The sequence below is a fragment of the Hermetia illucens genome, chromosome 1 (assembly GCF_905115235.1).
Source record: "Hermetia illucens chromosome 1, iHerIll2.2.curated.20191125, whole genome shotgun sequence".
NCBI lineage: Eukaryota > Metazoa > Arthropoda > Insecta > Diptera > Stratiomyidae > Hermetia > Hermetia illucens.
The window spans coordinates 151,190,916-151,335,094 of NC_051849.1; the positions used below are offsets into that span (position 1 = coordinate 151,190,916).

General features: G+C 39.8%; 1 protein-coding gene across 2 annotated transcripts; it reads right to left on the reverse strand.

Annotated features, from left to right (window-relative positions):
• Window positions 1-8,094: 8,094 nt before the first annotated feature.
• LOC119661245 (homeotic protein spalt-major) lies at window positions 8,095-119,039 on the reverse strand. Of its 2 annotated transcripts, none has more exons than XM_038070484.1 (8): window positions 118,209-119,039; window positions 68,039-70,279; window positions 46,709-46,812; window positions 36,694-36,738; window positions 9,217-9,469; window positions 8,934-9,145; window positions 8,693-8,869; window positions 8,095-8,636 (listed from the first exon to the last, which is right to left on the reverse strand). In XM_038070484.1, the coding sequence occupies exons 1-8, from the start codon at window positions 118,276-118,278 to the stop codon at window positions 8,247-8,249; spliced, it is 3,492 nt and encodes a 1,163-aa protein (XP_037926412.1). In that variant the 5' UTR covers window positions 118,279-119,039; the 3' UTR covers window positions 8,095-8,246. The 2 variants fall into 2 exon arrangements, with proteins under 2 accessions (XP_037926412.1, XP_037926411.1); XM_038070483.1 differs by having other exon boundaries at window positions 8,934-9,154.
• Between the last annotated feature and the right edge of the window lie 25,140 nt (window positions 119,040-144,179).

Consider the following 144,179-nt stretch of genomic DNA (forward strand, 5'->3'; position numbering starts at 1 on the left):
ATGTCCAATTTTTCCAAGGTAAGGTTGCTTTGTATACGGGCTGAAGTTCAGCTTGAACAATATGATTAATTCATTTTTAAGTTGAATGTTGGAGGATTTAGAAATTTTTCCTTTTTTCGGGATCATCATATTGTAATCAAGGAGTTTCGACATTTCTTTAAATAAATCATATATAATCCCTCAATGCTGCATTCAAGATGATTCTTATACCAGCGGTTTTATGAAATAATGCAAGTTGAAATGCCATTAGGTCAGCTCCGCATAAGTTAATTATTTCCTTTGGGGCGCCTTAAAATTAATATATCTTTGGAGAAGGACCAGGATGACTGTCGACGAGGAGCACGACAATGAACCTCAGCCAGCACTAGAATGCAGCTGGAACGTCCCGTTAATAGGCGCATGCATCCTTCAGTACTAATCAGATTAGGGAAAGTAATGCCGAGTAGTAAATTTTCGCGTGTGCGTTGGCGCCGCTCTAAAATCTGAAAAACAAAACGAAGAGGATTCCCTGCTTGACACATTTATACCAATTATGATAACGAGGTGCCATTTTTAAGGTTTTGCGTAAAAGAAGTGAACAAAAAAAAGATCCCGGTTCAGGATAAGGAACCTTACAATTGGGCAATTCTATGCACCCATCACCACATAAGTTGAGAAGACGCTTCCTAAAATTGATCTGAAGGCTAAACTTGGCTCTGGCATCCCTTCCTTCAGAATGAGGGGACATGACCTTTCACCGTCTCGACATTTGGCGGCACTTTCTAAAAGCACGCTGCTATAACAGTTGGGTTTCACTGATCGGATATAGACATCAGATGGATCATATAGCAATTAGCGGTAGATTCACGGACATGAAACTTAGAAGAGATTATCGTCGCCTGTGTGCCACTACAGTGTCTGGTCCCAAGGGAACAGTACGTCGGCTAAAAAAATTCAATTAGAGTCGTCTCTGTGATCTTATGGTCATCTAGCAGTTGTGAAACTTTGCTGCTGGCAAAACTCTCTCTCTCTCTGCAGGGTAGCATACGCCATGGCAAAAGCAACTTCGTCATAACTTTTCTTCGGGTTATGTTGGCGTGGTTGGGGGTGGTAAGAGATTCAAGACACTATTCGATCTTTCCACATACACCTGAACTATTCACATGTCATCTTAATTTCTCACCGCGTAATGGAACTTGAGTAAATGGCTGTAGATTTGGAGAAGGATACGAATATTCTCGGATTGAAGGTTAAAATAAATAAAACCGAGGTCTGACGAGTCATCGTTTTCTCCCCTTTTTCATTAATGGCCGAGACATCGAAGGTGTTGATCGATTAGTACATCTGTATATCGTTGTTTCTGCCCACGGTACTGAACTTGATGTTGCCTACATTAACAGTGCAAAATCCACCTTCGCTCTTTTGTCAAATGTTTGGAAGCTGTTGTTCCCAGCACCAGTATAAAGTCAATGCTCCAGAAAAGTATGTTCTTTCTAAGCTCCTATATGGAAGCAGGACAAGAAAGGTGTTGGTATTCACTATTATTAAAAAATTAGTATATATTTAGGTGCGTATCTGGTTGTAAAGTAATATTTACAATGTAAGAAGTTGGAATTTTTCGTACGTTTAGAGTGTAACTTCAATCAGTGTAAACCAGCCGAGAGCAACACGCAATCCATAATTAATGAAGAATTTTGTCGGTGTTCAGGCTAGATGCCCGTAAATGTGTTGCTCAGAAAAGGGAAGTGGATACGTCACACATTAAAAAAGGGCGGCAATATAGAATTCGGTAACTCGACGAAATTGATAAGACTGACTAGGCTGACCCGGATCTATGTGCGAGGCCATCGGTATCGCTCATAGATTTCGTCGATATGTAGGCTATAGGATCTTCCATCCTCACATAGAGAGCCAAACATTCTTCCGAGTAATCCCATGTCGAATGTAACTTCAGTGCAGCAGAAAAACCTGTGGAAAACAAAATTCATTCTTGAAAGTCACATAAAAGATTGTGGTTCCCAGGCATTGACATCGAAGCTTCCAATAAATGAATGATGACAATCTGGCCTACTGGACTTTACCGTAGATTAGCACTGTTTTCTATTTGCCGGTTATAAGTCTCTGCAGTTAAAAACCACTGCGTTACTGCGAGAATTGGAGTCTAGCAATAGTAAAAGAAATGAGCTTTGACAACCCCTGCCGATTGGAAAACTTATTATTGTTTCAGAAAATCCTAATTGAGCCCTTTTACTTGGAGCTCCGCAAAACAATGTTGATGATGATGATTAAGGGGGTCATCCCGTGTGAAGGTCGTTTTTTTGGCTTTTTTGTAAATTTTTTGTGAAGAACGAATACGAATTTTTCACCATAGATTTATTAATATCTTGGGCGTGCATGGTAATTTTTCCAACCAGATTACATAGCACGTTATTGAAATACAGAGCAATTTATACACCCATCTAGGGACCGCTGGGATCATCTTAAAGAAAAAGAGTAAATGACATTTTAACGTACAGACTTAACTACAGTCCGCAAACTAGGATTATTAAAAAATATTAAATGGTAAAATCTTAGTGCCTTGTTAAACCTTTTTTGGAAATTTTAGTATTTTTCACGGCTTTTTCAATGAATAAAAATAAACTACTAAATTTCAAAGAATTTCGTTGGATAGATTTTGGGCTATGGTGGCAGCCGATTTTCAACATGCAGTTTCGAGAAAAACGCATTTGAAAAGTATAATGCGATTTTTAACCATAAAACTTTAACTGACCATTAATCTGCTATGCCTAGTCCACAGACCTTATGTTTCTTGAAGAAACACATGTGCAGCCTTGGCGTCAATTTGCGTACTTTTAGTGAATTCATTGGAACGTCATTCGGACCGATAAATACGTGCTTTATTATGCCGATCGACATAAATCTGGCATGTGACTTATCACGTGTTTAACACTGTAATTTCCAAACGACTCTGGATATCAAAAAATCACTTTGCCCACATATTCTACACTATATATAGATACAATTGATGCCAAAAAAAATCGATTCCGCGGATCGGACACACGAGATGACCCCCTTAAGAAAATGTACGCCCTCGCTTCTCAAATTAAAACAAATCCATTCCACTCGTTGTACGTAATTGGTTTCGCTGACCACATATTCTCAACAATATTTATTGGGTGTAACCAACAAACAGTAGACCAATAAACGGGGCAGAGGTGAAGCAGCATCTGATAAGCTGCCTCTGTAAATCTTCGGTGCCAGCCCAAAGCGAGGAGTCCGTGTACCAGCAGCAAAGTGAGAAAGTTTCTTCCAAGTTGGTTTGGTACACCATCAACCCAATTGTGAACTCAGTACTCCTGATACTTTGAAGAAAAAACTTGGTGAAACCAAATAAATTATTGCAAACTAAAAATACGCTGTTAACGTTATGTCGTGAGAACGAACACTCAATTTCTGGGTTGTTTCTAGTGTGGAAAGGAAACACAACGGCGGCAATAATGGCCGCATTGAAGACAATGAAAATTGCTGGAATGATACTTTTGCAGGATAGCCGCCCGGCGCAGACAAATCACCTTCCAATAACCCAAGTGCATCCTCGAGCTTCCTTTGCAAGGCAAAGAAGAAATTTTTACAATCCTACTTGGTTTTATAATTATGGATGTAAATATACCAGCTTCAGAGACCGTCGACATATGCAACGTCGGTTCCAAAAGAGTTGAAATGTTTCCTCTTTATAATCCCGTTTTAAAAGGATTATAGCGCATAAAATAAAATTCCCAAGCGCTTCCAGATCGTCATACATTTGGTGTAAGATCTTTATAAATTCCACGAAATCGAAGGTGTTTACGAACTGCTTGTTTTTTTTCAATAATCAGCCTTCTGCCCAATTCCTTCTATAAACTGTATATTTTACTCACTACAATTCCTTGAAAGTTTACCCGAAATACACGTGGGTTTTTCTTTTTCCTCGATCACTGAACGAATATCCCATCACCTCTTCAACACCTCCTAGGTCCAGATGCTCATCGATCCACCTTCCCCAGCCAGTCTATGCCACGCTAATTTCGGTTTCCTTGACTTTGACTTTGAACTTCAAATTCAATGTCGGCGTAGCAACAGCAAAAATTGCGTCAAATTTTCACAAGCCGTATCTTTAAATTATTACAACAACAAATACCCTTAGCCAGAAATAAAGTAGTAAGTTTGCATATAATATGATAATATGCAATCTTATGATCATCATCATCAATGGCGCAACAACCGGTATCCGGTCTAGGCCTGCCTTAATAAGGAACTCCAGACATCCCGGTTTTGCGGCGAGGCCAATTCGATATCCCTAAAAGCTATCTACGCCATCCCTCCATCTCAGGTAGGGTCTGTCTCGCCTTCTTTTTGTACCATAGATATTGCCCTTATAGACTTTCCGGGTGGGATCATCATCATCCATACGCATTAAGTGACCCGCCCACCGTAACCTACTGAGCCGGATTTTATCCACAACCTGACGGTCATAGTATCGCTCATAGATTTCGTCATTGTGCAGGCTACGGAATCGTCCATCCTCATGTAGGGGCCCAAAAATTCCTCGGAGGATTCTTCTCTCGAACGTGGCAAAGAGTTCGCAATTTTTCTTGCTAAGAACCCAAGTGTCCGAGGAATACAAGAGGACTGGCAAGATCATAGTCTTGTACAGTAAAAGCCTTGACCCTACGGTGAGACGTTTCGAGCGGAACAGTTTTTGTAAGCTGAAATAGGCTCTGTTGGCTGACAACAACCGTGCGCGGATTTCATCATCGTAGCTGTTATCGGTTGTGATTTTCGACCCTAGATAGGAGAAATTGTCAACGGTCTCAAAGTTGTAATCTCCTATCGTTATGTTGTTGGTTGGTTCGTCGATACCATGACCGTGGATTATATCCACAATCTGACGGTCATGGTATCGCTCATAGATTTCGTCGTCCATTCTCATGTAGGGGGCCAAAAATTCTTCGGAGCATTCTTCTCTCCAACCAAAACTCAAGCCTCCGAGGAATACATGAGGATTGGCAAGATCATTGTCTTGTACAGTAAGAGCTTCGACCCTATGATGAGATGTTTCGAGTGAAACAGTTTCTGTAAGCTGAAATAGACTCTGTTGGCTGCCGACAACCGTGCGCAGATTTCATCATCGTAGCTGTTATCAGTTGTGATTTTTGATCCTGGATTCGGTGCTGACGTTGCCACCATATATTTTGTCTTGCCTTCATTGTTGTTGATGTCGAATGGTCTTGATTTTGATCCTGCTACTTTCATCTGGCCTTGCACATTGATCAGGGTTAGCCTAGCCAGTCTTATCAATTTTGTCGGGATACCGAATTCTCCCATGGCCGTGTACAGTTTTACCCTGGCTATGCTATCATGGGCGGCTGTAAAGTCGATGAAATGATGGTGCAACTGATGTCCATATTCCAATAATTTTTCCATCGCTTGCCCAACAGAGAAATCTGAGCTGTCGCTGATTTGCCTGGAGTGAAACCTCTTTGGTATGGGCCAATGATGTTCTGGGCATATGGGGCTATCCGGCCTAGCAAGATACAGGAGAATATCTTATAGATGGTACTGAGAAACGTGGTACCTCTGTAATTGGTACACTGCGTGATATCTCTCTTTTTATGTATGTGACAGACAAAGCCTATTTTTCAGTCGTCAGGCATTGATTCGCCCACACCTTGAGCATAAGTTGATGAATCACTTGGTGTAATTGGTCCCCTCCATATTTAACCAATTCGGCTGTAATTCCATAGGCTCCTGGCGACTTATGATTTTTAAGCCGATGAATTGCACGGACTGCATGCAAGCAAGCTTATATACTAGCAATATCTCATGGTTCATTTTGCAATATTAGGAAATTGCTATGTTTAAATTTGGAATATTTAAATAAAATGCGCTTTATAGTTTTGGGAGAAATTTGTAAACAAAATTATTGAAAATGAAAGTTTAATTGATTATTTTAAAAATTAGGAGACTGAAAGGAGTGTGTATTGGAACAGCTATGGGATGTTAAAGCGTATGAAATGGAAGAAGCATTGCCTATTAGCAAATGCACTCCCGCGTCAGAATGTCAATGGACAAATTGAGTGAAATTTTACACATGTCGCAACACCGGGGACACTACAATCTAACAATTTTGTTCCCAAGTAGCAATACACGCTGCTGTTCGCGTTATCAATAAGGTCAATGCAGCTTGAAACTGAAGAGGGGGGGAGGATGCAATTATCTCGACTTGAACTACTACTCTGCTGTTTGGAAACAGTACATACATTTTTCCAGGCTCTATTCCTTTCTTAAGCCGAACCTAGCTGAATTTTGTTGATTTGATAGCATCAACGAAATGTACCAGCATAATTCTATATGAAGATGAAATCTCCTACCCTGAAGGATAGAAACCACCACCAATCACATTTAACTACTGTGGAAGCCACACTAATAAGGAACATCGACTACGAAGTATTCACGTTTTATACATATAATATTACTGACAAAAGTATAGAACTGTATGTGTTATATAAGTATAGTCATACTTACAGTCGGATAATTAGTGACGTGCATCTGCATACATTGTACACATACGTTGAAAACACATTGATAATATTATACAGGGTGCGGCAGCATAACTTCCTTTTTTAAAATGCGCGCCACTCAGTTAGTTGATGTCATAGGGGAGCGCTAGTGGTCTCGTTCAAGAGGGGATACTGTAAAGTTTTGTCCCGACACGGTTCAGTCGCCATCATGCGTTGGAATAGTGAGGAGCGTGCCTTTGCCGTTGAGGTTTACTTTTCAAGCGGATGTTCGGTTATTGGCTCCCGTCCCACACCGCAAATCAATTGTTACATGGGTCACTACATTCAGACAAACTGCAAGTGCGACAAAAGGAAGAACTGGAGTCCCTTGGCCCGTTAGATCACCTGAGAACATTGAAGCAGTGAGAGCGTCAATGTTGCGATCGCCACGGCGTTCTGCGCGCAAACACGCACCTGGCCTTGGACTATCCGATCGTTCTGTGAGAAGAATTCTTCGTGATGATCTTCATTTTCATCCCTATAAGATGGCGATAGTGCAGGAACTTTCAGAACGTGACTTCAATTCTCGGATGAACGCGTGTGAGCTTCTTCTTGATGTCGTGCCCGAGGGTGCTATTGTTTTTTTAGCGCTAGCCCCCCATTTTAGCCCATTTTCATTTGTGTGGGTCGGTTAACAAACAAAACATGCGCTACTGGGCTGACACCAACCCTCGAGAATTGTATCAAAAGCCTTTGCATTCACCCAAAGTCACAGTGTGTTATGCAATTTCCTCAGCTGGAATTATTGGTCCCTGGTTTTTTGAGGAAAATGAGGTTACAGTGACAGTGAACTCGGACCGGTATGTAAACGTGCAACAGAATTTTTTTTCCCACGGCTAGAAAATTTGGATTTGGGGGACACTTGGTTCCAACAAGACGGTGCAACAACACACACTTCAAGAGCATTGATGGCTGGGGGAACACTTTCCAGAGCGCCTTATCTCAATTAGAGGCGATTTGGAATGGCCGGCACGCTCTCCCGATCTGTCCCCTTGTGATTTTTTTCTATGGGGTTTTATGAAATCGCGTGTTTATGTGAACCGTCCAAGAAGCCTACAAGATTTGAAGACCAACATCCAAGAAGAAATTGCCAACATAACACCTGCTATGCTAACAAGAGTCATGACAAACGCCAAAAATCGGTTTACGCAATGTATGGAGAATGGGGAACGTCACCTAACAGATTTGATCTTCAAAATAATGTAAACGAAAACTTTAGACATGTACCTACATTATAATAAATAAATAAATATTTTCCGATGCATACAATAGTTTTTATTGAGTTTTGAAAAAAGGAAGTTATGGTGCCGCACCCTGTATATATATCTTTTTGTATCAATCGTCATTTTGAATACTGTAAACGCAAATGTACTGCCATACGCAACCGAGATATTCTATTAAGAACGAAAAAAAAAATATATACTAACTTACCGGAAAAGCGTCATTCCTATTTCATAAATTCAAAATATGATGAGAAAAAACTAATTACATAGAATGATTTGCTTTCTTTATTAATCACATTTTTACAGAAACGTCTTTATTTTACAACAAACGTCGGAATGCCTTTAATGATACCTCTTAGACGATAATTCTATCTATTTTCGTTTATAATACTTTCGATATGTAACGCTTTTACGTATTCAAGTTAACATGCTAAATCGAGGGAAGCTATGTCGCTAGTTTTTCGCTTTGATTTGCAGAATTAAAAGCAAACATCGATGCACCAGTTTTCGTAGAATGGCTGCTATTATCCGAGGGAACTTTCCCAGTTGTAGCATCCCAAAACTTATCCTCTATTCTAAATGCTGTGGAGTTATTATGATTCTCTTTAGAAAGTTTCGATGAATCTCCGTTTTGAGTGAGCGATTGTGGTTCATCATGCTTGTCAACATTGAATAGTGGTGACTTCGCACTATGGAATGAATTCGGAATGAAGCTTGGTAATAGTGGATTATGTCCTGCTAGAAAAGGGCCAAAGCTCATAAGTTTTGCATATTTGTTAGGGATGCCGTTTCCTTGTTGATTGTTACCAAATGCGATGGGAGCTATATCGGGAAACTGAAAATCCAATAAATTAATTTTGGAAAACAAAAACATGTTAACCCAGTAACTACCTTATTCTGCACTCCATTTAAAAATGGTGGAAGATATGGGTAGAAGAATTCCGGACGCCGATGGGAGAAATCGACCTCTGATTTCAGCGGGAAGGGACGTCCTATGGGTACTTCAAGAGACATCCGTCTCCCACGGCGAGACGAACCATTAGTCCACATATGAGTGCCCATATGAACCTGTAGAGGATGACATGGTAGTAAAACTCTCACTTGGAAGGGATAGTCTGATTTGAAAACCAACCTTGAGATTGCCTTTGGTAGTGAAGGCCTTCTGACATACTGAACATTGAAATGGTTTATCTCCTGTGTGCGTTCTCATATGAATTTGGAGAGCTGAACTAGAACTAAAATTCTTCCGACAAATTGTGCAGTAATGTTTCATGTTAATCGACCCTTCCGCATTGACATGTTGCAGATGTTGATGAAATGGCTCATTTGATTGTACTTTGTCAACTAGAATGTCTACAGTAATATTCCCTTTCTTATCATTCCTCTATGACTAAGCGGAGATGATTTTTACTTACCCTTATGTCTGTCATCAAGCTGCTCTTGTGACTCAGTTCGCGGCTCATTGTTAAATAATCCTTTTTGGTTGTTGTTGGATTTACTATTATTTGATTGTCTTTGATTACTGAATACATCAATATCTGCCAAATTAGATGGAACTGGGTTTGGAGACAATGATTCCGAGCTGTTATCCAAAACAGGCTCTGATCTGCTGTTAGCTAGTTGCTTATCACTTTCCTTGTAGACTAGTGGATGCTGCTTCATATTGCCCTGTGAAAGGACAACCTTTATCAAATTTCATCTTTTCTAGGAGTTCAAAATCGATTGCAATAATTTGCTTTCTACCTTTTACAAATGAAGTAATTAGCTATTCTGAAATTGTATGAGAAAGAGTATTTTTCTAAAATGCATTTTATCTTCAATTTTTCAGAATTCATGAACAATCAATGGAACCTTATTCAAACCATTCTATTAAGAGTAACCAAATTCAGAGGAGTAATAATAAGATGTTTACCATCTGCGGTCACCAAATTAACCGCACTATACATACATTCAAAGTATATAAGACGGTATTCATTTGCGAAAAATAGAAATCAATAATGCTTTAGAAGATTTTTGTAAATATTTCAGAGAACTTTCTGCTTGGAAATGATCGAAATAAACAGCAATAGCTCAAATGTTAGATAATGCTTTCTGTTTGTAGTTAAGTCTAAAATTGATAGACCAGTAGCTTACTCCAAACTACAATTTTATTTTATTATGTGTATATATATTTCGGGAGCAACTTACTCCCTTCATCAGTACAAAGTTAGGTAGGTAGGTAGCTTTGTACTGATGAAGGGAGTAAGTTGCTCCCGAAATATATATATACATAATAAAATAAAATTGTAGTTTGGAGTTAGCTACTGGTCTATCAATTTTAGCAGTAGCTCACATTTAGGGACATTTGATCCTATTTTAGTTAATTTGCCGCGTTCCTGCAATATCTATTCGATCTAATCTGTTATTGAGCGTAGGATGGTTTACTTTTTTACTCTCTATTCTTTACTTGCGATGCAACGCTCAGTATTGTTAGACCCATTCGCCGCCCTATGCGCCGTTCAGACGTACGGGCAACCAAGACCATGCACAAACATGCACATTCTTTAATTTTTTATTAATGTTTTATAAATTGTTGTGAATTGTCACGAGAGAGAATTTACACTTTAAAATCTACTTTGAATTTTTTACTTCAGACTTTGTAATTTTGAGATTAACTGTCGACCAAGTCAGGAAGTGCTTTTCGGAGCGTCAACTTTGGCGCTCTCTATTAGATAGTTCAATAACGAAAATTAAAGGAAACAATTTTTTTTTTGGTATTTTCAAGAAAAACTTCCAGAGTCAGTCCAGAGGAGCTGAAACTCTTAAAATTTGCCTTTTTTGCCTTCCAATATAGAGTGCGGAGGGATTAACAAAAGTTCGGTAAATTAATACTTTCATTTTTAATTAGGCAATTTTATAAATTATAGGTTGTTTATCATAGTTTAGCGTGTGAAATTTCATAAAGATCAATGAAAATGGAAACCAGGAAATACATATTTGGTAATGCTATATTTACACAATTTCCGCCACTAGTACAACAAGATTTTCGATATCGACTAAGGCCAACGCAAGGTTTTAATGAATGCCAGAATGCACTGAAAACTTTTTCAAAGCAATTTAGAGAATTCCACACAGGACATGATTTCTAGAGGACGAGCTGCATGAAAGTCATCCCAAATCTTCGATTGTTTATAAGAATCCGGCCCTAGTGAAAGCTAAAATAAACTGAGATTCCACATTGACACAACAAACGATTGCTAATGAACTAGAGTTGGATACCATGGCTGGGTAACGAAAATTTGATCATCATCTGAGGGACACGAAATAATTATTTTGATAAATTCACGTACTTCAAATGACGTTCAAAAGGAGCGCGCGTTCATCTCGCTAAAAATGTCGAAATCTAAAAACGGCCAATCTAGCATTTTCGACAAAATCGATATAATATATAGCTGGTTTCAACAGTGCGATCCATAAGCCAAACCAGAGGCCTAGGTTAGGGAGCCCAAAAAAAAAAACCAATTCACCTTTCAATGCAAGGCAATAAAAGTGATGATGTCAATTTATGTCACAAGAGTGAAAGTCGTAGCTGCTATCCTTCTGGAAACTAGTCACGGGACGAAAGTTTGGATAGAAGTATCTGGTGATTTACGGTGTCAAACGCTTTAGCGAAGTCAGGGTAAATGGTATGCACTTCTTGCCGTGAATTTAGACATTTGGCGAAAAAGTTGGTAAAGTCAAGCAGTTTGGAGGCAGTGGACCTACCTTTAAGGAAGGCATGTTGCTCTTTCACTATGGGTTGGCCAAAGTGGGCGGACAACCAGTCGCTGACATATCTTTCCAGGATTTTACCGAGAAGCCAGAGAATTTAATGGACGGAGAGGATAACTAGGCAGGGCAGCAGGAGTTGCGAATATGGGACCAGAAAGGTTTCAGGTTTCCGCGCTTTAGTGAGTTTTCCACGCTGAACAAATATTCGTTTCTGGACTTATTGTATTGAGGATTTGACCGAGGAACGAATTGATTTGAAAAAAATTAAGTCAGTAACGTTTATAGAAGACAGGAACTTCTTTCTCGCAGTCTATTTTTGACGTAGTTTTTTGTGAATTTCAGTGGTGAACCAGAAAGGGAAAGAGCGCAAGCACTTAGGAGAGGAGGGAACGTAACAAGGAAGAAGATCAGATAAAATGGTATAGAAAGTGTTGATTGCTTGGTCACACGTAAATGGAGAGAGAAGAGGGACCCAGTTGATTGACGCTAGGGCTGAGTTCAGACCTTCAAAGTTCGCCTTACGAAAGTTGAACTTGATAGGCTTACAAGCGACAGGAGAGTTAAGTCGGGATATCTGAACATCGAACTCGAGAGCAGGATGATGAGCGTCAGGGCAACGTAAGACGGAACATGCAGGGATTGGGAAAGACAACGCACAGGAAGGTTAGAGAGGACAAGGTCAAGAGTGCGATCTAAGTGGTTAGGGTTAAACTGGAGGGCGCCAGAGTGGATAGCAGAAGGGAAGGGTGGGTCGAGTTATTTGGGAAGGAGGGAAGGCCAGGAGTAGTGGGCCAGGAGAACATAGGAAGATTAAAGTCGCCATAGAGGATGAAAGGAAGCGAGGGAAACAAAACGATTTGGGCCTCTGATAATCTGTCGAAGAAATCCTCGTACAGAGAAGGTGGGCTTAGGCAGGGAAAATATACACACGATATGATAAAGAGACATACGTTTGGCGAAAGGACACGTATGGTAACAGAATCGTCGGAGGAGAAGGAAAAGATGATTTCGGCACGGATAGGAGACTTAACAGCTATTAGGGCACCGCCGCCAGTTGTCTTGCCAAGCGCAGCGTAGTCTCTGTCACAACGAAAGACAGAGTAACCTTCGTGGAGCTCAGGATCTAAAATCCTGTCATCCAGGCAGGTTTCAGAAATGCAGATGAAATGATGTTGGAATGCTAAGGCATCACGAAGACCCCCTGTGGCCAAAAGGAAGATTGGACGATAGCGTCGAAGTAATAGGGATGTGTCACTTTGAAGGAAGCTATCACTCGGTCAGGAGAGCCATCCTTCGTCAGCTTCACACAGGAAAGATGTGACAAAGTTGAGTTGGTTTTACTTCTGATATAGGCCAGAATTTCATCGGGCGTGGTGGAGTACGCTAGCCTTGACACGAACAACTGTTTTAATGGCGGGGCGACATTCAATTGAGGGCCGCTCGGGCGACATAAGGTCGGAAAGGCCTGCGGTTCAGCGGTGGCGGGCGTCGATGATACACAGGAGGAAGCGTTCGGTGGTGCTAATGCAGCGACTGTGGGATAAACGCCAGAAGTTCGTAGCGCAACCGATGCTGCGTAGGGAACCTGTCCCTCGGAGGGAGGACAAATTTTCAGTTGGCTAGCGGACGTCATCGGGTTGACACAACCTTTTATGGGCGCACTGGAACTGCATGGCAAATAGAGGCAGAGAATTAGTCGACCGGGGTGACTTAGGTATGGCGCCAGTTTTGTTGGCTGCATTCGCCGGCGAGATGTAAACAGAGCCAGTCAGCGGCATCTCAGGAGCTGAGGCTACGCTGGTGCTCGATGAAGCAGCAGCTTGCGGAAGCAGAATTGTCGGCGATTTTGAAACTGCATGTCGAATCGACGGCAAAGTCGCCGTGTGTTGATGCAGCAGCTGAATTGCATCAGATAGCGTAGTACCGCAGCAGGCATTACAACGATAGGTAACGTTCGGTGAAAATGTTGCCCGAATATCTATAAACGCAGAGGGAATACCCAAACATTTGGCGTGAAAGGTCGCACCACAGTACCCATCGCAGTCTAAAAATTTGGAGCGAATAGATTCCGGCTCCTTACAAATGGTGCATAGAGCATCGTAAATCGGCGAGGAAGTTGCCATAATAAATTTGAAACAAGTCGGAATACCGGAAGCTCGCGCTTCGGGTATAAAGGTTTTGTGTTCATCTTATCTAAGAAATTTCAACGCACATTTTTCTATCCGTATACAGCTACAAAACTACGAGACATACGTACATTTTACAGCCGAAGATGTTACGCTCACCCTAAACAAACAAACTGTCTATTTTCGAATACTGTACACATATATGCACGTATATAAATTGATCGTACCCATATGTCCGATTTACCTTTACATCTATCTGAATTAGGCTCTACCCGCAAAGTTCATTAGCACGCATATACTATGTACCTACATACACACATGTCTCGTTGGAATAATTGATATTCATATACAAATGATTAAAGAACTAAAACAAAATAATTCTTTTCCACCCAATTCATACGAACTTACTTCGTTGTGGTATTGACGAATTGATATGTGATGGTGACGTCATGCAGGTTGTAGAGTGCACGAAATTCACAAAAAATTGTAAAGTTTTACCCCCTATAACTTTGTTAATAATAGTTGGATTTTCTTCAAACTTGACCAAATTGTGCATTATATTCTTTATTATACGCATGCCCAATTGTACCTCTGGGATGAACATAAGGGTGGTGCCGGGTAAATTTCTAAAATGTGGAAATATACTATTATTAACTTTATCTGTGGAGATATCGGAACCGGATATATTTTGAGGCCTAGATTTCATAGAGATGCACTACTGAGATTTTTTTCAGATTTTTCGGTTGGATAGGTTCTGAGAACGAGACCTGTTACACTTTTTGGGGGTCATATTTTGAGCCCTCACTCCCCTATGTTTCACTCAATATCAAATATTGGACCAGTTTCGAAAAGTACTAATTGAGACCTTTCATTTGATACCCCACATGGCCACATTTTATGAAAAAAAAATTTGCACCCTCCTTTCACATGTATGGGGAGCGCCCCCTTAGACTTAACACAAAATGACGTCAGTTGCTGCATGTAAAGGGAACAGCAGATTACATACTCCTACCAATTTTCGTGACAATCGGTTCAGTCGTTTCCGAATAAATCGGTTGTGACAGACAGACAGACAGACAGACAGACAGACAGACGGACAGACAGACAGACAGACAGACAGACAGACAGACGGACAGACAGACATCGAATCGATTCTAATAAGGTTTTGTTTCACACAAAACCTTAAAAAGGTGATTAAACACACAGCCACGGGAGCTAATGATGCAAAATAATTCACTGTGTAGTCACAATAGTTTATCGATGGTAAAATGAAGTTGAATTGAAATTGAAATTACGCGCACTAAAGTTGGATGCAAAATATTGTTGCCGGAACAAAATTTTAAGTCTGAGAAAGCCCACAAGAAGCGCGAGAATTAGTCGTTTCACTTGTGCAAGGTATTGACAAAACGAACAGCATGAGGTTACTCAGGGAGGGGCACAAAGACGTGTAACACGTCCGTTCGACGTTCACTCAGAGATGATGTCATGCATGTCTTAGCGTGCGATAAATTCACGTGAAATCCACAATTTTGACCTTCTATAAGTTTGTTAACAATAGTTGAATTTTTGGCGAACTTCCTAAAATTGGGCATTATATTACTTTCCACCGTATCACATTTTGCACTTGTAGGGTGAACATAAGCAGGGCTTTCGGATAAATTTCTAAAATATAGTAACGTAATTATTAACCTGATTTAAGCAGGTGTCGAGAAGCCTAGATTTCGTATGAATGCACCATTGTGACCTTTTCTGATTTTTCGGCCGGACAGGTTCTGAGAACAAGACCTGTTATGCTTTGCAGTATTTACATTTTAAGCCCACACTCCATACCATATTGTGGGGGAAAAATTTCATCCCTCTTTCACATGTATGGGAAGGCCTCACTTAAACCCAATGCAAAATAATGCGGAACCTTAAAAAGAATTTTGACGCTACTTCTTACACCATGACCAGCTCACACTGCTGAAAAAAATAATCTCATTGCCCTCACAGACATCAAAAAAATTCGTTCAAAGGTCTTCGCGGTGAGGTCAGTTCCTATCCGAGGCGTTTATGTTTAGTATGTTTAGAAGACCGACGGATAACCACAGGAAAGACGCAAATAATGAAACGCCATAGGGAATCCGTGCAGAACAGAAAGCGAAGTCAACTACGAAGAAATAGGCCAGGGCATAAGGAATGACACCCCAAGTATAAACACGCGCGAGACTTTCATCACTGCACTTGCAGAACCGCTATTTCCACTTATATGAAAAGACCGTTAAGATTTCGGTAAAGGGCAAAAATTGCCAGGGTCTTTGCTAGCTCTCTGCCATCGTTCCAGATTCTCTTGCTCATCAACACCTTGGGGATCATTTTGAAACAATACGCGGAGTTCACCCATACTCTTCTTCGATTTCCAGGAGGCTTTCAACAGCATCCAAAGTGAAGTCCACTAAAGATGCATCTTGTCACCAATATTTTTTCTATTGGTTATCAATGATGATGATTTCATACTGCCTTGTCCGTAAATCATAAAGAAGTTCAATGCACTATGAAATCTTTCCTTAAATAGCTGGACTACGCTAATAGGAACTGTCTGCTCTTTCAGCGAAACCAGACCTTGGTCAAGTGGTTTGAGATTTGGAAGGAAAATAGAGAGAGAGAGAGAATTTCATTCTGTAAAATAAATGGGAAAGTTCAAAACTTACAAATTTAAAGGTGGACGTGATGAAAATGGCTCCTGCCCGAAACTTAAACTATTCTCCATGAACCTCTCATAAGACCAATTATGCCGATATAATGCCGAGTTCACGCGTTGACCATGTGCCCATTTCACTGGCATGTCTTGAAAGATAAAGGTGACGGAATACATCCCTGGCTATATGGAAAGGTCTCTCCAAAAAACTAAAAAATATTAGACGACTCTACCAGCAGAGTAAAATATCTATATTGGCTACATTTTTAGGTACTGCTAAATATGGATACTCCATGTTTGGTAAGGATACACAGAAGTTAAAGTATGTTTTGTGTGGTTGGCATTTACCTCTGAGACTTTCCCAGGAGTTTGCACTCTTCTTCCACTGTTTATGTTTTCCTATGAGCAACTTGGGGTGCGTAACATTTTTCAGCAGCCTTTTATACAAATAATTTGCTCTGCAAGGTACTCCATCGATTGTAATTAACTACATACGTTTCACACTTGCATTTCCACATTATTAGCAAATGTGAAGAAGTTCACCCAAAATAAATACAAAGGGCTGAGAAGTAGATTCTTCATACATGGGATTTCGAATATCAACTTTTCTCGTTAATTATGACGTCAGTATGTTATTTGCATGGCTTAAAATCCAGTAAATTCGCACGAAATTGATAAATTTGAGCTACTACAATTTTGATACTAATAGCTAGATTCTCACGTTCCCATTTTGCAGTATTTTGCGCGATATTGTCCTTTATTCTGCTGCGAATTTAGTGAACCTAGGACGAACTTTCGTGGGTTTTCCTGTTAGCTTAAAAAAATTGGTAATATGTTATTATTATTAACTTTATTTCAGTAGCTATCGGAATTAAACATATTTTGATCCCTTCATTTTATATAAGCGCATTACACTTTAGGGTTCCATAACTTCCGAAAATGAGTCTTATCTCACTTTCAGCTTACAGATTTTTCCCCCTCACTCATTTTACAATTAATGTCAAAACTAAAATCTACTTGTGAAAGTGCTGATCGAGACCTTTCATTTGATTTTATACGTGGGCAGCATGGGCGGCCCCTTTTTAAACCCCATCTTTTTTATAAGGCCTTTTTTAGACAAAACCTTAAAAGCGACAAATCTTTAATAGTAGAATGGTGCAGGGTTGCTAACGAAAATCTACGCAAAGTTAGCCAATTTTTTCCAACGATGCACGCGAGACGATTTGATTATTTAACATTTGAATATTCCATGTATTCAAGAGGACCAACATAATCAATAAATTAAGATAAACAGTAAACAAAACAAGCATCGTCTGCTTACCTTTTCCATGATTAACTTAGGATTTTCACTAGATAAAAAAGAAAATGTTGAGTTCATGTCCTCAATTTTTCTCTATTATCTATTCTTTAGAAATAAAATGAAAAATAAGCATTTCACTCTATTGTTATTAAGACAAAACAAAAACACAAAGTATACGCCAGTATTACATACCAAAAAAGTATTTGTTTCTATCATTTTCTCTTGGAATATTACCAGATAACGGTACTTTCCAAAACATTTTCGTGTAGAAAGAGTCGGCATTGGGTTGTAATCTATTTAGTGTTACATCTTAAAGCGATGAAATTAAAGCTTTGTAAGCTAATAAATAGGGAATTGCAATATGGGACGAAAGGGCCGAGAAACAACGGCGGAAAAGCGAAAAATTATAAATAATTTATTCCAACAAGGTCTTACATTCAAACAAATAAGTGAAAGTGGTAACAGATTAGTTACAGCCATTAAAATAATGTCTAAAGGTATCTGAAAACAGGAAAATGCGAAAACACAGATCATAAAAATTAGCCGGAAATAAAAAACGGTAAATAGTGGGAAAAATAAAAAAAAAATACTGAGCAAAGTGCGCCAAAAATAGTTCCTGAGGTGAATGAAAGAGGTAGGAAAAATCGTATCGGTTGAAACTGTACGTAATATTCTTCGTGAGGCTGGATATACCTGGCGTACAGCTTGCACGAAACCATACATCAGCAAAATTGACAATAGAAATTTTGAGAAAAAAATCGCCTTGAAAGCAAATTCAATATGTCTAAATCGGATAATATCCACAACAAATACAAATACGCTCCACAAAGGTTCGAAACTCCACTCTCCAGATTGGAAAATGAAATCCAGGGCTAACATATTTCAAACAAAAATGACTTAATAATTGCTCTTCAGGAAGAATGGGGAACCATTCCGAGGAATATAACGGAAAATCTCGCAAATTTCCTGCCAAAGCGGTTACAAGCTATTATTAACAGCAAAAAATAGACCACAATGCAATTCCAACTCACTACGCACCAACATGTTTTGGTAAGTACCGTTATCTGGTAATATTTCAAGAGAAAATGCATTGAGACGAATATTTTTTTGGTGTGTTTTTGTTTTTTTTAATAACAATGGAGTGAAATGAGAGTGATAACAGAGAAAAATTAAGGACATGAACTCGACATTTTCTTCTTTATTTAGTTATGAAAATTATATAAGTAAGTTAACCAAAATACTTTTGGGGCCCACTGTAGTAAGTTTTCTCCACCTACCCAAGGTTTGAAAGCTCAAGGGGATATCGCGAAACTAAGCTAAATACCCGTTTAATTTTGAAAAATTTTCTAAGGCACATGATGCAAACTAATAAAGCGTCCGAGGCAGTAGTAGTACTGATGAAGCGGATCCAACAGCGACTCAAAGAAGCAAATGCGGTGCAGAGACATAGAAGGAAAGCCACTGTAATAAACATCACGTAAGACGATAGCATCTCATGTAGAGTAAACGGTTAACAACTGAACAGCCCGCGATCCCCCGGAGTTGCGAAACAGACAGTAAATCGATTTTAATAAGGTTAAAAATTAAAAATTATAAATTATAAAAATTAAAATTAAAATAAATATTAATAAGTAAATAAATAAATATTAATTGCCCATTTAGGAAATTTTCATCACAATATCACATACTGAAAGATCTTACATTTAACAATAAGTCCCCATTATCCTATATATGGCATCATAAGGTATTCTGTTATGATTTGTCAATCCAGCTGTTCTTTCCACTCTGCCACCCATGTGACAAAAGAAGGAATTTCCTCACTAAATGTCCCATTCTGCTGAGACTGAGACTAAATATTTTCTTGAATTCTTACTAACATGATAAGTGGCTCTTTGGTACTTAGTCACGTTCATAAAATCTGAAAGCTGAAATCCACGCGCTCTCCGCAAGAAGATGTGGCGACAGACTGCATATTGTGCGTATGAGAACAATACACCATGTGCAAATCGTAATTATTTTATATTTTCGATTCATTAAGAAGTTCTATTGAAAATGACATGCTCAACATGAGGCCATAGAATTGTCTGTTTTCATTGCATGATATTCTTGGCAATCGTCCAGGCAATCGGAGAAAGATAGAAAGCCGAAGTGCTCCGTTTGGTTACATGGCATTTTTTTGATATTTGTTTATTATGTTTTATATTCTGATTGCAAGCCGTCGAAAATCTTAATAATTTGGGTGTTTGGTTAAATCTAGACAATGTGGAAACCACTAAAATATTATGTTTAATCTTATCTGGTGCTCACTAGCTTGTATGTTCCATGTCTACCGCTTATGAACGTCATATGTTTAATTGCTTCAATACTTTCGTTTACAGACTCCATTGCCAGAATTGAAAGTTTAACTTGTTTCCGAAAAGTACTGTCTCCATTTCAAACAATTTTCAGAAAAAAACATTTTCATTCCACAGATTGTTTACATATGTACATAAAACATGATAACATATTTCTTTGAAAGATATTATTTTAAATATATACCAATAGTAGAATTTAAATTGACCTCTCTGTTTTTGATGTCAAATCATCGAGTATGATATATTTTCGATTTTCTATAGATTTAATACCTTTTGACTGACGGTTTCAGTATTCATTTGAAATAAATGTGAGCAGTGCTATCAGAGTTTTGTATAATTGTCGGGCAAATGTTTTTTTTTTTGTTTGGAATAAACCCATAACCAATATCTTTAAATCATTTTCATTAAAAGGACATCAAATTAGTTAGTTAAAATTACGTGAAGAAGGAAACGGTTCAAAAGGCTTTATGGTTAGCATCTAACAACTCGAATATCTTTCGGATATTTGAATATCGTCGACCAGTGGGAAGAAAGAATTTTCTGTCAGTCGGAATTATGGCTTTGAACACTTTAGTCCCTCACCTGTTATTCTACAAAACTTCATGTGCCCTTAAGCGATGCGTGGGCCTACACCGGAACCTAATAAACAAAGAAGCAAGGGAGTAATTGATATTGATATATCAATGATTAACAAACTAAAACGAAATGTTTTCCTGCGATCTCCCATTTATGTGAGCTCACCTTGTTGTATTAACGAATTGATATGTTATGATGATGAATTTTACATAAAATATAGAAGTTTCACCTTCTATAACTTTATTCGTAATAGTTGGATTTCCTTCAAACTTCTCAAAGTCATACCACTGCCAAATTTTGTACTTCTAACATGAACTTTAGGATGGTTTCCAGCTAAATTTCCGAAATGTGCTAGTATACTATTATTAACTTTGTTTTGTACAGATATCGGAACGGGATGTATTTTGAGGCCTAGATTTCGCTTAGATACACCGCTGTGATTTTTTTTCAGATTTTTCTGTTGTATAGGTTCTGAAAACGAGACCTGTTACACTTTTTGAGGAGCATATTTGGAACCCCAACATTTCACCCAATATCAAAAATATTATCAGTTTCGAAAAGTACAAATTGAGCACTGTCATTTGATACACTACATGGTTATATTCTGTCAAAAAAATGGTTCAACTCCTTTTCGGATGCTTGCGGAGCCTATCCCCCTTAAACTCACCTCAAAATGGCGCCACTTGTTATATGTAGACGAATCCACAGACCACACTTTCTCACCATATTTCAGGACAGTCGGTCTAACCGTTTTTGAATAAATCGGGTATGACAGACTGAGAGGCAGAGGGACAGACAGGCATCCAATCGATTTTAATAAGGTTTTGTTTCAAACGAAACCTTAAAAAAGGCTCGAGAGAAGTGGATTCTTCATGGATCGAATTTGAATATTTCACTCGAACGTCAATTATTCTCGTTAATGATGACGTCAGCACCTTATTTGCATGGCTTATGATGCAGTGAGCGCAATGCTGACCACATTGCCTCCTACAGTGTTATATTATAGTGTACCGCTACGGTCTTGAATGAAAGGCTCTAATACACTTCAAGGCCCTGATCCAATATGGGTTGTTGTACCAACGATTATTTCCGAGTTATCACAATCTCGGCAGATGCCGGATTTTACCTAATACTAGCACTAAGTGCCAAGCATTTAGGCTCGGACGATCCTACCTACTTAAAAACTAAAAGGGGCACTGGTTGTGGTGGCCGGTGGTAGGTCAGTGGGAGAATCCGTCGAGTACTCCCGGCAACATCGAGCACGTATCCAGAATGGTGTACTTCTGCATGGTTTGAACCAGACTGTGCGAAAGTCCCAGGACATCAAGGGAAACCGTTAGGGATTTAGGTACAATACCTGTAGCTGACAATATTATGGGAACTACAACCACCCACTCGAGACGCCAAATTTCTTTAATTTCCCGAGCCAATGGCTCATAGTTCACCTTCTTCTCCACGTATTTCCGTTCAATGTTGCTATTATGGGGGATAGTAACATCAATAATATACGCGGAGCGACCCGTCTTCTCAACTAACAGTACGTCAGGCTTGTTGTGTGCTGTATGGCGATCAGTCAGAACTTGCCGGTCCCAATACATGCTGTAAGCAGAACTATCACGTACTGCTTGCGGCTCATATCGGTAAACCGGACATGTTCCCGTGATCAGCCCATGCTTATATGCAAGCTTTTGATGGATAACCTTACATACAGCATTATGCCTGGTGATATATTGCACCGGTGCCATAACAGTACAGCCAGAAATGAGATGGTCCAACGTCTCTAACGCCGAACCACACATTCTGCACTGGTCGTTCTCCACCCGTTCTTTCATGATGAGCTTTTCATAAGCTCGGGTGGCGACCACGCCATCCTGAATGGCACGCTTAAACCCCTCCGTCTCAGCAAAGAGCTCCCCAGCACACAGCCATCTGTTCGACAGATGCAAATCGACAAATGGCTGCCAAAGACAATTCACGTGTTTACCGTGCATTGCCTTCGACTTCCATTCATCGATCCGCTCTTGGTCCGACTTCACCCCACTCAGAGGATTGAAAGATCGATCCTTCAAGTTAAGTGGAGGCAGTCCACAGTCTGCCTTACAGACAGCCGCATGCAAGGCACTCGTCTGCTCTGTGCTGTAAAAATAAGCGCGCAGCGAGTCGACTTGGCGATGATGTTGTGCCGCCACGTCAACCACGCCTCTACCTCCGATGTCACGAGGCAGGTTCATCCGCTCCACGGCAGACTTTGGGTGATGCATTCGGAATTTGGACATAGTTGTCCGTATCCGCCGCTGGATGTTTTCCAGATCGGTCTGCGTCCACGGCAATATTCCGAATGCATAAGCCAGTGAAGGGATGGCGAATACATTCAACGCGCTTATTTTATTCATCCCCGAGAGATGCGATTTCAGCACCAGCTTTACACGTCGCAGGAATTCGGACAGCAGAGCTTCTTTCAGATCACCAACTCGAGCATGGGTTCCTTGCAGAGTTCCTAGGTACTTGTAGAAGTCTGTCTCGGTCATAGCTTCGATGTGGAGGTCACTATGCTATGCCCGGCATGTGGCTCGTGATGACCTTTGCGGATGGGTTGGATTCGATATTTGTCTAATCCAAACTCCATCCGAATATCACGGCTGAACATGTCCATTATTCACAAGAGACTTCTAAGATGGTCGTCAGTACCAGCATACAGCTTGATGTCATCTAGGTACATCAAGTGTGTCAGTTCGCACTTAGCACATAGGCCATACTTTATTACAAAACCATGCCCTCTAGCATCATTCAGTAGCCATGAAAGGAGGTTCAATACAAAACCAAAGGGGACTCAATGAATCCCCCTGGAAGATGCCCCGCCATATACGGATGGGCTCTGAGGTATTAGCACTCTCAGATGTACGGACTGATAAGGTGGTATGCCACCCTTCCATGACTGTCGCCAAAAACTTTATTAGTTTCGGATCAATGCGATACAGATGTAGGATGTCGATTAGCCAGGTATGCGGAACGCTATCAAAAGCCTTGGCATAATCGATATAGCAACTGAAGAGGTTTCTTTGGCCTCTAGTTGCTTGTCCTACAACTACCGAGTCGATAATGAGTTGCTCTTTGCAACCCCTTGACCCAACTCGGCAGCCCTTCTGCTCCTCGGACAGAATGTTGTTGGTCTCGAGGTGCGCATTGATCCTTCCACTAATAATGGACGTGATGAATTTGTAGAGGGTTGGCAAGCAAGTGATTATTATTATGATAAAGTAAATTCGCATGAAATTGAAAAGTTTGAACTCGTGTGTATAACTTTGACACTAGTAGCCGGAATTTCATGAAACTTGTCAGGCGTATGCTAGATGCTATCCTCAATGCAGGATGAACTTAGGGAAGTTCTCCAGACTACCTTAAAGAATTGGTAATCTACTCTTAGTAAATGTATTTGAGCAGATATTGAAATGGGACGTAGTTTGTGGCCTAGATTTCATGTAAGCGCACCACCCTGATTTTTTCTTGGGTTGAGTAGTTTCCGGAAATGAGTCCTGCCTTACTTTAAGTTTGCACATTTTGACTCCTCGCGCACTTTATAATCCATGTAAAAATTGATACCAGCTTCGGAAAGTACTAATCGACGCCTTTAATTTGATACTTTACATAAATATATCCGGTGAAAAAATGTTACATCTTCTCTTTGCATGTAGCATGCTCATGGTCACTATATGTCATAGACAGGAGAGATGGGAAGTACACCAAATTTCGTTCGCATCGGTTTGGCCGATTTGGAGAAAAGTGCGAGTGACAGACAGACAGACTAACAGCCTATCGATTTTAATAAAGTTTTGTTTTACACAGAACCTTAAAAAGGAGGAAACCGGACGGCTTTCGGGATGTGAAGAATAACCCTTTAATTCTCTGCCGAAACGAAATCCTCGGGGAGGAGTTTTTCTGAATAAACATGCAAAGGTAAAGACCAAATGAGCTCTCCCAACCTATGTGCTATGGAGACGGACATTTCATACAGCATCAAAACTTACAGTATTTATCACAAGAACGTGTGCAATGGAATATAAAAACGACCAAATGGATTTTTATTTTATCAACTTAAATACCAGTAGGACTACTGCACGTTTACTAGTAGGAAGTCACTCCCCCTCGGACACCACCTTGTCGTGGTGGGGGAGCCTGTAGTAGTTTACTGCTACACTAAGGGTGTCCAAAATATGAATATGGAAACAATGGATATAAACTCTCCAAGTGGTAAGAAGTCACAGACTTCGAATCCACCCGCGACCATGAGCAATCATGTCGCGGCCGAGGCGCGGATTTTGGAGGCCTCACCACGTTCATATTTGCCTATAGAGCAATCTGTAGAAGGCATGCTTTCCGACTCAGTGGAAAGTTTGCATTTAGTGCCTACGGCGAAGTTAGCCAGAAAGGAAAGTACGGAAACTCTCAAATTGGGAGAAACTGGAAATCCGACTACGGCCGGCCCGTCCGCGGTACTACAGCCCAAATCTACCCGCAAGCGGAAGAGAAAGGCCTGGCAGAAGGGAACTTCGGCCACTAAGGAGGGGGGACTACAGGCTGAATCCTGCCTGTCAGAACCTTCTCCGCCATCCTTACTGGGAAGAGCGGAAGAACGGGAAGCTGGTGACGTGGACGCTAGTGGTTCAACGCCAGTATGTGGAAATGGATCCAAGCGGTCCGAACACCGTGAACCTGGAAAGGCCCTAAGCCGACGGCAGAAGAGAGCACTGCGAAGGAAGATGAAGCACCTTGGGAATGAGGACATGGACGTGGCTGTACCACTAGGCGCGGTAACGCCCAGAGAAATCGGACGCAAGGTAGCGGAATCTCCGGCGGAAGGTGGGGATAAACTGGAAACCCCGGTAAGATCCACACTGGACGCACCAGACTCTTCAGTCAGCGGTAATGCGCGCAAGAAGCGTAAGACCAACACATCTGCTGTGGCCGACGCTTTATTGTGCTCCGCACCAGGGCTTACATCCACGCGTCTCGCGGGGATTAGGACCGGTGTGCCGGGAGGTGATCAAATCAGCGAGAGAGATCTCAATGAAGCTGGTCCCTCCCACAGGAATACGAACACGAAGGCGGGAAGGAAGAGGACGTATGCGCAAGCTGCGGCCTCTGTTCTGACTGCTGCCGTGGGAGTTTCCTCCAAGGATGGCAAAATGTCAGAGGGACAATTTACCATCCTCCAGGAATGCCTGTGGAAGAAAATGATGGAGCCTGGAACGAATCCACGATTTAACGATCAAGGTTTTCGTGATGGGCTTCTACATTTGGAGTGCGCTGACGAGGCTGCCTTAAAGTGGCTCCAGCAGGTAATCCCAACTTTGAGTTCCGGCGGTCGGCCCAAGTTCACTATTGTGAACACTGAGCTACGCAGGACAGAACATGTCGGATGTTGGCTACCGGGCCCTCGAAGGAAGGCAGAGGACATCATCCGCTTGCTGGGTGAACAGAACCCGGGCATGGACTTTGGACACTGGAGGGTAAAGTTCATGAATGCCAGGAAGGACCAATCTACAAACGTGGAGGGCTTCAACTTGGTATTCGAACTGGACCAACAGAGTCTAAATGTGCTCAGGGGAAGTCACCATATGGTGCTCCACTTTTTCCTATATAGACTGAAATTCAGTCATATCAGGAGACTGTAGGGCATCATCTCCATTTTTGAGAGCGAAGAACAATGATGGTCTTCGACTTACACAACATAGAGCAAATTGCAGCATCTTCAGTGCGCTCTCCCACAATGGAGACGTGCGCGGAGGATAGTGCATACAGGGGCGGAACCCCCGTATGGGGGCTCGCACTGGGGAAGGGACTACAGAGTGAATCCTACCTGCTAGTAACTTCTCCTACACCTTCCAAGGAACAGGCGGAAGGAAGGGTAGCCAGAGACGTGAACGAAACTGATTTGATCACTCGAACTGATCGAATCTATGCAACCCGGACACCGCAAACCAAGTAAGGTGCTAAGTAGAAAACAGACGAATGCTCTGCGGGATGAGGTGAGATCTTTCGTGGATGAGAACATGGGAATTGCGGTACTCCCAAGTACGGCTTTTCTCAGAGAAATCAATCACGAGGGGATCGAGTCTCTGGCGGTACGGTGTGGGGGAAACCCCGTCATACGCGGACTGCCGCATACGCTTCTAACTGTTTTCTATAAGACAATAGACTAAGTTTATGTCGAAAAACATAAAGATTGGTCAAATCAACCTGCAGCATGCCAAAGCTCCCTCCTACCTGTTGGCAGCGAGAATGACAAAGCTACAGGATTTCCCCTATATCTTTCTGGTGCAAGAACCGTGGGTTCGATTTAACAGAATCTGTGGTATTGGATCAGTAAAGGGGGCTAGGATCTTCTACGACGAAAGATCCATAAGACCGAGAGCTTGCGTCCTGATGTCAAGACGGTTAGAGGCAACTATGCTGAGACAATATTGTTCCCAGGACTTAGCTACGGTCATCATACAATACCAGATAAATGGCGAGAGGAAAAACATCATAGTTGCCTCCGCTTATTTACCATATGATTCTTTGTATCCTCCACCGACGCAAGAACTTAGTGGTCTCGAACTCTTAATAGGTTGCGATGCGAATGCTCAACATATTTGTTGGGGCAGTAGCAAATGCAATCCAAGAGGAGAGAAGCTATTTGATTTCATCACTTCAGCTGGTCTTATGACTGCAAACGTGGGGTGCGCCCCTACGTTCGTGGGACCGAGAAGAAGCGAAGTAATTGACCTAACAATCTGTACCCCAAAATTGTTAGAGTTGATTACACACTGGCGAGTGCTAGACGAGGTCTCACTGTCAGATCACCGATATCTAGAATTCAATCTGACTATTGCGGGCGAACAGTCTGCAGTACAAAGACGGAACCCTAGGAAAACGGATTGGGCAAAGTTCAATGAACTTGTTCGCAATAAAGTACAGTTCCCTAGGCGACTAAGGACTCCTTTGGTGCTGGAAGATGAATTGAAAACTCTGAACTACACACTTTTAGAGTGTTATGAAGAGGCTTGTCCTATTTCCCGAGGCCAAAGCGGTAAAACAGTTCCTTGGTGGAACCGAGAACTGCAAAAACTCAGGAAATCAACCAGGCGACTTCTAAATCGTGCTTGCAAAAGTAACAAGAACGAAGACTGGTTAAATTTCAGGAACTCACAACGTGAATATAAGAGGCTCGTGAGGTGCTCGAAACGAGACTCCTTTAGAGCGTACTGTGAGGAACTGGAAGGCGAAAGGGAGACTTCAAGGCTGTGCAGAGTCCTCAAAAGGGATGAGTCGGCCAAGTTGGATTCTCTTAGAAAACCCGACGGTACTTTCACGAACTCCAGACTGGACTCAGTACAGACCCTCCTGGAAGTACACCACCCGGGGGAACGGGTGAGAGAGGTGGTAGGGGGAGAGTTGACGGTTCTTGCAACCCCTTCAACACGCAAGTGTTGCAAGAGGAACTGGAACACTGCGAAAGCGGTTGTTACCCTTGAAAAGGTGAGAGCTGCGATACTGTCCTTTGAACATTTCAAAGCACCTGGCATGGATGGCATCTATCCGGCAATGCTAAAGGAGGGTATGGAGCATTTAGAGCGACCTCTAACAAATATTTTTCGAGGATGTCTTGCTCTGGGCTACGTGCCTTCTTCTTGGCAACAGGTTAAGGTAGTTTTCATACCGAAACCTGGGAAAGATGACTATTCTAATCCAAAGAACTTCAGACAGATCAGCTTGACTTAATGAAAACCAACATGCTTACCAACGTGGTTTGGTCACAAAGATAGAGGATGCAACTTTGAATGGTGAGTACGCGATGGGGGTGTTTGTGGACATTGAAGGGGCTTTTGACTGTGCGCCTTTTCAAAAACTTTGTGATGCCGCCAGAGCGCATGGTGTTGATGATGCTTTAATTAAGTGGATCCATGCTATGCTAACGCAAAGATTGCTGTGCGCTGAGGTAGGGGTCGATCGCTACCTGACTACGGAGGCAACGAAGGGCTGCCCCCAAGGAGGTGTGCTTTCGCCGCTTCTGTGGAGTATGCTGATCGACTCACTGCTATGCGAACTGCAAAATTTGCCAATACACGCTCAAGCTTATACTGATGACGTGGCTGTACTTGCTGTTGATCGGGATCTTGGAACGGTGTGTAGGAATATACAGCGTGCCGTTGATTTGATAGACAGCTGGTGCCTTAGACATGGTTTGTCAGTTAATCCAAATAAAACCACAATGGTTTTATTCACAAAAAGGAGAAAACTGGATGGACTTTGCCTCCCTGAGATGAGGGGTATTACTCTTCAACTCTCCGAAGAAGTGAAATACCTGGGGGTTACTCTAGATAAAAAACTTCTTTGGAACAAACATGTAGAGGTAAAGATGAAACGAGCTCTCACAGCTTATGGGCTGTGCAGACGGACCTTTGCCTCGACATGGGGACTCAGACCTCATGTGGTAATGTGGATATACGTTGCCATCATTAGGCCGATGTTCGTATATGCATCCGCAGTGTGGTGGGTTAAAGTGAGACAAAAAGGTTTTCACCGTAAACTAGCTGCACTGCAAAGAACTGTTTGTCTGGGTATCACTGGTGCCATGAGCACGACATCCGGCGCAGCTCTGAATGCACTACTCAATTTGCAGCCCCTGGATATATTTATTCAAACCACTGCAATGAGAGCAGCCCATAGGCTAATTCGATTAGATCTATGGGAAAACAACGGATGTGGGGGGCACAGAGCATTGGAAGAGTTACTGGGAGGACTGAATCCAGTTCTTACAATGCCTTCCGATTCTCGTGTCCCCATACATCTGTTTGGTAGAAGATATGTAGTTACCCTGAAGCGTAGAGAGGACTGGGAAGACCCAGAGGAATGCGTGGAGGGATATACGGAAGTCTTCTACACGGATGGCTCAAAAACAGAAGAGGGTTCTGGAGCCGGAGTCTACCTCTCGAATAAAAACGAGAAGTGGGCTTTTCCTTTGGGACAATATGCAACGGTTTTTCAAGCCGAAGTTTATGCGATCCTAAGGGTGGCAAACTGGGTGATTGACGAGCGGTTGAAGGGCAGGCGCATCGCAATCTGCAGTGACAGTCAAGCTGCACTGAGGGCATTGAGCAGTCCTTTGATCACCTCGAAAATCGTTCAGGAATGCAGAAACCGTGTGAATTCTATGTCTAGATTCAATACGGTGGAACTACTCTGGGTACCTGGTCACTGTGGCATAGAAGGAAATGAAATCTCGGACGCTTTAGCGAAAGAGGGGTCAATCTCCCCTATGCCGGGACCGGAGCCAGCAATTGGGGTATCAGTAGCATTGGCTAAATCTGTTTTCAAAAACTGGGAACAGGTTTCCCATAATGACAGGTGGCAGAGCCTTAATGCTGCTCGACACACCAAACTTTTCCTGCCAGAACCCAACATACGTACCGCAAAGTTTATCCTGTCGAAAAGCAGGAGGACTTGCAGGTGTATTGTGGGCATTCTGACAGCCCATAATTCACTAGCTGGGCATATGTTCAGAATAGGAATTACCGAAGATGATACGTGTCCCTCCTGTAATGAGGAAGCGGAATCCACGGAGCATTTCCTATGTGAATGCCCCGCCTATGGACGTATCAGGCATCAAATCTTTGGTGCCGATGTTCTCCAATTACGACGGGTAGCATCACATCCACTAACGGAAATCCTACGATACGTTAACGAATCCGGAATATTCCGTTAGACGGGGGACGCGAGTACAATGGGCCAACACGGCCTGAGTGCTCAGAAGCTGTAGCTTCTCCCCAACACACACACACACACACACAGTAGGAAGTCCAATCGCCACCGTTTTCCTGCAAGGCTTGTCACTGTTTTGGCATACTACTAATTAAATTTTCGGCCAATGTGGCTGGCAGGCTTTTCCAAATGGTACGAACATGATACTGTAGCTACTTAATATTTCTTACACGTTTTTGGCGAAGCTTAAACTTCATGGCAGTATACGCATTTTCAATCGGATTCATATTAGGTGACTGTGCGGTCAATCCAACGTTGTGGTGCCATTTTCCTGCTTGCCCCTTCCGAACCCCTGTTTACTGCAACATGCCCAAATATGGGCCTTCGCCGGATGTTTAACAGTGTGCTGGATGCGTGGTTTCTCCTGTATTGATCACGCTCGCTTGTGGTTATTCGATGCTCAAAAAGACGCTTCATCAGTAAAAACTACGTTCGAAAAGTCGTTAGACGTTAAACATTTTTCAATGTGACTCTCGCTCAAAAAAGTTTTCGTCGCTGTAACCATAAGCAATCAGTCTTGGTTTTATTGTCATCAGACTAACCGAGATGCCTTTTCACTTCAGCAAGCGTTGAGGATTCTGCTCGAATATTCAGACGATCACCATATCCTCAGGTTTGGTAGTTGATCGTCTTGAACCTTGACCAGGTAGATCGTCGACCATTTTCGTCTCACTGTACCAAGTAATCAACTTGCGACTGAACTGATCCGACTTTCTTAAATATCGGGCTTCCGCAGAAATGGACATTTTTGGTCCTTTAGGATGTAAACAGCAGAACACAGCTTTAAACCGTTTTGCGTATGGGGTACTCATTTTAATTATGTCAAATTTTCCCGAAAGTTTCAAAAAGTAACAACTTACTTGCAACGCACATTAAGGAACACTACAAGCAATTAAAAGGTGTCATAATTACCCAAAGGGTAGTATAGGTCCCGGGGCGAAACGTGGATTGGTACCCACGATGGAGCATAAAACCTGGGAAATGCCTGCTGAACCAACACCAACAGCTCTACTACCAAACCCTATCTCCACCTCCACGTGGTGACCGCTGGGAGCTCTTTCTTGACGAAAAGCTGCAGACGGAGAAGGATGAAGGCGAGTCTCCCGCGCCTAAAAACGGGACAAATTGTACCAACTGGTCCTCCAGGTTGGGGGTTGGGTAGGGATGACAACCCTACACGGAAAACAACATGTTACGAAGCCACAACAGGAGCCTCGGATAGGACGGATGTTAAAACGACGGACCCGGCAACGGCAAAGGAACAACGATTTGCGCATTTTCTCATGGAACGTGCGCTCCCTGTACAGAGATGAAGCTGATAAGCAGCTAGCCGATACCCTGTCCCAATATAGGGCTGATGTAACAGCGTTGCAAGAGATGCGATGGACAGGGACCGGTTTCCTGGAGAAGAGCCACTACACCATATATTATAGCGGCCATCCAGTAAAGCATGTGCTCGGAGTAGGTTTCTTAGTCAGCCAAAAAATGAAACCTGCTGTTATCGGCTTTGAAAGTATAAGCGAACGGCTATGCACTCTGCGCTTGCGAGGCAAGTTTAGAAATATAAGCCTCATAAACGTTCACGCCCCTACAGAGGAGACTGCAGAGTCGGAGAAGGATACCTTCTACGAGGCAGTAGAAAGAACCCCCGAAGCCTGTCCCAGATATGATATCAAAATCATACTTGGGGATTTTAACAGCCAAGTAGGGAAGGAGCCCGTATTCAGGCGATACGTTGGCTCCCATAGCTTACACGAAAAAACAAATGATAACGGACTGCGGACTATTCAATTAGCAGGGTCACACGAAATGGTTGTTGGAAGTACCTGGTTTGCGCCGAAAGCAGTCCACAAACATACGTGGGCCTCTCCAGACGGGACCACTTTCAACCAAATTGACCACGTGTTGATCGAACGCCGCCACCTCTCAGCCTTGATGAATGTCAGAACATATAGGGGGGCCAATATAGACTCGGATCACTATCTCGTTGGCATGGTGCTCCGATTTCGAATAACAATACCACCTAGAATCCCCTCTGACAATCAGGTGAGAGTGAACACTGAAGCCATCCACAACACAACCCTCCGCGACACCTATAAGAGGGAAATGGATGCCGCAATAACCGCAGTCAATAGAGGACCTGGAGATGAAGCATCAACTAATGATCTTCACAACCACCTGAAGAACGTTATCATGGATACGGCCACAAATATACTTGGCCCCAGCCGCAAAAGGAGTCGGAACGGCTGGTTTGACGATGAATGTAAGCTAGCAACGGAGCGGAAGAATGCCGCATACCGAGTAATGTTGCATTCTCAAAGAACGCGGGCACGCGCAGAGACTTATCACGAACTCCGTCGAGCGGAGAAGCGACTTCACAGACGGAAAAAGGAAGCCTGGGAGAACCAACAAGTCTGTGAAGTAGAAAAGTACAGGAAGCAACCGCACCAGGCGCGGAAGTTTTACCAACAAGTCAGCAGGATGAAGCCTTATACACCTCGATGCTCATCCTGCCGAGACAAAGAGGGAAATCTGATTTCCGACAGAATGGGCATATTAGAGCGATGGGTTGAGTACTTTGATGAGCTACTGAACAACCAGAACATCGGCGAGTTGGAGGTCCCGCCAACTGAAGACGACGGACAAATACTGCCACCACCAAGTTTAGGAGAAACAGTCCGTGCAATCCATCGGCTAAAAAATCATAAGTCGCCAGGAGCCGATGGAATTACAGCCGAATTGGTTAAATATGGAGGCGACCAGTTACACCAAGTGGTTCATCAACTTGTGCTCAAGGTATGGGACAGCGAATCAATGCCTGACGATTGGCAGCGAGGCATAATCTGTCTCATACATAAAAAGGGAGATATCACACAGTGCAGCAATTATAGAGGTATCACGTTGCTGAGTACCATCTATAAGATATTCTCCACTATCTTGCTAGGCCGGGTAGCCCCATACGCCCAGAACATCATTGGCCCATACCAAAGAGGCTTCACTCCAGGCAAATCAGCAACAGATCAGATTTTCTCTCTGCGGCAGGCGATGGAAAAACTGTTGGAATATGGACAACAGTTGCACCATCTGTTCATCGACTTTAAAGCCGCCTATGATAGCATAGCCAGGGTAAAACTGTATACGGCCATGGGAGAATTCGGTATCCCGACGAAATTAATAAGACTGACTAGGCTGACCCTGACCAATGTGCGAGGCCAGATAAAAGCAGCAGGATCACTCTCAAGACCATTCGACATCAACAACGGTCTACGACAAGGGGATGCGCTATCATGCGTCCTCTTTAACCTGGCCCTCGAGAAAGTGATCCGTGATGCTGAGGTGAATGCAAGAGGTACGATCCTCTTCAAGTCCACCCAACTACTGGCCTATGCTGACGATATCGACATCATGGGAAGAACCACCCGAGACGTTCAAACTGCCTTCATCCAGATCGAGCAGGCGGCGCGAGATCTTGGGCTGCACATCAATGAAGGCAAGACAAAATACATGGTGGCAACGTCAGCACCGAAGACGAATCAACCAACAACATCAAACCGCACTGGTCAAACGGCAAGAACAAGGATAGGAGAATACAACTTTGAGACCGTTGACAATTTCTCCTATCTAGGGTCGAAAATCACAACCGATAACAGCTACGATGATGAAATCCGCGCACGGGTGTTGTCAGCCAACAGAGCCTATTTCAGCTTACAAAGACTGTTCCGCTCGAAACGTCTCACCATAGGGTCAAAGCTCTTACTGTACAAGACTATGATCTTGCCAGTCCTCATGTATTCCTCGGAAACTTGGGTTCTTAGCAAGAAAAATTGCGAACTCTTGGCCGCGTTCGAGAGAAGAATCCTCCGAAGAATTTTTGGCCCCCTACATGAGGATGGACGATTCCGTAGCCTACACAATGACGAAATCTATGAGCGATACCATGACCGTCCGGTTGTGGATAAAATCCGGCTCAATAGGTTACGGTGGGCGGGTCACTTAATCCGCATGGATGAAGATGATCCCACCCGGAAAGTCTATAAGGGCAATATCTATGGTAGGAAAAGAAGACGAGGCAGACCCTGCCTAAGATGGAGCGATGGCGTGGGTCAGGACGCCAGACAGCTTTTAGGGATATCGAATTGGTGGACCTCGGTGCAAAACCGGGATGTCTGGAGTTCCTTATTAAGGCAGGCCTAGACCGGATACCGGTTGTTACGCCGTTGATGATGATGATGATGATAATTACCCAGTTAAAAAAAAATCGGTTTTATTTTCCAGTGCACCCGCTCGTGTAATAAATACTGTAGACGTGGCTATTTTTAGTTTGATGTGGCAAAAGAAAAAAGTTTTTACTATAAACTAACCTCACGGTAATGAAGTGTCTCAATGTTACCAGTGCTACCGGCACGACATTTAGTCCAGTACTCAATTGATGCAGTATTCAATTGCAACCTTTAGATGTAAATACTCAGGACACTGCAATGAGAGCAACTGATAAACTAATTCGTTTTTAAGGGGCATAGAGCATTGGAAGAGATATTGAAAGAACTGAACCCAGTTCATGAGATGCCTTCTGAATCTTGGATCCCCATATATCTGGTTGGTAGAAAATATGAAGTTATTCTCAAACATAAGAAAAACTGGGACGAACCAGAAGAACACTTGGCGGAATATACTGCGGTCTATACCAATGGCCCAAAAATAGAACCAGGCTCTGGAACAGAAGGCTACATTCAGATAAAGACCAAAAGTTGGCTTCTCCTTTGGGATAGTATGAAATGATCTTTCAGACGGGTAAACTACTCTGGTTACTGACCATTGTCGCGTAGGCCAAATAGGACTATTTTTTTCGATGCCGGGATTGCAACCGACAATTGAAGCACTAGTAGCAGTGGTTAATGCAGCTATCAAAAACTGGGATCAGGCTTCCCATAAGATCAAATGCCAGAGCTTTAATGCCGTTAGATACATTAAATTTTTCCTCGAACCAAAAAAATATAGTGCGAGCTGGATTTTGACGACTTGCAGAAATATTATGAGCATTCTGACTGGTGATAGCTTACTACCTGGATGTGTGTTTAAAATTGGAGTATTAGAACATAGTATGTGTCGTTTAGAAGTCAATGGAACACCTGTGATTGTCTTGCCTATGGGAGGTTCGGTTTTTGGTGCTAATATACTAAAGTTATAGTGGGTAACATGACATCCACTGAGATATAATACCGAATTCATACAATTTGCTTGCACACACACGCACATATAATGATAAGATGTGGATGAACAATAGTTAGAAGGAGTAAAATATGGCGGAAAAACAACAAGAGGAACAATTTATGTAAGATGCTGTGTGATTAAGTAAGATGCAACGTTAACAAAAACAGGAGCGTAGTCTACAAGCTGAAAAACCGTCTTATGAACAAATGTGTATATGTAAAGGACACTATCATTGTAAAATGGAAGAATGAATCTCGGTCAAATATCACGCATAATCCTTTCTTCTGGTGGAGGAATTAGGAGGTTAACTATCAAAATGACATATCACAAAGACCATCCATATAAGCCTCCTCTTCATCTGGAAAAATTAATTTTTGTCTGGCCTCCATAAGAAGCTTTTGATATCTATTTTTTTTATTTTATCCAAATTTGATTTTTTCGGACAGGGAAATGACCTCAGTAACAAAGTGCGTCTATTCACTTCACGTTATTTGAAGGAGAAATGACACAAACCCAAAGCAATATTCCATGATTAACCCTGATTGTATTTTTTCGTTTAGACTGCCTGGTTAAAATCTATGGTAGAATCAGGTCTCCTTGGCGTTGATAATGATAAATAAAATTTTGACTCTTGCCAGCTTTGAATAACGCTCTGGCCGAGTAGTTATTAGTTAAACTTGGTTAAATGTAAAGCGTATCTAATGTGTCAGTATCCACACCTATTGCAAGAATTAAAACTATTCCCCTGCATTTTCGACGATAAAAATCTAATTGCATCTGATAGGAAAGTATATAATTTTATATTAAAATGTTGTCGACCTATTTAATTTCACGTTCTTCCTCCACGTTTCTGGTGTTATGTATATAAAAGTAAAGCGGCAAAACTTAATTAAATAACGTGAATACCTCGGTCTGAGAAACAACATATGTATACCAGAAATTCACAGGGTGCAGCACGTGTTTGTTTAATTTTGAGATTTCTAATGTGATTTCTTAAACGTTTGAAACAAAAATTTTTATTAACATAAACACAGCCGCTATGTCTGTAAATTGATGACATTGAAATTTATTTTATATTATTTGCAAATAAAACTTACGTCTTTACTGAGGTAATGAAGCGTAGTGTGTTCGTTTTCCTCCTTCTGAAAAGAAAACATAATTGATAGTGCAATTAAAATTACAAGGCTTCTGGCTTTTTATATTAGTTGGGAATTAATGAATTAACTTGATTTTTTACTAATCAACAATAATAATTATCATGATGATTTCACGTATAAACTCACAATGTAGATGGTAGTCATTGTCCAACTAACGGAAGGGTTGAGTGTCTCTTATTAATTTGAACAGCGTCTCCTGCAGTTTAGTTTTATATAACCCCCAATAATCACAAGCAATCATACTAAATGGAACTGCAACCTTTTAAACTTAAGAGATATCTGGATGGCGGAAAGTTTGAAGAGTAATAACAATCAAAGGTGCCAGTCCATCTCTTTACCTGAACAAACCAATTCATTTATCAAGAAATAGTAAGAAAAGGGTAGGCTGGACACGGTCACCCAAAGCAAGGTGTCGTAATACATGATAGGAAGCGTACTTGTCATAAGGTTGAAATTATGCAGAAATAATAAATATTATATTAATTTATAGGTTGTGGAAGTCAAATTCAGGATCTTCTAAACCAATTCCAGAACTTTGCAAATTAACTTCAGAATTTTTCAAAGCAATTTCATGAATTTTTTCCAATTTATATCAATTTTTGACCACTGACTAAGGGTGAAACTGGGATTCAAAATTCAACAAAACAAAGGTCAATTCATAATTGGCATTATTGTGTTGCGGCAATTCGGGGCACTGTGTGAATCAAAAGAAGTTATAAGTGATTTTGAATTATTAGAGTGTTCATATGTGAATAGCAGATATTTTCGCATTACCAAGAATTTAAAAACCAAAGGAGATTTTCGTATCTGAACGCTTGGATTGAAACAACATTCGCCCATCTAGTAGTGATTGATATAGAAAAAGTTATATTTAAACAGCTCTACTCGTTAAAATTTTAACACCAAAACTCAACTTCCTTATTTTGAAGAAATTCAGTAAAGGCGAGTAAATTCATTGATATATAATATGGTACAAAATTGGCCCAAAGAATAATACGAACGATAATAGTACTTGAAATCACTTTAAATGTATATTTTATGCACAAAGATTGCACGTAATATTTATTGCTACATTATATTTCATATAATATATATTTACTCTAGAACCTGTGACAATTGATCTTCCGAATTTTCCAAGAAATACGTGAATAGTCAAATAGAAATTTCAAAAAAATTGTAATATTATGAAATCTGGTAGTGTATATTTGCGAGTCTTGCGGCAAACAACTATTCTTGTGCCAATGCATTAACAAAAATTTCAGTTACCAAAGATGTATTTTTTCAGGCCCAAAACTGCGAATGAAACAGCGAAATCGCAGCTGTTTTGAAAAATTAACAAGTCATTTGTGCAAAGGGAACGAAAAACGCAAAAAGTATCTCAAATAGATCAAAGCTCGCAAAGAAAGGTTGAAGAGGTAACCAAATCAATCACCCAAGCTCGTCACCTGACATCCATCAGCCCGTTTACTCAGTACCGGGCCTATGGAAAGCCTTAAGGAAGGATCTCGTGTCCTCGAAATCAGATTTACTCGATAGACAGCAAATGAAAAACTGACTAAGAAGCATGTTCGCCGCCATTTTTTAACCGGCTTGGAGAGCGGCGGTCTTTTCCCTCTTCCCATTCCCTCATCCTCTAGGGTTTGGATTGAAAATTCAAAATTAATCATGATATTATCTAAAAAAACCTTAAAGGGGCCATCACTTTTGAAGAGGGTAGCATCCCATAAACTCTTCACCCTTTCCGGCGATAAGTTGAAAATGTTAACCTTTGACATTATGCTACTATATAAAGATTATTTATTCTTGTGAAACCAAGGTATATCCTTTCCAATCAGATCGTAATGAATGGCACCGAGAAGGGCCTAGACCCATTCACTGGCCGTTGAGGAAACGGAGGAGCATGGTAACGGCGCCTTAACTGTAAAGGAATAGATCGCATCGTAGTATGGACAGATCTCGAATTTGAATCCTATAAAAAATGGTTGGCCATGTTTGAAACAAAAACTAAACAACCACCAAAAGACATTAATGAGCTTTGGGACTACATACAGGATACATGGTAATTGATATAATCACGAAATGTTGTCAAGCTCCATGATGGATAAAACATTTGAAAAAAGCAAAGAGGTATTTCGCTTAGTACTAAATTTCCTAATCACCAAAGGTTGATGCAAAACTAGTCCAATACCCATTGATAAAATTTATCAACTTTTATGAAAAAAAGAAGTGAAAATGTTGCTTTTTATTAAATCTAGTGGGAAGGTGGAACTTAAGGGGGGTCCCTGATATTTGCTCACATAAAGTTAATAACAGTATATAATTTACATAATTTTTAGTAATGCACTGCGGGACCCCCCCCCTCTTAAGTTATTCTCAGAATCATTAAATTTTGCAGCTATATATGTTATGATATCGAGCGAGATCCTACCTTTACTGGAAAATTTACTGACAAAGTTATAATAGGTCAAAGTTGTCGCATCACTGCAGATTCTACGACTTTGAATGTCAGTAACCCTCAAAAGTGAATATTCTGACATAATGTACCAATGCATATACACTACGTGTTAATCGAGGAGCATCCAGCTTCTAGTTTTTCAACTTGTTTTATCTCATGTAATACACGCTTTGTTTGTTGGAAAAATACACTTATTACCAATTTAATACAGAAAGTGTAACAACTATTTGTTTGAATTTTACTTTTCCAAATTATTCCAAATCAGTCTCATCTTTTAGCAAATAAGTAACTTTTAGGAGCTGATTGTCTCACTAGAAAAGTAAGGTAATTAAAGTAAGTGAAGGTAAGTATTTGAAAGTAAATGGAAACAATTGAATTTTTGGATATTCATCCGGTTCTACAGGAATAAGTACAGACGCATTTCTCTTAATGTCGATTTTCAATTTTGAAGTCATCAGTAACTACGGTGCCATCAGCCTTGATATCAAATCCCTAGATCGAGCCATTCGCCCACCGCCTATCATTGCCCCCGAACTTCAATTCTGGCGGAGGAAGTTTCAAATAATACAATTGGCTATACGGCTCATCAATGTACTGATACAATTCAGGAAGTTTGCGATCACCTTACGCCAGCCCATTCCCTAAACTTTCGTAACCTCATCTATCTCCCGTCCGAAATCTATCAACGCATTTCCTCCAAGAAAACTCAATTTATGAATAAATATTCTCTGTAGAACTCCTTTGTATAGAAGGAGAGCCATAATTTACCAGTCCTCACCCCACATAAATGACTAAAGCTTTGAAGCTGAAGTCTTCGCATCTTTCAACATCCTTGGTTGCTCACAGTCCTACTCTACTCCCGAGCAACCAGCTAGACTGCACTGTCAGTACAAGCGGTTCAATTTAAAATGCAAATTCCTTACTTTTGGATATGTAGAACAATTCGTTTCAGACTCCGCCATAATTTTCGAGCAGATCATGATCTATCACTGACTAGATGACTATGATAAAAGCAAGTCTACACTTCTGTATATTTTTGCTGGGGTTCGCTCCTCCTTGCGTGGATTCTACCACACCGTTATCATAACCGTTTTTGGTTACTGTCGCTATGATGTATTCCTTTTCCTTCTTAATACTTTTTGTCACGAGAGGGGTAGTCAATAATAGGCGGATCATGTAATCGTCTAATGTCCATATATTCCTGTCGGTATAGAAAGATGTGCTTGGAATCGCCCTCTTTATCCTTGTCGGCTTCCGGCAAATATTGAATGAAAAGTGCCCATTTAAGCATTTGATAGCTACGTATATCCAAAAATGATAATTCACCTTCACCTACTTCACCTACTTCTTTGGTGAATTTTATCTTGGCGTACATTGCATTGATTGTGATTAACATGTCGCGTAAGTTGAATTTAGAGCCAACTGCTAAGAAGGCATCGTCATACTGTACCTATCCTTTTGGTAGAATCCCCTTCTGCTACCTTTTAGTATACATAAAAATCTTGGTCATTAATAGCTATCGCCGAAGTAGTTTTAAAGTATAATACTTTCCTCTTATATAACAAAGGAAACGGTTTTTAGAATTGTAAATTGATTTATGTTCAGGGTACTGGTGGCTCTTGGAAAGAGCGGTATGGGCTGCTAGCCGTCGATATCCAGAGACCGTAGTGCCTTGCTAATAGTAGAGCAGGAATGAGATTCATATCGGATCCTTTTCATTGGAATTAGAACCGTGAAAAGTCACCGCTGAGCACAGCAATATCCCCCTTCATACAAGAATCAGTGCGGTACTCGAAAAGGAATATAGATCGACATCAAAGTTACTGTTGCAAAAAATGAATGTAGAAAGCAACAAACTGTAACAGTAATTCTTTCACTGGGGGTGAACTGAACCTTGTGAGTTCATCAAGGATACGGGCCGTAAGTTCTCCCATACTATGGGCAGATACTTTTTCAGCTTACAAAAACTGTTTCGCTAGAAAAGTCTCACCATAAAATCAAAGCTGTTAGCATACAAGATAATGACTTTACTATTCCTTATGTATCTACTCGCAAACTTGGGTTATTAGCTGCGTTCGAGAGAAAAATCGCTAGAAGTTTTAGTCCCCTATACAAGGATAGAAGATTCTGCAGCCTATAAATCGGCGAAATGAGCAATATTACGGCCATTTGTTTCTGGATCAAATCTGGCTCAACAGGTTGCGGTACGAAGGCTATCTAATCCGTATGGGCGAGAATGATCCGGCCGCAAAAGCCTATAAAGGCAATATCTATAGTAGAAAAATATAGCTTGGTAAACCCTGCCTCAGATGGAGTTCCTACACCAGGCAAAAACGCTAGAGAGCTTGTAAGGATATAGAATTCGTGGACCTCGGTGCAAAACCGGCGTGCTGGGACTCCTTACGAAGGTAGGCCTAGAACGGGAACGGGTTGATGGTGATGATGATATTAGGGCAGAGGAGGGAAAAACCCAAGCGTCATATAGTAAAAACACGCGAGAAGCAGAGCTGACACCTCCTAACATAAGGTATTTGGGAATGCGGAGAAATGGAGTGGAAACGGTGCTCGTAAATCCCTTCCTGTCTAACAAGTTGTTAGTTCCCTGATTACGACCGGAACATTAACAACATATAAAAGTGGGCAGCAAAATGCACCGAAGCGACAAAAAGTGCTCAGCCCGGAAATAATAATCATTTCCAAAAAAAGGATGTACGTCTTTATAAAAGTGAAATTGGGCCTAGAGTTGATAGACTTGGGTAATACTATGAGTCGCATCAAGCGAACCCAAAAAAAGTCGAAATATCGGAAGCTCATGCTTCGGGTATAAAGGTTTGTGTTCATCTTATATGAGAAACTTTCTGCAGACATTTTTCCATTCGTATGGCTAAAAACGCAAAATACTCTTTCATATTTTTTTCAAACTGCTAGATATACGTGCATATTAGACGTAGATATTATACTCACCCTAAACAACAAACAAATCAAAAATTGCCTATTATTGATAGTACACATATTTCTGATTTACTTCTTGCACAAAAGCACACATATTTCCATATAAAGTACGTACATTGAATACCGCCGGTTTAATGTACGAATATATCTACCTGAATTAGGCAGTATCCCAAAGCATATATGGTACATACAAATGCATACATATGTCTGTTTCGATTAATTGATATATAGATGATTAAAAAACTAAAAGAAGCCTCTCCCTGCGATTCTCTAACTTTTTTAATAATTGTAGGATTTCCTTAATTTCCCAAAGCTATTCCTTATTTTCCTTCTATACCACTGCCAAATTTTGTGCTTCTAGCATAAACTTAAGGAGGGTTTTCGGCTAAATCTCTACAATATGCTATTATAATATTAATAACCTTATTTGTGCAGATATCGGAACGGGATGTATTTTGGGGTCTGAATTTTGTTCAGATGCACCACAGTGATTTTTTTTATCAGATTTTTCGGTTGGATGGGTTCTGAGAACAAGACCTGTTACACTTTTCGAAAGTGATATTTTGACTCCTCAATCTCCTATATTTCACTCGGTATCAAAAATATTATCAGTTTCGAAAAGTAATGGTTGAGCCCTTTCATTTGAAACCCCACATGGTTATATTCTGTGAAAAAAATACTGCTCTCCCTTTCACATGTAAGGGACCCTAAGAAGAATATGATGTTAGAGCTGAATAAATTTAGCAAGAAGTCAGCGGATAGTTTTCTCGTCCAAGGAAAAAAGCGGGATCTCGAAAGCAAAAGATAATAATCGAGTGTAGGGACCTAGCGGAGTTTGCATCACAGGAAAATATCTGTATTGCGCTAAGCGAACAATTTAATCTTAGCGGGATAGAAGAAAGTACGATAAAGAGGATGAGGAAAACACGTGCTATTATTAGCTTACCGGTAAAGCAGCGATTAAACTGATTACCGCGGGAAAACTAAGATTAGACGATGAGGAATTCCACGGACGATTGTTGTCAGCCAACAGAGCCTATTTTAGATTACAAAAACTGTTCTGCTCGAAACGTCTCACCATAGGGTTAAAACTCTTACTGTACAAGACAATGATCTTGCCAGTCCTCATTTATTCCTCGGAAACTTGGGTTCTTAGCAAGAAAAATTGCGAACTGTTGGCCGCGTTCGAGAGAAAAATTCTCCGAAGAATTTTTGGCCCCCTACATGAGGATGGACGATTCCGTAGCCTACACAATGACGAAATCTAGCGATACCATGACCGTCCGGTTGTGGATAAAATCCGGCTCAATAGGTTACGGTGGGCGGGTCACTTAATCCGTATGGATGAGGATGATCCCGCCCGGAAAGTCTATAAGGGCAATATCTATGGTAGGAAAAGAAGACGAGGCAGACCCTGCCTAAGATGGAGCGATGGCGTGGGTCAGGACGCCAGACAGCTTTTAGGGATATCGAATTGGTGGACCTCGGCGCAAAACCGGGATGTCTGGAGTTCCTTATTAAGGCAGGCCTAGACCGGATACCAGTTGTTGCGTCGTTGATGATGATGTTGAAAGTAAGATTAGGTTGGATCATGTGTGACTTGAGAGCAACATGCAATAATCATAGATGAAAAGGTGTACGAAGTGTGGAGAAGATAGCAATGCTAAATCCACGTTGCAGATGGCGCCAAGTGTCCGAAATATAAGAGGGAACTAAACGGTAGTGCTAAATGACGCTGATACAGGCAGCTCAAGACCTGCTCTTGCAAACCATTTAAAAGTCGAAAGTGAACGTGGCCGTAACCTGTGAACTTTATCAAAATTAGTGCTATATGGGTGAGGCATGTGGAAAGCAAGGCATATAAGAAACTATGGTATCCCCGAGTGCCACGCCCATATCTACAGTTGTTACGTTCTCCTAGTACAACACTAGCGCAATATCAAGAGATTCTAGACAGCTTGGTATTGAAAGCTAAACAAAATAGCTCAGCCATTTTCCTCAAAATTAGCAACACGGAGACGGAATTCTAATGCCCAACAAAAGTTAATAAATAGGATAGCTTGCTAATACACTTGAGCTTTCGAGGACGAGACATTCCCAGTGACTTTAGAAGGAGGCCACAAAAGGAATGACGGTGAAAAGGTTAGTTTTTGCTAGAGGACTGGAGAGCAAAACTAACGCGACCTTTCCACTACCCTTAAGAAGATGATACGGCTTCCTACAAGGTTGTAATGAGGAATATTCGTGGGTAGAAACCACCTAAGCTCACGACTCGTCGTCAAAATAATATCCCACAACACGAAAAAAGTTTAACTCAGTCAACGGTTCAACAGAAAATCTTCTCGATCTCTGGAGTGACCGAGGAGGAACTACGAAAAATCTGTGGGCAAATTGTAGGTAATACGGCTCGGGGATTGGACGAGATGCAAAACAAAGCCTGCACTTGGCTGCTGGAATAAGTCCCATATAGTTCACTAGTATATCTAAAGCGTGCATAGTGGAAGTGGTGTTTCTAGCCCGGTGAGAGAAAAGGGGGCCATTTTAAAATCGATCCTCAGATACCTAAACTTAATAGTCGAAGTTGAGCTTGAAGGGACACTTGAGCTATTTCATCTCTAGCAAGGATGATGCCCAATATTTAAGGATTTAAATGTGCTTGTAGGTGGTGATAACCATCCTGCTAATGCGGTAAACCAGAAAAAGATAAGTTCGGTATACCGGCTGAAGGGTGTGTAGCGGATACAGGACAGTACCGGGTGAAACAGTGCGTGTTATCTTAATGACACTTACATCATCACATAAAATATTATAACCGGCTACATAATTTGCAACCATATTAGCCATCATAGAAACTAAAAACAACTTGATAATAATAACAACTTACATCCAAGCTTATTCCATTAGCCCTTTTATAATTGCAAAAAAATACACATTGACACTACAAATAAATACACATCGCACTCAAATGGAATTATGAGAATTCTCAGTATCTATTAACAAAGAATTCCAGCTATTCGCCGCCTCTAATCACAACTAAGGAGTATTCCAAAAAATACATAGTAGGTTTAATTATCATCTCCCTACTAAATGACATATGTATGAACGTATGCTAGACACAAGGGATACTTAATCAGATAGCGATTCAGACTCATATGGAATTGCCAAGATTGTCATAAATCCTTATGTTGATGTGACTAGTCAGTCTGGTTCACTCGTCGAAGAGGATAAAAATAATACAACATTGAATCATTACATATTTGTCTGCAAATATGATGTGAGTCGCAGGCTCACACCCAATTTCATTTCAAACATAATCCCCAAAAAGCAACCATCTCGGTTGCTCCAACGGGTTTTTCACATATGATGGGCTCGTCACAAGGAAAATTGTTATTTTATGGGAGATCTGGACATAATTAAATAAGTTTGTGATTTGTTTCCAACTTGCAGCTATATTTCGAGAGAAAGTAAAGGCGCTCCACTTTAAAGATACGTCATAATTTATGACTGAATGTGTGTTTATATACCGTTCTGCATAAACACCTACTTCGAGATGGTGGCCTTCAAGGTATCATTTAAAGAATATCTAGGATGTTCTAGTCATTGCCGTCATTCAATTTCATTCATTCCAAGATGAGAATTGAAACTTATCTAATTTGATACATGCTGAATCAATTTTCTTATTCAATTTCGTAATGAACGTAAAATCCTTAAGTGCAACAATTTCCCCTACTTGTAGAAAAGTCCATGGTATCTGGCGGTGGCACACATTATTTTCCATCCAACATTGAACGCGACATATCACTTTTATGAACATGAAAGCCGACAATTAATAACCCGCTCATAATTTCCCGAACAAAACACCACGGACGTTTAATTAATGATGGAATTCTGTAATTAATTTATTTTTCCCTGTTTGTTTCTCGTATGAGTCGCACACGTTCCGAACTAGTTGGTAGTTTGGTACGACTTGAAACATGATTTTGCGCTTTCAGGCACATTGCAACAAATTACCATTTGGGAAACTCAAAAGTGCAAAATGCTTTCCAACTTCACATTATGTGGAATGAACCTCCTTTGGTGGAATTACTCGGGTCTACACGTATTATGCATGGCCGCATGGTGGCAAACGAGTCGAGGAATGCAATCATGTGGAAAATTATTCTGCACAAACCTGCTATATATTCCCAATACATAATCACGATATTGGTCCGGAGATGGATTGGCATAAATGCCAAGTTGTCGGACTTTTAATTGCCCAAAATAACATGAAAATATGAAATGTAATTGCTGTTTGCGTTTTATGAATGGTTTTTATTCATTTATTGGTAATTTATCCAATCGCCTGACTAACAGGAAGGTCTTTATGATATTCATCTGACGGTTTGCAACGAGGAACCTGTTCCGCAGAAATTATGGAGAACATTCGTGTTACTGACGGTGTATTAAATAATTTTGACTGCCAATAAAAATAACGATTTCGTGCTGCGATTCTCTCTCCTTCCTTACATGATAATTCGAAATCTGATTGAATGTGTCAGAGGAACTCACCTTAGTGGAAAACGTTCGATCACAGATGTAGCATTTGAATGGATGTTCTTTGGTATGACTATGAATGTGCGTTTCAAACGCATTTCCGTTGGTAGAATGCGAGCCTGTAACGAGGTAAATGTAAGGATTCATGAAATTTTATGCATACTTGACATGAAGACGGAATTCATTGAATGCACTAATTCAAACTGAATTATCGGTTATATGAACGTTGAAAGACTGTTCAACAGAAAAAGGGAATGCTTTGTAAGAATATTATTTTTATATAGAAACTATTCAATATTAGTCGAAGACATCTCATTAGCTCTCATGATTCTGATTTTAATTAACAGAGTCCTTTATAGGAAGGTCTTTTTTAATGAATAAACTTACCCTTCAAAATTGGTTTTAAACATAACTATCCTTCTGCCCCTCTAATAATGATGTTCTACAATTTGATAAATCATTCTTTTTATTAAACACTAACCACGAGGGTAAAGAGCGTACTTATCATCGAATAAATACACTTCTTTTAACAAGACAGTTCATTTCTTCGAAATTATGCCCCATTCTAACTTGCTTTTATTCCTCAACAGGAAGGGCGCATAAATTCTTCAATTGAGCAGATTTTCAAAAACAGGTCCAATGATTTTATTTTGGTTGAGAGGAATCATATATGGTTGTCATTTACCCCTAAATAGAGCATAGCGCAAAAGGCATGCCTTTGTTCACAATTTGCTAGACTTTGTTTCAGCACCGCCAGGACTTTCTAAGAAACTTGCACTCTCTATTTCATTTCGGACTGGCTAACTCATCAGCCATTTTGGCATAATGGATTCCATTGCATCGCTACCCAAGTATTAACGAAGGCTTGGTACTTTTGAATAACAATGATGATCACTTTCCACGAACTGCTTATATTCATATATGTATGCCCTGAAGTGTGTTAGAGCACATCATTCCAGACCCTAACGGTACACTATAGTGCACCGTATCAGGCAATGTGGTCAGTATTACGCACGCCCGAGATTATTACCCCGATTTGACTCAGGTACTCATTCACAGCTGAGTCGCGTGGTATCCCACGTCAAATCACGATACAAATCCCACTCCCACCAGTGAGATTTGAACCGCCACCTTCCGTACGACAGCCGTGTGCCCGAACCACTCAGCTATCTGGACACCATATATCTATATAGCAGCACAAAAAGTTCATTTTTGGTTAACACTACGGATATGTCGGTGTTGAAATAGTTTCATCTCCTCATATTGGACAAAATAACGGAGAAAAGTTTAGCGTTGTTAATTCTTCGTACGGCATAAAATTCGGTATCAAATCGGTCAAATTTATCGACGCCTTCATTGCTTTCCCCATTGATATAAATAGGAAAATTGCAATGCTTCGTTCCTGAGAACCCTGGTTGGTTATTGTTTAACTTTAGTCCAACTTTACATCTCTTCTTCTCCGAATCTAGAGTCATTTGGTCAAGGTCTATGATACGGTGAGATTTCAATTAGATATCATTAGCGTTGTCGAGGTGTTTGAGGAAGGGTCCATGCCCTCCGTGACCGATAAATGGAGGAAATAATATCGGTAGCCGAATGTAGTTCTGGCAGACTGCACATTGTTCTTCAGCATATGACATTTTGTGCAATCATATACCGCTCTTATAAGAGCAATTAGTTTCTGGTCTGTCAAAAATTTTTCGAAATATTATAGTTGCGAAACAGGTGAACTCCACACTCTTTTTCAGAATCATCCAAAAGGTATTAATATGGTCGGTGCAGGAGGATGCAGAATGGATGTTGAGATCTCTGTCGATGAAACTTTAGAAGTATTTCCTTGATACGTTTCAAAATTAGTTTAGCTATTAACTTTGCGATAGTAGTGGCCATGAAAATACCATTGCAATTATCACACTCAAGGCGGTTGCCTTCCGTCTTCTTCTTACTGGGAAAGATCTCAGATTCTCATAATTTTCGGTTTAAGTGGAAATGGGTGCTCTGCAGAAATTGTAATTTCGCATGGAGACCATCAAGCCCAGGTTTCTCCCACTAGAATGCATTGGGGGCAAGATCATTCCACTTCTGTTGGAATAGCAGATCATGCTCGACCGGAACGGGGCAGTAAATAATTTGTCCGAAACTGGTTTGCAAAAAAATGAGGGTGCGCCTTCCTTTTGCCGTATGCCGTAAGCGAACCCAAGTTCTCTTCATTCTATATGGCTTTCTGAGGTACAATAATTAAGTGCTATAAAATGGAGATAGGTACTCTCTGTGTCCCCCAACGCACATTCCAAAAACTAACCCATATCCTAGTGCCATAGCCAAAAGACATAAACGATAAATCTACCCTTTCTAGGACATAGAGAACGTTTCATTAGGAAGAAAGTTTGAAGGTTTACACACTGTTTGCCCATAAATATCTATTCCTTTTAGTTGCCTTTTACAACGAGCAGGAAATAATTTGAGTGAATTCTTAACGCCTAACTCTAAATGGAGTCACTATCTCAATGGAGTGAAAAGCGATAGATTAATAGGGTATTGTATTATGACTGGACCTAGCCTCTGAGACGGCCGATTGTTACACGGCCATTCAGCCCATAGAGACTCGTCCTCTTCCTTCTTCAAACCGGCTTCAGATCGGACGAGTTCATGGTCGGTACGACCTTACCTTTGTTAGTGGTAGCATAATCCTTCTAACTCCTGAAATTATTCATGTTCTCCATAATACAGTCTCCGGTGACACGATGCTCGTATTGAGAACCATTTCATGTTTTTCAGTGATCACTTTTAAGCGACAACAAAACTGGTGCTTTGAGCCTTACATCACACACATCACATGACCATTTTATGTGAAAAAAAAATCTTGTACCCTCCTTTCGCATGTATGTGGACCCCCCCCCCCTTAAATTCAACACCAAATTACGCCGCTTACTACATGTAAAAAAATGCTCAGACCACACGTTCCCACTAAATTTCGTGACAATCGGTTTAGCCATTTTCGAATAAATCAGGTATACCAGACAGACAAATAGACGGACAAACAAACATCGAATCAATTCTAATAAAGCTTTGTTTCACACAAAGAGAGGAAATGCTTCTATGCACAAAGCGCCGGACTCTCCTGCCTCAGACAGACTATCGGCTAAGACTCTGACCATTTGAAACTTTACCTCAGGCCAAGACCTCAGCTACACTGGGATTTCTCCTATCCATCTCCCTCTTTTTCGTCTCAAGAATGCCTTCTGTGTAACGTACCACTCGGCTCCTCGTATCTTCGCTGTGCAGCATGGCCACCATAGGGGCGACCTATGATAATTTCTTCATATCCCATGGCTTGCAGTGCAATTGAAGCACATCAAATGACTATCATAAGCACAATAAGGAAAAGCCCGTGGGAAGTACCCCGCTTACTACTCGACATCAAGCAAAAACCACTGTGCTATTGGAACTTTCGGCTTGAATTTGGCCATTCGCTTGTGGCATCCCAGGTGGAACTACGAGAATGCATACCGAGGAGCGAATCTGTCTTGTCGCTGGTAAAATAAATTTGTGGAATACTACAACGGCTTCCAAAAGCCTTTGGACTTGGATCGTTGTAGTAGCGCTTGGTGCATCATTTGTCGTTAAACAACCCTATAAATTTTCATATATGCGGGGTGTCAATATTCAATACGACGAATTCGACAAATTAAAAAAAAACTGTTGCAACACCGTTAGATTATATTACTATTATTATATGCGAGACACACTAATTTCTATATATTAATTTTCATTGCACTTTCTTATGTCAATAAAAGTAAAACATGTTGAAAAAGAGAGTGGAATAGTCCAGGCATTAAAGCTTTCAATTTTCGAATTCTTTCAGTCAGGACCGATTGATATGGAATTGGAGGTGGGGATAGAGAGTGGCATTAGAAACAAAAGTTATGTAGTCCTGGTGTGCGCCTCCCCCGGGTGTGGCACCCCCTCCGAGGTGGAAATTTTTTTTCGAAATAACCGCAGAAATCGATTCATTCATGTTCAAACATGGCGTACTTCATCCCAAGGATGCATGTTTCGCAAATAACTGGAAAGCCATGCATTTCATTTAGAAATAATAATAAGCAGAAGCAAAGCGTATTAAATAACAAAAAGAATAACTTATTTCATTTTTTAGGTGCAATATGGCCAAAGTTATAGCTCATTAAACGAAAATTAATGATTTCCAATAAAAATAATACTTTCAAGGTCAAATAACACAAAACTGGTCACTTTTAGTGGATATTAATCTAAGGCTCTTTTCAAGTGCTCAAGAGGATCTTCAAAATCACGCCTGCTACAAGCCGGTGCGATAAACAATAAGGGAGCTATGATCAAAAAAAGTAATTACCTGAATTTGTTACATAAAAATCAATAGAAGCAAAACCTGGTTTTCGCATCTATACCTTGCGAATCTACTGCATTTAAGCTCTAGCAATAAATTCTGTAAATTTGGTATAGAGTGTGCAGTTTCGAAAAAAGTGTGATTTACCCAAAAAAAACTTTCTTTTCCAAAAAATCGTTATTTCAAAAATTAAAGATGATAGTGAAAAATTGCTGACTTATTATTTTAGCAACGAAAAGGTCACACTTTTGTACGTTAGTATTTTTCCACTATTATAATTTTGTTAGTAATAGTGCGATTTCTATCAAACTTGACTATAGTTGGTGAAAAAAATGTACACCCTCTTTTTGCATGTAAATTCAACGTAACAGGATGTAATTCTACGTAACAGGATGTAATTCGACGTAACAGGATGTAACTCACTGTATGCGTGACCGTTCACAGTTCCCACCTTTCCACCAAATTTGGTGTCAATTGCTACCACTATCCCCGAGGAAAATGCGTATTACGGATAGACAGACAGAAAGATGGACAGACAAACAGGCAGGCAGTAAACCGATTTTAATAAACCTTGAAAAGAAATTTTTGGGGTAATCACACTTTTTTTTCAAGGTTAGGCCCTCTATATCCGCTAAAGTTGTTGCAAGGGCTTAAATGGAGTAAAGCATTTCATCATCATCATAAACGGCGCAACAACCGGTATCCGGTCTAGGCCTGCCTTAAAGAGGAACTCCAGACATCCCGGTTTTGCGTCGTCCACCAATTCGATATCCCTAAAAGCTGTCTGGCGTCCTGACCTACGTCATCGCTCCATCTTAGGCAGGGTCTGCCTCGTCTTCTTTTCCCACCATAGGTATTGCCCTTATAGACTTTCCGGGTGGGATCATTCTCATCCCTGCGGATTAAGTGACCCGCCCACCGTAACCTATTGAGCCGAATTTTATCCACAACCGGACGGTCATGGTATCGCTCATAGATTTCGTCATTGTGTAGGCTAGGGAATCGTCCATCCTCATGTAGGGGGCCAAAAATTCTTCGGAGGATTCTTCTCCCGAACGCAGCCAAGAGTTCGCAATTTTTCTTGCTAAGAACCCAAGTTTCCGAGCAATACATGAGGACTGGCAAGATCATAGTCTTGTACAGTAAGAGCTTTGACCCTATGGTGAGACGTTTCGAGCGGAACAGTCTTTGTAAGCTGAAATAGGCTCGGTTGGCTGACAACAACCGTGCGTGGATTTCGTAATCGTAGCTGTTATCGGTTGTGATTTTCGACCCTAGATAGGAGAAATTGTCAACGGTCTCAAAGTTGTTTTCTCCTATCCTTATTCTTCTTCGTGTTTGACCACTGCGGTTTGATGTTGTTGGTTGATTCGTCTTCGGCTGACGTTGCCACCATATATTTTGTCTTGCCTTTATTGATGTGTAGCCCAAGATCTCGCGCCGATTGCCGCCTGCTCGATCTGGATGAAGGCAATTTGTACGTCTCGGGTGGTTCTTCCCATGATGTCGATGTCGTCAGAATAGGCCAGTAGTCGGGTGGACTTAAAGAGGATCGTACCTCTTGCATTTACCTCGGCATCACGGTTCACTTTCTCGAGGGCCAGGTTAAAGAGGACGCTTGATAGCGCATCCCCTTCTCGTAGACAGTTGTTGATGTCGAATGGTCTTGAGAGTGATTCTACCGCTTTTATCTGGCCACGCACTTTGGTCAGGATCGGTCTAGTCAGTCTTATTAATTTCGTCGGGATACCGAATTCTCTCATGGCCGTGTACAGTTTTACCCTGGCTATGCTATCATAGGTGGCTTTAAAGTCGATGAACAGATGGTGCAACTGTTGTCCATATTCCAACAGTTTTTCCATCGTTTGCCGCAGAGAGAAAATCTGATCTGTTGCTGATTTGCCTGGAGTGAAGCCTCTTTGGTATGGGTCAATGATGTTCTGGGCATATGGGGCTATCCGGCCTAGCAAGATAGCGGAAAATATCTTATAGATGGTACTCAGCAACGTAATATCTCTATAATTGCTGCACTGTGTGATATCTCCTTTTTTATGTATGAGACAGATAATGCCTCGTTGCCAATCGTCAGGCATTGATTCGCTGTCCCATACCTTGAGCACAAGTTGGTGAACCACTTGGTGTAACTGGCCGCCTCCATATTTAACCAATTCGGCTGTAATTCCATTGGCTCCTGGCGTCTTATGATGTTTTAGCCGATGAATTACACGGACTGTTTCTCCTATACCTAGTGGTGGCAGTATTTGTCCGTCGTCTTCAGTTGGCGGGACCTCCAACTCGCCCATGATCTGGTTGTTCAGTAGATGATCAAAGTACTCAACCCATCGCTCTAATAAGCCCATTCTGTCGGAAATCAGATTTCCCTCTTTGTCTCGGCAGGATGAGCATCAAGGTGTATGTATAATGCTTCATCCTGCTGACTTGTTGGTAAAACTTCCGCCTTCCGCGCCTGGTGCGGTTGCTCCCTGTACTTTTCGAGTTCACAGACTTGTTGGTTCTCCCGGACTTCCTTTTTCCGTCTGTGAAGTCGCTTCTCCGCTCGACGGAGTTCGTGCTAAGTCTCTGCGCGTGTCCGTGTTCTTTGAGAATGCAACATTACTCGGTATGCGGCATTCTTCCGTTCCGTTGCTAGCTTACATGCATCGTCAAACCAGCCGTTCCGACTCCTTTTGCGGCTGGGGCCAAGTATGTTTTTGGCCGTATCCATGATAACGTTCTTCAGGTGATTGTGAATCGGAGGAAAGCATTTGAGCACTTAAAAAGAGTTTTCCATTAATTTCCAGTAAAAGTTACTGGTTTTGTGTTATTTGGCCTTGAAAGTATTAAGTTTTTTTTTGAGGTTACTAATTTATATTTGACTAGCTATGGCTGAGTTTGAAATCCCCTCCAAAATTGGGATTTTGCTTATTGTATAGTTTGTATTGTTATCGTTGGTGTTCAACAGTGTTGCTGACCTCTTTGCCCGATTGGCGGATTGGGTATCAGGAAAAAACATCACAGGATTCACTTTTTCTGTTCGCTTCTATTCGCAAACTAAACCACTTTATCTCCAGTGTTACAGACACAGCAATAGCTTCTCTCAAATCCGGCCAATGGTGAATGATCCAACCTTTGATCTGTTGTGGAGTATTATCGGTACTTGAAGAGAAGATGTTTCAGTACGTTCAAATAAACATTACGTCGACTTAGCCACTCGGAGTTTGCCGATTCACTATTTATTGATAATAATGACGGATTGGTATATGTTGATAGGTTGTATCCGCCAATTACTGTACAGGGTGTCCCGTTTATGATGGTACATATCTTGATAGTGGATAGTACCACTTGTTTGAGGAAAATTGGTCGAGGGAATGGCCATTATATTTTCTACCGTTACAGAGTTATAGCGTTTTTCGTGAATAGTATCACAAAGTTTAACCTACCCAAAAAATTATTTTCCCATTCCCTCATTCACTTAATTCCAGATTTGATACCGTTCTCGGAAATTAAACAACATTTCTTATAAATGGATATTTTCCCAATTGGGAAGGTGACCATTATTTCGAATATAACGGTTTAAATTTTAAAGAAATTTCAAAATCGATCTTTTATTTAAATTTCAATCTGAGAACTGGGCAATACCAACTTAATGGGGTCATCACGTGTGTCAGATCCGAGGAATCGAATTTTTTTGGCATCAATTGTATCTAGATATAGTGTAGAATATATGCGCAAAGTGCTTTTTTGATATTCGGAGTCATTTGGAAATTATAGTGTTAAACACGTAATAAGTCATCTGCCAGATTAATGTCAATAGCCGTAAAAAAGCGCGTATTTATCGGTCCGAATGACATTCGAATGACTTCGCTAAAACAACAAGAATTGAAGCCAAGGCTGTACATGTGTTTCTTGAAGAAGCTTAAAGTTTATGAACTAGGCATTGCAGATTAATGGCCAGTTAAGATTTTAAGGCTAAAAATCACATTCTACTTTTTAAATACGTTTTTCCCAAAACTGCATATTGAAAATCTGCTGCCATCATATATTTGGAACATATTTCTACGGTCCTCACTGATACCTGGTCGCCTCAGTGAGTAAGTTAGATCTTACCGTGCTACGGGGGGGCTATGGCACGGCGGACCTCTTAACCCCCATACTCGTGGGAATCAAATGAGTACAAAACTGGAAAAAAAACAAAAACCAAAAAAGCGGGGCCTCGTACCGCACCAAAACTGGTTAATCAGGTGGAGGCACGTCTCTGAATTACTGAAAGCCAGGTGACTACACCCAAGAAGGGAGAAGTTGGGACGTCAAGCAGTGGAGCCAAGGTGAGCATTGGTATACTGCATGGACTACAGCCAACGAACACCACTGCTCAAAGAGCAGGGACCAGCAAAAGCACGTCTGAGATAAATATAACAGACGTCAGGAAGGAGACAGGTCTCAGTGGCGCCGGGGTTAAATGGTACCTGCGCTATCTGAAGGAAGGCCTGAAACCAGAAGAGGCCCTTAAGAAGGCTCAGGACAGACCTAAGCCATCTCTACCGGAGCCGAGAAAGCGGGGAGCAGCAGAGATCACGGGAGGAGAAAACCCGGGCAGGTCAGGAGTGAAGGCAAGACCCAGGAAGCCCGGCATTAGCTATGCTAGTGCGGTCAAGGGCATTCGACTGGCCATACTGCCAAAAAGGTTTCCCGAGCAAATACTCACTCGGGAGGAACAGGAAATCATTGAAGAACTTGTCGTCAAGCAGATGATCAAGGGATGGACGTCGAAACTGGTGTTCACCGGGATACGCTTTCGACCAGGCCTTATACTGGTGGACTGCGCGACGGAAGGTACCGCAGAATGGGTCAGAACCATAATTCCTAGATTGCCAGGCTGGGAAGGGGTGGAACTCTCAACATGTGCTGGAGATGATATACCAGGAGCCCACATGGTGACAGTTTTTCTCCCAAAGGCCGCGGCAATAGTAACAGAAGACCTCATGAGACTCCCAATTGCACAGAACGAAGATCTCCATACTCGACTATGGAGAGTCTTCAGAAGCAAGGTGGAGGGAAAGGGTAAACTCCTCACGATCGGGGTAGATGACCGATCCCTAGAGGCAATTAAACGTCGGAGTTGTCATATCAACTACCGATTTGGCAACATACCCGTGCATGTGCACAAGGAAAAGCCAAGGAAAGAGACCTCGGAGGAGGCATCGGGTGGAAAACTTACCGAGGTCCCTGAAGAAGTCGCGGAAGCCATAGAGGCGGAAAGAACGGGATCAACCAGGGAAATAGACCTGCTGCCCAGTGAAGAGCAGAAGCTGGACGACCTAGACCTCGGACTGCTAGGGCTCAGGGTGGACAGCGACGCGCAGGAAAGCGCCATGTCGGAGGAGGAGGGTGACACTCCGACAGTGGAGAAGAGCTGCAAGCAATAACGGAGCCAATGGCCAGCACTAGGATAGCCCAGATAAACCTCCACCATGTGAGAGCTGCATCTGCAGTGATTGCAAGGGCAAATTCCAAGGAGAACATTGGAATAGTGCTGGCTCAGGAGCCCTGGGTGTACCGGGGGCAGATTCGCGGTCTGCAAGGAGGAGACATGCAGGTAATTTGGGACTCCTCTTGTGAAAAACCAAGAGCTTGCATAATTCTCAAACGTAATCTAAAATACATATGTCTTTCAGAGTTCTTAACCGGGGACCTTGTGGCTATCCAAGTCTCATTGGAAGCCGGGAGGAGCACTCGAAAGGTAGTGATAGCATCGGGATACTTTCCAGGAGACGAGAGCCGGGATCCACCGGAACAAGTCGCAAAGCTGACGGAGTATTGCGAGGAGAGGGCGTTACCACTTCTTCTCGGCTGCGATGCCAACGCCCACCACGTAGTGTGGGGAAGCAGTGACACTAATCGTAGAGGTGAGTACCTTCTCGAATTTATTCTTAGATTTATTCTTAGTAATAAGTTAGAAATATACAACGTAGCGAACACTCCAACATTTGTGACCAGCACCAGACAAGAGGTACTAGATATAACTCTAGGAAATACCCTAATGAACGGGATGGTCAGGAATTGGAGGGTGTCGGATGAACCCTCAATGTCTGGTCACAGGATAATCAGATTCGACATTGAGGGTAACTCCGAAATAAAAAGAATAATAAGGAATCCCAAGAGAACGGATTGGGAATCCTACACAATGCACCTGAGCAACAACATTGCCCACCTTCAAGGGAGCGGTGATATCAGGAGCGAATTAGAATTAGAAACGGTGGTGGAAGACCTCAACACAATCGTCATTGACGCATATGAGGCCAGCTGTCCGGCCAAGACAGTCAAGTCATCAAGGGATGTACCATGGTGGAACAGAAACTTAGCCAGAATGAGAACGGAGGTACGAAAACTCTTTAACCGGGCAAAACGAACCGGGGACTGGCGGAGGTATAAAAATGCACTGACTGCGTATAGCAACGCCATCAGGGAAGCGAAACGGAACAGCTTTAGGGAATTCTGTGAAGGGATTGAACAGATCACAGAAGCAACTAGGCTGTACAAGGCTGTAGCCAAAGACGGGAGAATATCCTCTGTCTACTTGAAAAAGGAAGATGGGACATTCACCGAGAATGAGGAGGACAGGGTACACCTGCTTCTCAGAACTCACTTCCCGGGGTCCTACCCCTCGGCGGCAGGCGACAATAATCTGCCTGACACTCCAACAACGAATAAAAGGGGAAGGAAAGAGAGCTGGAAACTAGCAAAAGAGGTATGCTCAGAAGCTAGGCTAAGATGGGCAGTGGGAACCTTTCAACCAATGAAATCTCCCGGAGCAGATGGCATTTTCCCAGAACTTATCCAGAGAGGCCTAGGAATTATCCTAGAGTCTCTTCTGAGGGTGGTAAGGGGGAGCATAGCACTGGGTTACATACCAAGGGCATGGAGACGGGCAAAAGTGGTCTTTATTCCGAAGGCGGGTAAAAAGGATCCTTTTCACCCTAAATCTTTCAGACCAATCTGCCTAACATCGTTCGTACTCAAAACGGTGGAGAAGGTCATAGACAACTATATTAGAACTAACGTTCTAAAGCGTAATCCCTTACATCACTGTCAACACGCCTACCGGGCAGGAAGGTCAACTGAAACTGCTCTGTATCAGCTGACAGAGGTACTACGGGACGCCATTGAAACAAAAGAAATTGCACTGTGCGCGTTTTTGGATATCGAAGGAGCATTCGACAACACATCGCACACAGAGATACAGGATGCCCTGAGCCGCAAAGGAGTGGGAAACACCCTGGCACTCTGAATGGGCAAAATGCTAGAAAGCAGGCAAATAGAGGTACAAACAGGTACAAATTCAATTATCATGAACACCACTCAAGGCTGTCCACAGGGCGGAGTACTATCGCCGCTGATGTGGAGTATGGTAGTGGATGAACTCCTGGACGTGTTAACTAATACTGGAATACAAGTCCAGGGCTACGCGGACGACATTGTTCTAATATGTAGGGGCAAATATGAAGATACCCTATGTGATAGAATCCAAACTGGATTAAGGGTTACTAGTGCCTGGTGCAGGAAGGTGGGACTGCGGATCAACCCAACCAAAACCACCATAGTACCATTCACTAGGAGGCGTAAGCTGGATCACCTGAAAGCCATAACATTACATGATATGGAGGTGAAATGCGAAACAGAGGTCAAATACTTGGGAATCACGCTAGACCAAAAATTACTCTGGAAGACACATGTCGGAAACACTTGTCGGAAAGCCACGAGGGCTCTGATGACTTGCAGATCCATAGCAGGGAAAAAATGGGGTTGTAGCCCGAAGATACTACTCTGGATATATACTGCAATAGTAAGACCAATGATTACCTATGGAGCGGTAATCTGGGCAGAAAGAACCCAACTCAGCACACAAGCCAGGGAATTACATAAGCTCCAAAGGCTGGCTTGCGTGTGTATCAGTGGGGCAATGAGGACATGCCCAACGGCATCCCTGGAGGTCCTTCTGGGATTAACCCCTCTCCATCTGCACATACAGATGCAGGCAAGGAGATCAATATTCAGGATGGCCGGTAGCATGAGTGAGGCGGGGAGCTGCCTAAATCGAAGGAAGATTGATATCCTTTCTAGGCGGTATCCCGGATTACTGATACCGAGGGACAACATGACAACGAGGTTTCACTTCGATAAGAAGTTTGAAACACGTTGGAGTAACAAGACAAACTGGGAAAGCGTGGCTGCGACATACGGCTTAAACCAGCAACTGATTACTTGGTACACTGACGGATCCCTCACAGCAGAGGGAGCGGGTGCCGGTGTCATTGGTCCAAGGAAAATGTACTTTGAGCCAATGGGCAGGTACACTAGCATATTCCAGGCGGAAATTTGCGCCATAGACAAATGTGCCTCCTTTAATCTGCAAAGGAACTACAGGGGGCAGAACATAGCTATTCTCACCGATAGCCAAGCAGCGATCAAGGCACTTAGGTCCAACCAGGTGAACTCTAAACTGGTATGGGAATGCCTTGAGAGACTGAATACACTCGGCTCGTCCAACAAGGTCTGGATACTTTGGGTTCCAGGCCATGCTGGGCTGGAAGGCAATGAGGCAGCGGATGAACTAGCCAAGAAGGGAGCAGGGATGCCTTTATACGGGCCAGAACCCTTCTGTGGAATCGGAAACGGTTTCATGGCTATGAATCTAAGAAACGAAGAAAAACGGTTGAGGGAACTATATTGGGCGGGCCTACCAGGGATGGAGCAGCCCAGGGTGCTTATTGGGGGATACGAACCCATGCGCACAAAGGATTGCTTAAACCTCACCAAAAAGAACCTCCGAATCATAGTGGGAATTCTCACTGGTCATTGTCGGCTGAACTACCACCTAGGGAAGCTAGGGATATCTACGGACACTGCCTGCAGGTTCTGTGAGGAGGAGGACGAAACCTCTATGCACGTCCTGGGACAGTGTCCAGCACTTGTGCAAAGTAGGTCGATACATCTGGGAGAACACTTAATACCAGATGCAAAGCTGAAACTTCTGGAAGTGGGGAACATACTAACACAGGTACACTATAACCAGTAAAAGGGGCACAATAGTTCTTCAAGGACGCGGTGCGACTTTCCCTTAACAGAATAATAATAATAATACGGTCCGCAAACTAGGATAATTGCGATTCATTCGTTAGTTTTTTTATTCATTAAGGAAGCCTTGAAAAAGCACCAAAATTAAAAAAAAGAGTTTAACACGGCACCAAAAACTTAGCTTTTAATATTTTTTAATAAGCCTAGTCTGCACATTAAAATGCCGTTTACTTTTTTTTTAAGATGGACATAGCGCCCTCTAACGTGGCAGCAGAAAAACACTTTTTTTGGAGATGGGTATATAAATTGCTCTGTATTTCAATAACGAACTACGGTATCGGGCTGGAAAAATTACTATGTACGCTCAAGATATCAGTAAATATATGATGAAGAATTTGTATTTGTCATTTTATCCAGTTCCTTACAAATAAAATTCTTAAAAAAGCGAAAGAAAACGATCTTCATTAGGGATGACCTCTTTAAGGAGTTATATCTGTTTGGAGCCCAAAAAAAGATTTTTTCAAGATTTTTCTGTGAGTGTGGTTTTTAGTTATAATCCACATCTGATGTACCAATCGGTAGAGCAATTCCTCAGGAGTAAGAAAGAATATGCTGTTGACATTTTTTTAAACAAAATGGCAGCTGTGGGGTTGTATAAACAAAAACCTGATTACCGCTTGCTGTAATGCTGCGGAAAACCTTTTTGCCATATTGGAAAGTGTGTAATTAATGGCTTAAATGCAACTTTCTTCTCAGGAGTTACTTCACGGAAACGAATTTAAGGAGAATTTCTAAGTGGTTTTGCTGTCACAAAAACGTTGTTGATTAGGAATCTGGGGTTGTTTTGGCTAATCTTAAGCCAATAAAAAAATGGAGAAAAAAAATTCCAAACGGATATAACTCCTTAAAGGTGGTGAATGGACTTTCGCATTTCACTAATTTATAACCTGAGCTGCATAACTATTTACCACTTCATGTAAATAAAACAAGATGCCGGCACGCGTGGCTTAAAATTGTCTTCACATGTTGCCATGAAAAGAATCTAATCTAAGCTGAACGTTTTACCAATCCAAAGTTGACTTCAATCAGTTCTTGATATATCATGTCTTGTAAGTATAAGTAATGTTTGTTTGGAAATTTATGTGAAATTACAAGAATCTTTAAAGAACTTAAATTTACAGCCCATATCCTATATAAGATAAAAAAATCAATGAGCGGTTCAAGAAAGCGAAACTCTGTTATTATAATTACTTGTTAGTAAAAAACTTTTTATAATTTGAAGAAAGCTCTCAAAAAGAAGATACTTGATAGTAAATTAATCATGAATTTGATGCCGTATGGACCAATTGTGTATAGATGTATAGATGAATAATGATGTACTGAGTGGGGTTCGCTGGTGGGTGGGACTATTATAATGTGTATATAATTTTGATCATTCATCCACATACAATTGCAATAAATTTTGTTAACAATTTCTTTAAAACTTCAGCCAATCACTTACTAAATTATTCCCAGTTCGAAAAAGTAATAAATAGAATATATTGTAACCCGTCGTCTCCAGTCGATATCTTCGTCAAAGAGCAACACATCAGGAATTTCTATGATTCACACCACCTAGTGGCAACGATGATGGTACATATCGCTTCAGGATGCATAAATAAATATACGAAAAATGCAATTTACTGCATCAACTTGACAAGCAATAGTGTCAACCCCAAAGAACCATAGATCATTCAATTCATCCATTGCTATTTGCGTATGTGTTATGAGACAGCCAATGCAATAACAATGCACTGCCGGCGAAAAATTGAAATCTGCAAGAGTAGCGTAAACGACGCTATTTTGAATTTTCTACCACATTTCAATTGCACATTCAACGTACGGCTCCATTTATATAAATTGACACTAAAATGTTAGCCATGATGACCGATCGCGTATTCATTTCAGTTCGATCGAAATCTATTTTCGTGCATTCATTTAATATCAGCTAGAAACATTGCATTACACATCTTATATTGCACTCTATAAAAAACTGAAGTCCCTGCAAGCCCCTTACTGCTCTGTTTCACATTTAATTGTTGCCTTGTTGATCTTTTATATAATTCAAAGCAGGATCTGTAAATGCACCAATAAATGTATGCATCTGTTAGGAAATAGGTATCCTAACATATAGGCAACTACTGTCTGAGATTGCATCTATGCCGTTTTTGTCTTTACTTTAATTTGTACGGATCATTGATCAATCACAAAAACCAGCATAGTTTAGCTGAAATTCCACAATACGCGCACTACTGCACCACCAATCCCATCTAAAATGCATTAAAAAGATTAATCTGACTTTTGAACGCTATTTATGCTAAACGAAAATAAGTTATCGTCTGATGATTGTAAGAAGTCTTGCCTCATGATATGGAGTGTTCATGTATTTATATCTGTCTATCTTTTGTATCGTCTCCCTGTATCTATTCGATTGAAAGTGTCTTTAATACGGTTCGAGAATTTATTTTTAGGTTGAAAGTGGAATTCCTGAAATTCTACATGCTACAATATTTCATTGTTCGTTTATACTCGAAGGTTCGTTATATCACTCTCCCCCTGTGTAAAATAGTAAAAGTACAATGGATCAACGGAAACACGAACTAATTGATAGCCTGTGGCTATATTAATCTAAGCCTTAAAGTTGGAAAACTTTATGATTCGGGACTCAGAAACAGTGCTCTGCAGAACGTCTCGTCTAATTTGTCGTTTGAGAGCTCAAATAACAAGTTGACTATCTAATGACGACGAATGTTGACCTTATATTATAAGTAAACTTCACCGAGTTCGTGTTTTAGTACAAAATTATCTATAATACTTACAGCATACCGAACAGTAAATCAAATTGCGAATAGTAAATGAATAGTACGATCGGCCAACGTTATAGAAAATGATTTCACTATCTGTAAACTGTAAACTTCCCGAATCTTATGCAGCAAACTATAAGACTAAGAAAAAGGAGGGTCATCAGTTAACATAGCATATATCAAAATTATAATATATAAGGCAAATCAACACCACGAGATCTGTCTCTCTACCTACGCGAACCTCCTAATTTATGAAGACTACCTTCAGCTCTGGTTAAATCAGTTGCGATAATGCCTGGACACAAATTTTGACATTTCGTAACGATCGAAGACAAATTTGATTTGGTGGTTATTGGTCCTCGAGAATCTATAGCAGATAAAATATGTAACACCGAAGCACAACCCTTATTACCTTAATTTTAATGAATCGTCGATATAAAGTCTAAGGTAAATGCGCAAACAATCAAGATTTCCTTAAGTGTTGGATGAGGTTATACGTAAATTTCTATAAAGGGCAACTAGTTAGTCCACGAAATTATAATACATCGTCTCATATCTATATCCTTCCATGTAGCATCAAGTACGAAAAAATTGCGAAAGTTATTGCTGTCATATCTCAAAAACAAAAACAATTTGAATATGTTCTGGTATCCAGAGAGTAATATGTCGAAAGAGCTTGGAACCGAGACAGACTGAAAACTAAATGAGAGTGATGTTAATAATCGTTACACTGAAGCGTCTGCCTCTTCGTATGCTGAAATTACTGCAGAAAACTAACATTGTTCACTAAAAGGTAGTAGTGGGTTCCCCTGTCTAAAGAAATATTCCAGATTCCTTTATATATCGCAAGTTAAATGATCAAAGGACTGTTCAACGCCTCTAGTACGGCTTGCTATGCAGATTGCAATGTGCCTGCCCCCAAGTTGCCGCCATTAGGATCGTATACACTTCAGCCTGGCCAGCCAGCCATTGCAAAGGAAAGGTTCACTCCTGCTAAAAAATCCAATTCTATTTTTGACCCATCGGTGTATAAGAGCTCACTATATCACGCGAATAGCTTTATATCTTCCAACAAGCAGATATATGGATATCTAAAAATCAGAAGGCATTAGAAAAAACGTACCCAGTGCTCCCATCATCTCTTCCAATGCTCTGTGTCCCTCACGTCCTTTGTTTCCTCATATACCTAAACGAAATCACCTATGAGCTAGTCTCATTACAGTGATCTGAATATATCTTTCGAAGGGCTGCAAATTGAGTAATGCATTTAAAGCAGCGCCGAACTGACAATACTCAAACATACAGTTCTTCGCAGTGAGCCAACCTACAGTGAAAACTTCTTTGTTTCAGCGTAACCCATTAAGCTAAGGATACATAAGGGGCATCTAACATATACCGTACCTTTATTACCTTTCACCTGCCAAGAATATCCGTTATCTTATTTTTTTTTGAGAAGTGAGTTTTCATAGATTCTTCGGATTTCTGACTGTATCCAATTTCCTTCTATCTCTTATGTGGTTTGCTAATTTTACGTCTTTCTTGGAAATGAGTTGGCCCTCTAAAACGGTGTACTCTACACTTAACGTCAATGGACTGAAGGACCTGGTCGAATTCACTTAAGTTCTTGAACGATTTCGTCCCAAACGGGTTCTCCATACTCTCAAATTCCTTCACTCACCATTTAGCTGAATTTTGGGAGACCACGCATAATGCCGAATCCGAAATCCATGCTCTAAATCCAACTGCCTCAAATTCTGCTCGGATAATGTCCGTAATCCTTTATATGAGATGCTATTTCCTTCCATGAAAATATATTAAGAACCGCTGACGAGCAATGTATTCAAATGTAGTCAAAGGACATATTTTTGGGCTGAAATATGCATACACGCATATATATATATATACCTGGCGCACCAGAGCTGCATGCGACCAGGCGCGTGTCATGGGTTGCGGTCTGGAGTCATCAAATTACCGGACTAGTCAAAGGAGCAACACAAGTACTCCACCTGTAAGGTATTCCATGAACCCATTAGTCAGGAGGAGCCTAGTAACTAGGGATGTCGAACCAATTTATAATGAGGCTTTGACCGCATTCCAGGTTGCATCCACAGAATATGCTGAAATTCTTCCAGACGATAGGCTAAAGATTTCAAAACTAATTTTGGCTGATCATTTGGCTAGCGAGATTACTGCTACAGAGGTCCTTAGCCTGATCTCCGTTGCAGCTGCCACGGTTATTCGCCTCCATAATAAACATCTTGGAGCGAATAACAGAGGTATGCGTAGGAGGACTTTACCGTTCTGGATATTTCGACTCAATAAACGAGTCGAAAATTTGAGAAAGAAGATTGGCCGTGTCACGCAAGCACTTCTTGGAAATCCATTACCAAGAGTGCATAGATGCGTTGCGAACATCATTGGAAACTATCATCTCTCCAATGATGTGCCAATCGAAGAAATCCTCGAAGTGCTGAAGCAGAAACTTGCGGTATGTTCCAATCGCATCCATAGGTATCAAAAGAGCTTTCAGCGGAGGACAGACAACACCTTGTTCTTCCAGAACCAACGGGGATCTCATAAAAATCTCACCAACTCAAGTCGGGAAAGTAACCTCGATCTGGATCAGAGAGAAGACTTCTGGAGAAGTGTTAGGAGCGAACCTAGCCATTGCAATTTAGAAGCAGCGTGGCTCCCACACCTTATACGTTCATGCGAGGCCTTTCCCGAAATGACCATGCCTGACGTTACTGAAGCTGACCTAGAAACAGCCATTGGAAAGACAAGTAATTGGAAAGCGCCAGGAGTTGATAAGATTCAAAACTTCTGGAGGAAGCGGTTCAAAAGCATTCAACGGGTACTGGTAAATCAGTTTAATCAGATAATTGTCGATCCGAAATTTGTTCCACAATTTTCCAACGAGGAGATAATTTTTCTCATCCCCAGAGAACAGGGTGTCTCTTGCCCTTCAAAATGTCGACCAATTACTTGTATTCCTACCATCTACAAGGTCTTCACTTCAGTTTTGTGCGCGAACATCTCAAAACATCTTGATGTTCATAAATTGATAGTTGAGGAGTGAGAAGGATGTGCAAAGGGCTGTAAACAACAGCTTGTAATCGATACGGTCGCTGTAAAGCAGGCTGTCCACCAAAAACGAAATATCTCGACAACTTACATCGATTATAAATCAGCCTTTGACTCCATATCACATTCGTGGTTACTACAAGTGTTACGCTTGTACAAAATCAACCCGAATGTCGTTCTTCTTCTCAGAACAGTGATGAAGAATTGGAGCACGAAGCTATCGGTACCCTCACAAACATCAGGAGAGATACCAATCAGGCGTGGCATTTTCCAAGGCGACTCTCTAAGCCCACTGTGGTTTTGTTTGACTTAGAATCCACTATCCCATCTTTTTCATCAAAGCAGATATGGGTTCCAAGTCAAGCATGGCATATTGTCGAAATGTACATTAAGCCATTTAATGGACTTTGACGACATCAAATTGTATGCCAAAGACGAAAACCAACTTCGCTCCTTGCTGGACATCACCATCCAGTTCAGCAGGGATATCGGCATGCAGTTGAGTTTGGAGAAATGTCGCATAAAAACAATTGTTCGGGGAAAACACACCAACAACGAAGGATACAGCCAAAATAACATCCGAATTGAGGGTATGGATTCGGACGATGTGCACAAATACCTCGGCATATTGCAAGCAACAACACCCGCTGTGGCAATAGCCAAATCTAAATTACTGGGGGAATGTGAACGGCATCTGGATCTTGTCCTTAAAACTGAACTGTACGGGAAAAATAAATGGCAATCAACACCTTCACTGTCCCACGTCATCAGGGAGGAAGGGGGTACTTAACTTAAAACGTTGCACTACAATCAAGTGCATTCTCTTTGAGAGTTTTTCTTTAAGAAACAATCCTCTGGCCAAATTCATCAGGCTACCGTCATGGCGGATAATAAATTATCTCCTTTGAACTTGAGAAGCAGAGAATGGGATCCCATGTCGAATGTTACTTCAGTCCAACAAAAGATCGACATGTGGAAAGAGAAACCCATTCATGGAGGTCATATCAAAAATTTGTTGTTCTCAGGCATTGACATCGTACTGTACAGAAGCATTCCTCACTTCAATTCAGGATGCTTCGCTCCCAATAAAAAATTATAAACGGTACATTCTTCACGGCTCCTCAATCACCAATTCCAGTTGTAGGTTATGCAACTGTGAAGAGGAGACCATCCAGCACATAACATCTGCGTGCAAGATGTTGAGCGGTACCGAATGCACCAATCGTCATAACTCCGTCTGCAAGATTCTCCATCAAAACCTTGCGTTGAAGTATAACTTAGTGGCAACCTACCATCCTCACTATAAGTATACTCAGCAGAGAATCTTGGAAAATGATCGGGTCAAACTACTGTGGGATCACACTATTGCCACCGACCACAGTGTTAATCATATCAGACCCGATCTAGTTCTGCTTCTGAAGGAAGAACGAGCGTGCTTTATAGTCGATGTAGCCGTACCGTTGGACCGGAACACTGTTGAAAAGCAGAGCGAAGAAAACCGTAACTATGGCCTCTTGGCAGACGATATGAAGCAGACTTGGAGACTACAAAATATCGAAGTTGACCCAGTGGTAATTTCAGCGATGGGATTAGTCCCGAAGAACTTACATAAAGTGCTGAAAACGCTTGATCTTAGGGCTGGACTATACATAGAGATGCAAAAAGCGGTTATCCTTGCAACCTGTGCTATAGTCCGAAGAGTCATGTCTCTGTAGTGTAGAACCACCGCGTCATTGGCTGAAGTGTTTGCGACAATCGGGATGTAGCAATACATTTTCGCATGGTCGCACACACTTTCAAGACGTATGCACATATGCCAAGTGTTCGACCAATTCCAGTTTTAGTCCTAGCTGGTATTTATCGAACCCGTGGAGTGTGCGGGTAAAAGTGATAATACTTTAAAGTTGGTTTCTAATATAATTCGGTTAAATATTCTTAACTTCCTTTCAATAGAATAAATAATAAATTGATATTACTCACCACTGTTATGTGACGAAGACGTCGGTTGGAGTAATGAAGAAAAGTTTATCGGGATCGATGCAGCGTGGTGTTTAAAAAAGTCTATACAATTATAGAAGTTTAATGGATCAGAGCTTTCCTCCCTTAGTCTACTTCTTGCTTGTACTGATAAATCCAGAACTCCGTCGGAAAATTCCGATTCTGATGCTGACTTTTCGTCTTCCGCAAAATCTTCCACTTCAACATTTTCGTCGATATCTTCACTTTCTATTGCATATTCGCTAAAATCCCCTTGTGATGACTCTGACCGTTTTTCAGAAGTTTCTGATGAACAAGCATCGAAACTTTCTTTACGTACTCTCCGTGATCTTTCTTTTGGTTCACTGCTCAGTTCCAATGGTCGTTCGAATTCTTCATTAGCGTGATAACGAATATGTTCCTGAAGAACTGCTGCATTGGTGAATTTTGAATGACATACAGGACATTTGAATTGGCTACGAATCGGTGGTTTGATTTTATGTATAATCATATGGGCCTTGAGGTTCCCTTTCGTTGCGAAAGCGCGGCTGCAAATACGACACCGAAATGGTCTTTCTCCAGTATGGGTTCTTAGATGCATTTGCAAAGCACTTCGACAGGATAGGGTACGCTGGCAAAACATGCACTGGTTTGGCTCGGTGAGTTTGGTTTCTATATTATCTACTAAATGCTGTAATTTGGAAGTCTCAGATGTTTTGGCAATCTCAATCAAACTTTCCCATGAATTATCGTTCAGTTCGATAGGGGCATCATGGTTTTGAACAAGTTGACTGTTAGGTGAGGATGATTTGCTTGACTGCTGAGTGGGAGTGGGCGATGTGCGGTGGGGTAAAGTCGTCAAATTTTCAGGCTGATCTTGCTCAGGGATATTTAATGAATCACCATCTTTTCGTATATCCTCCGACTCTTTATCAAGCTTTTCATGTTGTAAGGGCTTTTGAAGATCCTTGGCTATTTCTTGTCCAAAACTTCCAACAGAGCTATTCAAATTATCCACCCTAGTTCTTAAATTATCTAAGGGTGATCTAAAAGTATTCGGAATGCCCTCAAAAGGCATACTTCTAGCGAATTGATTATTTTGAGCAGGATAGCTTTCCAAGGGATCAACCACATGGAAGCAAGGATATCTCTGAGTATGTCTTTGATAATGAACTTTAAGATTTCCCTTTGTAGTGAAAGAACTCCCACAGACGTCGCATTTAAACGGCCTTTCTCCTGTGTGTGAACGAATGTGAATCTGCAAAGCTGAGTCGGAACCGAATACCTTCCCACAATAGCGACACCTGTGTTTAAAAAACGGATCATTTCGGCCTTTGCCGTCAGGAGAATCTTTATCTCTTCGAAAGAGAAGCTCATCAGCTAAATTGCCAGTGAGTAAATCACGCGAAGCTGAGTCGAGCACCTCTTGAGTTCGTTTCTGAAGCATCTCCAATGAATTTGGCTCATCGAAAGGAGGTGGAGGATCATGATTAGTTATAATACTAGAAGCTAAGGATGAACTTGTCGAAAATCGTTCTTGCTGCGATGCCTCGGTTCCCCCCATTTCATTGAAATTCTTTTTCAGCTTACGATCATTTTCCTTGGCTTCTTGCTTTTTCCCAAGGGGGGTTGAGGCATCCTTTACATCAGACTCCGAATCATTGCCTTCGTTTTTATTTTCTGTTATCATTTCCTCGTCACTTTCAGATTCATTTCTCGCCTGGGTAAGATTTTCTGAAAGTTTAGACTTCAGATGCTGTATTAGTTGGATCTGTAACAATTGCTGGTTTTGGAGATTGAAGAGTGAAGATTGAATTGTAGCGAATTCCTTCAAAGCGTCCTCATTTTTATCGCTATTAGCCAGTGCGGTAGCCGCAAATTGTGCTACTGCTACTTTAGTGTTTTCAAGGGCTTCTAAAGTTACATGACTGGCGGCGGGCATCGGTGGAAGTTTCCGATTTGCAGATAGGTCCAGGCCTTCCGTTTGGTCATCTTGAGTGTTTGGTGAAGTTTCATGAAAATCCATTTTATCGTCTTCAATAGAATAAGCTGTTTTTCGCTGATATACAGGAACGGTAAGTTCTTTTAAAGATTTCAGTGTTTCAGTTGTAGTAGCGGCGCTCTTGCTAAGGTCAGAACACATTTCTAAACAATCATCATCGCAATTTCTAATTCTGCAGGCTATGTTGGATACGTCGTTTGTATCTTCGTATTGATCCTTACTCGATTGATTACGGTCTTTATCTGAAAGAGAAAACAGAAACGATCATTGATTCGAGAAATAAAATGGTTGCGCCTCACAAATTTTGATCAACTTTAAATTGCGTGAAATAATACGATACCATATTCTACACAGTCATTGCAGAAAGGTGACGTTATTCGCAGAAAACGTGGGAAGGACAGTTTTGTCAACACTGATTACTTACAAGGTTTCACTCATGAAAATAGGGAAATCAGCATAAGAAAATCAAACTGTAAATGCACACTACAAAGGAGGGGTATGTTTATTGGTTCAGCTTGTCAATTGATACATTTCAAATTCTAAAATTCCCAGAATGACTAGTGGCATTGAAAACTGAATCTGAAGGTGACAGTTTTTCCCACGGTCTTCCATAGGAAAACTTTTTCCGCAACAAGTCCGTTTCCTTTCTTGACAATAAATTATCATTCGAAAATCAATTTACCTATACAATTTGGGAAAGTCTCTTTTCTAGAAACACTTCACCAAGAAAAGTCTGCGTATCGCTAATTTGCTTTAGTTCGTTAATTTGGTTTGACTATTTCAAATTAGTTTCTTTTACGAAGAGCATTTTACCTTGAAGCAACACAATCTGTTTCTGTTGCCACAAACAAATCTTTTGAGTAAATGGAAAAAGAATACATAGCTGAACACCTAAAAGTTGGCTTTGTTATCCATTACAGTGCCCAAAAACCTAACGGCGAATAGATAATACGTTTTCCTTGGTACAATAAAAGTTTTCCTCAATCAAAGAGAGTATTTGCTATCATCCAAATCTAAGCTTAATAAACAAAGTTTTAAGGAAGATTTCGTCAAAGAATATGGAAAGTAGAGACCTAAGTGTAATTGGACAAACTCGGAAGGCGTAACGTCCAAAATGAGCATTCTAGTTGACAAGTTAACCATGAGGGCAAAAGGAAGAAAATCGAAAATTGGACGACTTTCAACTGTTCAGGTCCCTAATTGTTTGCGATCCTCATAAATTTGGGGAAATGAATTGGTTCCTTTGAAGGATCGGCACCTCTCATATTCGCATATTCGAACTTGTTTCAAAACAGATAAGCACAACGAGAAATGCAGAATAACATGCACTGCGACAAAAGGAAGTTCACTATTATGTTGCTAAGTGAAACAGAAGGTCCCTCAAATAGCAACCGCCACCGTATTCCCTTTGATGAAAATGCTTCCATCGTCATAACTTTTTCGTATGAACCTGTGAAGGACGTTAATGACGACATCAGCTGATGATGCGGAAAGAGTACTTCACCACGAATTTGATTCCTATAAAATCCGATGAAGTTCTACCTCTTCTCGATAATACCATTCGGATACGAGTTATCCCTCCAAACAGTGTGGAAATTATTTTTACCATCAATGCAGTCAAGCAGGGAAACCGCCCAGCCTTTAACGTGTCTCCGCGCAACTTTTACTGCTGCAGTCCCCGCACAGTCGTTATTTCAGCTCATTATTAAATCCTATGAATCGGAGAACTTTTCCAATGAGTGAAGGAAGGATATGGTTGGGATCGCCGCCATAGTTGCTCCTCATCTATTTTGAAATCAATTTTACCAGCATGAACAACGAGTGTATCTGGAATGTATTACGCAGGCGAATCAAAGACACATGAAAATGCAAAATTCCACCTCCTGGATAGACGTAGGTACAATCTCAGGGACTTTCGAAGTCGAAAGTGGAGTTCGGCAGGAATGCGCCTTGTCACCGACGATTTTTCGTCTCATTTTCATTCTCCCGCACTCAATGGACTACATCATCTTTCCACAAATACCACGGCTCCGACTGAACCCTAGCCAAATGCATTAGAAGGCGAAACATCGAGAGCCTTAAATAGTTTGTGAACCTAAAAAGCGTTATTATTGGCGACGGTGGCCTCGAATTTGAAGCTACTCGACGTATTAGCAAAACTAAGTCCGCTTTCCCTGTTTCGTCTAAAATTATGGAAAGCAACTACCGCAACACCAACAAGTTGAGGCCATTCCGTGCCAATGTCTTTTATTTATTTATTAACGAACAATAAACAGAGTTAACTCGAGTTACTTGTTGCCCTCAGAAAGAAAAAAGTAAGAACCTTAACGTAAAACTAATGAAAGGAAAGAAGTTTAAAGAAAAGAGCTGTTGTGCATTATACCTTTGGCAAATTCTTAGAAATGGAGAATGGAACTATATTTTGAGCTCCGCGAATGGCACGTTAGAAATGTCTGAATTCGGTATATTATAAGACGCAGCATGGCAGGTCATCTCATCAGAATTGGAGTAGTCCATCAAATACGATAAAAATGGGAGAAAAATGTGTTCTTTTCTTTATGAGGCAGACAACGTGTCGCTGACATACCGCGGTAAGCAACGCACGAGAAGGTTAAACCGGATCAAAAGTGCAATTTTAGTGATTTTCGGAAAGGTTAAATTGAAAAGCGGCAGAAATGTTCACCAAAGTTAATAAAGGAAGGGAAGGAATTATTGGAGAAGGAAGGACTAGTAGACGAAGAGAGCATGGGAAGCTTAAAGTCGCCGCCGAGGATGAAAAGAAGAGGGAAAAGCAAAACGATTAGGACTCCTAATAACCTGTCTTTGTGCAGGAAAGTGGGCAGAGGTAGGAAGAAATAGGCAGGATATGATAAATGGGCATGTGTTTAGCGGAATAACTCGTACGGTGACAGAATCGTAACTAGAAAGGAAAGATGGTTCCGGCATGGAAAGGGGCTTAACAGCTATCAAGACACCTCCGCTGGTTGACTTACCCAGAGTAGTGTAGTTTCTGCCACAACGAAAGACAGAATAATCTTAGAGGAGTTTGGAATCTAAAATTTTGTCCTCCAACTAGGTTTCAGTAATACAGATAACGTGATGTTGGAATGCTAACGCAGATAACTTGACAGTCGATAGCTTACTGCTTAGACCCCTGACATTTTCGTAAAAAGTTTTCAATTATGATCTTTACTACTATATGGGAATAATACCTACAAAGCGATCATCACTATCAAGCTCCAAGCTGTCATCAATACATTGTCGTGTCATTTCATCACTGTATTGGGGACTTGGATCTTCTTCGGCGTACAGGCCAAACAGCTGTGAACGTGTTGGCGAGAAAGCGGAAGTGACATTGGCGAAGGCAAACATCAATGGCCGCAATTCCATCACCTTCAAATATATTCTAATGCAACTGTCTAACAATAACGAATCTGACAAAAGCCCTTCGGATGAGATAAGGATAGTCATTCGCAGCTGCCCTTTTGCTGATGGTATTTGGCCAACGAGTTCAACACACGCATCCGACTTGGGATTCTTATACACTATTGAGGGTGTCCTACGAAAGAACATTATTTATAAGATGATGATAGACTTTGATAAGTTTGATAAGCCTCTGAATTTGCTAGGTTTTCGTTCTTCATTATTAGTTTGAAATGAGGGAGCCAATAGTAGGGCTGTTTCCGGTTTGTGCTATCTCTCTTCCTTCTCAGATTGTTAGTAGTAACCATTGAGTAGAGGCGAAGTTTCCACGTTGGAAAAGTACGAAGAAACCTACTTTCAGAATTCGATTTATGCTGGACCATTTGGCTCGTTATTACAACTCCTTCCTCGTTACATCATGTTGTGCATTTCCATCATACAGTTCGAAAAAAATTTTGCCCCAGTAAGCATTTATGTCCTTTGGATCACTTACTTTGGATTACTTACTTAAAGGAGTCAACACTCTTGAATTTGATGGACCTCGGGCCTTGCCTCAAATTAAGAAAAACTGTGTCGTTGCTTGCTGTACATCCAGAAGTTTATCTTCATCCATTATTAAAAAGGGATTCAGAGAGAGAAGGTATAAAAGAATCTTATAATCGCAATTGTTTTTTAGTAGCTTTGCACTGAAGAAGGGAGTATGTTGCTCCCGAAATATGCATATATACGTTCAAAACAAAAAAACATGTAGTTTGGAGGAAGCTACTCCATGTCTGTTAATTTTAGGCTGAACTGTAAGTAGCAGACGAAAATCAAATCTCTTTGAAATGGTAACCAGAAGTCTAAGTTCAACAAATTGTTGAGGTTGAAGAAAAAAATTGCAACGAACGACGAGAATATCCGCTTTTTGAAGAAATGCATCAAATCCCGCGTAGTACCCAAGTGCCATCGCGTAAAGTTGAAATCGGGTCGAGTCAATAGCAAATCAGTTCTGAACATAGGGATGCAACACGTCACCGTGTCTCTTAATTCTCTGTATGCTAAACAGAAGAGTATCGTGTTACGGGCATACAGCACTTCAAGATTTCAAAATTTGGGCAACTCCTAATGCATAATCCTACACTTCCAATAATCAAATGTCAACCGAAAATCCACAAGGAGGGGACGAGATGCGAGAAATCATTGCTGATTTGAATTCGCCGGCAGACAACATTGCCAAGTGGTTCATCAATGAGTGCCAGACCCTTGAGACGACGAGCAGTAAGAATTCAGTCGCTAACTCCCATGAACTAATGCAGAAGCTGCAATGCATTGACAATGGTATTGTTCGACGTGAAGACATCGTTTCCCAACACCCCAGTGAAAGAGTCAATTTTCGGACTCAAAAGATGGTTGAGCCAGTTTGTATCTGGCCCGGAATGGAGAAGAAAAATTCGAATTTATGCAAACTTTGCCAGGCTCTGCATGAACGAAAACTATTTTACGTTTCGAGATATATTCTACAAAACCACTTCGGGGATAGCGATGGGGATCCCCCTCTGAAAGGTTCTGAAAGGTTCATGTCAACAATCGAAGAAGAAATTGAGTCGAGGGGAATAATACCAGAAGCATGGTTTAGGTATGTAGACAACGTATTTGCGATTGTTAGGAGAGACGATATTGACATGGACATCTCTTCGATAAACCAGGTTCATCACAAAATTGAGTTTACACTAAAGGTAGAAAACGATGGTGCTCTCTCCTCCCTAGACCTGAATATCAACTCTAAGGGAAAGCTTGAGTTCGAAATAAGTAAGCTAACAACAACGCAGAGAATGATACCAGCAACTTTACACCATACATTTACCCAAAAAATGGCAGCCTAAAATTGCATGATGCACCTACTGATCATATACCCTCTTTCGAAATACGGCTTCAATAAGGAGCGACAGCACATTATTGACACCGCTATTAAGAATGGGGGAAAGCGCTAAGGATCATTTGGCAGCGGAGGGAAAAAACACTTTTTGCTGCAGCGATTGTAATAAGATATATTGGGCAGGCTAAATGCCTGATAATGACTAAATTCAACGAACACATCAAGGAAGCGGTAAGTAGTGCCCGGAAACAAAAGTCGAGCAAAGGGTCATGAGTTCCACCGCACATAGTCGAAGAAGGTCATACCATTCAACAGGAAAATCTTGAGCTCATGCGTCATGCAAACCGACCCTTGGGAAAGTTTAGAGATTATTCCCTTGACGCCCTTTATTTCCGGCACACCCAATAATGTCTCTTTTTTATCTCGACTGAAACAAGTAACGCGTCTGCACGAAATTTCAATTTTATCAATTTGTTGGTCGAGTTTATGAGTATTGATTCCATCAAAAGCTCGGTTTTGTTACATCGCTGCCTCACCTCTGCCCTGGGAACAGTGTGACCGAAAGTGGTAAGGTGGCAAACGCTCCTTCATATAATCGAAAAAACACGACAATGGTGCGAATTATATCCAAGTTTAGACCGCCAATAATTTGAGCCTAAGCTAAGCCAAAGCTAGCTCATATCCCAAACAAAAATACTACTTTGAAGTTATTACAAAATTTTCATTCTGTTGTTAGTTCAATGTCCGCTTCATCCTCTCATAATAATCTACAAGGAATCATTATCTTTTACCAATCTGCACTACCTGGCACATCTTTCTTTGCCAATGGGAAAGTATCTATTGGATAATTATAGCCACCACTAAAGCAATATTAAATTGTGACTCTATTGAGGAAAAAGTAAGTTCAGATCCATGAAAAAAAGGAAGGAAGAAATTACCGAATGAATTCCTTCCTTCAATAAAAGCCTGAGATGCTTAATGTCAGCAATGATTTTTGCAATATTTTGATCCCACATTCGGCGCATTTCCATGTTTGATATGCGTGTCCACTTGTCTCTTTTAAGAACGTTAAATTTAAATGAACTAACAGATTTGGAAGAAATGTGCATATGCACGCAGAAAATGCAAACTTCAGACCAAGTAATCCTCATTTGGTTCCCATGAGCATTCAGACTGATTTTCATAACTGCAAGGCAAAAACGACCAAACACTGGCGACCATTTTCTTCTACAGCATTTAATGTTCAACCTGTTCCACACTTTTGTAACTTTCGTATATATAATATTTGCAGTTCAACCTATGTTCTGCATATTTTACATATTTTTTATTCATTTCTTTGTTTATCTTATCGTTGTCTTCAATCTTGAGCTGATTTGCCACCGGGAATCAACTCAAAAACCAAGCCTCGGAAAGAAAGAGTCAAATAACAGGAAAGGGAGGATCGCCGAAAAAACTCATAATATAAAAAGAAATAAGATGTAAAGGAGCACAGCTTGTTATTGATCGACAACAAAATGGGTGAAAAAAACTTGCCCAAATATGTTTCGATATAAGTAAGTTCAGGCTGGCTTTCGAGCCAATGTTCAAATTCATTTTAGTAACTAAATTACAGTCTACCGCCTTTTGCAGAACGTCTTGGACTTTACCTGTATACATATGTATAGTCGATATTCATTTCGTCCTATTTTGTTTGGAGGTTACTTGCGTTCCTTCGAGATAACATATGCCTAAACATAAGCGTATAAAGGAACACATATCTTCTGTAATTTATAAGGTTACTAGAATTTCCAACCTACGCTCATATATGGACCAATGCAGTAATAATGAATGAATGAATGCATTCGTGTACGTGCAGTTAAAAATATATGTTAGTTTGAAAATGGTAATTATTATTTCAATTAGATAAATCTGTATCTAAAGTTTCAGAGGTTGGTGCAGTCAATTGAAGGAAAATGGGTCGACGATTATTTGACACAGCTAGAAAGTTAAGTGCTAAAAACACATTTCCTTTTTCCCTTATTTGTGCTTTCTAGTAAAACTACAAATATTTAATATTTGGGATTACCCATGAAGTTTGGTTATATGATCCAGCTTAGCTAAAACAGAACAAGTTCTCGTCCAGAATTAGAATAATATGACAGTAAACATAGACAGGGCACAGTTTTTATCAACTCCTCTTCTACTATAAAAGGATGTGACATTTTGCTGCATAATCCATCACTCTCTCTCGCATCTCAGATTTGAAATTAAAATCTGTTTACACTTTAATCATTGATTTCTAAATGTTTCTAAGATTACGTGTTAATTAAAGCCTTATCAAGGTCGGTGTTAGCCTTTCTTTTTTTTCCGGAATACTGAGCCAGGTACTTCAATCCCCCGGTAATCTCTAAAGTGGCCAAATTTCACGAAGGCCACGCCTAGGGCAGAACGAAAAGCTGTGGCACTAGCAGGTGCAAACAGCATGGCACCTTTGCGACAGCTCCGTTAGGTGCACAATGTGGCATTCGAGTTCATCAAGGGATAACTTGACCTTGCGGGTGTAATCTTGGCCGATGATGGAGCTGTTTTTCAAACCGATAATCCCAAAGACCCTGAACCGAAGTTAGGAGACCAATGATTTTGCTGAACATCTGCAGAAATTATTACAATTTTTTGACGGATTCGAAGAGATCCAGGTTGAGCACCTTGGTAGGATTTGCTAGGTGGGACTACACTAATGGTGTAGAATGGCACAGACAGAGGTGTGGAAGCCAGGTTGGTATTATTATGGTGTTAAGGGAAGTTGCACTGCATCTATTGTGGTATAGTATATCAAACAAGCCTACAAGCGTTAGGAATTTGAGTACATTCCCTACTTCCAAATATTTCAATTTTGTATATGACATTAAATATTCTACCAGGTGCTCCGACCTACTTTGTACAAGTGTCGGAGTTCCAGAACATGTGTAGAGGTGTTGGCTCACTCCGCACAGAACCTGCAGGCAGCGTCCGTAGATATCCCTAGCTGTCCCAGGTGATAGTTTACTCGGCAGTAACCAGTAACAATTCCCGGTATAGTTCTTCTTGGTGAGGTTTAAATAGTCCTTTGTGCTCTTGGATTCGCATGCTCCAATAAGCACCCTGGATTGACCTATTCCTGGTAGACTTTCGCAGTGTAACTCTCACAGAAGGGTTCTGCCGGTGTAGGGGTGTTCCTGCTAGCTTATTCACCAGTTCGTCCGCTGTCTCATTGCCTCTCCAACCCAGAGTATTCAGATATTATTGTGCGAGCCGTTCTGCTCCCTGTAGTTCCCACGGAGATTAAAGAGGTACACCTGCCTATAACGTATATTTTCGTCTAGAATATGCTAGTGCGCATACCCATTGTTTGCAACTAAGTTTTTCTTGGACCAATGAACGCGGCTGTGAAGGACCCATCAGTGTACCAAGTAACCTGTTGCTGGTTTAAGCCGCATGTCACGCTCTCCCAGTTTGCCCCGTTACTCCAACGTGTTTCAAAGTTCTTGCCGAAGTACAACCTTGCCGTCATATTATCACATGGTAACAATAATTCGGGACACCACCTAGTAAGAATATCAAACTTCTTTCGATTTAGGCAACTCCTCGCTTCGTCCGTGAGTTTCTCCACTACCATACTTCACGTAAGCGAGGATAATCCCCCCCTCCAGACAACCTTGAGAATTATTCATGACTATAGAATTTGTACACCCTGCCCACCAAGATTTCAGGGAGTTTCGCACTCCCTTGCGGATAAAGCATCTTGTATCTCTGTGTGCGATGTTACTTCGATGTCCAAAAACGCATATTTCTTTTGTTTCTATGATAACCCGTAATACAGAGCAATTTTGATTGACCGTGCTGCCTGGTGTTGACACTCGTGTAGGGATTGCGAATTAGGACGCTAGTTCTAATGTAGTCGCCCATAGCCTCCTCCAAGGTTTTGAGTACGAACGATGTTAGGCAAATTAGTCTGAAAGTTTAAGGGTGAAAAAAATTTCTTTTTACATGGTTTTGTAATAAAGGCCACTTTCGCCCAGTTTCATGCCCAGGGGCTATGCTACTCCTTACCTACTTAGAAGAGACTCTGAGATGATTTCTTGGCTTCTCTGGAGTAAGATGGGAAGACGCAATCTACTCCGGGTGATTTCAGTGATTCAAAAGTTCCCACTGCCCACCTTATCCTAGCTCCCGAACATACCTCTTTTTCTAGCTTCCAGTTCTCCTTTGTTTCCCTCTTGTTCGTAGTTGCGGTGCCAGGCAGAACGTTGTCGCCTTTCGTCATGGGAAAGAACCTCGGGAAATGAGTTCAGAGAAGCTGGTGTATTTTTTTTCCCTCATTCTCAGTAAATGTTGTCTTCCTTCAGACAGACAGAAGATATTGCCTTGTCTTCGACTATTATAGTAGTTTGTATAACTTGGCTGCTGCATTTGTTCGATCCCTTCACAGAATTTCCTGAAGTTTTTCCAGCCGGGTTGGTAACAAGGCGGCCCGACGCTCGAGTCCTTTGAATGGGGATGGGACTATTGAGTCCAGTTCTCTTCTGGGCATTTCTCCTCCCACAACCCTTGACAAATTTAAGTACTTTCGGTTGTTGTGGGTGGGTTGCATTGGTCCTGCAATTGATGCACTTGACACGGGAGTTTTGGACTTGGACTGTGAGCGTGGTCACACTTAATGCAGCGGTAGGATTAATAGTCGATGTTTGCCGCATAACCCACACATTGGTAGTCCTTGTTTTGCCATACCTGTTTGTTTTTGATTTGTTCAAGGTAAGCAACTAAAATGTTCCTTGTCATTGGGGAGTCATGGGAATTACTTGAGGCAAAAGGTTCTACTGGAACGAGTGATGGAATTTTTCGACTTCCTTATATGTTTGACTCACTGGTAATTGTGTTACTGGGGATTGTTTCATTTGTTTCTTGCCCGCCTTAGCCTGGCTTCTTATTGGTTTAACACCAGCAAGGTTTCGGAGCTGTTACTTCTACTAGGGTTGCTGCACAAGACACTGGGTTCATAATCTCATGTTTTTGTATTGCTGAATGGTAGGATGCCTGTTTAATTATCCATTCAAGTGAGACGATTGTCGCTTGAAGCCCCGTATTAGCTCGTCCGGGGGTTTGTTTCATAAGAGCACCTTTTTAAGTTTCCTTAGGTCCGAATTTTACTTCTTCATCGAAGCTAGTTCCGTTTTGACCACTGTGGGCTCGTTTCCTCTTATTGTCCGCTTCTGCGGCCAACTCTGACTCGTACTTAGACCCGAGTACTTCGGGAGGGGGACACCGCGCCGCATTTTGGGGTTCACTACTTTAATGCGCTTTCCGTTGAGGATGAAAGCATTCTGCTTGGTTTCTTTTCACTCTTCATGGTTTTCACGACTCGTTTCGACACACTCAATAAAGAGACATATATCTATTCAATTGTTTCCATTATAGCATACCCTATGTAAGAAGTATCAAGTCCAAATCTTTCCGTATACACTTGGTTCTTTCTTTGGCAAATAGGGTTACTACTGAAATTTCTCTGGTTCCAGAATCAATGCCAGTTACGAAATAGCGTAAGTCTAAATGCCATCGAGGTGCTACACAATCGCTGTGAAAGTTGTGTGCTCTAATTTTAGTCTCATTTCTTTGTAAAATGACAAAAATGGTGTTTAGTCCTTGGGATTTACATCAGTAAAAAGTGAAATCAGCTACATGAATACATTTAGAGATGATAACTTTCCACCTGCCAATGATTTGTGAAATTGAGAGGCACAATTTATCATTTGAAGTTAAAAAAATTTCTATACCATTTCAGTATACTCAGTAGTCTCTACAATCTTTAACTCCTTCATTGAGCAATATTTATAATTATTATAAAGTATTTCAAACTGGCTAAAATTCAAAAGAATAAATATAATATCTGAATTGGAGCCAGGTGTACAAAGACACACTATCTTTAGTAGAATCGTTCTGTGAATGACTTGTTCTTATGCTGCCGATTACTTGAAGGGTTCATCCAAGGTCGAAATCATGAAACAAATCAATAATTCGACGTAATTTAAAGAAAGTAGGTATACGTCATTTCTCTTCAAGGTTTCACTTCGAATTTTGAAAACTAAACTTTCTGGCGTTAATATATCGAGAAACAGAAAGTTTAGGAGGCAATGTACCATTCTGAAAGGTAACCTTTTAAGCCACGGGTTCTTGAAGTCAATGGCTAGCCATGGTTCCAAAAGGAACAAGAAGTGGAGTTAGTTCGGGACGGGCGATCCACTTTGGTTCTATCGAACACCCTAACTTCTATCCATACTAATTCTATCCCAATAGAAACTTGAGGGAGCTTAGTGTCCGTCCCCTGACGTATCCACAAACATTCATTTATTTAAAATAATACACACGAATTGCGAAACCGTCTAAAATTTTATACGGAAATTGACCGCTTACCAAAGTAGTCTGATGATAAAACCCATGAAATTTATTTGTATGAAGCCAATATTGAGATAATTTAAACCATCAAGTTATTCATATTAAACATTAATTCATCGTAACTTCGTACGTTGTTGACAAATTGACTATATCGTAATGGATATAAAATAATATACAGTGATAGACATTTTGATCCAAAGTAGTCCATACGCCTTCTGGCACATCCATTACAAAGGATATTGGTGCGTTACTTTTATTGATCAAAAGTTACGTCGTTTTATCTTTGACTAAATAAATAATATTACAGGTAAGTAAAAGCAATGATATGAATTTATTCCATTTATTCAAAACTGGATATCTTTCCCTTGAGTAATATCGTCACTACTGGCTAAAAATATAATAATATATTCACTTCGATGTTCGAGTAAAACATACCTTTTTCGTATATTTATATGCTTTCGCTGTGCTACCAAAGATTCTGTTTTCAAATTTTTATTTTTAGCAATTTCTGTTACTCAAATCCTCTATGTCGCGCTTTACAAGCAAACAGACACACTGAAGCCCTGTCATTCATTCTACCTCAGGTCTTTCCAGCTATTAACATTATGTTTGTAAACACTGGTATACTAGTGCACGAGCTTATGGACATATTAGAATGGCAAATAAGTGCCTCCTGTTCTTTTGGAAGAAACATTCTCTGCAGAATAGTACCATCAGAATGTCCAACGTTGACTACTCCAACCATTTCCACTGCATATTCGTCAGTTTCGATTCTATTTGAGCACACGTGAAGATATGAGTTAGTTAACCTCACATAAAGGAAATTATTTCTTTATATAAAGTGGTATTGGCTGGAAATTTTGGGTTTAATCGTCAATAATGGAGAGCAATAATGTAGAGCACAATTCTCAATCCGGTCGACTTCGCTACTAAATTGAACAGAGGTTAGACCAAGTAAGAATGATCACACTGTTAAATGAAGTACCCTCCCTTCCCTAGCTTTATCACTTCCAACAACAGAGGCGAAAGTTAATTATGTAAGCCCACCAGCTCCTAAATGCAGCCCCAGTGAAGTGTCGCATGGACCAGTATCTGAATTTCAAAGAAAAATTCACGTATTTAAGTACCATGCTGGGTTAAACATGTTGGGGAATCTGGGAAAAATTAATGAACAGGGCAAAAAGTTTAAAAAAACTAAATCGCTATACGCTTCGGGAATGAAAGGCCTCGGCATTTTCGTTAAGGAGGTAATCCCTTGTTTTTTCTTTTAAGATTTTCTTTTGAAGAACTGAACAAAGATACAAATGCAAATTTTTCACCTATTTTACATTTATTATCATCTTGAGCATACGTAAACAACATTTCCACACCGATATCATCGCTTATTATTTAATCCAAAACAAAAGTTCAGTGGGCACGGTAGAGGATGCTCTTCTCATCTTAAAGAAAGGAAAAATGACATTTGAAGGTGTAGAGTATATCCTGCTTTATGAACTATGATTATGTTTACCCTAGATATTATGTTTACCCTAAACAAACAGACATTGCCTATTACAGAATACTATATTCTATATGCATGTACATAAATTGATGATACACCTATTTTCGACTTACTTCGCCAATAAAAGTTTACATATGTACATATAAGGTACGTATATGGAATACCGCTTGTTCAATATACAAATATGTCTACCTGGATTCGAGCTTCATGTTAATATACATATAAATACGTACATATGTGAGTCTCGGCTAGTTGATATTGATATATAAATGATTAAAAACTAAATCGAAATGTTTCCCTGCGAAGTCCCATAAACGTGAGCTCACTTTGTTATGGTATTAACGAATTGATATGTTATGATGACGCGATACACGTTTTAGAATGCACGAAATTCACACAAAATGTAAAAGTTTCATATTCTATAACTTTGTCAATAAGTGGGATTTCCTTCAGACTTCTTAAAGCTATACCTTATGTTATCCCTTATGCCATTGCCAATTTGCAATTTGTAGTTGTTGCATGAACTCAAGGGATCCGGCTAAATTTTGGTAGCCATATTTTGAGCCCTCACTCCCCTACGTTCCACCCGAGATCAAATATGGGACCAGTTTCGAAAAGTTCTAACTGAGCTCTTTCATTTGATACTCCACATCGTCACATTCTGTGGAAAAAATGTTTCGTCCTCCATTCATATGTATGGGGAACGCCACCTTAAACTTAATACAAAATGGCGTGACTTGCTGTATGTAAAGGAAACAACAGACCACACGCGCATACCAATTTTCGTGAGAATAGATCTGGCCGTTTCCGAATAAATCGGGTGTGACAGACAGACAGACGGACAAACAAGCCATAATGCCGAAGATCGACAGCGGGAAAAAAGAAGGTGCACAATCATGGTGTGGCCCAGCGTTCGAGTACCCTTATGAAAAAGCGGCAGGATATGCTCACCATAGGAGTAAGCCGATAGGGCTGTAATCCGCCCCCACGATGTAACGTCTCTAGATAGTTTCATGGGGCATAGCGGGTGAGGAGAGGTGGTTTTTGTGGGCTAAAGTTCCACACTGTAGCTTTCGATGCTTTCCACCTTTATAAACAAAAAAAAGAAAAAAAAAAGGCAGACAGACCTCGAGTCGATTTTAATAAGGTTTTGTTTCACACAAAACCTTAAAAACCGCCCGTTAAATCACAATTATCCTAGTTTGCGAACCGTATAAATATGTTCTGAATCAATAATGGAAATGGCAAAGAATTTTTGTCATGCAGTTTCAAGAAAAATGCATTCAAAAATTAAAATTAATTCATTTTAATTGACCTTCAGTTTCTTCAAAAAAGTCGTGCAAAGCCGATTGTTGTCCTTTGGCTTCAATTCACGTCAATTTGATGAAGTTATTCGAGCCTCTGTAGAAACGATAAATTCACGACATACGCCACCTTAGCTGTTTTACACTGTAATTTCAGAACGATTCAGAATATCAAAAAATCACTTTGTATAAAGAATCTACACTATATCTGGATACAAGTAATCTCAAAAAGATCAATTTCCTGGGCCCGACGCATGGGATGACCCCCTCAAGGGAGGAACTTTTGATGCATTTGTACATAGGCGAAAATTCGAAATATTCCTGTATTTCCAAACTCCAATATATAGATACATATATACCAATAATTATTATGTTCATCCTAAGTAAATAGTTATCAGATATTACAACAACGCGTCTTTTTATCCCAGTGCTAATATATATGCACATCTGAATGTTTCCAGTTTACATCATAAGTCGGGCGGCGGAGAGAAAATACCAGCTCGGGACAAAAATAATGCAAAAAACTAGTGCTTGGGTCAAAATTATACGGAGCTGGGTGAAAAATATGCGCCCTTCTCCCTATATTATTCCCTTTCTTATAGAAATTTCTATTCTGTCCAAAATACTGGGCCTAGGGAAATCCTCTCTTTCAACGTCCTGTCAACAGGCCTGATCGTAAGCAAAAGCGTACATATTTATACATCTGAATTCGACATTATCAATTACTTTGTAGGCATATACGCAACTGGGACTAATTTATAAAGATTTAAAAATGGTAAAAGTTACATCCCTCAGATGAACCGATGGTCAGGACGCCACACAGCTTTTAGGGATATTGAATTGATGGACCCTAGTATGGAACGGCGCAAAACCGAGGTGCCTGGCCTCGGTTTCTTACCGTTCCTTACTAAGGCTAAGAATGTTGAAAAATTGCATGCATACGTATTATTCTATGCTTCTATTTTTATTATACGTTCGACGTACGATGTCTTAGCGTTCAGTTAATTTACATAAAATTATAACTCCTGTTATTTTAATACAATTATTTGGCCCAAATTTTCCAATATTATGTCGTATATAGTTTCTTATACCCATATACAATTCTACACAATTAAATGAACTTAGGGCAGGAGGTTTCTTGACAAAATTGTAAAATGTAACAATACACTGTTAAAAACTTTGTTCGGGCAGATTTCGAAGTGGTTGTTATTTTTTATCAGATTTTTCGGTTGGATAGATTCCGAAATTGAAGTTTGCTACACTTTATATAAATATATGGTTGTCATTTACTCTTTGATAGGGTATAGCGCCTCAACCACAACTAGGCACTGTCGCTCGCAGGTTCCTGAAATACGCTTTTGCCACCCCCAGTAGTTATCGAGACACTCGCATTCCTTCTCCATTGTTCTACGCCAACTTCCCTTGGGGCAACCCATTCGTCGGTTATCTTGGGAGAGTGGATTCCACTGCGTGGCATACCCAGCAATACAATTATCGCGCCTCCTTAATGATTGAAATATTTTCTGCCACATATGGTATGCGGGTACTAGGCCCACGCGCCATTTATCGTACCGTAATAGTACCAGACCAGCATTCTCTGATGATGTGACGCAAAAAAGTGTTCAAGAGCTTTTGAGCACCAACGAAGTCCCCTTTCCATATGCTACTCCCGCGCAGCATTATAGAAAGAACACTAACACTGAACATTCTCAACTTGATCTTTGTGTTAAGATTATCGCATTTCCAGATTTTACCACGCTCCCTAGATATACAAATTGATCGACACCTTGCAGATGGGAAGAGATCCGTCAGAGTGGGAACCTGGGTTTTGTTGGTGTTTGTCTTCAGTACAATTCTAGCATTGAACCATGATGAACGTCACTGATAACAAAATGAAATAAAATTGGTGACAAGAGACAACTTCGTCGGACTTTCCTTTGAACCTTTGAGATTTTACCTGAAGCACCTACTAGCCGAAAATAATCCGTAAGGTGTTAAAGTTGTCAATGTTGGAGCATCGGGAGCAAAACACAACAGATACCCGTCCAATTAATTGCCACAATCAAAATGAGTACCCTTCTTTGGATTCCCAACAATCACCCTCTCTGGTAAAGATCTTCGGTTCCCCAGGTGTCCATACAAGTGGAAGTAGCAAATCTATAGTAACTGCAAATGCAGCGATAGATGACTCTACGGGAAGACTGCCACGCCGAGCACTTTGACTCCGTTTGAGTGCATCGATGGCCAAATTGTTCTCGCTTCTACTTGGAGGACCAGCCCGTATCTACATATTACGCTGCAAGCCATTTCATCCAAAGGGTCCAGGGCTTTCTGAGAACCATCGAAACATTTGCGACCACATGTTATTTCATGATTGGGTATACACTTTTGCAATCATTGCGTTCTGCTTTATCTTCCGGTTCCCTGAATACCGCAATAAAAGATTCCCTTTTATTACGGCGCAGGCTTAGCTGAACTTCCCGGATTGGCGTTCGGGGCCGTTGCGTTCTCCATAACTCACGGCAGTCAATATATCTTTCAACCCCTTCAGTTGATCGATCCGCTTCCATGATTTTGAAGTTAGCGAGATTTTACAACGTCCCTTCAGGATGTCTACCATAGTACCAGAGAAAAAACCATTTATGTTGGCGCACGATTCTCATTGATATTCCCTGGCGAGTTATGCGGTTGGTCTGCCATCCAATCAGCAAAATAGCTTTTCGATTGTAGAGCGATAGCTGGAACATACAAGCGATTGATGTTAAACTGCGAGAAATGGCGGAGGCAACACGCAAACGAATGTAAGCGTCTGTCTGTTAGTTGAAACCCCACTGACCATATGTGCCACAAATGACGAGGTGGTGAAAGCTCCAGAAATTAGCAAACCCCCTACCATTACCGTTACATTCGCCAAGACCTTGTTTCCCTATCATACGAGCAAGGTATTGTCTGAGTCTACCTTGCCATCCAGATCAATCATCACGATCACAATGTCACTTTGTGAAAGCCTTTTCTGAACTGCTTGTAATTGATCGTAGACGGCATTTTTCGGAACTATATCGGAGGACTCCTTTTGATACATAACACTGTACATTTGTGTGCATCGGAATCCTAGCACTCGGCTTTCGAAAGTACATTGCTGTAAGAGGGACAAGGATACTCCCCAGGCTCCCATCACCTTACTTCGCTAACGCCAAGAATGTCCACTTTATATCGTTACGATATTCGCTTTAGTTGGAAAAGGGGGAGCTTGACTACCGTTGTCGATAGCCAAAGTTCTTAGCCATGAAGTCATTCCTAATCTGAGATGTTGTTAGCGTTTCGTTAGCAACAAAGTTTCAAAACCTGTACGTTGCTAGCCCAAAATGTCTGGTTGGGTCCTCATACTTGTAAAAGAAAAATGGACCGTTTTCGACTCCACGCTCGGCGCAAATACTATTAACATGAAAGTAAGGAGATAACCAAAAGACCAAATCGAGTTGATTGTCGGCAACCATGGAAGTTAACCTGAGCAATTTTCTTAATGTGAAGTGAAGCTTTGCCACTAGTGAGTTTGCCTTATGTCTTAAAGTTTGACTTGAAAATATTTTTAGCAGATTTAAATTCTCATTTGCCCTGGTTTTGCTGAAATTAATTTCAGCCAGATTGCTGCTGGCTCTAATATTTTGCACCCTGTAATTTGAATTTCAAAGAAGAAAGTGTTAGGGTCCATGATACATAATGTTTGAGTAATTAGTTTCAACTAAAATCAAAAATTTAAAAAAAGTACTAGCTAAAACCTTCCAGTTGATACCACTCATAACTAACTGCTATATTATGACCGAAAAATTGCTTGTGAAAATATTCAAGTATAACATCCCTGTCATCTGTGAATATCGTTTCAAAAGAAAAACATTATTAGGAATTTATTGGAATACCTGTTTGATAGTGCAGCTTCTGGTATCGACAATTCTCTATTCTATCTTTTGATATAGGTTGAATTTTCGGGGGGGGGTAGAAATTTTATGGAGAGAGAAGGAGCGACCCCCTCACACCTCCTCACAAACCCAATAATAATAATGTGGCAATCACAAACAAAAAGTCATGAAACCTCAAAGTAGAGTTTTTTTATATCATCATAGCGAGGTATAACCTTGCCACACGTTGTTAATCCATCCATCCCCTTTAAAAGTTATGGCGCCCCAAAATGGGGTTATTTTTATGTCAAAACAGATGGTTTTAATTTCGAACCCCATCCCCAAAAACAGAAAAAGGGTTATAAAGAAGGATTCATCCAGTCCTAAGAGCAACCGCTCAATCAGTTTGCTGAATAACATCAGCAAGGTGGTTGAGGTTTTGATATTGAAAGTCTTGGACGGACATATCAAGAGGAGATAACGTCAGATATTTGCTGGTGGATTAACAATGCTTGCGTAGGTGCTTGCCTCATCGACATCGAGAAAGCCTTTGGCACCGTCTGGTTGGAAGGGCTGATTTTCAGGCTCCTGAAGAACGAGTTTCCAAACCACCTCGTGCTTTCTCATCACGCATGGAAGTCTCACTACTACTAGAGAGCAGTGACTGCGCCTACACTTTTCGCAGTATTTGCCGGCGAATTACTCAACTTGTTCGAGTTTAAAATATCTCCCAAAAGGTCGTTGGTTGCCTTTGCTGACGATCTGATAGCCTACACGGCACACAAGAAGGTAACTGAGGTGCAAGTTGAACTTCAGAAGATGTTCGATGATATTAAATTCTTCACGAACAGCTGGCGGATAGAAATCAATGCGCAAAAGTATGAAACGATTCTGTTTCGAAATTCTTCGGCGAAAGCCAGTAGGAACTTGAAAAGGAATTGGAGAGATCCCACATTGTCCCGAACGAGGATAGTTCTGAGCGCATTCCTCATAAGAAGTACGTTAGATACCTGCGTCTTCACGAGCGTCGCCAATTTAACGGGCACCTTAAAGTCGGGCTAGAAAGCGCTCGCAAGGCATTCATGTCTTTTTGAAAACTCCTTCATGGTCCACATCTTAGCCGTAAGGTTAAAATTATTTGCTATCTTACTTTGGTTACATCGGTGCTCCTATCTAGTTTAATTTGAATGTTAGTCAGATGGAGAAAATAAGGTTCCTTGAAAGGAAATGTCTGCGTTCTTGCACGGGGCTAAATAGGACTGCTTCGTCAAACTGTGAGCATTATGTACCTAATGAGGAAGTGTATATAGCTGTTGATGTGCCGATAATCACAGTTATTGACTCGGAATCGTATAGTGCGATCTGTTTCGCATGCGAAAACCCTTGGGTTTCGCAGCCGTTCTACCCAAATGCTGGGTATTTTGAGAAAACTCTTTAAACAAGCTTCATTCCTCCGGAAGCGTTCGTGTACCTTGACAGGAATGGTCTAATTCTTGATTCTGCTGGTGATCCGGTTATGTATCATTTACATAGGCGGGCCGCGGACAAAAGGATAGAATAGCTCCCGAACTCGACTGTAGGTGCGCCGGAAATCGACTGAAGATACTCAAGAGTGAGAGCAATTGGCATTAAGCGGGATGGAAAAGAGAACTCCTGGTACTGGCGGCTGCGGAATGCCGGTTAGTGGCGACCGTGGTCAGTTCTGTCATCTATGGCTTGATGGGAATTTGTAAATATGTACATATTGAACGGATGCTGCTGTTGCCTCCGTATACACCCGGAGGCATACATATGTTATTATTCTTTTTCTATTTGTTAATATTACAACTGTTATTATTACTTTTCTTTTTTGACCATTTCCCGACAACTTATTTTACAATAATTAGATTTTTATTCCTGACTGTTTCTCTTCTCTGTCTGTGAACCGGTATCAAAAAATTTTCAGAGCCCACATGGCCATTAGATTTAACTTATTTATGTTAGTTTAGAAGATAGTTTTTTTGTTCTGTTTCCAATTTATATATTATTGTTACTTGTTTCTTAAAAACAAAAATGATTTTAAAAGTAAAACAAAAGACTCCATTATTACAGTATCATAGTATAAACTGAAATATAAAATAACTTTGACGCGATTAAAAATTGAAAAAAAAAACACTTAACCCACCACCCGCGGGCGCAACAGATGTAATAAAACATCAAAGCCCTTCTTTCAGAGGTGCTTTGGTTTCGAAGACGTTCGTACACCTATACACATATGATCAATCAAACCACTTTCATAGTGTAATCAAAATATTTTCAATTTTTTTAAACAGTCTCGTTACAAACATGATACATTTCGCATATCCAAACATATTTTTAGTTCATTCAAACAACATTTAGCAACACCAAAACAATAGTGTCTAATTAACATCTAATCGATTATGCTTCACACTGTGCTTAAGAAAATATCATCGAAAAATTCAAAGGAATATTGTGAAATATGTCTAACATCAAATAACCACCTATTGTGATTTTGCAGATTAAAGAAAATCAACATTCCGTTTCTCGCATCTCTCGATTATTCAAAAATAAACGGTTCAGATGGGTGTGATATGATCCAGACACAAGAACACTTTTTATGTACAACTTGAACAAATAATTGATTTAATCATCTTTCAACTCATTTATTAATACAAGTATTAACTGGGAGTGTTCCTTCCTGCCGGACTTCATAGGAAACGTAGTCTACCCGAGTGTGTCGTGCTTATGAGTACATTTATACAGTTTGGTTGATAAAAGCTGACTTAATAGAAGTGTCAATCATGATCTGAAGAAGGGTCCAGCTTTCCTTCTTCGTTGGTTTTTCCAAAAATAGACAAATGAGCGAAGTCAATTAACACAAGTCACAACAAGTGTGAGATGATTTCCTGGAATTTTTCCTTTTTCTTCAATATAGTTTTTGATGACAAGAACAATTGGTGGATAAGTGGAACGAGGTCTCCAAAAATTAATGAATCAAATTTGATTTGTAACTTCAACCTCTGACTATACACTTTGTTCTGCCAAGATTAAGTCAGATTTGTATGATAAGTGAACGATGCATACTCTTTGAGAACACTTGGATAAACTTGTGGAATAGAAAAACGTCGTTAATGTGTTTCTTCTGGAGCATTCTACAAATAAATGATTGCACATCTCTTCGAGTCAGCGCAAAACACTCACTACATTGCCTAGCGGATCATAAGTCAAATGTTTACAGTGGAGATTTAGTTTTTTTTTTTAAATTTCACGGTATCCCCGTCATCACTTAATCCAGATTGTTATCACTTGTTACCCGAATTGATCTAAGGAAATACTAGCGTTGATCTTGTGGATTGAGACGAATATCAACGACATGAGTGGAGTAATGTTTAGAATCAGATATCCTGTCCATGGGATATCTCCGGTGAAAAATAATCTGTAGATTAATCTCCCTTCAGTGTGAAGGCGTGTAAGCAACTCAACTCTTTCGAAAAAGTATCTATCAATATGATATTTCCTTGATTTAAGTGCCTTGAAGAAGGCAATCTTCTCATTTCTCCTTACATACCGGCAGAAGCTACTATAACCACTTGTAGTGCTGACAAAAATTATGTGATATCAAATATAAAACAAGTTTTTGAAAAACTATTGAAACGAAGCAACTAAGATTGCTCCATTTTTTTCGAGAGAATTGAACACACTAATATGAGAAGCTGATATCTTATTGATCAGAGCGAACCCTTCCCATATTGTGATTTTGAAAACGGTTTAGTTATTATCTACATTCTGGCCATATTCAAAAATTTGAAGCAATTAGCAGAACGCCTGTTATTCACAGTTATAGTTAACAGCCCGCACGAAACAAAGCATACTGACTTGATTTCCTTTAAATCCAGAATTATTTGATCTTTGATACATTTGGAGTAGATTGATAGCCGCACGTAGGTTGAAATGGCTACTAATTTTATTGCAAGACATTACAAGGGGGCGGAAAAAGTTCCAAAACTTCTACAAGCAAACTCAAGTAATAAATTTCATTTAAGAAAACAAGAAAATACATATCATTCGGAAAACAAAAAAGTCTTTTCTAGGAAAAAATAATTTTCAAAAAATTCTTTGATTTGTATTGCTTTCAAGTCACATTCTCCTCATCCTTTCACAGCCTCTTCTTTCATCGATACAATTGAATTTTCCAGTACCCTTGTAGTACAAGCAAGAATAATTATGGGAACACGAAAATAGTCATGTCGAAAGTCCTGTACAGTTTGTTTTCGATGGCTCAGTGCTAAATCTTATTTGGAGATCTATTATTGTTAGACCAGGGGATATTTCAGCCTCCAAAATGTCGCTGACGTAGCAATTTGTGCTTAATCTGATTGCCATTTTGAGGAAAGCCAGATCACTTTTGCGTTTGGCACATATAGTGATTCCGACTAACATAAAAAAACATTTTTTTGATAAAACTTGATTTTAATATTCAATATAGTTGCGGACACTATTTTTATAGTACGATTTGTCTTTAGTCTCAAAATAGACCTCAAATTTGGCGATAACCTCATCATCAGCGTTAAATTTCTTTTCAGCGAGCTTTGGCTTGATGTCTGAGAACAGGAAAAGTCGCTTGGTGCTAACTCTGGACAATATGTGCATGCGGAAGCAATTCGAAGCAATTTGCCCAATTTTGTCATCGTTTTTATTGATTTGTGCCACGGTACATTGTCTTGATGAAACAGAACTTGCTTTTTCATCAAATGGCACCGCTTTTCCGTAATTTAATCTTTCAAACGCTCCAAGCATGTTTTTCCCTTCTCAAAATAGTCAATGAACATTATACCATGCATATCCCAAAATATTAATATCATAGCCTTGTCAGCCGGCTGTTGCATCTTTAAACGTTTTGGAGTCGGTTCACCACGTGTAGTCCACTCAGATGACGATCGTTTTGATTCTGGTATGAAATAATGGAGTTATGTTTCGTCCACTGTCACATATTGATTAAATTCGAGTTTTCTATGGAGAAAGAGGTTCAAATACTGCTCTGAATCGTTAACTCGTTGTTGTTATTGGTCGATTGTTAGCTCGCGCAACATTCGCATACCCACGATATGTCCAACATGTTCCTTTGATACCTTTACAGCCTTAACTTTCTCGATCTGAAGTTGAAGGTCATCCAAAATTAAATATTTTGTGGCCTTTTTGATATTTTCGTCGGTAATAGCTTCTTTGGGGCGTCTACTGCGTGCAACGCTCTCGTAGATCATTTCGCCTCATTTATAATTCCTGGTGCAGAGTCCAAGTAATGTTAATCAAGCCAAGCCTTGGCTTCAACAGTACTTTTTTTTCGCCAAAAAGTAATGCTTTATTGTCACGCCCATTTTCTTCAAACTAACAAAATTTGCTTCACTCGAAATGCTCTATCCCACAAACTAATGATCCAAATTAGGTTAAGGTTAACTAAAAATCATATGGATTTAATACTAATAGCGCCATCTGTGGGTTAGCCTACAAGCCACTTCTTCTGGCTTCTTTGGAAAGTTCTTATCGCCCTCAAAAAGCAACCATATTAAGAATGAATTCAGTGACTAGCTGACTAGTCAGCATATACACACAATTCTAAAGGAGACGATCGTAAAAACTATTCTTTTATGTTAAGATGATTTTGCTAATAAACAAAATAAGTCGGGAAACCGGAAGCTTGACGCTTCAGGTATAAAAGGTTTTGTGTTTCCCTATGTGAGGAGCATAACGTAGTTCTCCATTGGCTTATAGCATTGACCCGAGATATTGACATCGTTCAGTTGTTGGACAGGTTACTGCCATTGCCAGAACTGAGCGATTTAAATATCTCGAAGGGCAGGTTATTGCCATTGCCAGAACTCAGCGATTTAAAAATCTCGAGTCAACGCTATCATCCAATGGAGAACTGCTTAATGACATTGTTTCACGCATTAATGCAACTTGGATGAAGTGGCATTCCCCAACTAGTGTTCTTTGTGATCGACGTATCAGCGCACGTCCCAAATCTAAAATTTACTGCAATGTCGTCCGTCTGTCACTCTCTATAGTTTGAGTGTTGACTATAAAGGACAATGAACGGCGTCTTGCGGCAATGGGGTCGAAAATGTTGCATTGTACTGGTGGCGTCACACGTTTTGATCACGTCTGAAATGAGAATGTCCGCGATCGATATGGGTTTGCATCGATCGTGGGAAAACTGCAAGAGAGGCGTTTTCGATGGTGTGGTCACGTATTCACGCTAACGATAATTCAACACCCAGTATTGGTCAGAACATCGAAGTCAATGGTAAGCAACCAAAAAACCGGCCAAAACAATGGTCGCATGATACACTAGATGGGGATTTGAAGGTCTCGCGATTACATCCTGATCAGACATTTGATGAAATAAAATGACGGAACCAATCACGACGAACCGACCCCGCTTGTGAACTGAAGGCTGAAGAAAAAGAAGAAGATGTGAGGAGCGATGAGCCTGACAGTTCCGTGTCACATAGTTAAAGATTCTATTGGCATCTATTTTTTAGAAAGTAATTTAAATAAATCATTTCATACAGGGCTTTGTATTGAATAGTCAACCTCATACGCTTCACACTCTGAGTTTAATATTATTAGAAAATGCCAACAATTTAACCAACATCAAATATAAAAAAAGGGCTAGGGAGAATTAGATTCTTCTTGAATGGAATTTTAATATTTCACTCGAATTTCAATTATTCTCGTTAATTATGACGTCAGCATCTGATTTGCATGGCTTTGGAAGCGGTAAATTCGTGCGAAATTGCTAAGTTTGAACCGCTATAACCTTGGCGTTAATTGCCTGATTTCTACGAAATTTTGCATGTATATACGAAATATTGTCCTCTATTCTGGTACAAAATTCGGAATTTAAGGGGGTTTTTCAGTAAATTTCTAAAAAGTAGTAATATACTATTAGTAAGTTTATTTGAACAGATATCGGAATGGGACATATTTTGAGGCCTAGATTTCATCTAGGCGCACCACTCCGATTTTTTCCGGATTTTTAGGTTGGGTAGTTTCCGAAAATGAGTCCTGTCTCACTTCAAGTGCGTACATTTTGGTTCATCACTCACGCACTTTGCAATTTATGCCAAAACTAATATCAGTTTCGGAAAGTACAAATCGAGACCTTTCATTTGATATCCTACACAACTATATCCGGTGAAAAAAATTTTTGAATCCCCCCTTTGCATGTATGGTGAGCCCTCCTTTAAACTCCACCCAAATTTATGCCACTCACTATATGCGTGGGATTCCATAGTTCCCATCTGTCCACCAAATTTCGTTCGGATCCGTTTAGCCGTTTTGGAGAAAAATGCGTGTGACAGACATTGAATCGATTTTAATAAGGTTTTGTTTTACACAAAACCTTAAAAACAGCCACCAACTTTACCTCACATGTAATGATACGACTTTTAGATCTTCCAACAGTTTTTCTTGTTTTAGTAGCCCCCCGAAATCATCCTCTTCATTTCAAGCTTAATTTAAGCGGTTTTTTGCCGTCCACATTAACTTTTAGTAGGCGTCAGAGGATCTTTCTGACGTCCATGTGCTCTACTTTGTTTTCTCACTGGAGCTTACGAATCCGACAAAGATGACAGATTCTGATTCATCGTATAATAGGTACAACTCGCTGTCATATCTCACTCCTAATAACCTAAGATTCTCCTTAGAACTCAACGATTGAAATTATTGAATTTTTGTTCTTTGTCCTAGTTGATGGTACACTTCTCAAAGTTATTTATATTGTGAAAATCGTTCTCTTCTATTTTCTTGAATTGGCAGTACAAAATAAAATGCCCAAACATAATCTGCCGTTCATTTCGTCTATTACGTTGTTATCTTTATGGGAGTTGAGCTAAAATATACAAAACTACAAAACGTTTGAAGTTATAACCGTTTAGTTTCGCGTTTTGTTTGATTAGTGTCTTCTCCTGGTTTGAGTCATCGAGATCAGGGTCTCCCGCGAGCACTTTTTCGATGGTGCTTTGGTATTTATGTCATTCGTATTTGGGATGATTTTGACAGTAGCGTACTCTTTAAATCCACTGCATTTTTTATATACTCGACAGCGATCTTGAATAAGGAGTCTGCGTCGAACCACCTTATTAGTTGGTTTTTTAAGGGTTAGACGCATTCATTGTTATTCTGATGAGTCGAATTTAAGTCATCAAAAATTTAATTGATATCAATGTTATATATATTCTGAATACATCAATCTTTGACTTTTCTTATGACATCGTCCCTGGTATTGATGCCCGCTTTGCATGATATTTGACATACTATGTCGTATGTACGCAACAATGACATTTCTCTTTAGTTCTCAGAGCAAAGTTTGCCAATTTTCTATAAAAAGTGTGACACTTTTGCGCCAAACTTCCGGCATAGTTTGGTTAGAATAAATAGTGTTGAAGAGCTCATGAAATTTGTTCGCCATCCAAACACCCTTCATCTTTAGTAGCTCAACAAGTATTCAACCCAGATCTGGCACTTCATAGTTTGTCTGCATTTTAGTGCATCCTTCACTTTCGCGGGCGATAGGACAGGTGTCTGTCCTTTCGATATGTGGAGATTGAGTTGTGGCATTGTGTATCTCTCTGAAATCTCAGTGCTGTCGATTTTGTATCTGCTCCGTGCCCCCAATAAGATTTGCCGCTCCATCCGTCAAATATGGTGCTAAGCTGTAACACTGCGGATCTTAAATTAAACCTCTCAAATTTTTCGTCTCGTTATTACCATACTTTCGTTTCTTTCTTCGGCAGATTTGGTCAGCAAGACGTTCCTCCTTAAGGGGGAGACCAAATTAGAAGGCCTTTTTTTTCACGTAGATTTTGTAATTTTTTTTTTATTGGAAGAATTATTTGGAATTCAATCAAATTTGGACATTATATCAGTCATATTCCGAACAACCTATGTTGAGAAAGCTAATACAAAAATAAAAGAGTTTCGCAACAATAGTCCGCCGAAGGTCGCAACTAGAGCTCTCCAACTGCTAGACATCTGAAACCATAAATGTATTAATTTTACATTATTAACTTATTTTCTAAGAATATAAATCTGAACAACTGAACTGAAAATTGTCAAAATCAAAAATTTTGCAAGTGTCGAAAAAAAACATTTCAATGTCCACCAACTTTTTCGCCAATTATGCAAAAAGGCACCCTTAGGAAAGAGATATCATGCCAAATGTTGGTTCACGTCATTTTGAGAAGAAAACGGCGCCAACTATTTATCAATACACTATTTACATAACGCTACCAGATAAGGATATAAAGCGACTACCACCTGGGCGGTAGTCCATGAGCATGTACCCAATAATCGCTCGATTCTACGCCCGTAAAATCTGAAGGACCACAGCGTATTCTGGGATGATTAAGCTAACGATCTATCCAATAAAAAAATGTCGATTCCGAAAACCCCCTAATGTGGTTTCCCTACTTAATTATATATTATCTTTTATTCCATCTTCTAAAGAAAAAAACTTACAATGTAATCGATATATTCAGCCAATGTATTCCTAACCAGTTTTCCAGAGTACATTCGTAGTTGTAGTCGGTTGGTTTTAATTAAATTAAATCTATATCTGATAACCAATTTACTTAAATTCCTTTATAATTTGTTATCTGACCTCCATAATTGCTAAAATTTGGAGGTCCTTGGGAAATTTCCATGTGCTAAAGTGCCCCGAAAAACAGCCTTGATTGAATTTTCCGCCGCAACGTGGTTTGTAGAGGCACGATGAATGCCTGATCTAGATCACGCATTGAGGTTTCCGCAACTTTTTAAAAGTTTGTATTATAGACGTAGAATGAAATCTTTATTCAGAAACCAATACATCTCAGCTGAAAAACGCCATTCGTTTTTTCGTCCGCAAAGTTTCTCCTAGCTTGGAGATTATTAAAATGTACGCTGAAATCTTTTACCTTGTCTATTCGGGGATGGTTTTTACCCATGCTTTGCTACTTCAAGGTGAAAGTGACATCAGAATTTTGATTTCGTTTACTCGAATTCTACAATTTGAAAGTTGTTCTTTGATTCACATTCTTTATGGAAATGAGAATCGAAGAGCGCACATGGTACGATAATATTACCCCGAAGCTTTGAAGTCACCAAGTAGTAGTAGATTGGCGATCTTAGTGTAGCACCCTTGGGAGCGCACGTTATGAGCTTCTATCTGCGTTCCAAGAGCAATATTTCCAAAAAACCCTACAAGCTGTTTCCTTTGTTTGAGTATCAAATTTTAATGGAGTACCTTTTAAAAGGCTTATATTATAATACATTTAAACGGACTGCTGAACATTATTACAAAGTATCTAATGTTCTTCTTATATCAGAGGTAATCTCGCGGGCCTCTTAGGTTGCTTCCTGCCTTTCTCTCAAACCGAATGAACGCTAAAAGATCACCTTATTTTCCAATCAAATGGCACTTTTACAAAGAAGGATCATATGACGGAAATGTCTCGAGATTGTTAACATATGTGTTATTTAAAGGAGGAAATCACATTAGGAGGTTTTCAAAATCGACTTTTTTTCATTAGACAGACCATTAACTTAACTACCGCAGCATACTCTGCGAAATCGAAAACGAAATTCGTGTTCCTTTCAATTTTATGAACATAGATCCGAGAGCTTATCAAGTACGGGCTCAGATTCGAGCACCCAGGAGTAATTTTGTAGCGCAATGTAAATAGCGTACTTATTAATACCTGACGTCACCCCGTTCGATTTGTGCATTTGGATTTGTTGTAACTGTATTTTGTTTGTTATTATGAGTGATGAATGTTTTCTTTTTCGAAAGGCTACTTTTCAAACAATTTTTTTTTCAAATGCGTTTTTATCATAATGACTGTTTTTCACATTTGTGGGAATCCTAGCTCGAAAAGTAACTAACCGATCATTATGAAACTTAGAGGTGTAATTCTTTGTAAAATTAGCAAGAATATGAATTAACATTTGGAATGATATCATATTTTTAAATGTGTCTTTTTTGCGTTATTCGTAAGAAAAGTGGCGAAAACTGAAAATTTTGCAGATACAACATTTTTTATTTTGATTATTCTCATCCGTATTCAGATTCATATTTTTGGAAAATAAGTTAATAATTCAAAATTAAAAGCTTTTCGGTTTCAAATGAAAATTGTAGTCGCTACACGCCTCGCAGTTGGAAAACTCTACTTATGACCTTCAGCGGAATAGTGTCACATCACTTTTTTATTCTGGGCTAACATTTTTCAAAAAAATTCTCGGAAGTTATTATAATAAATATAAAATTACACAAGTCGTAATACGTGATGTATATGTATATTTAGCAAGTCAAAGTATTCACTTTAAAGTGGTATTGATATTGACTATTTTGGGTTGCAGTAAGTTTACATGGAAAAGGCAACTTTGACCTACTGTACTACTTTACCAATACAATTTTGATCAAACTTGAGGATTTCATGGTTCATTCTACAGTTTGTATTATTACAACTTTTTAAAACTCTAGGATAAACAAAAGAAGAGTTCTAGTTAATTTCCAAAAAAACATAGTAACATATTATTATTTACTTATGCGGAGTATTTTGAGGCCTGTACACTGGATAGAAGCAGTTTTATGATGTTTTTTGGATTTTTGGGCTGAGTAATTGGTGATAATTTTTTTTGAGTCATCATCATCCATTAGTATGGTAGGAAGGTAGGTGAGGGTAAAAGTATAAGAAAATGCTAAAATTTGTAAACCAATGTAATGTTTTTAAAAAGCAAAGTGATCTGATACAGTACTTCCAGATTCGACTGACAATGAAGCCAAGACTTTGAACTTTTTGAATCTCCTTGCTCTTGGAATCAGGGAATCATGTAGGTTCTTTCCCATCTGGTGTTCTCCAAAAAGCACTACGAATCATAAGAGCCATTATGCGAGTTTATAAGATAATAACGCACCACCCTACCTAAGGTAGATGACCGATTGTCCTTTTGAAATATTTGCTGACTGCCCCCATGTCCATCGACTTCAGAGTTAATAGTATTTTTCTTCTTAACATGCATTATTATGACCGCTTTTCTCTTCGTCATCGATAAGATCAAACTAGTTTTCAGCCTAAATCGACCATTGAGGAATTTGCAGAGTTAAGTACTGTTTTCGCGTCCGGTGTTACCACGACAAAACAGTCGCCAAAATCGGCTGCCTTTTTTGTAAGGGTCACCATTATGCTTACTGCATTTAGTGAAAAGTTGGTATACCGTGCGGAGCCTATACTTTTGAACTTAAATTTCTGTTTTCAACAATGAAGAATGTTTTGTAAGCAGCTGTTCTCATAATCAACGGTATTATGACCAACATTAGGACTAGGTGATATAATGTTCAGTCTAATAGGTTCGGGTCGCAGTAGCATGTTCTGCTTTTTCCCCTAAGCATAGGTAACAAATCTTGAATGATACCCAGAGTAAGTTGGATCTGATCTTGCTCATTTATTCAAAAAAGACGGTGCGGTGTGAGAAGTGTTGCTATTATCTTTTCAAAAAGGTGAGGAAAAAATACCTGTGATTGCCTTTATGTTCTCAGTTTTTCATTTACGCAAATTCAGCAACATAAAAAACGGTATCCGGTCTAGGCCTGCCTTAGTAAGAAACTCCAGACATCAAAGTTTTGCGCCGAGGTCCACCAAATTTGATATTCCTAAAAGTTGTCTGGCGTCCTGGCCCAGCCCATCGCTCCATATCAGGCATGGTTTGAATCGTCTTTTTTCCTATTATGAATACTGCCTTTATAGACTTTCCGGGCTAGATCATCCCCTCTATACGGTTCAAGTGACCCGCCCACTGCAACCTATCCCCTGTCTTAGACCAGTGTTGATGTCGAATGGTCTCGAGAGTCATCCTGCTGCTTTTATTTGGCCTGGCATATTGGTCACAGTCAGCGTAGTCGGTCTTCCCAATTTCGTCGAGATACCGAATTCTCCGTGTATAGTTTTACACTAGCTATTTTATCATAGGTGGCCTTGAAGACGATGAAAAGATGATGTAATTGATGGTCATATTTTAGCAGTTTTTCCATCGCTTACAACAGAGAGAAAATCTGATCTGTTGCTGATTTGTCTGGAATGAAGCCTCTTTGGTATGGGACAATGAAGTTCTAGGCGCATGTTGGTATCTGCTAGAAAGACAGCGGAAAATATCTTGTAAATGGTAGTCAGCAACATTGTTTTTCAAGATTTACTGCACTACGTGATATCTCCCTTTTTATGTATGGGACAGATAATGTGCCGTTGCCAATCTTCAGGCGGTGATTCGCTGTCCCACACCTTGAGCACAAGTTGATGAACCACTCGGTGTAATTGATCACCTGCATGTTTAACCTGCGGCTGTAATTCCATCGGCTAATGGCGACTTATGCTTTTTAAACCGATGAATTACACGGACTGTCTCTTCTATGCTTAGTGGTGGCTGTATTTGTCCGTACAGATTGCAAACAATTTTTGTTGACTTCCTTGTAACGAAAATTCAAACAATTTCTTCTATGTTAATCTTTTCGTATCACCGAATTTCCCTTTTAATCGGTCGTATCGCCATTCAGGCTAACTTTCAACACCGCAGTTTCACCATTCCATCTGCAATTGGCCCACCTATGAGAAAGTACTCGTCTTCCACATATGGGGCCCACGAATATTTCAATGACCTGCTGAGTAATTCACTCTCTCCACTTAAGTACTACCCAGTTTTTTATCAGTCGTCAGGGCTTTAGACTGGCTGACACTTGAAATCTTCGCGGTGATACCATCAGCTCGCTTGGACAATTCGCTTTTGCTCTACATACAGATTATTTGGTGGTTACTGTGGGTATAGTACTTTATTATTATTTTGTTAAGGGAAAGTCGCACCGCGTCCTTGAAGAACTATTGTGCCCCTTTTACTGGTTATAGTGTACCTGTTGATCATAGTATCTCAAGCAGGCCAGTAACCGTTAGGAACTTTAGTATGTTCCCCACTTCCAGAAGTTTCAGCTTTGCATCTGGTATTAAGTGTTCTCCCAAATGTATCGACCTACTTTGCACAAGTGCTGGACACTGTCCCAGGACGTGCATAGAGGTTTCGTCCTCCTCCTCACAGAACCTACAGGCAGTGTCTGTAGATATCCCTAGCTTCCCTAGGTGGTAGTTCAGCCGACAATGACCAGTGAGAATTCCCACTATGATTCGGAGGTTCTTTTTGGTGAGGTTTAAGCAATCCTTTGTGCGCATGGGTTCGTATCCCCCAATAAGCACCCTGGACTGCTCCATCCCTGGTAGGCCCGCCCAATATAGTTCCCTCAACCGTTTTTCTTCGTTTCTTAGATTCATAGCCATGAAACCGTTTCCGATTCCACAGAAGGGTTCTGGCCCGTATAAAGGCATCCCTGCTCCCTTCTTGGCTAGTTCATCCGCTGCCTCATTGCCTTCCAGCCCAGCATGGCCTGGAACCCAAAGTATCCAGACCTTGTTGGACGAGCCGAGTGTATTCAGTCTCTCAAGGCATTCCCATACCAGTTTAGAGTTCACCTGGTTGGACCTAAGTGCCTTGATCGCTGCTTGGCTATCGGTGAGAATAGCTATGTTCTGCCCCCTGTAGTTCCTTTGCAGATTAAAGGAGGCACATTTGTCTATGGCGTAAATTTCCGCCTGGAATATGCTAGTGTACCTGCCCATTGGCTCAAAGTACATTTTCCTTGGACCAATGACACCGGCACCCGCTCCCTCTGCTGTGAGGGATCCGTCAGTGTACCAAGTAATCAGTTGCTGGTTTAAGCCGTATGTCGCAGCCACGCTTTCCCAGTTTGTCTTGTTACTCCAACGTGTTTCAAACTTCTTATCGAAGTGAAACCTCGTTGTCATGTTGTCCCTCGGTATCAGTAATCCGGGATACCGCCTAGAAAGGATATCAATCTTCCTTCGATTTAGGCAGCTCCCCGCCTCACTCATGCTACCGGCCATCCTGAATATTGATCTCCTTGCCTGCATCTGTATGTGCAGATGGAGAGGGGTTAATCCCAGAAGGACCTCCAGGGATGCCGTTGGGCATGTCCTCATTGCCCCACTGATACACACGCAAGCCAGCCTTTGGAGCTTATGTAATTCCCTGGCTTGTGTGCTGAGTTGGGTTCTTTCTGCCCAGATTACCGCTCCACAGGTAATCATTGGTCTTACTATTACAGTATATATCCAGAGTAGTATCTTCGGGCTACAACCCCATTTTTTTCCTGCTATGGATCTGCAAGTCATCAGAGCCCTCGTGGCTTTCCGACAAGTGTTTCCGACATGTGTCTTCCAGAGTAATTTTTGGTCTAGCGTGATTCCCAAGTATTTGACCTCTGTTTCTCGTTTCACCTCCATATCATGTAATGTTATGGCTTTCAGGTGATCCAGCTTACGCCTCCTAGTGAATGGTACTATGGTGGTTTTGGTTGGGTTGATCCGCAGTCCCACCTTCCTGCACCAGGCACTAGTAACCCTTAATCCAGTTTGGATTCTATCACATAGGGTATCTTCATATTTGCCCCTACAGATTAGAACAATGTCGTCCGCGTAGCCCTGGACTTGTATTCCAGTATTAGTTAACACGTCCAGGAGTTCATCCACTACCATACTCCACATCAGCGGCGATAGTACTCCGCCCTGTGGACAGCCTTGAGTGGTGTTCATGATAATTGAATTTGTACCTGTTTGTACCTCTATTTGTCTGCTTTCTAGCATTTTGCCCATTCAGAGTGCCAGGGTGTTTCCCACTCCTTTGCGGCTCAGGGCATCCTGTATAGTACTTACTTGGGAAGTAATTTCCCTTTCTAGAAGGACACATACGAATGTCAGCTCCTTCCTCGAAAATTATTTTTGTTAAAGGCTTTCATATTCACCGAATTTGACACTAGGAGGAACATAGCAGCTACTGTGAGTTCACTGGAATGAATTGATATTGAGGCAAGGTGAATTATGACTGAACGAGAAAGCCGTTGTGAATTTCACCTAATGCTAAACCCGAAATAGTAGTTAAGCCAGCATATTATTTCAATGACTTAAGGTTCAGTCATTTCTCAAGAAATTAATAATAAATTGAACTGTTATAAATTTGATACTAACCACAAAACTTCTACAAAAATTTGGAAGTATAATACGCGATACTATCCTCTATTCTACTACAAAATGGTACGTCCAGGGGAAAGGGATGGGGGTTTTCTGATCCGTCCAAAGATGGTAATATACTATTAATAAGTTTATCTGAACAAATACCACTTTTTCAGGTTTTTGAGAGGGATAATTTCGAAAAATGAGTCCTGCCACACTTTAAGTTTGCACATTTTGATCCCTTACTCCCTTATTTTGCAATTCACATCAAAACAAAACAAATTACAAATTGAGATCTTTTATTTGATGCCAAATACGGATACATTGGGCAAAAATGTATATGTTGGATTTCACAGTTGGCATATGTTCACCAAATTTAGTTTCATTTGGTGCAGCCGTTTTAGAGAAGAATCCGTGTGACAGACAGGCAGAGGGACGATTAACCGATTTTAATAAGGTTTTGGTTAATACAAAAACTACAAAAATTAATTAAATTAGTAGAAGCTAACAATTTTACACTAACGCAATGACTAAACAACGTGTATATTTCATGTACCTTAATGGGGATTAGACGAAAAAAAGAAGACAGATTTTTCAAATGGTATTTTTAATCAAAGAATTATGAAATTGATTTGTAGAAAAACATTTTTTGTAACGTAAATAAAAACAAAATGGCGGAGATAAGGCGCATAATTTCGGTAGGAGTTTTAAATTGGGGTCCCGCTTCACATCCTTTGACCAGAATAAAGTAATACTAATAATCGTTGGCACAACAATTCATATTGAATCAGGGCTTTGAAGTGTGTTAGAGCACTTCGTTCAAGACCGTAACGGTACACTACATTATACTGCAGGAGGCAATGTGGTCAGCACTGCGCTCGCAAACGGGAAGTTGAACATTTCAGGCATGAAAGGCAATGTTTTTTCTTTTGTTAGGGACTTTATCCATGTACATAGTTAAAAATTCAATCTTTTTCAAAAATTCAATCATTTTCAAATAAGTGGAAATCTTCAAAAGTTCACATTTCCTGAGAGTGTGGGACTTTTACCGACTAAAACCACCTCTCAGCCAAGCTTCAACTGAGATTTCCACATTCACCAGCTTTCTTTGCATATTTGAGTTTCGCTTTTATTGGAAGAAGACTCTGTGGTCAACCCCAGCCCTTTAGTAGCTTATTTTCATGGCTACTCTTAATTACTTGCTCTCTAATGACTTGACTAACCAACTGTACTTATAGAGCCCTATGTAGATCTTCATTACGAATGAATCAACGAGCGCTATGCTTTCCACATAAACGGAATTGATAAACTTTTGTTAGGTACCGATTCAAAATAATTTATTTCAATTTCTTCAGGAAAAGCCTTCAAATAGCTTGGTTGTAGCGGGGATATTGGTCGCTACGACTTGACCCTACTTGGTTCCTTCCCTGGCTTAGGGGTCATTATAACTTCGGCCACTTTCCACTGTCAAAGAACGTATTTTAATCTGTAATAATTTTATAATTGACACTTTTCTGGCAATTCCTTCAGTATTCTCTTTGTAATAACTTCAGTTATATAGAGCTTTTCTAGGGAGCACATTTGTTTTCATTTTTGTCGTCAGCTCTTTTAATTTTACATTACTTGTTTGGTAATGGTCCACTCTACTCACTGGCGTTAAGCATGTACACGCTTGTATATTTACAGGCTGGAAGGTACTTTCCAAATGCTTCGGGAAGAGATCTGTGCACAACGAAACCATTTCCCCTTTTCCTGTTTACTAGGTGGGATTTGTTTTCTGGGCTCTTTTAAATATAATTAGCAGATCGATTTCCTTCTCGAATTGGTAAGCAGTGTTGATTTGGTCATTTACGTGGACTAAACGTTTGCATGTACCTTTTGAATACTACCATCTTTGGTTGTCTATAAGTCAGCAATGAATCATCAGACTTTCAAGGATATCGTAAGTCTTCAATGAAACTCGCTCGAGGAAATCTTGAGCTTTCCGCAAGACTTCAATGGAACTCGCTTCGTCAAACCTTTTCTTCATAAATAAATAATAAAGTCTACAGACTTGTTGCTTTTGAGGTAAAACCGCAGAAGCAAAACAATCATACAACTTTACTTGATTTTAGAATGTAAATAAGTTTATTATATAAGAGGAACTAAAACTTTTTGCAAACTCTCTTTCTTAAAATTGACATCACACTAAATTCATTTTACGAATTCAATTATTTTTTTTAAATCACGGCCTGCTCCGCCACGGAGAACACGGCGGTGGCCATTGTCAATCGAATTAACAACATTCGAAATAAATTTCGCGCGTAGATCGATATGAACTTCATTCATAGGACCATCGAAAGATTTGCGACCACATGCAAATTCTTTCCTGGCCGATATATATACATAGAGTCTGCCAGAAACCTCCCCCCAGGTCAAGAGAGGGCGCCTCGCAGTAGCCGTTAGAAACAACGCAACACCAAATTCGCGTCTGCTACTACTCGGGACTCCTGTCCTCCAATCGAAGGGTTTCGATTGGTACTTTTCAATGCAGGTCTCTGTTTCGAATATTGAGTTGCTTTTGATAAATTTAGATGCGTCAGTGGGCGGTATAGGCATTGCTTCTTTGTTTATGATATGTATCTTGGGGTTTGGAAATATATGCAAAATGTTTCAAATTCGTCACTATATACGAATTTAAAAACGCGCATAGAAAGTTCATCACATATGATGAATACAAAACCTTTATACCTGAAGGGGCGTTCGGTATTTCGACTTTTTTGAGATTGAATTCATTTTTGTCAATCAAATTTGAAAGCAATTTGCAATTTAATTATTATTCTGCGTTTCGGCGTTTCCTTCCGGTCGACTTGCATAAACAACGTCCTAGCTCAAATATTGTCCATATTGAATGTGGACTAACATCTAGTCCATACGCCGATGCAATTCTCCGTTCGAGATTGTCTTGGGCCAGAGTATGCAGGTATCACACCGGAAACGGGTATCAATGAATGCTTTGAGCCTTCGAGTAAAATAGTGATAATTTTCCACGTGCTACTCTCGTACAACAGCACAGTGCGCTTATTTACGCTCTTTTCTAAGCCTGAAATTTTTATATTTCTGTTCATTTTGATAGCAGCAACGATGATGCAGCCGCTTTTCATTCTTTTATCTGTTAAAACGATATCCAGCCATTGATGGGAGAGTTAGAAACTGCTGTTTCCAAGACATAGTTGTTTCTCATGAAGTACATTGGTTAGGACATCACAGGACATGCAGATATAATGTGACCCAATGGTCAGGTAAGCCACGTATACGGTAAATGTCAGGAAAAGCTTGAGGATCGCTTACCACATGTTTTAAGTAATTCAAACCTTCACTACCTGTATCGCGATAATGTTTCCAAATAAACTCCATGGTTGTTCAACTACCTGCATCGGAGTGATTGAGGCCTCTCAAAAAGAAATCAATGGATAGGTTTTCTTCCCCAGATTTATTTCCATTCCTGGTTGTAGGTTATATTCTACATTGAATATTCATCTTTTAGCATTAGCAAGTAAGTTTCTAATCTGCATTTTCCCGATATTTATACATTTCCTTGAAAGTAGCTTCCCATTTCCATTATAATCTTGTCGTGCATGTCAATCAGACTTTGTCAGTCTTCTTTTCTTGGTAGTGTCATGCGTTCCGTACAGTTCTCTGGATGGTCAGCCTTTAAAGTAAGAATTTTCTTTCGGAAGTCGTGAAGTTGAGTTTTTGTCCTCTCCTACTAGATAATACCAACGCGATAGTTAATACTTGCATTTAATTTTTTCTATTGTGTCCCAATTTTAGTCTTTTGAACTTACTGGTGCTTTCTTTTCGCATCGTCGCCTTATCAAACCGATTATTTTGGAGTATCCTCAGATATAAGCAGCATCTATTTCTTCGATACACGGCAATATTTCGTTTGATGTATTTTGGGTTGTGACGTTGTACCGTTTGCCCTGCTTTTTCGACACTGATCATAGGCTTTAGGAGATGCTAGTATAAAATTGATTTTTGGTTTCACTACACAGGTTGGTCCGTCCATGATGGTAGAAATTTGAATGGTGGATAACACCACTCGCTTCAGCATGATTGTTTCATGGAATGGCCACTCTATTTTTTACCATTATAGTTATTGCCTAAGTAGTGTGCCCATCACAGCCCGGTGGGCCACATGCCGAGAAAGATGCCTTTGCAACTACTCGATACAAATACCTGTAACGTGCCTGTTGATAACTATATCGTCATTGATGGCAAGCGTAATGGTCATTTGGGTGAAAAAACAGACGACAACCGGTGCCATGGAGGGGAAAGTTTTGGAGCGCGCAATGACGGTGGCGAGCGTATAGTCGATTTTGTGGATACTCATGACTCAGTACTTGTGAATATATCGTTCATCCAACGATTTACCTATCTTCCCACATTTTTTAGTGCGAACAGGAAAACGCAAATCGACTATATTTTCAGAAGACACCGAAAATTTAACACCGTCACTGACTGCATAGTCATTCCCTGTGAGACTATCGCACCTCAGCATCGGCCGTTGCTCGCCGTCTTGCGAATCAAGCCACCGATAAAACAGCGCGAGGAAAGCATAGTGTAAACTCCATGGAAGGAAAGAATAAATGATTTCACTGACGTGATTACCAACCATTATGAATGTTGAAGGATAGTGGAGCACGATTCATATAACAGCCTATGCAACCCTTAGGGTCACCAACCATGGTTGGTGATTCATCAAGATCAAGGTCGAGATACCTGGCTTTGGAATAACGATGTTCGGATGAAGGTTCGAGTAATGAAGCCCTTCTATCACAAGTTTCTTAACGTTAAAACACTAGTCAGTTGGCAAATTTATAAGAATGCCCACCGGGAAGCAAAGGAAGTGATGCTTGTTACCCGAGCAATCCATTGCAGAAATCATAACGATCAACTGGACACTGGCGAGTCTGATCTATATCAACTTGTCAAAAGCCGACATGAACGTACTCAGGATATCGCACATTTATGTTCCCTTAATGAAAAGAACAGTACTTTGCTTACCAATAGACGAGCCGTGATGGATAGATGGCGAGAATATTTCAAGCAAATTTCAACTGAAGAATTTTTTCATCCTTTACTTCCAAATTATTGCCGCATTTGAACCAATTCTACGTATCAGTGCCATTGATGTCGAGGAAGCAATAACTCGAATGAACGTCATCGCTTCTGAGCTCTGGAAAGTGAAGAGCTGGCAGTCAACACTATGGCTTAGTGAATTCTTCAGTCAGATTATTGAGGAAAGTAGAACACCATCTAACTTCCAAGAAAATACCACAGTTCCAATATGTTAAAAGAAAGGTAGTCTAGCAGAATGTTCAAATTACCGTCCGATCCAGTTACTTTTCCATACCATGAAAATTTTTGAATGCATTCTTGACATTCGTGAAATCGTTCAAATAACTGTGAATCAAGCCGGTTTTGTCAAGGATTGCGGAACTACTGACGGAATACACACTGCGGTTTGCCTTGCGGGAGAAACACCCACTGCCCAAGTCATTGAAGATTTTTCCAAGACTACTTAGAATTTGATGTAAATGGATCTTTTCCTGATTGGAAAGCTCATCGTCACTCCGAAGATATAACTGTTGAAACTCATACGGAAGACCTCACTCGTAGCAATGGGATTTGTATCGTAATTTAACGTCAGACACCAGTCGACTCAGCTGTGAATCAGTACCTGAGTCAAATCAGAGTAATACTCTCGGGCGAGCGCAATGCTGACCACATTGCCTCCTATAGGGTACTGTAATCCTGTAGTGTAGCGTTACGGTATTGAATGAAGTGATCTAATACACTTCAAGGCCCTGATCCAATTGGATTGTTGTGCCAACGATTATTATTATTATTCAACTTAAACAAGTCGGGAAACCGGAAGCTTGACGCTTCAGGTATAAAAGGTTTTGTGTTTCCCTATGTGAGGAGCATAACGTAGTTCTCCATTGGCTTATAGCATTGACCCGAGATATTGAAATCGTTCAGTTGTGGACAAGTTACTGCCATTGCCAGAACTGAGCGATTTAAGTATTTCGAAGGGCAGGTTATTGCCATTGCCAGAACTCAGCGATTTAAAAATCTCGAGTCAACGCTATCAGCCAATGGAGAACTGCGTAATGACATTGTTTCACGCATTAATGCAACCTGGATGAAGTGGCATTCCCCAACTAGTGTTCTTTCTGATCGACGTATCAGTGCACGTCCCAAATCTAAAATTTACTACAATGTCGTCCGTCTGCCACTCTCTATAGTTCTGAGTGTTGGACTATAAAGGACAATGAAAGGCGTCTTGCGGTAATGAGGACGAAGATGTTGCATTGCACTGGTGGCGTGACACGTTTTGATTACGTCTGAAATGAGAATATCCGCGATCGATATGGGTTTGCATCGATCGTGGAAAAACTGCAAGAGAGGCGTTTTCGATGGTGTGGTCACGTAATTCACGCTAACGAGAATTCAACAACCAGTATTGATCAGAACATCGAAGTCAATGGTAAGCAACCAAAAAGCCGGCCAAAACAATGGTGGGTTGATATGCTGGATGGGGATTTATAGGTCTCGCCATTACATCCTGATCAGGCATTTGATAAAATAAAATGAAGAAACCGATCATCACGAGCCGACCCCGCTTGTGAACTGAAGGCTGAAGAAAAAGAAAAAGATGTGAGGAGCGACGAGTGCACGGCAGCTCCGTGTAATATAGTTAAAAATTCCATTGCCCTCTATTCTCTAAAAAGCCATTTAAATAAATCATTGGATGGAAAGCCCTATGTTGATAATGGTCAACCTCATGCGCTTCACGCTCTCAGTTTAATATTATTAGCGAATGAAAACAATTTAACCAACATCAAAAATAAAAAAGGGCTAGGGAGAATTAGATTCTTCTTGAATGGAATTTTAATATTTCACTCGAATTTTAATTATTCTCGTTAATTATAACGTCAGCATCTTATTTGTATGGCTTAGAATGCTGTTAATTAGCACGAAATTGATAAGTTTGAACTGCTATAACTTTCCCACTAATAGTTGGATTTTCATGAAACCTGGCATGTGTATGCACAAGGCTGTCCTCTATGTCGGTCCTCTTAGTACACTTAGGATGAACTTAAGAGGAGTTTTTTAGTCTATTTCTAAAAGTTGATAATATACTATTAGTAAATTTTTTGAGCAGATATCGGAATGGGACATCTCTTGAAGATTAGATTTCACATAAGTGTTTTACACAAAACCTTCAAAAGGGCTGCAGATAAATAGATTCTTCATAAATGTGACTTTAATATTCCACACACATATATACGAAATATTATCTCCTATGCTGGCACAAAATTTGGAAGTCCTAGAATGAATTTAAGGGGGGTTTTTCAGTAAATTTCTAAAAAGTAGTAATATACTATTAGTAAGTTTATTTGAGCAGATATCGGAATGAGACATATTTTGAGGCCTAGATTTCATCTAGGCGCACCACCCTGATTTTTTTCAGATTTTTTGGTTGGGTAGTTTCTGAAAATGAGTCTTGCCTCACTTCAAGTGCGTACATTTTGACTCCTTACTCACGCACTTTGCAATTTATGCCAAAACTAATGTCAGTTTCGGAAAGTACAAATCGAGACCTTTCATTTGATACCCTACACAACTATATCCGGTGAACAAAATTTTTGAATCTCCCCTTTGCATGTATGGGGAGCTCCCCTTTAAACTCCACCTAAATTTATGCCACTCGCTGTATGCGTGGGATTTTATAGTTCCCATCTGTCCACCAAATTTCGTTCGGATCGGTTTAGCCGTTTTGGAGAAAAATGCGTGTGACAGACAGACAGACACAGACATTGAATCGATTTTAATAAGGTTTTGTTTTACACAAAACCTTAAAAAGAATCAAAAGTGATTTTTCATCTAAATTTCAGAGCGCCATATTGTAACAGTACTTTGAGCTTAACTTTCGAATGACATGTAAAAATGATATCCTTGATTATGGAAAATTTACGAATATCACGGATTAAATTTAAGAAGACGTTGACTTAGATATGGTTTTTCTAATTATTATGGTAGTTCTAAGCAATAAAAAGCGATTGGAAGACATTTTATTTATTCCTCCGTGATTCACGACTTGATCAAGTGTTACCCGAAGGGTAAAGCCAGGTATTTATCAGTAAATACTTATGAACTGATTATATTATATGATAACGCAAAATATTGGCATTCAAATTTATCTGAAATTATCACCAGTCTGATCAAGCCTACCAGTGTTCCTCAGATAAACGTCCATGTATCATTACTCCACCTAATTTATTCTTTAAAACTCTAAAAAATGACATGCACCTGAGAGATGCAAGTTTAAGTTTGCCGATAGAGAACACTAGAAATTCTAAGTCTAATATTATGAACCGTGGTAAAATGGCAAATATCTACCCATATTTACAAAAACAATTTCATTTATTATTAAGATAAATACATAATTCTACCTGCAGAAATTACTAAATCACTCAAATGAATTATTCAAACTCTAACTTTTCCAAAATAGATTAACCAGAAACGAATAATCTATTGAACTTAACATTTACAAAATCCTTTAGTTATTTGCTAATTTATTGTTTGGTTACACCACATTGGTTTATGTAAAAAAATCTAGCAATAATATGTTAAACAATCAACTGACGCTATAAAATATATTTATTAAGTAGCTAAAATATTAGCGGAAGAAGAACAAAGGAAAACATTTTGTGACTAAATCGGTCAAGAATTTAAACGGGTTCTCAGATGCTCTTTAACTGATTGACGCCAAGATTCTTTTCCCGAATATCCCAGCTAAAGAAGCGAGCACTGTAGCGTAAGTTTGGGTCCATCAATAACAAAATGATCCACATAAGTAAGCTACTCCTAACTACCGAACGGCAGTATATAAGCAGCTAAAACAAATTCCCATGAAAAACCCCCTCTCCCCGATCGTTATCGAAATCTTCAAGGACCGTCTGACGCCAAGATTTTTGAAGAGGTATCTGGCACCTCATCAAAATTCGATTTGCATTTATCGAACAGATGGCTGTGTGCTGGGGAGCTCTTTGCTGAGACGTTGGGATTCATGTGTGCTATTCAGGACGGCGTGGTCGCCACCTGACCTTATAAAAAGCTCATAATAGAAAAGCGGGTGGGGAACGACCAGTGCAGAATATGTGGTTCGGCGTTAGAGACGTTGGATCATCTCATTTCTGGTTGCACTGTTGTGGCACCGGTTCAATCCACCAGGCATAATGCTGTATGTAAGGTGTTTCATCAAAACCTTGCTTAGAAGCATGGGCTGATCACTCATCAGCACATTCCACACAACAAGCCTGACTGTTACTTGACAAGACGGGTCGCTACGCGTATATAATTGATGCTATCCCCCGTAATAGCAACATTGAACGGAAATACATGGAGAAGAAGGCGAACTATGAGCCACTGGCTCGAGAAATCAAAGAAATTTGGCATCCCGAGCGGGTGGTTGTAATTCCTATAATATTGTCAGCTACAAGTATTGTACCTAAATCCCCCACAGCTTCCTTTGATGTCATAAGAGTCTCACACAGTCTGGTTTAAACCATGAAGTACCCCCGTTTTCGATGTTGTGGGGAGTTCTCGACGGATTCTCTCATTGACCTACCACCGGCCACTACCACTAACGCCCGTTTAGTTTTTAATTAGGTAGGATCATCCGAGCCTAAATGCTTGGCACTTCGTGCTAGTATTAGTAAAATGCAATATTGGGATTGTGAAAACTCGGAAAATAATAATAATCATTGGTGCAGCAATCCATATTGGATCAGGGCCTAGAAGTGTGTTAGAGCGTTTCATTCAAAACCGTAACGATACAGTACACTGTAGGAGGCAATGTGGTCAGCACTGCGCTCGCCCCGGATTATTAACCTGATTTGACTCAGGTACTCATTCACAGCTGAGTTGCCTGGTATCCGACATCCAGTCACGATAACAAATTCCTCTGCCACCAGTGAGGTTTCTACCGCGACCTTCCGCTACGACAGCTCAGCATTCTAACCACTTGAGCCATCCGGAAATTTTAGTATGATTTTAGAAAACACAAAAAAAAAGTAAGTATGTTGTCAACATAATAATATAATAACGCCTGTGTTTGTGTTTTATTTGAGGTGGAGGAGAGCACTCAGACCGTAGTGATGCATTATACTGAACACCTCGGATAACAACGCTTATTGATCAAATGTTCTTAAATTCTTTCCGGTCCACTGTTTCAAATTCTTAATTTCTAAAAGTATATATTTTTACATAATAGGGAGACCTTGTAATAGAAGATTGAGAGTATCACATAGAAGGGATGACTGGAGCAACAACTTGTCCATTCATATACCAACTGCGAGCGCTCTATTCTTTGCACTAAACTTTAGCAATATTTCGAATTTTATTGTGAGATTTAGACAGTACTTTTCACTATGCTATACTTTCAAACTATGTAAAGAAAAAAACATGGATTTCCTCAACCACCTTCTTAGAACTCTTCAACAGCAGGCGCTCACCAGGCTACCTAACCTGAAAGAGGAATAGCTTTGAAATTTAACTAAACCTTCCTTTCGGTGAAGCAAAAACTGTAAAAACATGGTTTGGACGTTGTCCTCAGCAGCAGGAATAGTAGGTTTAAACTCTTCTGGAATCAACCAAGGATTTTATATATCTGCAATCAACCAATGGTCAAGTCTAGGATATATAAAATCTTCTGGGCTCATTGCAATAAACTATACATCGAACCGACGAAAAGGAAAGTGCAAAGATGTCTGGGAGTGCAACTAAACGAGGCAGAGTCGACTGGAATATGATTCGCTGGACTTCAGAACGAAAATAACGTAATATTGCGAAACACATCATTTCAAAGGAAGACGTGTAATTATTGAAACACAAAATCGATACAGGAAATCTAGAGGTAGGCGAAAGTATGTATATTTATATAATCCAGAAAGACGGACTTCAACAGGAAAAATTGACCAAGGAACGTACTAAGTATGATATAGTGGGAAGACAATAAAAAGGATTCAGTTGCCCACTCGGTGCGTGGTGCAAGAAACATAAAAACGACGATTTTAGGCTTTTTTTCCCTTCGAAACGTAGCACTGAGGAAGTCGACAAGGGATTGCCGAAATATGCGTATTTACAAAGAATAACATTTTTTATTTCAGTTATCATCGCTTTACTCAGATTAAAGGTTTTATTTATAATCTTTACCGCCTTGATGTACCTTCAAGCTAATCAATATTCTGCTGAAATCATCAACTAAACCACCAAATTATGCACAGTTCAACACTATCCATTCTTCGATTTGTAATTCCTTTGCTTTTAACATTTTAGAATGCCCTTTTGCGATATGGCCAAATATGAGAATTGTCCATATGGCTGTTGAAGCAGTTCGAAGCAATATTTAAAGTAGATCGGAACTTCATGCCCAAATTTCATGATTTATATATCTTCTGCGATGTTTTGAAAGCCTATCTATTGGTACCGTCGAAAAGGCTAGAATTAAGCCCAGTTATTTTTCGACAACATTGCTGTTAAGATCAACCTATTTCATACATCCTTACCGTAAGACTCCTTCGTCACGTCGCGTAGCAAGCACTGGACTCATTTCTCAACTCGCTGTCAGTCTACTAATCTAAGCCAAATAGATGGCATTTCAATAAGGAAAAGTAGGGTAATTACTAAACAAGTCGGGCTCAGTAAAATGAGGATGTCCTGAATTGGGGAGGAAGTCAACTGTTATCTTGGCAGTATGCGGGCTAGCATTGCCGTGTTAAAAACACTCTATTTTCGTCAGCATTCTACTCCATTTATTTCGAATGGTAAGCCGAAGTCTTGCTCAAAACCCCACAAGCGTGATCAGGGTTGATTTTTATGTTCATATGCATAAACTCGCACAACCATGAACCTTTTCGTCTCAGAACAAAGTGTCCATTACTTTTAAGGCAGACAATATTCATTTTAATTTTCCATTACTTTTAAGGCAGACAATATTCATTTTAATTTTCACGTCTTTGGCGAATTCGAATCTCGTCACTGAGGAGACTTTTCGACTGTCATGTGATGTCAATTAGTTTTCGTCAACAGTACCAGTTAATACCAAATTTACTCGACCTACTCTGTCTCGAAGAATTCATGAGACTATTGTTCTATCCAAGCTGTGATTTATTCCATGAAGGAGAAGAGTAACCAGTGGCTCAAGAAACATAAAAACGACTTCCGAAAGTGATTACTGAATATTATCTTGCAGTGATGCAAATGTTCTGCCAAAATCTTACCTATTCCAGTCTTCCTGACATCATGTGTAAACAGCTCGCGAATCGTGACACACCTATGTTCAAGTAATTCTTTCACTATATTCTTAACTACTTCATTCGAAACTTCATTCGGGACGTTGTTCACTACTAATGTCTGAACGTCCACCCTTCGATTCTTTGATCACCCTTTGGATGTTTTTGACATCCATTGATTCACTCGCGCCTAACGTAAGCTCCATCTAGAAACGCCCAGTCAAGGCTCAGCATTCCATCAGCATGATGGGAATTTGAAGGTGAACCAAGCTAAACGCCTAGGTCAACGAATATTGTGCGAAATCTTAATCGTGGTTCCAGTGTCTTGGAGACGTTAGTTTTCGGAAACGCCTCGTACTTGTCGAAACAAAGTCTGATCTTATTTTAATGTCTTTATTGTAATTCAATCGAATTTCAGAGGACGGTATCTTCCGCCGCAGTTTTAAGGATTCTTAGGTACACACAGTGGAAAAAAACTATTGAAAAGAAAGTTTACAGAAGTTAACAGCGTTCATGCTATATAAAGGTATTGCAATTTCGTTAGCTATTTTTCAATGTTTTAGGAAAATATCAAAAGTTTTTGGGATATAACGAAATTATAGTATGAAATTTCAGAAGAGGCAAAATGATTAGCAGCTGTTTTTGCATTATCTTCAGATCCCAGGCTCTTAATACTGATCCTGATATTTTCGGCATCTCCTTATCATGAAACAATTTAAGAGCAAAGCTCAATGTACGATCTGATTCTTGAAAACAAAACACTTTTTGTGATCTCGAAAAAGACAATTCTCCTAGAAAGAATATAGTTTTGGCAAGATATTCCTGTATCTTTGGAGAACTCCCAAACCAACGAAATCGAAAGCCATAAAATCTTAAATAATAAATTAATGAATATTATAATATTCTTCATAGTTTGTACTTCAGAAAGTGAAAAAAAACGATAAATATCGATTTCCTCAACTTTAATAAGGCGTGCATCATTTGTATGTCTAATAGAAGTATACGACGGGTTCAGGAAAGTAATAAAAAGCACGTAGTAATAGTGAACGTAATAAGGACGATAAATATTTGCACCCAACTAAGTTCTTAGTTTTCGGCTTAAAAGTAAAAACGAACTTCCGCCTGTATCTACGAATGCTAACATCCTGAGACAATAAAAATATACACCTGGTATAGTTGGTAAAACACTTGATTAGTTTAGTATTTATAGACAAGAAGGAACTTGAAGACAACATATCCTCAATTGCCCCAGTCCATTCTGTTAAATTATTACACTTCAGCTAATTCGAAACTTTTAACTAGACATGCGACATTAATTGCTTTACCTTTGTTATCCTTAGACCGGTCTCCACACTTCCGCTGAATACCGAATTTGACAATGCCAAATTGCATCATAGCTGTTTCAACAGTTCTGATAAATCGGCTGCACCAGCTCTTCAAAACCGTTTACTAAGCATGCTTAATTCATGTGTATAGAGCAAAATTCTTTTTTGCAAGTCATGTTTATCTTTTTATGTTCAACTGCCGACCGTTCGTCTTGCATAGAATTTGCCTGCGTTCTCTGTTAGCGCTACATGTGTACATTATATACTGCCTATGTAAATGGCACCACAGCTTGCCGGTCTACTTTGGGGCTTCCCTTACGATGACACCTGTCAGCGGCATGTTGTCAACTTGAAATGATGTCGAACATGATCAGATGTCAGCACAGTCACTAAATCACTTTCCAGTTTAAAAACAAACCCGCACGCCACTGGCACTTGGTTCCTCACGATGTGAACTGTTAGGACTCATTTTTTCCACATTTCCCATTTATTTTTAATGTTTATTTCAGGCTTGGTTTCAGCGTTAACAAGACCTAAAGTGTCATCAGTCAAAATCACTACACTGATCCGGGAGGAGGCTTCACACACGCTTTGGTTCTCAGATTAATGCATTATGGATGGAATTTGGTTAGGTCTGGGACGCCCAATTCACACATTGTTTGTCATAGTAGAATCCCGACGGCAACCATGACACTTTCCTCCTAGGCTATCCATTCTTTTCGGAACCACGAATCGCACCTTAGGAAAATGCGACTTTAGGAGAACAAACGGGATTCAAACAATGAAAAATACATTCTACGTTAAAAAGGAAAATCTAGAAATTCTCGAAGAGTTACGGTGAGACTTGCACTCAAAAAACATTGAGACTTGTGTTCTGATTGCAAATTTCCACTCTCATCGAAGGGCATCGTCGAGCAATCAGGAAAATTCAGTTCAGAGGATCCTAAAAAGTAGGAGTCAGTGCATTCTGGCCGATGGTAATGCGCGAAACGCGCGCATACATTCCGTCACTGTCCACCCTTGGCTGTTCCAGACGACACCCACACAAACTCCCTTGACGGCGGCTCCTTTGAAGCCAGTGTCCCTGGCCCCTCTTGTACATAACCCTCGTGAGAAATCTTGTTTACATAAATTCATGTGACTCATTTGAGCGGCGCACACTCTCTCCTTGCCAAAAGAGCTCAACTGTATAAGAGAAATTCGAAATTAGGAAAAGATACTTCCGTGAGCAGATACACTGAGGGGAAGATATTCGAAGTTGAATCGAGGGGAATAGGTTGCCTCTCAAGCGCTTGTGTGCTCGAGTTTTTTTCTTTCAGTAGCAATCCGCATTCGCACTTCGTCGCTAGTCGGGTTCTGTTCTCACGCTCTGCCGACGGGCTTGTATCTGTATCTGCGACAGTATCTTTTCTTATTGCCCCCTATCTACCCCTCTCAGTTCCCAGTTATTATGACAAGGTTAGGCGGAGCGAATAAAAATTTGAGTGCTGCCAAACTGGTAAGCTAGGAACTCCATCTCCTTCGCACTCGCTATCTCAGGCTGCTCACCCGTCGGTAGTTCATTGATCGGTGAACCCATAATTCATCTTTCTCCTGGGACAGACGCGCTAAGCAGGCGTACAATAATTGTATGCAATACTGTTCCCTTTACAATCATATTCACTACGTCAATTTAAATGCTGGCATTCGTCGGTGTCGGGTTGAATAGATGAGAGGTTGGCGCTATGAAATTATATTTCATGGTTCGAGGGCGGAGCATATTTCTACTTATTAAAATTGAATTTTTTATTTGGTGGTTTCGAGATGGAGGATGGATTTCAGTCGAAAGCGATTCCAGCTGGGGGGATGATATTTGACTTTACGCTGTGAGAAGAATATTCGATTACATTCTGAAATTTGTATATAAAGTAGCGAATCCAGGCTGCTTGCAAGACACGAATATGATATTAGTCTGCTGCCAGCCTAGTTTCGAAATTACTGACGCACGAAAATTCGAGGAGATACTGTGCAATTGAATGGAAATTAATCAAAGTGTGAATTGTTTAGTTTACACTTAAAGAAAGAAACTAGTCAAACGAACGAAGCAATCATTTCTTTGCTATCGTGTATGACCACGGCAATAAGAATTATCTCAAAAGAAACAAAGGAATTAGAAAAGTTCCAATCTTCATAGCGAGTTTTTTACTGCCATTTATCTGAGATCTGATAGGGAAAAGCAATCTGCATGTTTCGGATTGTTTCAAGGCTTTATCATTTCAATTTCCAACATTTTATTGCAATTTATTTATATCGCGAGGGCTCATTCTATTGAGTTCTTTGTATAAATTCGTGGTGTCGCTTTTATTATAATCTACCACTATTTCCAGTCCCAGTTCCACAGTTGGAATTAATAATCTGAAGATTTTTTGATTTTATAAAGGAGCGCCTGCATCTATTAGCGTGATTAACTTGTTGGAAAAAAAAATCACTCGCTAACCTTAACTTTCGCACTATATCAACAAACAATCAGTTGCTTCAGCTCTATAGACAACAGCATATTTGTAGATTTTAAAGAACGCAGCCTCTTTGGGAATATCGAATTTGTAACAAGTTTGAATTTTAGTGGTTCGAGAATGATGAGTTCTGCGATCGAATTCACACCTTAGGGTATCTCTCGACCGATTTTATATTTTTAAATGTTAAAATTTACTTCAGCTGTTATAAAATTCCTGAGTAGTTGAGTACATAATTTTTAATTTTAGATATTCATTCATAGTACCAGTTGCTAAAGCTGTGTTAGAGAATTGTACTTGACTAGAAAATCCTATTTGATAGTGCAAATTTTCCTGTAGGGTGTTTTGCTGATATAATAGATTTATTAGAAGGTTCATATTCTGTTTAAAAATTAAATAATAATATGTGTGCCTTCCCTAATTGAAGCACGAACCACAACCACGAATCTATAAGAACCCACTAAGTTATAATATTTCAGAGTTTCGAGATCAATTTAATTAATATAATTTTTAGGTAGGTCAGAAACCAATTTTTAAAAATTCATTGCAAATAAAAAGAAACTGTTTTTTACCACTGTTAAGTGGATAGAGAACAACAAACAGCCGTTACCGATTTTTTATCGGTTGCGCTCTGGTTTCAGTCGGAACTTTACCAAAGCTTCAAGTGTACTTATCTTTTTCGGTTTCCTAAATGTGACAGCATCACTTCAAAAGTAGATATTTTTGTGATTTGTGACTTGTTTAAAGCTATTGTTATGGATTTGGATAGGGCAGGTAAAAACACATAAATTTAAAATATTTCACTGTGTTTTTATTGATAGGACTTTCTTTTCTGAGCAGATACATTTTAGATAAAAGAAGGTTTTTGTTTTACTTCCGCATTCTTCACGTCTAACATTTCAATTCATGATGAGAGGTTGAAAATTTGAAAATATAATTATTATCAAATTGGCTGCTCACTCCCGGCCCCTATTGAGCTAGGGATGAAAAACCTTCTGTTTAGCAGTTCTTCTTGACAATGAAGTTAAGTAAAGCATAAATTTTCACATTTGAAGTCAGAATTTAAACAAAAGACGGAATATGGTGGACAAACCGGAAGCTAGATTTCTGCAAACTAACAGAAAATGGGTAAGAGAGACATTTGAAATAATAAAAGCGCAGCGTTGTAATTATGGTCGATCATCAAAATCGTTTACAAACATCTGGGAAAAATTATGCCTCAGGTAACAATTTATGATTTTTCTAATAAGAGCTACAATGTTGGAAAAAGTATACAGTAAATTGGAAAAAGTATTATTGAAATGAGCTCAACTCCCTGCAGGGTTATTCTAGGAGCCTATTGTCTTCATCCAGTGATTTGGGCCATGTGTTTTTGCTGCAATGTCGCATTTTCGAACAGCTTGGTGTAGTGATGCGGCTACGCAATGCAATGAAGTTGTCGCCCTTCCTCAATGTGTGACCTATCTACTGCCACTTCCAAAGTCTCACCAGCACGCCCAGGAATCAGGTTCGTGAAAGAAACTGTAAAGAACAAATTGAGTATATGCAAAATGTGATCAAAACTTTACAATATATGACATTTTTGTTAGGAGGAAAGTTGCTTTGCGTAAAGCATCCAATTGTGGCGCGGCATTCGAAATTTATCTCGAATGTTGCGAATACCAGCGGACAGATGACGTCACCGGCGCTCTCCACCCAGTTCAGACTTCGCTACAGGGGTGAAGAGCAGAGTAGGTGACGGAAAAAAGTGTGAGATGTCAAACTCATATTTTTCCTGGCTATTATTTTTTTCGTTCAACGTTGAGTAACCAAGTAAACCCATTCAATCTTCAACTTATGCCACAGTAAAAAAAAGACGAATATCGAATATTGTAATATGGCGAATATTATTGGCGCCTGTGTTGTTCTTCATAATTATAGTGAAAGAGTTATGTAAAAAGTAATATTATAGTAATTTGAATTACAATATAAACTGTACCTAATCAGGACTTGAATACTGAAGGGAGGAATTCATAAATAACACGAAGACATTTGAATTTTGGAATCTGCAACTTGACGTTGTTGTCTTATAACTTCAAAATTTCGAATGCCGCGAATCTTGCCGCGCTACAAAATCATGCTTACAATTGTAAATGCAAAAGTGTAACTTTGTCAACAACGAAGTGCTACATACATTTCGAAAGAATTTAATAGTTAATAGTAATATCAAAAGAAATATTGACGTGAATGCAGTTTTTTTTGGATTGCCCACTTCCTACGACAAAATTCGTATATATCTGAGAGCATACTGCAGATAAACTCACAGTGAAAAAGTGGCAGTTAAGTATGTTGATGACAAAGTCGTCTGAAAAGGAAAAAAGGCAATACAAGAAAAATTTACAGGCAAGAAAGGGCTAGATATACCGAAAACTGGATTCGGAAATACTAGTGATGTGAACACGAATAGAATTTTTTGCAATCCTGAATCAGCTGCGGAAATAACTGAAGTTGATTTTAATTTGATTTGCGGAATGAATGGTATCCTCGAAATGATATCAAGTGGCCGCAAAACTCATCTGAGCAAGTTGCATACATACTGTAAAATTTTATATGCTTATGGATCCGTGGCATCCTGTAACACGTGGGATGGCCAAGATTCTAGCGCATGACTAGCTTAGATTTCCCATTGAGCATGGGGACTGTCTGAAGAAGCCGCTGAGACACGAAAGAATCATTTCGGGCATTGCAGGCAGAATTTTGCAAAAAAGTTCACAAGGATTAAGTGCAATATGGATATTATGAAAAAGCTTTCACTTAGTTCAGACCCCCTGATTATTAACATAAGGCCAACTCAAGCAAAAGGCATCACCGTTTACATTAGATGGTTCCCGTCGTACTTGACTCTGAAAATGCTAAAGATTGACGCACAGATAGCGATCCAGGAAGCATGGCACCACCTTAGTGAGAGAAAGTAAATATCAAGTCGTAGATTAAAAATATGTTGTTTTATTACATTTTCTTACTCAACATTCTAAATCATTATTTATTGAAAAATAATGTCCTTACATAAAGTTAATCAAGGAGTTATAAGAAATAATAGAAACTAATAAAATAATTTTGTTCAGCGGGATTGGTAAAATACCCTTATGTGCAACATTTGGAGAGCATACCATTAAGCAAATATGTCAAGTACAGGGTGCGGCAGCATAACTTCCTTTTTTCAAAACTCAATAAAAACAATTGTATGCATCGGAAAATATTAATTTATTATTTATAATGTAGGTACATGTCTAAAGTTTTTATTTACATTGTTTTGAAGATCAAATCTGTTAGGTGACGTCCCCCAATCTGCGTAAACCGATTTCTGGCGTTTGTCATGACTCTTGTTAGCAACATTGACGCTCTCACTGCTTCAATGTTCTCAGGTGATCTAACGGGCCGAGGGACTCCAGTTCTTCCTTTTGTCGCACTTGCAGTTTGTCTGAATGTAGTGACCCATGTAACAATTGATTTGCGATTCTGAAATGCACGCTGTGTTGCAATAACCGAACATCCGCTTGAAAAGTAAACCTCAACGGCAAAGGCACGCACCTCACTATTCCAACGCATGATGGCGACTGAACCGTATCGGGACAAAACTTTACAGTATCCCCTCTTGAAGGAGACCACTAGCGCTCCACTATGACATCAACTAACTGAGTGGCGCGCATTTTAAAAAAGGAAGTTATGCTGCCGCACCCTGTATTTGATAGTATTTTTAAGCAGTTTCTAAGAAGAAGAAGAAGAAAGTATCACCTTTACGATTACGTCACTGTAGAAAATTGAAAAAATCCATCTTTTGTGTTTTTGCTGAAAGAATGCCCTAACACTATACGAATCACATATTCAACCGATTAGGATGGGGAAAAATTTAAATAATACACTCGAACCGCTCTAAATCGGATTCTCTAATTCGTACTTTTTGAGCTTTCATTGACGTTTCCGCCAATTTTCTATATAAAATTAAACCTCTAAGTCGAATTCCTTACTTCAAAATTAAATCGAAACAAATTTGTGTAGTGCTTTAGGTCAAAATTGAAGTTTCGATTCCAAAGTGCAAATCTTTCTGTATTCATGTATGTAGGTAAATATTCCCAAACCAGAGTGGGACATAGAAATGTCAATGAAAAAAAGAGATAATTGTCGGGTCCACAGTGTTTTCACTTCGAGCCCAGTTTTTGTGTATGATTTGTACCCCAGGTCCAGATTTTCTCCGCATGATCCTGGAACCCCGGTTGTACGAAATTTAAGCGTAAAGTGTGGTTTTATCCAAAATACCTACATACACAAGATAGTACTTAGTACGTATTTCATCTCATATTTGAGCAGATAAGGGCAGAAGATTTCGAAATGCTAGCGGAAGTTTGAAAGGGAAGGGTGCACGCAAATACCAAACAGTTGATAAAGAAGTTTTCAAATGTTTCACTTTAGTGAGAAAGTTCATCAATATTGGAGGAAGAGATCCTAGAACTAGCAAAATCTTGAATTATCCTATCATCAGAGCCCACGACGGCTAGTCAAAGTTGATTCAAAAATAGGCATAGGATCTATGAAAAAATTATACACGGAGAAAGAGAAAAATTATACACGGAGCAGCAATGGATGACTGTCTTAAACGAGACAAAGAAAGATTAACTTTGTTGATTGGAGTCAACACCGCTGGGTCAAATAAGTTGATGAATTCAATAACACCGGGAAGTAACAGTTTTCAGCATTTTCAATGAATAAATTACCTTTCCATCAATTATGTCGCCAATAGACCATTATGGATAACAGAATGTATTTCTATGAATTGGTTGATACGTGAGGACAAGAATATGATGGGTAAGGTTCAACCAAGGGAAGCATCCAATATGCATTTCCAGAAATGTAATTTAAAGAAAGTTCTAAAGCTTTTGGAGAATCAAAGACAGAGTTTTTACTGTACTTTTATTTTGAATTTTGGCGATGCAAACATACCGAAAACTTCTCGAAACTACATGCAGTCGCCATTTTCATTAACAACACTTTCAAAAAATAATTGATACAGATTATATTATATATTATATGTACAATTAAGACGCTCAAGGAAACACCCAAAATACACCCCATTTGGGGTATCGGGCGTGAACAGTACCTACGCGCTACCGCTACGGCTACGATGTCGGTTACTGGAGACATGTATCAACTCCTTCCAAGATTTTCCATTCTATTCCATTTTTCTTATTTTAACTAATATTTCAAAAAATATTAGATTTCTTTATACATAATAAGGAAGATTTCATCATGTTCTGAGTTTTTGAAATACAATGACAAAACATGTGAAAACAGAGTTATTAATGTTACATTTTTTAGCGAAACTCGGATTTTTGCCTTCCAATCTTATTACTCGAGGTGCCATCGGAGATTCAGCCTGAACGAGTGACAGTGACTTTTTCAATATTTTGCAATATAAATTACGGCAAATGGTGTTCAAATGTTTGTTTATTATATGGAAATTGACTAAGTAAGTTGACACTATTTGTATCAGCAAAAAAATATTAAAAATATACCATTGTTTCATCGGATTAACCTTAGCCCCCTAATAAAAAGAAATGACGTATTTTAAGTACGCCTTTTAGCACTCACATTTTTTTTGCTCTTTGTTTGTTTACTAATTAGATATAATATAGTCTTAAGAATCAGCTCTCAAAATTTCAAAACTCACTGTAGTTTCTTTCTGAGACTTTGTTTTACTAAGATAAGTCAGTCAAAAATTGAAATTCCATACTAGCAGGAAAATACGCAATAGCGAATTTTTCAAATCTTCTTCTTTTTCTTCAGCCTTTGTCCCGTTCGCAAGCGGGGTCGGTTCATCGTGATCGGTTTCTCCAGTTTATTTTATCAAATGCCCGATCTGGATGCAATCTCAAGGCTTTTAAATCACCATCCAGCGTGTCAAGCCGGCTTTTGGTCGTTTACTTCGATGTTTAGACCAATCTAGGCAAGTGAATTCTCCTTAGCACGAATTACGTGACCATACCATTGAAGATGCCTCTCTTGCAGTTTTTACACGATCGGTGCAACCCCATACATATCGATCGCGGATATCCTCATTTCGGATGTGATCAAAACGTGCAACGCCACTATTCCAACGCAACATCTTCATCTCCATTACCGCAAGACGCCGTTCATTGTCTTTTATAATCAGCCAACACCCAGAACCATAGAGAGCAACATGACATTGTGGTCGCTTTCCAGAGCTCAATTTGCCAATTGACCATCGCTTTGTCATGGCGAAACTTGTAGTAGAGACGTTGCTTTTCACGGGCTTTCATTTCCACATCTTTGCAATCGGTGACGGTGATAAAATGTCGGCGTCTTATGAGAATATAGTCGATTTGCGTTTTACTGCTCCCACTATAAAATGTAGGAAAGTAAGACAATCGTTTGATGAACTATGCATTCATAGGCCCAAGGTCATGGGTGCCCGTCAAATCAAAACTCTTTTCCCCTATGGCACCTGCTACAATATGCCTTTTCACCCACATTACCATTAAGGTCGCGGGCAATAATGATATAGTCATCAGCAGATACATTTTCATCGAGAAATTGCCAGAAGGTGTGGTGCGTACGCGGTAAAGAAGTGAATAATGAGGTCAGCTGATATAATGGTGAGCTTCATCAGCCGATTATCAAAGCGTTCGACTTCATCACGGCATCACGGGGACCCTCTGATATGGCAATTCCAACACCGAATTGAGTATGTGGACCATTTTTACCGGGTTCGCGTGCAATATCCCAGCTTTTGGCACCAAACCATCGGGTTCCTTGCCGAGCGCAGATGTCAATGCACCACACTTTTTTTTGGGATACTTTTTAAGATTCCTTCCCTATTTGTTATCCGATTTCCTTTACTATTTTTTCGTTTTATTCTCTGAAGTGGACATGTTCTGAAACTTTGAACGATCTCGTAACCACTTTTCTTCTTATGTTTCTGATGAACTGATGATGAATTTATTTTGACAATTTTTTTCAATTGATCGTAACGTTTGTCATTAGGGCCCCATCTAATATTTGAGAGGGTCGTCTGCTCAAAAATGCGTTGGATCAAGTCTTAAAGAAGGGCAATTTCAACATCAAATACAACCTTGTGTATAACAACAACAATCGAATACTTTTTTATTGATTTCATTCCTTATGTTTTAAATGAAAAACCTCAAAGTTTACTTCACCTCCGAGAAAGGACAGATTGATTAACAATCCACTAATAGAATGGGGCAGGGCACCTTAATTAAAAATCACAATAAAAATTATCGACTCATTTATAATACGTAAAGAACACCAGGAATAGTTTGATTAGACTTTGGTGTCCGATTTTTCTGTTTTTCCATGACACAATAAATTAGATTTCGTATTTCGTATTTCAAATCGTATATGAACTAGTCAGAAAACGTTAGTGTACATATGAATCTTGAAGAAAGAAATTAAAAAAGAGAAATTGTAATCATTAAATGGAATTCAGTTTTCATTAACATAAACAATTTGCAAACATTAAAGAAAATAGAGGGAACAGAAGCAAAAATATTTATTATGCATGAAAAATTCTTCAGAAAAGAAAAACGAAAATATTTAAAAATACAATTATTTTCGGAGTTATCAATAATTAATAATTAGTTGGATGTCGTTACGTTACGTTACGTTACGCGCCTTGGAAGGGAATTTACCAGTCTTGTCGTATCTTTAGACGTTATATTTCTCCATCCTTGACTAATTATGTACTTAAGAGTTTCTTTGCATGAAATATTGTGGTTTCGACTCCTAGGTTCCAACAAATCTTAAAGATGTTTAATAGACTTGAGATCTGCGGATTGTTGCGGTGTATGAAGCTGACGCGGAACATTATATAAGAGCCAAAACTTAACAATTTCTGCAGTGCGTTTTGGGTCATTGTTGTGCTGGAACATGAATGTATTTCACAGACTCAATTTTACAGCATTTTTTTTTCAATTGACTTTAAGTGTATCCAAATATATTCTTTTGTACATTGTTGACTCGATAAAGTTATATTTCCTACACCACCACTTACAATACACCCGCACCCTAACGCCGTCACCGCCGTATTTGACAGTGGGTACAAGATTTTCTTTACTTAGCGCTGTACTCCGTTTTCTCCAGGCTAGCTTTCGTCCTTTGATCCAAAAAAAAACAAAATTTTAGTCCCGTCCGGAAACATTACATTTGTTTCATAACTCGCATGGATTGTGTGGAATATCCCCCTTAGCAAAGTCAATTCGCTAACATATGATGTATGATAAAAAGGTTTCTCCGTACGACTCGGCTACAATAACCACCTTTCATTAAAATTTTGAAGACAGTATCACTGCAAGTAGCTTCTGAAAGCTATCCTTGATATCCTTACCAATTTCTGAAGTCTTTATACTAAGGAATGGCTGCAATTTTGGAAACGTAATGCCGTTTACGTTCACTTATTTTCGGTTGCGTCCAAAACATGGCATGGATGCAGTCGAACTGAGCGATTTGTAGCAGAAGACCGAGATTTACACAGCAATTTCCCGGATAGCTTTACTTTCCTTTTGCCACTGTTACCAGTGATATTTGAACCGAAATTAAAAAAAATTAAAATTATTAATTATACCCTTTATAATTTTTTTGATGTGATCCTCTTAAAACATAGCAATTGTAGTCCCCTATTTTCCTTTTGCGCCCAAAGATTACGTCAGCCTTCAAAAATTTGAAGGATTTGTTGGAAAGGCTAACCTCGTTCATTACTGACAGTTTTTAGGAAAAAATTCAGGTGTATGTGGAGAAAATTTATTTGAAGTGACGACAACAAGTTTTTAATGAATCAATAATATCTTCTTTCATAATCCCAGGACTTTCTCGTAGAAAATAAAAAGCTGGACCTTAAAAAATTTCCTCTTTAAACTTCGTGAACATATTTATATATTTATATTTTTTTTTTATAGTCTATTGTAAATTTTGTGTATTTAAAAATGGTAAACTTTTGACAAAATTTTTCATCAAGTCTAATTAGTTAAATCGAAGTAATCTCATAAAAAATGGTGTTTGAGGGTTCTCTCCACAGCATTGCCGACTTAAATTATAGACAAATATTAAAATATAAATCAACTTTACTTCACAAAAACACAGGAAAACGAAATAAAAAATCCAAATTGGCAATACAGCTTGGTTATTTCCAATTAAAAAAAATGCCTCACGATAGAATTTTTGAAATTGCCGTCTTTAATTAGTAAAAGTTAATATAATAAGAAAATAAGTGCTTTCCCAAAAGTATAAAAACCAAACCAATTTGTAAACCAGTCTTTGTTCACAGAAAATACTATTTGGTAAGGGTGTGTGGTACACAACAAAAATATTTTCCTCAAAAATTTTCAACAATGATCTTAACTTTAGGTGTGGGGTAGGTTTGTCAATCCCCAAGTAAGTTTGGCAAACTTTGTAATTTAAAGAGTTGCATAGCAGAAAGAGGAAACAGCAGAAGTAAACATTGAATGAAATTAACAAAAACAAGTCGGGAAACCGGAAGCTGGACATTTATAGCCTTGAATTTGCAAAGAAGCGGCAACTTTGACGTACCATAACTTTGTTAGCAATAGTAAGATTTCCACCAAACTTGGTAACGTCATGCTCTATATTACACCCTATATTGTTGCGAAATTTCATGGTCCTAGCATGAATTTAAGGGGGGTTTTGCAGCGAATTACTAAAAATTATAGTAATCTACTATTATTAACTTTATTTGTGCAGATATCAGTGTGGAAGGTATTTCGGAGCCCAGGCACCATATAGTGGCAGCCTCTTGATTTTTTTCAGATTTTTAGGTTGGGTAGTTTCTGAGAATGGCCCCCGTAAAGGAATGGTCACTTTCAACCCCCCGCACTCCCCACCTTTCAAACATATATCAAAACTAAGACCGTTTTCGAAAAGTACTAACTCAGGCCTTTAATTTGATACCCAACATGACTATATTTGATGAAAAAAAAAATTACACCCCCCTTTTGCATGTATGGGGACCCCCCCTTAAATTCGACGTAAGAGGATCTAACTCACTGTATGCGTGAGCGTTCACAGTTCCCACCTTTTTACCAAATTTGGTGTCAATCGCTGTAACCGTTTCCGAGAAAAATGCGTGTGACGGACAGACAGACAGACAGACAGACAGACAGACGGTAAACCGATTTTAATAAGGTTTTGTGTTTACACAAAACCTTAAAAAGGAGAAAAAAATAATTTGCTTGAAAATTTAGTTTTAATGGCTAATAATTTAATTTAGTTTGACTGGCGAATAGCTTCAAGAGGTCGAGTATTCAAAATATTTCGTTTCTTTCATATATTTTATATGTTACACAAAGCGAATATTGGCTGACTGGTATTTTACCAATACATTGTCGCTAGAGCTAGCATGCTTCCCGGCTTCATTTCTACTATCGTTCCCCTCCCAGCATAATGCTGTTTCTGATGGTCGATCATTATTTTGAGGTAGTTTAATTTTTATAGCTTGTAAACATTGCAATGATACGCTATTGCTTTGAAATAGCTCGTAGTTCGCAATTTTTCTTGCTAAGAACCCAAGTTTCCGAGGAATACATGAGGACTGGCAAGATCATAGTCTTGTACAGTAAGAGCTTTGACCCTATGGTGAGACGTTTCGAGCGGAACAGTCTTTGTAAGCTGAAATAGGCTCTAATCATCGTAGCTGTTATCGATTGTGATTTTCGACCCTAGATAGGAGAAATTGTCAACGGTCTCAAAGTTGTATTCTCCTATCCTTATTCTTCTTCGTGTCTGACCAGTGCGGTTTGATGTTGTTGGTTGATTCGTCTTCGGTGCTGACGTTGCCACCATATATTTGTCTTGCCTTCATTGATGTGTAGTCCAAGATCTCGCGCCGCCTGCTCGATCTGGATGAAGACAGTTTGTACGTCTCGGGTGGTTCTTCCCATGATGTCGATATCGTCAGCATAGGCCAGTAGTTGGGTGGACTTGAAGAGGATCGTACCTCTTGCATTTACCTCAGCATCACGGATGACTTTCTCGAGGGCCAGGTTAAAGAGGACGCATGATAGCGCATCCCCTTGTTGATTCGGTATTACGGAAGATTTTAGTAAAGTTTGTCAGAGTACTAATCAGAGCTGTTCAAAATGAAATGGGGATTTCCAGCGGTTTCCAAGATGCATTTTTTTCATAGTTGTGTAGCCGGATTCCTAACTGTAGCGATTTAAAACAGTTTCAACAGTACTTAGGATTTCTTTACATCGATTTTTTTTTTAAATAGCGTACTTAAAAAACAGAAATGAATAAAGGGCCGGAAGGAAAGCGCTCGAACATTATAAAACTAATCAATGCATGCAATATAAAATAAAAATCTTATGTAAAGTCAAGGAGCAAGTGGTTAATAGTTCCCAATTCACAGCAACAATTTCAAGGCAATTGAACTAAAAATTGTCCGTGTCTGTTCGGCCGACTTTTTTTTCAATTTCATTAGTTATTGTATCTTCCACTCGTTGCAGAACGAACAATATATATTCGGATCTTATTGATTACAGGAAACATAAATGAACCCCAGCGTTTTTAGTTAAGTCATTAATAAAAAGCTACCTTTAGTAGCATTTTAAGGTCAAGGATAGATTAACTTTGACATTTTCAATTTTTTGAATTTGAATTTAACAACTTTCTAGTAAGAAGTTTCGAGTGGTCTTTCAGTTTTTCTCCATGCTCATTAGTTAGAATAAACATTTCATCATCATGTAAGCTACTATCCTTGATGAACCAAGTTGGATTTGCTATTATTCAGAGGTGGTCGAGGTGGATATAATTATTGGTTGTGCAAAAGCAACTTGTTATCTAGTGATTAACTAGAATTTCGGTTTATTCACCAACAGACTCTTTTTGCTTTTAGTCTCATTTGCGTTCGTTTAGCTTTCTTTTCCAAGTAAGAATTCGATCGAGGTGGAAGCGAAGGCATCTGACATTGCCAGATCGTGGCAGATCGTTAATTCCATTTAACGAAATGGCGGACACGTTTTCCGACTCTGAGAAAACGTAACGTGGCAGCTTTTGCTCACGTTCGCGTGAATTCTCCGTGTTATTTCCCACTTTTCAAGTCTCTTTCAAATAAAACTCTAAGGATTTGAAGGCATTCTAGAGGTTCTTCGTGTACAATAGCCATTTGAGCAACACTGACGGTGGTACAGTATAAAAGCTTGTCTTAGTGCCGGAACGATACGGGAAACTTATTCTGTACAGACATGTTTTTCTCGGAAGCCGAATAGGTTGTTTATAGAAAAAATCAACTCAAGTTGTAATGCACTTAAAAGAATTTTACATTTAATCTGTGATACTTGCATCATACAACTGGCCTTCCAGAAGGTTTTCTAAGGTAGATCCCCGAGTGTATTGCCCAAAACTAACAGAGTCAACCAAGCCTTTTTATTTTATGTCCATTTGACCAGCAAATCTTTTTAGGACCTTTCTTTGCTCGTGGATTTTCCGAGTGGTACACCAAAAGTGGTTTCAATTTATAATTCGATACTTGCATTACCCCCAGAAGAATGTTCGTTGATCTTTAGCCGTTTTGAAGCAAGGGGTCTGCAACTCGCTTTTGAAAATAGGAATGCTTGAAGGCTACTTTTTCCAAAACAATCCTGTTTTATCCACATTGAAAACTAGATTTGAAAGAGAGTTATGACTGTGCATCTCATCTTTAAATATGGAAGGATATTCATCAACTGATTCCATGTGAGCACTGGCTGCTTCTGTATGAAGTTGAAGCCTATAAAGGTTTAAGCGACATTTGAACTTATCGAATCAACCTCGCGTTTCTATAAATTCAATGGTTCTTTTTCCATTTTTTAAGGGTTTGTGTATTCAATTTTGAATGCGTGTGTAAAACAAAACCTTAGCAAAATCGGTTTATTGTCTGTCCGTCTGTCTGTCTGTCCGCCACACGCATTTTTCTCAGAGACGGTTATAGCGATTAACACAACGTTTGGTGGAACGGTAGGAACTGTGAATGCTCACGCATACAAAGAGTTACATCCTTTTACGTTAAACCTAAGGGGGGTCCCTATACATGCAAAAGGTGGTATGGATTCTTTTTCACCAAATAGTAGTACTTTAGAAAGGTGAGGAGTGCGGGGAGTCGAAAATGATCGTCTCTTTAACAGACCCATTCTCAGAAACTGCCAAACCGAAAAATCTGAAAATCAGGAGGCTGCCACTATATGGTGCCTAGGTTCCGAAATGCCCTCCATATCGACATTTTTCAAATAAAGTTAGCAAGAGCATATTACTATAATTTTTAGCAATTCTGCAAAACCCCCCTTAAGTTCATCCTAGCACCACGATAGACAATAATGTAGGCTATAATATAGAGCATGATCCTACCAAGTTTGATGGAAATCGCACTATTACTAACAAAGTTATAGTAGATCGAAGTGGTCTTCGTTCTTTGCAAATTCAAGACTTTGAATGTCAATATCACTTGAAAGTGGATATTTTCTCATAATATATGCATACATAACGTGTTACCTACTAATGGGATAAATGCGCACCCAAATTTATTTATAAAATGAATACACAAAATCTTTCATATTTGAAGCGTCTAGCTTCCGGGTCCCGACTTGTTTATTGTTCTTAAACAGAGGCTTAGCTCGGGTTACAGCTTGATTTAAGAGGATTCGTCGATGGTTCATATTATCAACCCAAACTGATATTAAGTGTTCCATTTTACAAGAACAGAGGATCGCCGAGTTATCTTTGTGCACCTGAAGGTGCACATGGGTGAAAAGAGATTTCCAATGAAACTAGAAGTGAACAAAGAAATAGAGAAGTGAATGAAGGAACTTACAGGAGACTTATTTGAAGGAAGAAATTAATGCACCATCCCACTACCTGCATCAACATTGATGGCGACTATGTTGTAGAAGCGTAATCATGCGCTTTTTAAAAAAAAAAACAAAACAAAAAATTGAGTTCAATTTATTTCACAATGCTGCTCGCATTCTCACTTGCATAGAACATTTTATACCGGAAGCGCTGAGTTTTCGCTTTCCGATTTATGTTCCTATTTAATTTTGAATGCAACTGTGCATTACATAGTTCCATCATGATTATATTTAATGCTACACAACTGTCAACCAACGAGAGAACATAAGAATGAAGAGATGAAAAACATCGAAAGCTAAACGTGAATCGAACCCAATGAAGCGACACCTGGTGGCTGGTGATGAACCAACTCGCCCATCGCACTATCAGAGAACAATTGAAAAGAGTGCAAACTCCTTGAAAATATGCCGTGGCCCTTGTATTCATAATCAAACACCCATTCTCAAACGGTGGGCTTAACTAACATGTTACCTCTTAGCTTATGCTTGCATAAAAAAGGCTTTCCAAACTTAAACTTATCTTTCAAAGATGTATATATGTCATTAAGGTGTGTTTCTGGCCAAACGGTTACTCCTTATAGAAAGCCCTCAAGTTTGATTATTTTGTTAAGGCGGCTTGCAAGAAAATCAGTATCCTGCTCTTGTTATGTTATATGGATATATATGGATGTGGATATATATGTATATATCATATTCGCAAATCAAATTAACGCTCTTACAAATGAAATTAACGCTCTAACAAATGAAATTAACGCTTTGAAAAATGAAATTAACGGTTTAACAAATAAAATTAATGCTTCAACAAATAAAATTAACGCTTTAACAAATGAAATTTCCGTTTTAGGAAGTCGAAATAACGACAAACTATTTTTGAAGACTAGTTATCGATCTGTTAAATGAAATTCATGGTCTGCAAAATGAGAATAACGTGAATAAAATACTAATTAACGATTACAAAAATGGGATTGACGGTCTTGTAAATAATAACGGCAATAATTTCCAAGTTCAAAAATTTATTCCATCTTATTTTTAAAAAGTTTTAGTGCAACTGCTTTCCAGCTGCCGCACTTGGTAGTTGCATCTTCTTCATATTAATTGCAGAACTAAATCTCGAATTTACAAGCTGATAAATTTCAAAATTATTACACAGATGACTAAACAAATCCTATTATTTCCAATTTTCTTAAAAAAAGGAAATCCTTCTTAATCCTTAGTTCGAAATATCATTTTTGGCATAATTACTCGACCCTCCATAAGTATGTACACAAACTTACGTTGCGAAAAAGGAATTAATCGTGTGACAAATTATTTTTTCTAGAAGAAGAATCCTTGATCGCCGTCACAATAGAGCGACCCTTGATAGCCGGAAAATATGTAAGAATGATTTCATCCTAAACAAACACATAATAATGGTACAAGGATGACGATTGCCTTAGGGATGTAGATGGGCAATCATTATAACTGCGAGAACACAGTTGACAATTTCCGACCAAAACTAATACTTTATATGGGAATGAAATCAAAAATGAGATTTTTTTCATGCCATATTACTGCTATGATTTTACTTGTTTAGTTTTTTCTGCAGCCGTTATTAGAGCTCACTGAATCGTGAATAATGCAGATCTCTTTAAGCAATATTTACATCAGCAAGGGATGACACTGACAATAGTAATAATCTCGATCAATTGTTGAATATTTCTGGTTTATTCCATGTCATATGTCCATGTACATGTAAGTACAAATGTCGCTGCACAGGATCAGCCAACCGCACAGCCCTACGGTTGATCCCTATTTTCTATAAACCGGACTGAGAATAATTTTGCAGGGGTGCATTATTAAAAATGATGAAATTTTAATCCAGTAGCGAAAGGTGGTTGATAATATGTATTTTGTATAGTCGTTGGGAAGGGTTGTTACATGACGCCATTTTTCTTTTCCCTGAAATGAGATTAAGCTTTAGAATTTCGATTATCGTAATGGCGGCGGTCCTAGATCTTGTACTCGTATGGACGAATATATGTATTTTAGATCACCCAGCGTAACTGTGAACTGAAGAATAATCACGCCCATGCAAATAATAACTATTTCGGCTTGATACTTGATTCGGCTTGATTTGAAGTAATACGCTATCGTATTACTGTCATCGTTCCATTGAAATCATTAGACGAATACATTCCCGTGGCTTCATGAAAAGAACTCAAAAGAATACCAATCGGAACAGGTGAAAATCAGCTTTTGCCTTTGTGCTTACTGAACTTGAAATTACGGATTTACATGTTACTTCCAGAGATGAGTATAGTTTTTTAATAGATGTAGATTTAATAATGTAATTTTATTTGCTTTCAAAAACATATTACCTTCTATTGAAGACAACAACATCTGGGTTGGGCCAGAAATTCGTCTTTTCTCAGTTGGTAACCTATGGGGAAAATCTATGGCTTTCATCGGAATCCGGAATACTTATTCAATTAGTCTTTCTGCGAGTAAATTTTAACAAGTTAATAATGGGTCGTGCGAAATAATTGACAACTTTAATATCAGATGTGCAAACGATTATAGGCTTTTCTTTCGCTTCTTCCCCAAAGCGAGGTCATTCAGTAGCAGTAACCAATAGATGCAACAACTGGCTAAGGCCGCTTGAAAGCTGATTATCACCCCAGGGTTTGCCACGTAAAAAAATAGGATTGAGCAAACTCTAGACGATTGTAGTCCTTTAAACCTTGATGGAAGGCTGCGTGCTATGCAGCCACGACAGGAGCCTCGGACTGAATTGATTTTACAACGACGGAGTTAGGAGCAGGTTTCCTAGTCAGCCAAAAAATGCAACGTGCACAGCTTCCACAGCTTACATAAAAGCACGAATGATGATGGGTTACAGATTATTCAACTAACAGTGTCACACGAAATGGACGTTCAAAGTGTAGTCAGAAAATAAAGGAGTCAGCACAGACTGGGACTGCCTGCATGTTTCTCCGGGCTCGAATAACATCAGCATGAATTCTCGCTGTTAATCAGATCGGAGGGAACACTGAAGCCATCAATAACAAAACCTCCAAGAAATCTATAAGGAGAATATGGATACCATAGTAGCGACGAATGATTTTCATAACAAGCTGAAGACCGTTATTATTATTACGATCACAAACATATATGGTCCTAGTTAAAAAAAATGTTAAAGCGACCGACACATTGAATGTCAACTAGAAATGGAACGGAAGAATGCTGCAGTTTTTCATATGCACCTCGATATGGTTTCTGACCATATGAGAATATTAAAGGTGATGGGTATTTGATAAACTACTCAACCAGAACCAGAATATTGGTGAACTGGCGGCGTTGGCAACCGACGAATATGGCAAAATATAGTGGCAGCATGACAAACATGGAAGAAACAGTCCATGTTTATCATCGTCTAATAATCATAAATCATCAGGAGCCGATGGAATTATATGTGGGCTGTTAAATAGGGAGGCGATCAACTACCCCAAGGCTTGGGACAGCAAGTCAAAGCCTAACATCTGGCAAAGAAGGCAATATTTTGCCAATGTAGCGGTATCACGTTGCTTAGTCCTATACTCAGAAAACATTAACAGTCTATACCAAAGAGGCTTCACTCCAGGCAAATCAGCAACGCATCAGATTTTTCCACTGCCGCAAGTTATGTAAAATCTTTTGAGATATGGCCATCAATTGCACCATATCTTTACCAACTTCAAGGCTGCCTAAGGTAGCATATCCTGGGTGAAACTGTAGACGACTATAAGGGAATTTAGTTTTTCGAATAAATTATCCATCATCAATGGTGTAAGAGGGGGAGGAGGATATCCTATTATATTATTATATTATTTATAACCTGACCGCAGAAAAAATGTTCCATGATGGTGGTCCAAATGCGAAAGGCATCATCCTCTTCAAGTTCACTCCACTTTTAGCGTCTCCATTATAGGAAGATCGAAATGTACAATCTACCTTCATCCACGTTGAATCCCCGCGAAATCTTGGACTAGAAATTAATGCAGGCTGGAATAATAAAGATAGGAGAATGCGATTTCTAAACCGTTGATAATTTCTCCTATCTTGGGTCGAAAATTACAATCGATAAGAGGTACGACGGTTCCCCTTGAAACGTTTAACCATAGGGTCAAAGCTCTTAGAGTAGAAAACGATGATCTTGACAATCTTCATGCATTCTTCGTAAGAATGCTATTAAGCCTGTCATCCATATCACACAGTTCAATCTATCGGTTACCCCGGAAAAATCTGCAATGCGCTCGGCGGCCAGCATCCTCCACGTACCGGAAAGCTGCATTCTTATTAGTTTAACTCTGAACGTGGCAGACCTTGAGATGAGGATTTGAGATATTATTGTGTTTAAATATTTATCAAAAATGTTCACCAACCATAAGGATACCTACAAAATTCTCGCTCACATGCTAAATAAACATAAAATCCCCGCTCACAGGCTAAACAAAAATGTCTAGCCGGTTGGCAGGAGCATTTTTCATTCGATCACCAGCCGCCTGAACAGTCAAAATGGACATGCAAACTGCATCCTATCCACGTGATGACCACCGGTCAAAAGCAGACTCTTCAGGCATAACTGACAGGCCGACAGGTTTTATGCACGTTCGAGGGGAAAAACTTTCGAACGTGGAAGACCAACAATTCCGTTGCCTTTATCACGGCGAAATTCATGGGCGATACCATGACATTGAGGTTGTGGATAGGATGGGCCGAATAGGCTACAATGGGCGCGTGACGAAATTCGTATGGGTGAGGATGATCCAATCCGGAAAGTGTTTAGGGGCCATATCTGTAGTAGAACAAAGAAAACGATTACATTTGGAGCAATACCAGGAAGCAATCAAACGAGAAAATCTGCACTTCCTGGCGACATCGCAGCTGAGCTCGGGAAAGCGAAGAGCTGGAACTCAATCAATGTTCCATTGCTTTGTTGAGGAGGAGGGTGGAATACCATCTCCATTTGCCACTTATTCTTCTGCTTCCACTGCTGGACGGGTCATCCGACGTCCAGCGCCTTATGCACCTCTCTATGTAGGTCATGTTTTCTTGAGGCCTTTTAACGAAGCTAATTTGGAGCAGGTTGATCAATAGTGAAAAAACGCCTCATGTAACATCGTCTAGCACTAAATTTGAATAAAATAGAATTTTTGAAGACCCCAATGAACGGGGCACTACAAATATCAATCTGCCCGGAACTGAACGATTCAAATATTTCGGATTAATATTATCTATCATTCAATGGCGTTAAGATATTTCTTCCCACATGACCGTAATTTAAATAAAGTGGGGTTCCACAACTGGAATTCTTCGTGATCGACACATCAACGAATGTCTCAAATCCAAATTTTACCGCAGTTTCGTCGGCCCTATCTGCTTTGTGACCCTGGTGCTGATTGTTGATCGACTATCAAAGATAGATGAACTACACCTTGCAGTAATGGACACCAAATTTCGCATTGCACAATTTACACAACACGTCATGATCAGTGGTCGATTTGAGTTTGCACTATTTGTGGAAAAATTGCGAAAGGGGCGTCTTCGATGGTATCAACATGTAATACGCGCTGATGAAGAGCCGCCTCTCAAGGGCTATGTATGGAAGACCGAGGTTCAAATCTCATCGGATACCTGTTAACTCAGCTGAAAATGGATGCACTGTTGAGCACATTGCCTCCGACGCTGTGGCATCGTTTCAGTCTTAAATGAAGACTTTAACATACTTCAAAGGTGCAGATTCAAATTGGATTGCGACGTCAATGATTATTATTATTAACTAGAGTTCCACAGTTCAAGCGGAGACGGAGCTCGAACGGATATAGGTCGACAGTCATTTATGCATTTGTAATAGGATGTGTTGAAATGAAACAAAAGCGCTTTTGCTGAAGGTTAGCCTTACTATCAACAACTGTATGTCTACATAACACTGGCATCATGAATTCGAGATCCAGAGTAGCTTGGATGTACCCTCCAATATACAATCTTTGAATAAGTAAGCAGAGAATTGCGCTGTGAAATTATTTATATTTGTGAAGAAAAAGAATTGGTGAAGTGAGTAGAACATTCGAGGAGAAAATCAGCCCTACATTGAAGAAAGCTAGAACACACCAGAACACGCCAAGCATGATATACTAGGGTATTCTACAAAACTGGTTCAAGGATGGAACAAGGCTCTGGACTAATGTTGATGGACCGTTATTCATACATTGTACACTACATTTCACAGAGGCTAAAATCTGTATAGGGGTTACGAATCGAAGTTATTAACGAGCGGTTGAAAGAGAAACGCATCGTAATCCGCAGCGATAGCCGAGCGGTCTTTAGGGCGTTAAATTTGAATTAGTTGGAAGAACTATTTTGATTAACTGTGAACTGTGGCATAAAGGAAAATAAAGCCCCGGATGAAGAAATGACCCTTTTTGTTCTATGTTTGGGTAAAACCTGCAGCTGAAGTGTAAGTAGCGATGACATATGCCTTAACTAACAAGGATATATCGTATTTTGGTACCACGATAGTTTTTAGCGGACATTAAAAGGAACGCAAACAGACATTGCTAAGGAAGAAGCTCAACCTGTTGATAAAAAACTCGCCGCGCACTAGACAAGAAAAACCAACGGTAAGTACTATTCCCAATCAAGTTATTAATAAATCATCTATTAGTTTTAGCAATGAACTGGAACTACGCCGTAAAAACTGACTTGCCAGTTGAAGCCGTTGTTGTAGACGAAGCGAAGGAGGAAATCCGGCACGAAGTATCAAAAGCCATCGTTTACCAAACTAAGATTCAAAAGTCTGCTAACCAGCAGGAAGCCAATATCAAACGAGAACTGCAGAAGAAGCCGGTCTACTACCTAAAAGTGGACACAGGTAATGCGATTGTAATTATGGATAAGCAGCATTACGGCAACCTAGTAATGGAAAAATTGACTGGAGGAAACTACTTTGAATTGAGGAATGACCCGCTACCGGGATCCATAGAACGAGTAGAGAAGGCCCTAAAAGAATGCTCTCTAGTGGTTGATAACCCAGCTCGGCTGCGGATGCAAAACCCCTCTTTACCCAGAATTAGATGCCAACCAAAAATACACAAATCAGGCAATGAGATGGGGGAGATTATTGTAGAACTCCCCTACTTACAACATTCCGAAGTGGTTGGTTGAGGAATGCCAAAAATTGGGGTCTATCAACGGAAAAGAATCTGTCGAAAATTCGAAAGAATTCATTGAAAGATTGAGTGTAGTGAGGGCTTCCGGGGATAATGAACGGCTAGTGTCATTTGATGTCAAAGCTCTATTTCCCAGTACGCCCGTAAAAGAGGCAATAACAAAATTTGAGGAGTGGCTACTACGGTTTTGGATCGACACCAGAATGGAGGAGAAAAGCTAAACAATATGCGAGGTTGGCTTCCCTATGCATGAATGAAAATGATTTCACATTCAGGGGAAAATACTTCAAGTCAACTTTATGTGTAACGATGAGCAATCCTCTCTCCCTACTCCTAAGTGAAATCTTTATGGCATCACTGGAGGAGAAAATGGAGCAGGATGGATTATTACCAAATGTATGGTTGAGGTATATGGATGAGTATCCATAATATGTTGGATAAAATCAACACGCTACAACCTTTACTCATGAGATTGAAGTTAACAACCAATTGACTTTCTTATCTTCAAAACGGGTAATTTTCTTTTTCTATTTTCGGGAAACTCATCAGTACCCAGCGTACAATCTCGGCCACTTCGTAGCATAGCTACCAGTATAAAATGGCAGCCTATGGCACGATGATCCACCGCCTCTTAACAATTCTACTCACAGAGGAAGACAACCAGAGTGAAAAACTCTGCATTGTGGACACCGCAAGGAAGAACGGGCACACCAGCACCACCATAGACACAATAATCAGGCGACACGCACGAAGGTTAAAACGTAATAATCTCACTACACTGTACACCTAACAATCGACCTCTACCGCTCTAAAAAGATCAAGTGTCACCGTCTCAAATCTGTCCAAGTATATAAAACGGACATTGAAAAGGTTCGACATACAACTGGTAGGATCAAGTCGTACCTACTAGCTAAAATCCCAGCTGGTTAGGGAAAAGGACTGAAAAAAGGGAGAGGAGATGAGCGATATATATAAAATCGCTTGATCGGATTTTCCGAAGGTGTATATAGGACAAACGAAAAGACTGGTAACTACTAGATTTAGGGAGCATATGAAGGAGGGAGGGAGTTGGCTGTCAAGTACTCCCGCAAACCTACAAAATCTATGGTGGCTTACCATATGGTTTTGAAAGTGTTAAAACAGGTAAGGAAAATTAACCAGCTGGACGCCTACGAAAGCTTGTTCATTAGCAAACAGCCGATAGACACTAGATTGAATTCAGATCTAGGCAATTGCTATTCCCCATTATTTAAATGCACTGATGAAGGGAACAAGTGGTTCCCGAAATATCGGTATTTGCAAAATAAATATATCTACATCAGGGAAAAAAACAAGTTAGTTTTATTATTTGCAAGAGTGGTAGTAAAACTGGTGTCGGAAGAGCCGAAAAGCTAAAAAAAAAAAACAGAGTGTAATCCATTAAACTGCACAGTTTGATAAACCCTGCTGTTGATTAAAAAAAAAATGTCTTAAAAGTCTAAAGCAAGGCGAACGTTTCAAACGAATTGAGAGCTAGCGCAAATCACCCAAAGGAATAGAAGTCAAAGAACCAGTTCAAAACTGAATTTTCAGATCACTAGTTAAACAAAAGGACCAGGATCAAATGGTTCGGTTAAACAAAAATTTTCATTGGAATAGAATCTTTCGCTTGGACTTGTTGTTGTTTTTAATATAACTATTCCAAAATATACTTGACTTTGGTGTGCATGAAACATTTGCAGCACATGATCCCAGGAAAGATTCTTACTTTACCTGAATAAATAGCAGCGACCGAAGACAAATTCACCTACAATAAATTATTTAGCTTATATGACGAAGATTTCCCAACCGCATTATGGAGTGCTGGACAGTTGGCCACTAGGAGAGTGAAAAAACAATGTAAATCAACGTGGGTATTTAAGTTTTCAAATAATGGAGAGAATCCTGGATGGAATATTCGGAACCAACTTTCCTATAAATCTGTCAGCCATGGATTGCAAATAGCTCCTTAATATTTAAGATATACCGAAATTCTAAGCAACTTCCCAAACCGGATATCTATAGAAAGCAAAAATTTTGTTATGACAAGAGCTCACTTGTGCATTTTATATTTTTATAAAAAGTCGATATACCAAAAATAGTCCTTCAATAATTTTTGTAAGGATTCTTCAATAAGAATCGTGTTTCAAACAGAACTATTATAGTAATGTCCCTTACTTTTATCGAGTGGTAAATGGTGTCAAATATACCACCAAATGATATTTGCTTCGTATGTTTTTCAAGCGTGTAGCCCATATTATTCTTCACTAGGAAATTTATACATCCAACCGCGTCAAAGCGGGTGTTAACTACCAAACAAACGTCCGTTGAACTTATTCTTTCGATATTTCACTTCTCGCTCCAAAA

Coding starts and splice junctions, on each gene's coding strand:
- LOC119661245 (XM_038070483.1), bottom strand. CDS start 118,278: ATGATGCAATTTGGCATTGTCAAATTCGGTATTCAGCGGAAGTGTGGA. Junction 46,813..68,038: donor GTCTTCGTCACATAACAGTG/GTGAGTAATATC, acceptor ACCTCGTTACAG/GCTCGCATTCTACCAACGGA. Junction 36,739..46,708: donor ATCGAACGTTTTCCACTAAG/GTGAGTTCCTCT, acceptor TTTTCTTTTCAG/AAGGAGGAAAACGAACACAC.